General features: G+C 40.7%; 1 protein-coding gene across 9 annotated transcripts; it reads left to right on the forward strand.

The window, feature by feature from the left end:
• The first annotated feature begins 15645 nt into the window (after window positions 1-15645).
• On the forward strand, window positions 15646-99980 carry VRK1 (VRK serine/threonine kinase 1). Of its 9 annotated transcripts, none has more exons than XM_058567665.1 (14): window positions 19757-19936; window positions 21862-22113; window positions 50732-50896; window positions 55688-55743; window positions 63239-63320; window positions 64242-64329; window positions 69080-69188; window positions 69305-69397; window positions 71423-71555; window positions 72323-72443; window positions 72739-72797; window positions 77348-77526; window positions 92332-92422; window positions 97638-98405. In XM_058567665.1, the coding sequence occupies exons 3-14, from the start codon at window positions 50737-50739 to the stop codon at window positions 97667-97669; spliced, it is 1203 nt and encodes a 400-aa protein (XP_058423648.1). In that variant the 5' UTR covers window positions 19757-19936; window positions 21862-22113; window positions 50732-50736; the 3' UTR covers window positions 97670-98405. The 9 variants fall into 9 exon arrangements, with proteins under 9 accessions (XP_058423647.1, XP_058423648.1, XP_058423644.1 ...); XM_058567661.1 differs by lacking the exon at window positions 21862-22113 and adding an exon at window positions 45687-45895 and having other exon boundaries at window positions 97638-98404; XM_058567670.1 differs by lacking the exons at window positions 19757-19936; window positions 21862-22113 and adding exons at window positions 45687-45895; window positions 93645-93716 and having other exon boundaries at window positions 63239-63308; window positions 97638-99980.
• Window positions 99981-144179: the final 44199 nt, after the last annotated feature.

A 144179-nucleotide genomic window follows, 5' to 3' on the forward strand; every position in this document is an offset into this window, starting at 1 on the left:
TTTAGCACCTGACAACCAGTGGACCAAATGTCCCTGGACCCCAGCTATTGGCAAAGGGTGGGTCAATGACAAAAAGGTACCAATCATCTCCTCTTTTCCACGGCAGGTGACTGAGCTGAAAGGTCCCATGGAATCTAGGTGGAGGCAGCCATATTGGTCCATGCCCAACCTAAGCGACCATGACAGTTCTGTGAAATATTCAAGTGCCCCTTTACAATGAGGAAGTGGAGGCTTGGAGAAACAAGTGACCTGCCCAGGCTAGAGCTGCAGGATCAGTGGTCTTCAGGCTCTGAGCGTGTGGTTCTTTCCACAGCACAACTGCTCTCAGTGGAACCTGAATCCCTCACTTATTGAAGACTCATGTCAACCGGGGACAGGAAACCTACATTCACTGAGCACTTATATGTATCAGGCTTCTTAGCATCTGTAATTAATTGAGCCCTCACAAGAACACTGGGAGCTGGTATTATTGAACTTATGCTATAGATGAAGTGACCCAACCAACGAGGCACACTGGAATAATGAGGGGAATGAGAATTAAACTTCACGGGCTTTCTGGATGATTGAGGGAATGCCTGAAGAAGCTCGTTCCAGTCCATCAGAATGGTTTTGATATCTGCAAATGAGTGCATGGAAGGTGCAGCTCTCTGAAATGTGTCTTATTCACCGGCTGGAGGTCCAAGCCCACTGTGGGATTTGTTACTGCCATAGGCTGGCTCTGGAGGAGCCTTCTGGGGCGAAGGGTCCACGGCAAAATTGGTAGATCCGGCAAGGCTTCTGCAATAAAAGATTTTTATGCCTCTTGTTCAAAGCGTTTAAGTGCCTTTTAGATCACAGATTGAACCATCGACATTATAAAGTGGAACCTTTTAATACCAAAATACACTTTCAGAGTAAGATTCCATTATGGGAAAAAGCATTTCACGGCACCAGGCTAGATAATAATTCTCTCACCTGTAATAGGATATATGAAATGTTTGATGATAAACCGAATTTCTCAGCATTGTAATAAGACAACACACTGCAGGGTGTGTGTGTGTATGTGTGTGTTGTACACACATAACAAGTCACGTCTCATTCTAGACACCAGTTTCTTTATCTGGAAATAGTGAGAATGGGACTTGATGGACTCTGAGGTGCTTCCTGCTGTCAGATTATACGGAAGAGTCATTTTTCCACTCTGGGTTTCCATTTCCTCATTCTTAACATGGGGGCTTTTACATCAATCAGGAAACTTTTAGTTGCAAGTGATAACTCGAAGTGGTTTAAACCAAAAAAAAAAAAAAAGCCAGAGAGGACTATAATGGCTCATTAACTAAAAATCTCAGAAGTGTCTGGATTCAGGCAAGGGTGCATCCAGATGCTCCAGCAATGTTTACCACGACTTGGCTTCCCTCTGTCTCTTGACATCACTGTCAGTCAGGCTCCCTCTTCGTGCTGCCCTCCCTTTGCTCCAGGTTCACATTCTTACTGCTTGGTAACTTTCTCCCACTATTTTCAACAAAAGCCCCTGGATTGAATCTCATTGGCTCAGATTGGATCACACGTCTATCCCTGAACCAATCACCATTTTCACAGTGCAAACTACACTGATTGGCCAGGCCTCAGTCACATGCCCACTCCAGAGCAGAATGGGGAGTGGGCTCAACCCATTGCAACTGTAAGGTAAAAGTGATAGAGGACGGTTCCCCATTGGAATAGTGGTAAGCTGCTGACAGAGGGAGGTGGGAAGGATGTCAGGTAAAGGAAATTACAGATATCCATTTGGGGTTTGAACAAGCTCTAGCTGGCCTTGTGGCTCGGCCAAGCTCTGGAAGCTTATAAATAATAAATACTTAGTGCTGGAGGCACTTTTTAGCAGGCTTACCACTAAAACTCGGGTCTCCTACCCTCAGCTCCATGCACTTTGCCTCTCTTCTTTGAGCTATACAGCAAGGCATCCTGGGAGGGGTTGACCCAGGGGAGCCTCTTGGCAGAGTCTGGTGAGGGCTTTGCTATTTAAACTTGCTTCCGATGACACAGCCAATATAGGGTATTTCAAGTTGGCCGATGTCTTCCAAGTTTCCTTATGCAGAGTCAGGACTCCCAGGTGTGATTTCTGATTACGCTACTGATTTGCTGAGTGCTCTTTGTCGAGTCACTTACCCTTTCTGGGCATCAGTTTCTCAGTTTGTAAATTTACCCTCCTACTCATTGCCTCTCTCCCCACATGCACACCCCTGGGGTCTCTAGATCCCAGAAGGGGATCTGTTCTAGAAGGTGTCCTAATACACTCCTTTGCAATCTGGGTTTCCACGAAGGCTTGGGCTACCTTTCTCGGGAAGTGTTTGTATTTTAACAAAGGAGTGTAAAGAACGCAGTGGCTCTCTAACCATAGGAGTGTTTCAGGCAGTGCGGGATGGCCATGTTCCTGGCTTTGGAGAAGACATGCCTGAGTTCAAGCCTCGACTCCTCCATGCGTGTGACCTTGAGCAGCTGAGTTAACCTTTTCAGCCCTCTGTTTCCTTCTGTGGAGAGTGGGGCCCTTGCAGAGCGGTTGTGCTTGAGTTAGACAGGCTCTGATTTGGAGAGGACTTGTAGCAGCAGGAGACATGCCCATCCTGAGGTCAGTGGGAAATTGTCACACAGCCTTCTCTCTAATTCCATTAAAGGGAATTATGGCAGCAACATCGGCCATGGCTGCCATGATGGGTTGAATTGTGTCCCCCCAAAAGATGTCTAAGTCCTAACTCCCGTACCTGTGAATGTGACCTTATTTGGAAATAGGGTCTTTGTAGATGTAATCAAGTTAAAGATTTTGAGATGAGATCATCTTGGATTTAGGGTGGGCCCTAATCTCTTTTAAGGACACCTAATGACTGGTGTCCTTAAAAGAGAAAGGAGAGGGAGATTTGATGCACACAGAGAAGAAGACCATGAGAAGACGGAGGCAGAGATTGGAGTGACGCTGCCACAAGCCAAGAAACTCCTGGAGCCCCCACTCGCTGGCAGAGGCAAGTTAGGATTCATCCCTCGAGGCTTTGGAGCAAGGGAGACGTTGCTGACACTTTCATTTTGGACTTCTGGCCTCAGAACTATGAGAGAACACATTTTTGTTATTTTAGGGTACCGTTTGTGGTAATTTGTGGTGGCAGGCACAGAAAACTAATACAGCTGCCAACCGAAGTTTGTGATAAAACAGAAACTTTGTAAGTTTTGTAGGGTTGAGAAACTGCCTTTCTGATTACAAAAAAATTCTTATCTCTGTCTTTCTCTCTCCCTCTTTCCCCTCCCCTCCATTCATTCTCAGCATGTGCCCTATCTTTATGTTCAGTCTGATTACCCGTGGAAATTTTCCCTACTGAGCTGATTAATCAAAATACTGAGTCGTTCATACTACACTTTGAAATTCCTGATCGTGCTTAAAAACAGTCAGTAACAGATACGTACAAATAAACCCAGCTACAAACCAGAGTAATTATTTAATTCACTCCAGAATCATAAGGGGGAGTGAAATCATGTGGCAGGAATGGATTTTTAATGATATGTCTTTAGCAATGGAAAATATATTAATACATTATACACGCATAGGCTTTAGTGAGTCAGCCATCTCAAACTAGTCATTTATTCATTCAACAAATTCTCATTGGACCGCGAGCCAGGCACTGTGCAAGCCTGCTGCTCTTGTGGATCTTCAGTCTAGTGCAGAAGACAAACAGCTGAATGTGCAATGACGTTGGATACTGAATTTGGTGACGAGTGCTTTAAAGGAAGGATGCAGGGTGCTGAGAGAGAGAGAGAGACGCAGGATGCTGAGAGAGAGGTGGTTGAGTGTGGGGGTTGAAGGCATGGGCCCTGGAGCCACACTCCTCGGGTTTGAATCCCAGCCCTGCCACTCACTAGCTGTATGCCCTGGACAAGCTACTGACTTGCCTCGTTGGGCTCCGTTTCTTAGGTCCTCTGTCCTTGGACATAGCCTTTCCTCTGAAGTCATGGTCCTTTTTGGATTTCAATGGACAGCCTGAAATGTCGATCAGCTCCTCTGACTTGGAAGGGCTCGAACTCCAAACTTGGTCTCCCCCACCGTGGGCTGCAGCTGAAGTCTCTGCCTGCTCTTTCAGCCTCCCAATTGTTTCCCCTTTGGGCTGCTTGGAGTCTTGCTCTTGCAAGTGCAATTCATTAACCAGTCAGGGATTTCAGGGGTGTTTATACGGAGGTTTTAGGGTTGCCCCTGTTCCTCCCTCCATTCCACAATCCCCACCCCCCATCAATTTTCAATTGCTCTAGCAGATCAGACTGCACCCTCTGACTTCTCAGGCTAATAAGATTGTGACTTTCTTCTGGAGTTCTAGCCACCATGTGGCATGTAGACTAGAGAGTGTCCTCAGTGGACAAGTCAGATCAACGTGGATCTCCCACAGTGTCGCTCCCTTCTTTCAAGGGTCAAGTCCCTTCCGGTTTCTGTGTGCTTTTGGCTACTGTCTGGTGGGAGGTTAGTATGATATATACTACTCCAGCAGTTGCCACCGGAACACTTTGATTGCTTTTTAACTCTACACTTGCTCCTTAGGTTAGTTTATCCATTCTCATGGATAATCCATTCTCATTTTAACAAGCCAACAATATGCTGATGATTCCTAAGTTTTTATCTTCACCCTCTGAAATCTGCATGGATTTGAACATAAAGATAGAGGAAAGGGCCTTGAAGACGAAGAAGTTGGAGCCAAAGAAGAAGTGCTAGGGAAAGGCACTACAAAGGAGCTTTCAGCAAAGGAAATAGAAACTAGAGCAGAGTAGCCTTATGGAGACCAAAAGGAGAAAGTGCTTTAAGAAGAAGAGAATGGGCAATGGTGTTGAATGCTGTGTGGAGGCCCAGTAAAGTAAGAACTGAACAATGGTCATTGTCATTAGTAACACCTGGTCATTGGTGACCAGAGCAAGTGTGCTTTTGGTGATGTGAAGGAGGTAGGTGGCATATTAGAGAGGTCAAAGAGAAGGTCAAAGAGGAGATGAAGAAGCAAAGGTATAGACGCAGACATAGATGTAGAGGGAGGGGCCTCGGCTAAGGAAGGTGCAGCCCCCGGGGGGTCACAAGACACGGGTAGCTTTTTACAATTTCTCAAAAGCACCAAGCCACTTTCATATTCTATGCCTTTGCAGATGCCTTTCTCCTGCCAGGAATGCCCTTCCCATCCCTGTCTGCTTGATTCACATCCACTCATCCTTCAGAACTCCACTTGAGGGTCCAGCCTTACCAACCAGCCCCACTCCTCCTGCTAGGTTAGGCATCTCTTCTCTTTTTTTCGCTCCTTCGCCTCCTCCTACTAACTTCTGTCACAGCTATTGGGGTTTAGGAACCCAATTAACTAACACTCTCCTTTCCTCTGAGTTTTGAAATAAATTGAAACATAGACACAGAATCAAACAGATGAATATCAGAATGTCAGCTTTGTTATCAACAAAGCTGGGTTGGAGAATGTGGCTTGACCTGTGGCCGAATGGGCTTCCTTGGACTGTGTCTCCAGACCTAAACTTGATTCCCCTGAGCCAAGCCCTATGCAGCCGGATGCAATGGGCGGGTGGGGGGCAGATCTCTGCCTCACACCTGTGAGCCTCAACAGACTGGTTTGTGCTTACAGACCTGAGTCAGGAAGGCAGGGCTGGCCCTGATCTGAGCTTTCTTACCCTTTGGAGGCAGGACCAGGCAGGCAGATCAGACAGAGAGAGAGAGAGAAAGCCCTCAGCCCCAGGCTGACTTCCTTCCCCCAGTCTTATCAATCCAAGCCACTTCTCATTTAGAAGGAGTGAGTGGGAGTAGGGCTGAAATTCCTTTCTTACAGTGCTTCCCTGGGGTGTGGAATGGAATTTCCCTTATGGGAACTTGAGGATGGGAACAGCAATCCCCTCTCATGAGGCAACCATCCCCACCCTGTAACGGTCACTTTGTGTCCGTCTGCCCCAGTAGAGTGTGGCCCCCCACTAGAGACAGCAATCTTGTCTTGTTCATCCCCATCCTGAGAACCTAGCACAGCACCTGGGGCATAGTAGGTGCTCAGTAAACCTTTGTTCCACAGGAAATGAATAAACTTCAAGTTAGTCTAGTGGGTACATCAAAGGGCCCTGCCATATGTCCTGAATCCTCTTAAAGCTGCTTAACAGATTTTAAAAAACACCTGAGGCCTTCTCTCTATGCTAAGCTAAGACCCATGACAGGGGAAAGAATGATCAAGTCCACAAATTATCCTTTAGTTTATATTTTAATTCCCAAACATAAATGTTACTTCCATTAAATTGTGCTTTATGCCTCTATCGCAGGTGTTAGCTTACGAAAATATTGGCTGAGCTCAGCTCCCTGGTGTGAAATGCAAATCCTGGGAAATTCAAACGTACTGGTGAATTGCAGCCTGGGTTTCTTTTGTTAATGGTCACTAATGGTCTGCATTCAAGCCACACCTGTTAGATGCAAACCAGCAATTGGCTTGTTTGCTTGGAGTGAGTATAATTTATCAACTTGCTGATTATTCATTCTCTCTCAAGGTATTAGCAAGAGACAGTTATGCAGAAAAAGAGAGAAAAAATTGTCCATTTATCTAGTTTTAGTAGGTAGTGTAGAGTTATCATGGTTTTGCAGTCAGAGAGTTCCAGTATGAAACCCCATTCTGTCACTAATTAGCCATAACCACAGTTGAAGACCCTGTTTCTCATCTATAAGGTACTGATAATCAGAGCTGCCTTTCAGGGCTGATAATGAGGATTAAATAAGTCCCCTCCTAAGGCCTCCCATCATAGGAGTGCAACACATTTTCATTCCTGTTCCCTTTTGCTATTTTCCAGGAACTCTGCCCATCCAGTTTACATTTTAAAGTACAGTTGCACCAACATCTCTCCTTCAGTTCACACTTTTGGTCTCATAGAAGTTTCCTTCTAAACAGAGCGGCGGAAGAAGAAAGGGCTTGAGGCCTGGTGCACAGCCAGGTTGCTGCAAAATGTTGGTGATAGATATGGAGCACTAAGCCGGAGCCAGATCCCAGGTCTTCAGGAGGGGCGGGAGGAGCAGACTCTAGGGGTGTGGGGATGGGCTTACAGGCAGGGCCACACGACTCCGCAGCTCTCAGGTTTGGTCACCGTGTACATTTGTTTGCTTATTCTGCCATTACAAAATACCGCAGACTGGGTGGCTTAAACAGCAGACATTTATTTTCTCTGCAAGTCCAAGATCAGCGTTGGCGAGGTTGGTTTCTTCTGAGACCTCTTTCCTTGGCTTATAGATGACCATCTTCTCCCAGTGTTTTCATATGATGTCTGTCTGTGTCCTAATCTCCTCTTATAAGGACACCAGTCAGATTGGATTAGGGCCCACCCTAACAGCCTCATTTTAACTTAATCTCCTCCTTAAAGACCCTATCTGGAATACAGTCTCATTCTGAGGTACTGGGAGTTAGAACTTTAACATATGAACTTTGAGGGGACACAATTCAGCCCGTAATACTGTGGAAGCAAAGCAAGCAGACCAGAGTCTGGGAGAAAAAGTGAGACCCCACACTCCTCGACACATCAGATGTGTCCCATACGGGGCTCTCTCACCCCCACTATCTGGGATTGGTTTTGGGGAGGAGAAGGGGCGAGATACACACAGGGCCCTTCCCAGGGACACCTTGGCGCCCTCACCTCATAACTTCCCTCTCCCTTTTCCCTTTCCCTACTCTCAGTGTTGGACTCCATGGGGGTCTGCTGAAACTTCTGCTATGCTCTGGCCTTGCCTCCAAGGCCTCCAGGGCCTTGACCTTTGACCTAAAGCCCAGGCTTTTGAAACTCACAAATCTTCTCTGAATTATAATGCTTGTGCCATGAGTTTCAAAAGTGTATTTTAAAATTCAAATGCTGAGAACTGCCATCTTTGTTCTCTGGTTCACTTTCTTGTGGCATTCCTCCATTTTCTTTTTCTTTTTTTTTTTTTTTTTTGCTGAGGAAGATTCGCCCTCAGCTAATGTATGTTGCCAATCTTCCTCTTTTTGCTTGAGGAAGATTTGCCCTGAGCTTACAGCTGTGCCCGTCTTCCTCTATTTTTGTATGTGAGCCACCGCCACAGCATGGTGGCCAACAAGTGGTGTAGGTCTGTGCCTGGGAACCGAACCTGGGCCGCTGAAGCAGAGTGCACCAAACTTAAACACTAGGCCACAGGGCTGGCCCCTGGCATTCCTACTTTGAGGCACAGAACTGGTACATCCTTGTGGCCTGAACTGGGGAGAAACCACAGAGTACAGAGAAATTGATGGAGGGAAGTAGGGGGATAAAGTGATTCATTAACAAAATATAGCCCCCTGTACTCTGTCTTCTTAAAGAACCCTGGCCCACTAAGGTTTCTCCTACACCTGAGCTTGATACTTATCTCAATGATCAGTTCCCAGATTTTTGAAGATCGGGGCCATGTGCTGGTTCTTCACTGTGTAACCTAATATTCCCTTTGACATAGAGCAAGAGCATAATCATTGACATCATATAGCTGAGTGCAAATCCTGCCTTCATCACTTCTTATCTGTATGACTTTGGGCAGGTTGCCTATGTTCTCCAAGACTCAATTTCCTCACCTGTAAAATGGGCTAATAATGGTACCTACCTCATAGAGTTGCTGGGAAAACCAAATGAGCTACTAGATATAAAGCACTTAGGACCATGCCTGGCACATGGTAACTGCTAAAATACGTTAATTATTATTACTTAAAAATATTTGCCTATAGATTAATTGAAACACTATGGGTTTAGTTCAAGCAAGGTGGCGATGATGGTGATGATGTGTGGAGAAAAGGAAAAACACATTTTCTATGCAGTGACTATATTTGGCAACAAGTCTCTCCAATTCTTTTGTGATAAAAGGATGTTGTTTTGCTCAAAGCCCCTTTGAGTCTCATAATAATGCTTATATATAGTGCCTTTTGTCCCAGACTCTTGGAGCAGCCCTGAAATCAAAACATAACAAGAGTTGGATGGTTGCAAAAATAAAAGCAAGAATTTGCTTTTGTTTTTGGAAAAGCTCTCCTTCCTTTCCTAGTTTGGAACTTGGCAGCTGGATATGAACATGTATGTATATTTGACCTGAGTCTGTGGCTAGCCACTGACAATAAATGATGACAGCTGCTTGAAGCTTGGCTCCTGGAGATGGAGTGATGTGAGAGGTAGACTTCATGATGTTTTGAAAGAGGAAAATAAGAGAGGGATGAGCAGAAGGAGGAGGAAACAACCTTTGCTGAGTGCCTACTAGGGGCCAAGAACTTTACATCTCGTTTAATCCCAACAACTACTAGAATTTATAGATGAGGAAGGAGGCTCAGCAAGGTTGATCGTTTCTACAAGGTTGCACAGCAATTAAGGGGCAGAGGAAGGTTCCAAACTCATGTCTGTCTCATTCTCAAAGCCCATGTTCCTATCACGGTACCACGCTGCTTCTCTCTTTCTCTAAGGACGTTTGTCTTCACTTTCAAAAAGTGTAGAGTGGGAGAAAGGAAGAAAGATCCATGCTCTTGGGAGTTTGGGAGTGTCAGATCCAGTGTGCAATGTGGGAAGTGGAATGAAGAGGAGAGATGATCTGGAGAGAAGTTTTGAGCTAACATCCATGCCGATCCTCCTCCACTTTATGTGGGATGCCGCCACAGCATGGCCTGACAAGCAGTGCATGGCCTGACAAGCGGTGCGTCGGTGGGCACCCAGGATCCGAACCTGGGCCGCCAGCAGCAGAGCACGCACACTTAACCACTACGCCACGGGGCCGGCCCCTGGAGAGAAGTTTTAACAAAAGAAGCACTGGTGTCCTAGAATTTAATCAAATCTAAGACTCCATCAATTGTCAGATGCCCTATTATTTTATGAGCTACTAATAAAGAAAAAATAAAATTACTGCCAATTACAGTTGGCATTGATTGTAAGACATATCCTGATTTCAGAGACATTAAAATGTGAAAAGTTTGCATGTTGGAACTGATACAAGATGTCAGTTATCAGGGCCAGCTCCTCTCCTATATTAGTTAAAGTTTAATGCAGGACACAATAAACATTGTAGGTATTTTAAGCACAGATGGATTTAGTACAGGGAGTTAGGTACTTATAAAATCACTGAAGGGCTGGACCAGCAGGATCTAGCTAGAGCACTGCAGAACTGCCTTGTTCTAGGAAGGCAGTGCTCTAGTTCTGCCTAGAGCACTAGTTCTGCCTAGAGCACTAGTTCTGCCACAATCAAGAAGGGAAAGAATAAGGAGTCCACTCCTGGTACTACAGAGTTTAGCAACACTTCGAGAGTTCTAGCCAACTGCACAGTTAGAGGGAACTCAGTCCACCACCTTCACTCTTGACACAAAGTGCAAGTTTGGGGGGGGTTTCCCAAACCACCCTCAGTTTTGATAATTTGCTAGAAGGACTCACAGAACTCACTGAAAGCTGTTATACTCATAAGTATGGTTGGTTTGTTGCCGGGAAAGGATATAGATTAAAATTGCCAAGGGCAGAAGCAGAGGCTAGGAGGGTTCCAAATGTGGAGCCTCAGTTATTCTCTCCCTGTAGAGATAGGACAACTTTCCTTTCCCAGTATCAATGTGTAACAATATGCATGGAGTATTGCCAAGCAGTCACCTAAGCCTCAGTGTCAGAGTTTTCATTGGGGCTCCATCACAAAGGTATGATTGATTGCCCATGTGGCTGATCTGAGTCTCTAGTCCCTCTGGAGGTTGACTGACACCGCGTGACCCAAAGCACTCACCATAAATTGCATTGTTGGTCCTTCTAGCATGGCCAGCCACCACCCTATCTGGTATGGCCAGTCCCCACCCTAAATTGTACTGTTAGACTATCTGGTGATCCAAGGCTCCTAGGCAAACAAAGACACTCCCATTAGGCATGGCATTTCAAGGTTTTAGAGATCACTTCCCAGAAGCTGACGGCAAAGGCCAGAGCTCCTTTTGGGCAAGGTTAAACTCTTTACTACACAAACTCACAACTGTACCTGCCACACAGAGATCAAGAAGCTGCTACTGCTACCAACACAACTGCCTTCTGACACTCATGAAAGTAGACACTGGCATTGGAACACTGCTGCAGAAAAATCCCAAGACTCCATGCCTGTGTTGACACCTCACTGCCCTCCAAATCTTTCTGGAGGAACCTAACTGGTGGAACCTAATTTGCATCCAGAGCCCTAAGCACTAGGGTGCCTGGAAAATGTGGGTTTTAGCTTTGCAGCCTCTGCAATAGGAAGGGACGGTAGAAGGTGGTAGAAACGTGTGCTGAGTGTCAGTAGACCATATCTGCCACTCCTCCCGACAAGTGGGCAGAAAGCAACCCATCTATACGCAGCTTACACCACCCTCGGCTCAGAGAGTTTCGCCAGCACATTGTGAAACAATTCAGTCATTCTTGGAGGCTCACATATTAAATTTTCCTGTACCATTAATCTCTCAAAACTTGGGGAAGACAAATAACTATGGCATCTCAAAAACCTGCTAAAAGATATTAACACACAAAATGATGAATGGTTGGTGCGCTGCATGGAGGGTGGTTAAACATTTGGTCTTCTGAGTTAGTGGAATCGCTGGCTTAAAGCCCAACTGCATCACTTATTAGCTGTGTGACCTTGAGCCGGTTACTTACCTTCTCTGAGCTTCAGTTTCCTTATCTCTGCAGTGGGGGAGAGGATAATACCAACCACCAAGGGTTATTGTGAAAATTTCCTGAAATGTTGTTTGTAAAGTACTAGCACAGTTCCTGGAAAATGCTTAAAACTTAATAAATGGAAGCTGTCATCATCATCATCATTGATGTCACCATTATCAGGATGAAGAAAAGGAGAAGGAGGGAGCATTTTCCTAGGCCTTTAAAACCCCATCCATCCACTTCTGACCTCAGAACAATCTATAAACATCAATTATTGTGTCATTAAATCTAAAAGGACCTCTCTATACTATTGTGGGTGTCACTAGATTAGTTCAGCCGAGTAACTAGGTCAACGTTACCTTGTCTACAAAGCCAGGCAAAACAACTTGCTCTTCTTCCTGCGTTTTCACTGCCCAGAGTCTGTGTGCCACCAGTTAGCTCTTATCTCCTGGCATTTTCCAACATCAGCAGCTGTGATTGCTATCAGGTGGGATATGGAGTCAGGCAGCTCTATTGTTCACCAGCAGTGACCTTGAGCAAATCAGTTCATTTCTCTGGGGCTTTGTCTCCCCATCTGGACCCTAGGGATCACATTACTCACTTCTCAGGGTTACATGAGATGGTTTTCCCAGTACAGAATAAGTGCTCATAAAGATCATAGTTACTAGAATTTGTGCACATGTCTGTTAAGGACACTGTGCCTGGCACATGGTAGATGCTGAAAAATCTTTGCTAAAATGGAAATAAGGGCTCTGGGCACCTGGATGAGATGAGGCATCAAAACCAGGGGTAGGGGACTCAGAATATCCCTGAACACATTCCACTCCTCACTCCTCTCCCCTTTCCCTCCTCCCAGAAGGGAACATTTCCTTGGGTTGTTGTTAGGTCACCTACACTGAGTAACTGACACCCTAGCAGCTTTGTTCCGGGTAGATCCAAGCCCTTCTCAGACATTACTCATCTCCCTCCCACATCAGCTTGGGGAGGCAGAGAACTGGGTGGTCCAGGATGGTTGTTCCCATTCTACAGATGAAAACAACGAGGACCAGGACTCATGAATTGACTCATGGGTAGAACCAGCACCTGCTGGGCAGCCTGGCAGGGCAGTGTCGCTTCCTAGTGACTTTGTTTGTTTGAACTTCATGTTTGTTTGAACTTCACAGACTGAGTTTCTGCCATGCTCTAGCCAACACCAACCTCCTCTCCCTTTCCCGAAGTGCCCTGTATCATTACTACCTTTCTGTGTCTTTGTGCTAGGGTTATCAGAGTTGGAGGGGCTCCTGAAAATAAAAAGGGCACTCTGGGAACAGACTATGTGACAAATCAATACAGATCCCATGCACAGATTTTTAGCTGGTCTGCCCTGGCTAGGCAGCTGGAAAATTTTTATTCATTGGGCCAGACCCACTCATGGGTCACCTTGCTGTATCCATGATGACCCATTAGCCAGGAATCCGATCACCTGACTATGACAGCATTTTGAAAAATCTCTATCCCTGCATTGAAATTTTTCTTTATTAGAATTTTCCTCAGGTACTGAGGCTGTGCATTTAAAGGCACTTAGAAGTAGATTCAGGGGGCCTGGAATAATTTAAACTCTTTGAGATATTTTTTTCCCTTTAAGAAATGAGGTAATGTATGTGAAAAAGCACAGTGCTGACCACATAGTAGGACCTCTTTAAACATTACTTAAACCAGAATCTCCAGAGTCCTAGAGGTTAGCCCAACCTCTAGCTCACAATAAGTGCTCAGTGAACATTTGTTTGGACTGTCTAGATATTTTTGAATATATGGCAGGGCTATACTCATGAACCTTTCCTCTCTAGTTCAATTCTTAAGTTCTAAAGGCCAGCCACAGCTAGACCTCACTGGGCAACCTTCTGCACAGTCTTGATCTTGATACCAAGCTATCAGCTTATCAAAATTCATCAAGGGTCTCTTATGTCCCAGATTTGTATCCCCACCTACAGCATTTCAGGCATGCTTCTCTGTGACGGCAGCTTGGACTGGTCTCCTGCATGCTCGGCACTGGTAGGACATCTCAGCACGTGTGGGTGGTGTTGGAGGTGTTGGTAACTGCCTTGGAACATAGCTGGATTTAAGTCGCATTTAACAGTAAGCCATCCAACCGAGGGTGACATAACCATGAGCTCCAGAATGAATACCTTTCAGTCTCACCTTGGAATACTCCATGCACTGTTGCTGACTTAATTGTGCTTTAAGGCCAGCCAATTGTTAACCCAGTGTGGAAGCGGGGACATCTCTGCTGCATGTGTATAGTGAGGTTAGGGGAACATGGTTCAATGTGACAGATAAGTCCTGTTAAGTCTTCTTAGCGTGTGTGTTTGTAGAATGGCTCTCTTAATGGATTCTGCACACAGTCTTGTTGGGGAATTCCACACCCATGAGATGTGTGAATCTTGAGACCTCCTTGCTGAAAAATATTCATCAAGTGCTCACCTGGAGCGTGTGTTTCCATCAGGGTCTCAAGACGAAGCAGATGACATATTTGAAATAGGAGGGTTTATTTGCAATGAGACTATTAATAGGTATGGGGGTGGGAACCACAGGGATGGAGCAGCAACTTGTGGCGCAGCAGCAGTCATGGTGTTATCATCTGCAGATCTGAGGCACAAAGGGAGGGAGCTGTCACTGCAAGCTGAAGGGGAGGGCCAGCGAGCAGCAGCCTTCAGCTGAGGGACCCAGCCAGCTGGAGGTGACCTTGCCAACAAGGATCCAGAGGAATACCTACCCTCAGCAACCTTCCTCCTTCCTTCCAATCCTCTGTGGGATTTCACACTGGCCAAATCCACCTGAAGCCAGGGGCACAGGAACCTTGAAGTGGTTTGTACAGCTCAGCCTCCTGGGATCGAGGGCAGGCTGGAGAAATATCGGGAGCAGGTGAGGGTGTCTGGAGGGGCAGATGTAAGTCATCAGGCACAATGCTGCACTGTCCAATGGACACGGGGGTTCTAGGTTTTGTGAGGACTGACGCTCACACAATTTGGGGGGTCCGCTTTAAGAAAATCATACAAAAATATCCTACTTTGTCAAATAACACCCCCTCCCTCCCCCAAAACAAACAAACTATGTGAACACATTGTTAAGGCCCTTCCCAGGGCTTTGGAAGGGACCCATGCATGAGAGGCTCTGAGCTTAATGCTTTGTTAGCTTCATTGTAAAGCTCCCTCTGCCTATGGCTTTGGTGATTTTGTTCTAAAACAGCGTCCCAGTCCACAATAAGCTTATAGTCTCATGAGTGATGGAGGCTTAGACAACTGATTATAAATGCAAAGCAATGAAAACTACAGAAGGTTAGGCAGACATTGAAACAGGCTTTGAAAGACAGGATTTAGACACATGGCAATGGGAGGGCAGAATAACATTAACACTATTTACTATTTATTGAGAACCTACTACGTGCAAAGCACTTTCTATAAATTAGATCATTTAATCCTGACAAGAATAGGAAACTGAGACTCACAGGGGTTAAGCAACTTAGGTCACAAAGCTACATACAAAGTGGAAGAGCTGGGATTTGAACTGGGGGCTGATTTGCTTCCAGAGCCAGGCCATAGTATACTGAACCAAACTACATTCCAGGGTAGAGGACCAGAAGGTGGGAAAACGCAGCGGAGACACTCAGCCAATGGAAACATAGGACTTTTACATCTAACCGTTTGTCAATATACTTATTTAATAAATCAAGCTACTGCGAACATTGGCAATATTTACTTCGGTTCCTAGAGCATTGATGGGTACAGTATCTGATTAGAAAGACAGACTCAGAGGCTATAGACCACATTTCCCAGAAGCCCTCGGGGGCAGAGACCCGGTTCTTGCTTTGCCTTTAAAAGACTCCATTTCCCAGCATGCAGCGGGAGCGCCGGCCCACGGCTCCCGGCATTCCCGGGGAGGCGGCGGGGGCCAGCGCGGGCTCCGCCCCTCTGCGCGGCGCTCCCGCTCGCCCCGCCTCCCCCGCTCGCCCCGAGCCAATGGGAAGGCCCCATACTGCAGGGTGTGACGGGGCCGGCGCCGCCGCGGAGTTGCGAGTCGGCGAAAGCGGCGGGAAGTTCGTAGTGGATAGAAGGCGGCGGGTCCGCGGCTCCGGGTAGGGAGGCTGCGGGCGCCGAGCGGCGGCGGCGGAGGGGGAGGCCGGGGGCCAGGCCGGCGCGGGGCGGCCGGGCGGCGGTGACCTCGGGGGCGCCGGGGGCTGCGGGCGGCGCGGCGCGGACGTCCCTCCTGCCCGGTCTCCCTCGGGCCCGCCGCGGCCCCGGGCTGCCTGCACGGGCCGGGCCGGCCCCTAGGCCTGGGTCCACGTTCTGGACGGCGTCTGGGCGCGGGGAGACTTGCGCCACGTCGGGGCGCTCGGGGCCGGTGTGAGAAATGGGGTCCTTCCGCTGTCATGGAGCTCACACTCCGGAGGGAAACAGAGTAGAACAAACACGATAATTTGCATAGCATGAAAAACGCTCTTAGCAGGAGGACAGGCGATTGTGGCCGCAGTGATGGGGTTAGGGAGGGCATCTCAGAGGAGGTGACGTTTGACTTGAGACCTAGACGGGAGAGGGAACCTGCCCCCCTGAGGATAGCCTTCCAGCTTGCGACCGCCCTGTCCCTTATCTGTCACCACCGCAGTGAGGCCCGGGGAGAGGTTGCACTTGAGAGCAAGGTGCAGGGCGGTGGAGCTCGGTGCGGGAGTTTTAGGAGGGAGTTCGTGTCTGTCTGACAGTTCCTCCGCCGTTCTTCTCTCTCCCTAACTGGCAGGGTGGCAACTGATGCAGCTGTATGCAACGGCAAAAGATAGTTTTCCTACTGTCGAAATAGTTTTTGGCTCTGGTCTCAAAACTCTTAGGTGATTTAGTTAAATTTGACAAACAGCACCAGAGTGGCTGGGTTGAGAAGGAGGGAGGGAGGGAAGGCAGACACTAGGTTCCTGTAGAGGCATCCATCCTCTAACTTCTTTTCTGTCAAGTCACCCATTTTTGTCTCACTTTGTATCGACTCTTCTTTTCTCTCCCTCATCTGCCTTTCTTGGAACAACTTGGAAATACCTGTTTTGCTGTTGGGAGGGTAGTGGTTTTAGGAAACTGTTGAGAAGCCTCATTAATTATTTTTTTTTCTCTCTCTCTCTCTTTTTTTTTTTTTTTACTAAAATTGCCCATCTGTTGAGTCTGAAATTTGCAAGAGTAAAAAAAAAAATGTAGGGCAGTATTTGTTTTTAAGAGTTCAGAATAAAGGCACCTTACTTTTTATTACACGCTGAGCATGATACTTTTGGAGAGAATTTAGTCTACAATTTGAAAGCAATTTCAGAGGGAAGCAAAGGTTCTTTATATAATCATTTTATTCCAATTATGTTTATGCTGTTCAAAATGGCAGGTTCTGGGTAGACAAGGTTATTTTCTTCTACCTATGGAAGGGAATGTAACCTAAGTAGTCACTTAATAATAGCTTTCTCTGCTGAAACTGCCACAGATGGTGTTCTCTGTGCATCTCAACATTGCTGATCAGATTCTGTGTTAATACGGTATACAACTGAAATTTTTTTTTTTTTTTTTTTTTTTTTTTGTGAGGAGATCAGCCCTGAGCTAACATCCGCCAAGCCTCCTCTTTTTTTGCTGAGGAAGACGGCCCTGGGCTAACATCCATGCCCATCTTCCTCCACTTTATATGGGACGCCGCCATAGCATGGCTTACCAAGCAGTACTTTGGTGCGCGCCCGGGATCCGAACCAGCGAACCCCGGGCCGCCGCAGCGGAGCGAGCGCACTTAACCACTTGCGCCACCCGGCCGGCCCCTACAACTGAAATTTAATAACAGTAAACTTGTGTTAAGCATTACTGTCAACTTAGCACTAGTATCTACTACAAATATCAGGTTTATAGTATACTGGCTTTTTGTTATGTTCAGTGCTGCAAAAATTATGAGAGGTTATTTGTTAAACATAAAATAGGACAGTAACGTGTCAAGCATAGAACCTGGCATATAGTAAGTTAGTAAGTACCCAGGAAATGGTTACATGGAAAACTTATGCTAAGTTTTATTCCAGGATGCAAGTGTATATTTTAAAAATAACAGTAATTGCATTCAAAATGTTGACAAGCCCTAAAATTAAATTTCTTAATTAGGCCAGCTTTTTTCTTTTTGTATTTGAGAACTAATATGAAGTAATAATAAATATATAAGTGAGTGTCCTAGATGTCTAGAAAAGAAAAAACGATTTTTATTTTGACTACTATGTATTTTTTCCTTAAAGCCATCCTTAATAAGATAATAATGTACTATGAATAGAATTTTGATTTGAAAAACAAAACTTACTGGAAATGAAACAAAGCTTTAAAATTTACCATATATCAAATGAAGGATGACTCCTGAATTTATGCAAATGTGCAAATGCTGATATCTCCATATATCAGGCAGTGAACCTAGTGGGAATTAAATGCTGCCTCTTTATGTGTGTGGGTTAGGCTTTCATGAAAATTGGTCTTGATGGGTTTTGAGAATGGATTGGTAACTGAATAGGACTGGAGAATATTTTTCAGACTGGAGGATATTTTACGTGCTTGCTGAGGTTATTTTTCAGAGTGAGCGGAAATGGACTCGTTTATTGCCCAGATAACCATGTGCCTACTCTATGTCAGGAAGTCTGCTAGGTGCAGAGTCTGTTCTTGGTATTGTAGTGTTTTGTTGAAGTAAGTTTTCTTTGTTTTAGATTAGTAGAGGTCATTTGTTTTTACTTTACTTATCTAGCATCCAGCACACAAGAAGTCAGTAAATGTGTAGGGCACATTTGAAGAAAGTATGGAATTTTGAAGAGGATGTAAGATTAATTTAGAAAGGTGATAGAATCCTGACAAAGCATTTGGCTAGGTGGTGTAACCGAGATGTGTTTGTACCCTAGGATGTATTTGCTCCTTGTGACCCAAATTCCTGTGAATATGTTCCCACTTGCCATTATAAAGATGCAAAGAGGGCTGTACCCTTAGATTTTTTTCCCCCTTGACTCCTGAAGGATATTTTTAAGTACCTTGCATTCTTTTTGTGTGTGTGTGTGTGTGAGGAGGACCAGCCTTGAGCTAACATCCAATGCCAATCCTCCTGTTTTTTTTTGCTGAGGAAGACTGGCCCTGGGCTAACATCCGTGCCCATCTTCCTCTACTTTATATGGGACGCTGCCACAGCATTGCTTAACAAGCAGTGCGTCGGTGCGCGCCCGGGATCTGAACCGGCGAACCCTGGGCCGCCAAAGCGGAGCGCACGCACCTAACCGCTTGTGCCACCGGGCTGGCCCCTAAGTACCTTACATTCTGAGGTTGCTGTTTTGAAGTACTTTCATGCACTTTTCCAGTTACTCCTGCTCCATCTCTCCCAATGTTGTCTTAAATCTTTGCACTCAAACTCAAGCACATTCTCCTTATTATTCTTGTTATAGATGACATATGGACACCACTTTAAAAAAGAAAAGCTCTCTAGAGAGCCTAGAGAGGTATGAGGTGTACCCTTCCCCCCTAATAGAAGTTAGATTTTTAATACTAGTAAATACTGTTGACAAGAACTGCTCTACTTTTAGTAACATTCTTCAGTAAATTTATTAAGAATTTTATTAGCCAGAGCATCTTTGTCAGCTTGGAAAAATACATTGTGAATCATATTACTTGTTTAGTCTTCATGTAGGTGCATGAATTTTGATGATTCTTTGCAGTAACTCCTATCTCTCCATGGGTCTCTGGCCCATAGGATGGGAACCAGTGCTCTAGGATTTGAAAATTAAGATAAACACTGTTCACACTGGCAGATATTTGGATGAATATTAAACATATACACATACTAAAATGTTTATCATTAAATCCATGTACGTTAAGTGGGAAGATATACTACGTGGAATCATATAATTAAATTGGAGGGTTACTAAGTTTGAGATTTGGCAATGTTCTGTCATATACTTTTTGAATAAATAACACACTTAATTGGAAGGACACATTTGTCTTATGGAGCTTAATATCCAGAGCAATATAGCTGGTCCTGCAAGGAACTAAATGAGAACTGGAAAGTCATTAGGAGCAAGGGCAGCACCATCCCACTCTTTGGGAGGCCTTGTAGTTTGTTTCTGTGCATTTATTTTGTTTGCTCTTGGCAGGCTGGCTGTCTTGCTGCTGTTTGCATGTGGGGTAGATATGTCTGCTCCAGACCCAGCTCCTTGTTTCAAGAACCCAAAAGCGACTCCGTTACCTATCTAATTGTCAATTATATCTACAATCAAAAAAAAAATCTTGAAGTTAGAAATCTTATAGCTAAGATAACTACAGCTTTATTTCAGGTAAATTGCTTTTCTCAGATTGTTTTACCAAGTAACAGCTGAACAAATGCCATTGTTTGATGATTCTACGTATGAGTGAATTGTGATCACATTTCACAATACTAAGTGTTAGAAAGTGCTGTTAAACCTTTAGTCTTCATAGACTGTGTATGGAAGACATAGAAGCAGAAACTTTTACTGTTTCTAGGGGCAGTGTTGCTTTTTTTCACTTATTGCAGTTTACTATATAATATGACAACAGAGCTATCAACATACAGATTATGTCTAATTGTAAATTCTTAGAGATAATGAGAAAAAAGTATTATTTGAGAATCAGGAAAAAAGTTGTTAAAATTCATTTTTTTAAAACTAAGTTCAGATTGTAACAATTAAGAGGCTTAATCTTATTGTTTTTGGGCTTTTGGAAAATATTTTAGAAGTTGTGACTTTCAGACTTACGTTACCGCTCATGTTGCTGGGAGGAAAGTCAAATGGTACAGCTACTGTAGAAATAGATTTGGCAGTTGCTTAAAAGGTTAAACATGACACTTAAACACACGACCCAGCAGTTGCTCTCCTGGGCATTTATCCTAGAGATGTAAAAACTTATATTCAGACAAAGACCTGTACTTAAATGTTCATAGTGGCTTTGTTTAGATTAGCTAAAAACCAGAAACAACCCCACACATCCTTAGTGGGTAGCTTGTTAGGCAAAATGTGGTACAGCCATGTAATGGAACACCACTCATTACAAAAAGGAGCAAACTGTTGACCCACACAGCAGTTTGGATGGAGCTTAAGGCATTGTACTCAGTGAGAAAAGCCAATCTCAAAAGAATGTGTGATTGTATGATTCCATTTATATAGCATTCTCAAAATGACGAAGTTATTGAAGTGGAGAGGAGATCAGTTTTTGCCAGGTTAGGGCTGGGGTGGAGTGAGATGTGACTATGAAGGGGTAGCACAAAGTTGTTTCTTTGGGGTAATAGAGCCTTTCTCAGTCCTGATTGTTGTGATGGTTACACAAATTTTTACACATGATAAAGTGTCTCTACACACACACAAACAAAAAGAAGTAAAAACTGAAACTCGAGGAAATATAATTACTAATACTGTACCCATGTCAATTTCCTAGGTTTCATCATCGTATTGTGCTCGTCCATTGTATGGCTCTACCACATTTTATTTAGCCATTCACCATTGAAGGACATTGGGTTGTTTCTAGTTTTGACTATTACAAATAAAGCTGCTATGAAGACTCGTTTAGATTTTAGGGTGCATCTCTGTTTTCATGTCTCTAGAGTAAATGTCCAGGAGTGCAACTGTTGTTTTCAACAAATGGTTTTGGACCAGTTGGACAACCTTAGGCAAAAGGAAAAGAAAAAAAAGAACCAAGATCTAAACCTCATATCCTGTGCAAAAGTGAACCCAAAATGAATCTATTGAATCACTTTTTTTACCTTTATCAAAAATCAGTTGGCCGTATGCCCTAAACTGCATACAAAATGAGGATAGGAGGAAATGAGTAAGCAATTAAGTATGAAAATTAGTACAGTCTTAGGAAGGTGTGACGTGGCTTGAGTCTTGAAAAAAGTGTGTATAGATTTGAGAGGAAGTGGGAAAACATTTTAGAGAATAGCCTGAGCAAAGACAGGTCCTAGAGAAAATAAGTAAGAACGGGCTGTTTTGGTCATGTGAGTGAAGTGGAGGAGGGTAGTAAAGGAAGGATAGTTTGTGATTATAGAAACTGCTGGCTAGATTGTAGAGTTTATAATCTGTGTCATTGTTCTCTAGAAAGGTACTGTAGGTTCTTGAGCAGGAAAATGATACAGGAGAAATGGTATTCAAGAGAAGTTGTTTTAGGGCCATGTATGGCCGTAATAGTTTGGCGGGAAGAACAGGGTATAACCATGATCTTTAACTTGACTTACCACTTTGTGTTACAGATGTCTACCAGAAAGCTAAAAAAGTGATGTCCCTTCAGAATATTAAGTCCCTAATATTTCCTAGAATAATAATACTAGATTTCAGACTTGCCACTGTCTTTGGTGATGGATACTGAGAACTCTGCTGGACTTTCAAACTCCTTCATATTAATGCTACTTTTAATAAGTTGTACAAGTGAGAAGAGGAGTAGTTTCTGTTGGCTCATTGTTGACGTGGATGACATTTCTTATTAGGCCGAAAGGGTTCAAGAGGTGAGCAACTGAAGTGATAAAAACATAAAGAATTGATAAATTGGTTCAATGAGGAAAAGTTAATGGATCACTTTTATTTATGATGGCAAAGAGGAGACTCGGGGCTTGTTTAATGAGCATGTCCTGGTACTTGTATTTGAAGAACTATACAGAGAATGATGAGGACCAGCTGTTCTTCAAAATCACTGAGGACTGAACAAGGACAAATGGCTCAAATTGCAGCATATTGGGGCTTTAGTCTGAGGGAAGAATTTCCAGACAGTAGGGACATTAGACACCAAGAGATCTTTAAGGGTAGAATAGGAACCTAGTGTAGTTTAGGAACATTTTGCTTATAGTAAGGGGGATGTGACAGGTGACAGTCCTCGAGTCCTAATTTATTAATTTGTGACTGAAAATACTCGGTTTCTGTTTTCTTAGCACCCACTTTAGTTCTTGATTTCTTTCTCTGAACACATTATACTTTTTTCTTTTCATCTGTGGGACTCTCATTTGGTTTCTGCTTTCTTTTATGCATTTAAAAGATTATCTTGGATGTAGATTAGACTTCTGGTCATTTTTAAAATAATCACCAACAAATATAACTTATTTAATGTCAGACAAACTACTAAATATCAGTGCATTTCTGCTTTTTTTTTTAGAACATGGAAATGCATATCATCCCATTTTTAAAGAAAAATCAATGGTGACTTGTTGAGCAAAGGATTTTACTGCATAAGAGATTACCATGACGTATATTAATGAAAGATTGGCGGTGTGAAAAGCTTTAGTGCAACCACTTATTTGTCTTCAAAGTACCTTTTCTGTTTGATGTAACTTCTTTAGTCTGACTCTTTTCTACAAGTATAGATCTTTTTTCCGTTGAAATGTTGAGATTGACAAAGAATATTTCATTTGTGATTGCAACCCTTCATTATTATCACAGAGAATTTTTTTTCTTCTGTAGAAGAGCAAGCTCTTACAGTGCTATGCAAGCTGCCCATTTAAAACTATCATTGCTTGGCACCTATGCCCTAGTGACAGTTTGACCAACATGTGAGCAGGCACACTGCCATCCTGACAGATGGGCGTGAGTCTAGGCAGCCAAGAAACCATGTATCTGTATCCAGTGTATTTGTTAAGGGCAGGATTCCCAGTCAGGGATGTTCAAACGTCTGTCCATCCTGAGCTTTCCCGCCTGTGGATAAAGGGATGTCATCATTAATCTCAGCTTCTGACTGAGATTCCATGGGTATATAAGAGCTTCTTGGCTCTTACAGAAGTAGGCAACTGGGGACAATCAGGATAATTGTTCTCTCCTTCATCACAGGGCCACTTCAAATAATCCTTTCCTCTTTCTCCTAGCCAGCTAGGTTTGCAGTGAGTACAAACCTGTTCAGACATTGTCCCGATACTTCTAGAATATGTGCTGCTTCATTTGTTTTCTAGAGTACAAAAGCTTTGACAGTCATTTCATGTTTCTGCTTTGGACAGCGATGTATATCATTTAGGTAGATCTGAGTTCAGATATTCACTGCTCTGTGACGTTAGGGCAACCTAATTTTACCACCCAATCAAGGTGCAATCATACCTATTTCATAGGGTGCTTGTGAGAATTAACTATGAAATGTGTACGTAAATCACTTGGTATAAGGTCTGGCCCACAGTAAGTGTTCAGTAAATGTTTGTCATCACCACTGTAACATATCTGAGGGTATTTTTCTCTGGAGAGTTATCTGAAACAGAAAATCTCTTCTCAACTCATTTCCTACCATTCTTGAAAGTAGTGTATTGGATATTATCATGCTGTCTGGTCTATAATGGAATGCCTGCAATGACAGGGAACTCATTACCCTAGAACAGGGTTTTTCAACTGTGGGGCTAGTGACATTTCAGATGGGTCATTCATTGTTGTGGAGGGTTGTTCTTTGAATTGTGTGATATTCAGCAGCATCCCTGGCCAGGGGGACAAAATTGTCCCTAGTTGAGAAACACTGCTCTAGAGAGCCTATCCTGGTTTTAATAAAGTTTTGACTGTTAGTAAGTTCTTATATTGACTGGAGGTCTGCTTTCTTATTTCTACCCAATTCTGTCTTTTGGAGATGCGTAGAACAAGCTGAATCCCTGTTCCACAGAACGTCCTCTCAAATATGTGAAGATGGTCATCAAGACTTCTCAGTCTTTTTGAGTTGAAACATCTCCAGTTCATTAACTCTTCCTTACAAGGCATGACTTCATGTCAGTTCACCACATGGGTGGCTTTCCTTTGATTTCATCCCATCTTTAAACTGTAGTGCTTAGAATTGAATGCAATACTCTAGGCATGGTTTGATTAGTAAAAGAGTTGCAGCTCTTGTTTTAGATACAGCACTTTTCTTCTATTAGTGTAGGGAAGAATATTACCTTTCTTTTTCTGTATACTATATTCTTATTATAAGCTATATTCTTTTGATGACCACATCATACTTTGAACCTAGAGATGAATAAAACCTCTAGATGTCTGAGCCATATGTTCATCCTGTTTTTATGCATTAGTTTTAGGGTCCAACCATGAGAGCTTATGTTTATCCTGTTAGATTTCTTTTTATTGGATGTAGCTAATTGCAATCCTAATTCTTGGTTTGCTCTGAAGTTTCTAGCTTAAAAGAACAAGTAGGTGATTATGCCACCAACTGAGATTGAAAATACGGGAGAAAGGGATGTGCGTGCGTACATGAAGAGAGGGTTGAGGCTGGAAGCCTGGGTAATCCCAATATTAAGAGGCAGCTGGGAGAAGGAAGGCAACAAAAGAGACCAAGAAGTGGTCTCTTCTTGAGTGGGTGGGCACAAAGGTAAGATGAAGATGAGAGGAGCATCTTGGAGGCTGGAGTGACTACGTGTTAAGTGTTATGGTTGATGCTTGGATACGAGATGAATAGGACATGGGCCCGGCTTTACGCTGCTGTTTTTATTCTCCCCACGTTTAGTTAATGGCACTACTTAGTTCACCATGCCTGAAAACTTGTCATCATTTATTTGTCCTTCACACCCTTGCGTCTATTAGGTTACCAAGTGCTACTGATTAAAAAAAAATCTTTTTTGAAATATAGCATGCGTGCTAAAACAAGTGCACAAGTCTTCAGTATCTAGCTCAATGATTTTTTTAAACAAAGTGAACACACTATAATAACCACCCCCTAGATCAAGACTTTTACTATTCTAGCACTCCAGAAGCCTCTGTTGTTCCCCTTTCCAGTAATTACTCCCACCCAAGGTAACCTCTTCTGACTTCAATAACTATAGCTTAGATTTGCCTGGTTGTGTACTCATATGTAAACGGAATTATACCTTATGTGCTCCTTTCTACCAAGCTTTTATTCAGCATTGTTTCTGAGATTCATCCATGTTGTTGCATGTAGGTTTTTTTTTTTTATAGCTCTATAGTTCTGGTTATCTATTATTGTATACCACATTTGTTTTTTTTTTTTTTTTTTTTTTTTTTGGTGAGGAAGATCAGCCCTGAGCTAACATCCATGCCAATCCTCATCTGTTTGCTGAGGAATACTGGCCCTGGACTGACATCCGTGCCCATCTTCCTCCACTTTATATGGGACACCGCCACAGCATGGCCTGACTAGCAGTGCATTGGTGCCCGCCCGGGATCCAAACCCGGGCTGTCAGCAGTGGAGCGTGCACACTTAACCACTATGCCACGGGACCAGACCCTGTTTTGGTTTTTGATTACTGCATAACACACCACTCCAAACTTAGTGGAGTAAAACAGCAACCCTTTTATTATGCTCATGGGTTCTGTGGGTTAGGAATCGGGTGGGGAGATCTTGCCCTCCTCTACGATGGTTTGCTCTAGAATCATTTAGAGGCTCCTTCACTCACATGTATGGTACCTTGGCTGTGGTATCTTGAAGACCAGCACCATCTGGGACTAAAGCACCTACATTTTTGTTTTTTTTTTGAAAAGTGGCTGTTTTATTTTTCCAGTGGTATATCTAAAATGCAATTCAATGGAGATGGAAACTTCTACCTGAAACTTGCTTAGCTTCTTTGCAACTTTTGAGTCCCTGGTAAACTATTGAGAGTGTGTTCAGATATTGCTGCTGAAAAGGCTGTATGGGGTTGATGATCATGTATGACCAGAGGAAGGTTAATGTCAGTATCCAGAAGCAGAGATTCCTTTGAGGAGGAGAGGAGGTTTAGGAGATGGCTGGTGAGCACAGTCTTTTTGGTGTTGGGTAAAATCACCAGTTTGGGGATGAGCTCCTGCATCCTTGTTCTGGGCCCTTGTAATGAGACACCAAACTTGAAGTGGACACGGCATGTGTAGGGGCTTGTGTTGGTGGTCTATATGCTTCAGTGCGTTTGCTGTATCTTCTGTTTTGGGAATAAGTCTTATCACCTTATCACCAGCGTAGTGGTTGCTATAAAGGTGGCTGTGCCCTGGTTGCAGATTCTCCATGAGGAGATTCTCCACAAGGCCTGGCTCATCACAGAGTGTTGGCTGGGTTCCCAGAGGAAGCTTCCTGAGAATGACTTATCCTCAGAAGTCACAGAACATTATTTCTATTATACTCTATTGGTTAAAATAGACACGAACCTGCCTGGATTCAGGGGAGGGAACTTAAGCCTCACATCTTTATGGGAGGTGTGTCAAAAAATTTGTGGCTGTTTTTTAAAACCACGACAGTTATATGCTACAGTTTATTTATCTCTTCTATTGTAGATGGATATTTGAGTAGTTTCTACTTTAGAGCAATTATGAATAATGCTGCTGTAATCCTTCTCGTTCCTATCTCTTTGTTCACATATGTATTTATTTTAGTTGAGTACATATCTAAGAGTAGAATTGCTGTTCAGAGTTTATGTGTATCTTCAGCTTTAATAGATTCTCCCAAACAGTTTTCCAAAGTGGTTGTACCAATTCATACTCCTACTAGCAAAAGATGAGTGTTCTGGTTGCTCTGCAGCCTCGCCTCCACTTGGTACTGTCAGTTAAACATTTACAAATTGTTTTATAACCATTCTGTGGTCGTGTAGATCTCAGAGTGTTTTGAATTGGCATTTCCCTGATAACTAGTGATTTGAGCACTTTTTCATATGCTTGTTAGCCATTTGGATATTCTTGGTTGTGAAGTGCCTGTTCAAGTCTTTTGCTCACTTTTAACAAATTGGGTTATCTTTTTTCTCATTGAAGTGTTGGAGTTTTTGTATATTCTGGGTATGAATCCTTTGTTGAATATATGAATTGTAAAAATCTCTTCCCATCCGATGGCTTGCCATTGCACTCTTGTAATGTGTCTTTTGATGAACTGAAATTCTAAATTTTAATCGATTTCAGTTTACCAATTTTTTCCTTTATGGCTAGTGTTTTTTTGTGTCATGTTTAAGAAATTTTTGCTACCCTGTAGTCATGAAGACATTTTCTTTCTTTCTTTCTTTCTTTTTTTTTTTTTTGTGAGGAAGATTAGCCCTGAGCTAACATCTGTTGCCAATCCTCCTCTTTTTGCTGAGAAAGATTGGCCCTGGGCTAACATCTGTGTCCATTGTCCTCTTTTTTTCATGTGGGACGCCCCCCACAGCATGGCTTGATAAGCGGTGTGTAGGTCCGTGCCTGGGATCTGAACCTGCAAACCCTGGGCTGCCAAAGCAGAGTGTGCGAACTTAACCACTGCACCACCGGGCCGGCCCCTAAGACATTTTCTTACTTTATCTTCTAGAAGCTTTGTTATTTTACCTTTTACATTTAGGTCTAAGTGTCCAAGAATTGATTTTTGTGTCTTGTGGGGGAGGGGTCAAGGTTCCTTTTTGTGTCTATATGCTTATCTGTACAAGTTATAGCAGGTAGCGTTGGGTCAGGTGGACGCAAGCCTGGGAGTTAGGGGTCCTGTGTTCTCAGCCTTAACCTAATGTACCTTTAATGCATCTTTTGAACTTGGGCGTGTTATTAAACCCTTCTGGCCTCAGCTTCATCTGTGGATTTGAGTGAAATGTTTTCTGATTTTCATTCTGGCTCTGGTTTGTTAGATCATTCTACCTAGTTTTACAGTTTTATTTAGGCTTATTAAAATCTTCTTGGATCTGGATTCCGTTATCTAGTGATTCATGACATCTCCCAGCTTTATGTTATCATCACTTAGGTTGAGTATGCCATCTAGATCTTCATCCAAGCTGCTGATGAAAGACAGCTTTCTTGACCACGTTGGTCATGTTCTTCTGATGTTTTTGGTGTGCTCTGTTGCTTGCCAGGAGCTCCTCATTCTGTTTAATAGCTGTGGCTCAGGACACTGATTCCGTTTTTGAATGACGTTGGCATATACTATTCATTTTACTTGTCCCTTCCTTCAGTTTCCTACTTGAACTTCTAAGAACCACAAACAATGTAGATAGAGTCTCAGGAATCAGCAGAAGTCGTTCACAATCGATGAGTTCTAGTCTTTCGGCAAATGATTCTGCAGTATGTGCTCTCTTGTAATGTTTCTGTTAATTATCAAAAAGGTATTTTTGCAAAAATTACACTTTCCATGCATATTTTTTGAATCTTGACACTACTAACTTACTGATTGTGAGGCCATGGACAAATTATTTAACTTTTCTTCTCCTTGGTTTCCTTATATGTACAGTCAGTATAAAATACCTATTTTTTTCGTCATTGTAAGAATTAGAAATAATGTATTTAAATTACCCAACATAGATCCTACTACATGGCTGCTTAACAGTGATGGTAGCAGTTGTTGTTACGTATTAGTTCATTCATATATAAGAGCTGTAAGTTAAAATTAATGGTTAATTGATTCTTTCTGTTATAGATTTATTCATATTTATCATTTATTCATATTTTTACTTATTTAGGATTAATTGGGCAAAAATAAGTGATCAAATTAATGTAAGAACATCATGTCAATATTCACTTTCAATTTATAGTCTTTCAGGGGCTGCCCCCATGGCTTAGTGGTTAAGTGTGTGCACTCTGCTACTGGCGGCCTGCGTTCGGATCCCGGGCGCGCACTGACGCACTGCTTCTCCAGCCACGGTGAGGCCGCTTCCCACATACAGCAACTAGAAGGAAGTGCAACTATGACGTACAACTATCTACTGGGGCTTTGGGGAAAAAAATGAGGAGGATTGGCAATAGATGTTAGCTCAGAGTCGGTCTTCCTCAGCGAAAAGAGGAGGATTAGCATGGATGTTAGCTCAGGGCTGATCTTCCTCACAAAAAAAAAAAAATAGTCTTTCAGAGACTGTATTACTCTTTAAAGACTAGAGGCTGTATTGAGCTTTAAAGACTGACCTAGTCTTTACATCCAAACATGAAGGTATGGTCTTGTCTGCAAATGAAGGTATTGAGAGTTGTTTTTCTACATGGTTGATTGCAGTGTTTTTATTTTGAGGCAGTTGGTAGGGCTGACTTGTGGCTGACGCTGATGTTAAGCACTGGCAAATTCCAGATTAACAACATTGGAAAGAGTTACTTGGTATTTCATTTAATAAAGCTCTTTCGTTATTCATGAAGAATTCTTAAAAAATGTTTTAATTGAAAAATTAATACATACACAATAGTAAATTTAAACAGTATAAAAGGATAAAGAATGAAAAGTAAACCTCCGACCCCAAAGGCATCATCTGCTATCAGTGATATGCTCTATATACACCCAGGATGGGGTGGGAGCGTCTACATTGTTGTACAATTCCCTGGGGATGCTATGCATATATATTCAAGCATATATAGCATATGTATAATAGATCCCTTTATTTTATATAAATAGAAATGTTTTATACATGGTTCTTCCCATGCATTTTTCAGTTAACTATATCTTGGAGACCATTCCATATCAGTATATGTAGATCCACCTCATTTTTTATTTATTTTTTTGTGAGGAAGATTGGCCCTGAGCTAACATCTGCCAATCCTCCTTTTTTTTTTTTTTTTCGCTGAGAAAGACTGGCCCTGGGCTAACATCCATGCCCATCTTCCTCTACTTTATATGAGATGCCGCCACAACATGGCTTGACAAGGGGTGCATCAATGTGTACCCAGGATCCAAACCGGTGAACCCCGGGCTGAGGCAGCGGAGCGTACGCACTTAATGACTTGCACCACTGGGGCCCCCACCTCATTTTTTAAATTGCATAATATTCTATTTTGTGGATATGCCATCATTCATTTAATAAGTTCTCACTTGATATAAATTAAGGATATTTCTCGTCTTTTGTTATTATATACAATGTTGTGGTGAATATCCACGTACATTTGACAGGATGTGAGTACACCTATAAGATAAATTGCTAGAAGTGGACTTGATAGATCATGCTAAATTGATGTGCCTTTTTCTCATACTTTTACTAACCCATTACATTTTCTAACTCTTTGAACTTGGCTAATCTGATAGCTGAAAAGTATGGTTGTAATCATAAATTGTCTCATTGTAATTTTATTTTGCATTTTATTAATGAATGAAGCTGAGCCTATTTGCTGTTGATGTCCAGAATATAGTGTTAGTGAAAGAAATCATGGTGAAGAACAAGGTGTATAAATCTACCTGTTATTTAAGGAGCAGGGGATGCAGATAAATGTATTTTATTTGTTATTTAAAAAGAGAAAAAGGGAAGGGTAAACTAAAAACTAGTGAAAACAATTACTTATGGGAAGGGAAAGAACAAAAAGGTGGGGGAGGACTGGAAGATAGACTTCTGAACACACTTTGTGTTATTGCTTTTTTTTAATTTAATTTATTTAAACTAAAAAAAAAAAACCTAAAATAGTCCACCCATTTCTCCCACCCTCCATCCCCCACCTCTGGCAATCACCAGTCTGTTCTCTGTATCTATGGGCTTGGTGTTTTTTTAAAAATTTTATTTATTTTTAGATTCCACATATAAAACAGATCATATGGTATTTGTCTGTTTCTGACTTAATTCACTTAGCGTAATGCCTACAAGGTCCATCCATGTTGTCACATATGGCAAGATTCCATTCTTTTTTATGATTGAATAATATTCCACTGTATGAGATATATATATAGATCTATGTCTATATGTATACACACACACCACAATTCCTTTATCCATTCATCCATCAGTGGACACTTAGGTTGTTTCCATATCTTGGCTATTGTGAATAATGCTGCAGTGAACATAGGGGTGTATATATCTTTTTGATTTAGTGTTTTTGTTTTCTTGAGATAAATACCCAGAAGTGGAATTGCTTGATCCTATGGTAGTTCTATTTTTATTTATTTATCTGTTTTTGAGGAAGATTAGCCCTGAGCTAACATCTGTTGCTAGTCCTCCTCTTTTTTTGCTGATCACGATTGGCTCTGGGCTAACACCCGTGCCCATGTTCCTCTACTTCATTGTAATGCCGCCACAGCATGGCTTGATAAGCGGTAGGTAGGTCCACACCTGGGATCTGAACCTGCGAACCCTGGGCTGCCGAAGTGGAGCTTGCGAACTTAACTGCTATGCCACTGGGCTGGCCCCTCTATTTTTAATTTTTTGAAGAACTTCCATACTGTTTTCCGTAGTAACTGCACCAATTTATATTGCCACCACCAGTGCACAAGGGTTCCCTTTTCACCACATCCTCACCAACACTTGTTATTTCTAGTCTTTTTGATAATAGCCATTCTAACAGGTGTGAGGTGATAGCTTGTTGTGGTTTTGATTTGCATTTCTCTGATGATTAGTGATGTTGAGCATCTTTTCATGTACCTGTTGGCCATCTGTGTGTCTTCTTTGGAAAAATGTCTATTCAGATCTTCTGCCCATTTTTTAATTGGATTGTTTGTTTTTTTTGCTGTTGAGTTAGTTGAGTTCTTTATATATTTTGCATATTAGCCCCTTATCAGATATATGATTTGCAAATATTTTCTCCCATTCAGTAGGTTGCCTTTTCGTTTTGTTGATGGTTTTCTTTGCTGGGCAGAAGCTTTTTAGTTTGATGTAGTGCTACTTATTTTTGCTTTGGTTCCTTTTGTTTTTGGTGTCAGATTAAAAAATCATCGCCATGACCTATGTCAAGGAGCTTACTGCCTGTGTTGTCTTCTAGGAGTTTTATGGTTTCAGGTCTTAACATTCAAGTTTTTAATCCATTTTGAGTTAATTTTGGTGTATGGTGTAAGATAGTGGTCCAGTTTCATTCTTTTTTCTTTTTTGGTGAGGAAGATTGGCCCTGAGCTAACATCTGTGCCCATCTTCCTCCATTTTGTGTGTGGGTTGCCACCACAGCATGGCTTGACGAGTGGTGTAGGTCTGCACCTGGGATCCGAACCGGGAACCCGGGCTGCCGAAGTGGAGTGCACTAAATTTAACCACTACACCGCTGGGCTGGCCCCCAGTTTCATTCTTTTGCACGTGGCTGTACAGTTTTCCGAGCACCACTTATTGAAGATACTGTCCTTTCCAAATTGTATATTCTTGGCTCCTTTGTTGTAAATTAATTGACTATATATGTGTGTGTTTATTTCTGGGCTCTCTGTTCTCTTCCATTGATCTATGTGTCTGTTTTTATGCCAGTACCATACTGTTTTAATGACTATAGCTTTGTATATAGTTTGAAATCAGGGAGCATGATGCCTCCAGCTTTGTTCTTTCTCAAGATTGCTTTGGGTCTTTGGGGTCTTTTGTGATTCCATATAAATTTTAAGATCATTTGTTCTATTTCTGTGAAAAATGCCATTAGAATTTTGATAGGATGCATTGAATCTGTATATTACTTTGGGTAGTATGGACATTTTAACAATATTAGTTCTTTCAATCCATGAGCTCAGAATGTCTTTCCATTTATTTGTTTCTTCAGTTTCTTTCATTAATGTCACGTAGTTTCCAATTTACAGGTCTTTCATCTCCTTGGTTAAATTTATTCCAGTATTTTATTCTTTTTGATGCAGTTGTAAATGGGATTGTTTTCTTAAGTTCTCTTTCTGATAGTTCATTATTAGTGTATAAAAATGCAACAGGTTTTTGTGTATTGATTTTGTATCTTGCAACTTTACTGGACTTATTAGTTCTAACAGTTTTTGATGGAGTCCTTAGGGTTTTCTACATATAATATCATGTTATCTGCAAATAGTGACAGTTTTACTTCTTCCTTTCCAATTTGGATGCCTTTTATTTATTTTTCTTGCCCAATTGCTCTGACTAGGACTTCCAGTACTGTGTTGAATAAAAGTGGCGAGAGTGGGCATCCTTGTCTTGTTCCTGATTTTAGAGGGAAAGTTTTCAGCTTTTCACCCTTGAGTGTGATGATAGCTGTGCACTTGTCATATTTGGCCTTTATTATGTTCAGGTACATTCCCTCTATACTTGCTTTATTGAGAGTTTTTATCATAAATGGATGTTGAGTTTTGTCAAATGCTTTTCCTGCATCTACTGAGATGATCATATGCTTTTTATCCTTCATTGTGTTAATGTGGTGTATCTCATTGACTGATTTATGGATGTTGAACCATCCTTGCATCCCTGGAATAAATCTCACTTGATCATGGTGTATGCTCTCTTTAATGTATTGTTGGATTTGATTTGCTAATATTTTGTTGAGGATTTTTGCATCTATGTTTATCAGAGATATTACCCTGTAATTTTCTTTTCTTGTCACATCCTTGTCTGTTTTTGGTATCAGGGTAATGCTGGCCTTATAAAATGAGTTTGGAAGAGTTCCCTCCTCTTCTGTTTTTTGGAGGAGTTTGAGAAGGACTGGTTTTAGTTCTTCTTTGAATGTTTGTTAGAAATCACCAGTGAGGCCATCTAGTCCTAGACTTTTATTTGTTGGGAGGTTTTTGATTACTGATTCATTCTTTTGCTAGTAATCCATCTGTTCACATTTGCTATTTCATCATAATTCAGTCTTAGTAGGTTGTATGTTTCTAGGAATTTATCCATTTCTTCTGGGCTCTCCAATTTGTTTGTGTGTACTTGTTCCTAGTAGTCTCTTGTGATCCTTTGTATTTCTGTGGTATCAGTTGTAACGTTTCCTCTTTCATTTCTGATTTTATTTATTTGAGTCCTCTTTTTTTCTTGGTGAGTCTAGTTGAAAGTTTGTCAATTTTGTTTATCTTTTAAAAGAACCAGTTCTTACTTTCATTGCTCTTTTCTCTTGTCTTTTTATTCTTTATTTCATTTATTTCTGCTCTAATCTTTGTTATTTCCTTTCTTCTACTAACTTTGGGCTTTGTTCTTTCTTTCCTAATTCCTTGAGGTATAAAGTTAGGTTGTTTATTTGAGACCTTTCTTGTTTCGTGAAGTAGGCATTTATAGCTATGAACTCCCCTCTTAGAACTGCTTTTGCTGCATCCATAAATTTTGTTATGTTACGTTTCCATTTTCATTTGTCTCAAGATATTTTTTGATTTCTCTTTTGATTTCTTCTTTGACCCATTGGTTGTTCAGTAGTATGTTGTTTAATCTCCACATATTTGTGAATTTTCCAGTTTGCTTCATGTAATTAATTTCTGGTTTCATACCAGTGGAAAAGGTTGGAAAAGATGCTTGGTGTGATTTCAGTCCTCTTAAATTTCTTAAGGCTTGTTTTCTGGCCTAACATATGATCTGTCTTGGAAAATGTTCCATGTGCACTTGAGAAGAATGTGTATTCTGTTGCTTTTGGATGGAATGTTCTGTAAATATCTAAGTCCATCTTCTCTAATGTTTCATTTAAGGCCAATGTTTCCTTATTGATTTTTCTGTCTGGATGATCTATCCATTGATATAAGTGGAATATTCAAGTCCCCTACTATTATTGTATTGCTGTTTCTCCTTTTAAGTCTGTTAATATTTGCTTTATCTATTTAGGTGCTCCTATGTTGGGGGCATAAATATTTACAAATGTTATATCTTCTTGTTGGATTGACCCCTTTTTCATTATGTAATGCCCTTCTTTGTCTCTTAGTACAGTCTTTGTTTTAAAGACTATTTTGTCTGATATAAATATAGCCAGTCCAGCTTTCTGTTGGTTTCCATTACATGGAATATCTTTTTCTATCCTTTCATTTTCAGTCTGTGTGTGTCCTTACTTCTAAAGTGAGTCTCTTGTAGATGGGTCATGTTTTTTAATCCATTCAGCCACTCTATGTCTTTTGATTGGAGAATTTAGTCCATTTACATTTAAGGTGATTATTGATAAGTATGTGCTTATTGCCATTTCATTAATTGCTTTCTGACTGTTTTTGTAGTTCCTCTCTATTCCTTGCTTCTTCTCTTGCTCCCTTCCTTTGTGGTTTTATGACTTTCTGTAGTGGTATGCTTATATCCCTTTCTCTTTATCTTTTGTGTTTTTACTAGAGGTTTTTGCTTTGTGGTTACCATGAGGCTTACATATAACAACTTATATGTATAACAGTCTATTTTAAATGGATAACAACTTAAATTTGATTCCATTGTAAAGCTCAATTACTATTACTCTCTTCTCCCAGGTTTTGTGTTTTTGCATTGTTTGGCTTTGGAAATGTAAATATTTTACAAAATTCTAAAAATTTAAAGAGAAAAAATATATATCAGTTAAATATTTAGGTTAATGTTATTAGGAACCAAGATTTTTAATGAAAGAGAAAAGAGAAATATAAAATCAAGTTAAGAAAAATCCTAAATTTAAACAGGAAATATTAATATAAACTCATGATATATTTTCTCTTTGAAAAGAATTCTTGTAGCTCTGTCCACTCAAAAGACCTAGAAATAATGATAACCTGGGAGCAGTGACTATCCTAGTGCCCAGATTTTGGTCTGTAAATATCATTTTCCACTGAAAGGAGACAGGCCCTTTGTCGAAGTGATTGATTTTGGATTTGGTATGGGAAAACTTGCATGAGGAACCTAGGACATTTTGTCCTAGAAAGCGAGGAAAATACCCAAGACTATTAGGTCGTGTCAGGAAGACACAGTGGCCAACTTGAAGGACTTCCATTGCCTAGTGCAGAAGAAAAGAAAGGAGCAGCCCTGGCTCTCAGAAGCTGGCCTGGCACTCGGAGTTCTCCAGTTATATGTAAGCAGTCTCACAGAATACCTCAGACAAGGTTTCTCTGAGATCATGATGAAGTGAGACGAAGCACAAACAAAACCAAGGTCACTGTGCCACCTGCAAAATACTTGGCCAAAATGAGTGACTGCAGCTTCTTTACCAATTACAGCTTTTTCTTTGTTCTAGTCTCCCCTCCCTTAGATAAGATTTATTGAGATACCCAATCATAGAATTACCCCGATTTCTGAGAGCATACAATTTAGAGAAACTCCTGCTTCCCTAGAGCCTCCCCCAAATTACCCAATCAAAGCCCAAGTCCTATAATAGATTCTTTAGAATCTTACTGAGGTTACTAAGGTTACTAAGAGTCTTACTGAGACGCCCAACTGTTCCCCATGGTGTGTCTTCTCCCAGCTTAACTACAGGTGTGTTCCTGGTGGTCTTTTTTTTGTGTGAGGAAGATCAGCCCTGAGCTAACATCCATGCCAATCCTCTTGTTTTTTTGCTGAGAAAGAGGGGCCCTGGGCTAACATCTGTGCCCGTCTTCCTCCACTTTATATGGGACGCCGCCACAGCATGGCCTGACAGGCGGTGCATCAGTGCATGCTCGGGATCCGAACCCAGGCTGCCAGTAGTGGAGCGCGCACACTTAACCACTATGCCACAGGGCCGGCCCCCTGGTGTTCTTTTGTTGAAGGGCATTGACACCAGAGGTAGGACAGTTTGAGCAACAACAATAACAAAAAATATGGGAGAACAGGTTAAGTGACAATATTAGGACATAATCAGCAAAATCCAAAATGTGGGAAATTTTACAGGGCAAATGACAAGGGGAAAGAAAAAAATAAAGGAGGGAGGTGACACTTGTCTGTTAAAGAGATTAAAGACCCATCAGCCAAATGCAGTGACTAAAAAGTCAACTATAAGAAGATTTTTTTTTTTGAGACAATTATTAGGTGATATTAAGGAATTATTGTTAATTTTCTTAGGTGTGACAATGATATATAATGACTATATTTTAAATATGAAATGATGTGGTGTTTGGGGTTTGCTTTAAAATGATCTTGGGTGGGGCTAGTGGATTGGATACACAGAGGAAACAAATTGGCAACGTGGTGATAATTGGTGCAAGTGGGTGATGTGTACATAGGAGTTCATTATATCACTTCTCCACTTTGTATGTATTTGAAAATTCCCCTAATAACAAGTTTTTTTTAAGCCATTTGTATTTCTTTTTCTATGAATTTTCCTCTCCATGTCACTTTTCATTTTTCTGTTGAGCTTTTGTCTTTTTTTCTTATAATTTAAATGATTCTTTAAATACTAGGAAAATTAACCTTTTGTCATGTTTTGTAGATTTTCTCATTTGTCTTTTGAGTTTGCTTATGATATTTTTTAACCTGTGGAGAATTTTTATTTTGTCAAATTTATCAATTTTCTTTATGGTTTGAGTGTTTTGTTTTGTGTTTTGCTTAGAACAATCTTCTTTTCTCTGAGATTCTAAAAAGTTCTTTTATGTTTTCTTGAAGAATTTTAGTGACTATAGTATGCTTCTGATACACTTTGAGTATTTGGTCATCTTAATTTCCTTTTACAGTATATAGAAATGTTCTCCCTTTGAGCCCTGCTGCAAGAATAGTTAAGGAAAAATGTTGTTCAGTACCTATTCTGTGTAGATTTAATAGTGAGCACCCGGAGAATTAACTGTAAACAAAGTTTGGTAGTTAATTTTGCCTCCCAAAAAAGGACAACTAATGGGAAATCTATCATTTACAAAATTGTCAAAATACTATACTAAATGTTATATAAAAATATTAACAGTATAGTTCAAAATTTCTGATTTTAGAGAAGTTTCAGTGTTTGTTTTACATAAAGAAGCATTCTGTTTAGCTCTTTTTGTAGGGCTTGTGGGTCAAGGAGCCAGGTGTCACGTCTCTTTGAAGTCGGCATATTCAGGCTTGCTCCTCTCTTAGGTTTGATGCCTTTGCATAGGCAGAGCAGGAAGTTTCTGGTTTCTACTCCCTGTAGGAATAGATGCATGAACATTACTGTCATGTCTTCTTCATGATTGGTGCCTCAAAACCTGTTAGGACTCCATGGATGGATCTTCTAATCACTACATCAAAAGTGAGAAAGAGAGGGGGCTGCCTGGTGGCGTAGTGGTTAAGTTTGCGCCCTCCGCTTCGGTGGCCCTGGGTTCGCAGGTTTGCATCCTGGGCGTGGACCTACGCACCGCTTATCAAGCCATGCTGTGGCAGGCATCCCACATATAAAGTGGAGGAAGATGGGCACAGCTCCATCTTCAGCAGAAAGAGGAGGATTGGCAACAGATGTTAGCTCAGGGCTAATCTTCCTCACAAAGAAAAAAAAAATCAGAAAGAGAAGTGCGCAGCAGAGACTTCACGGAATTGTTCCTTTTTGGGGGGAAGTGAGGTATCTTGGGCTTGTGCTTAGAATTGTGCCATACTGTGTGTTCTCAGTTGGAAATTAATTCTGCAGTTACTGTTCCTCTTTTAGAACTTTTAGAAATCATTTAAAGGAAATAAAAGTTGAAGAAGTACATTTGATACTGTATTTTAAACATTTTATTCACTATACCACAAAATTTTATAAGCTAATGTTAATCACTTTTCTAATACAAGTAAAAAAATTCTAATTAGGAAGGAATATTTCTTCTCTGAAGATACCCACTTTCTTTTTCAAAAGAGTTAGAAGCATGAGTCTTCACCTAGTTCTTTCCAGCTTAGGTGTGAAAACATGACTAGTGTGACAGTTGCTTCTAAAGATTGTAGCACAGTTTCAGTTTAGCTTAATGTTTTTTGGGAATAAACCTAGTAATTTATAGGATCATTATCTCTGGAGGTTCACTTCCATATTCTCATGGTTTGTTGTGTTATATTTGACTCTTGGTTTGTTAATGTTGCTAAAGGTACCATATAGCCACGAATGTTTTTCATACTTTTGTTGATATGCGTGGTTCTCTGAGTTAAACCAGGGGACTGATTGGATGCCTCTAAAAGGAGCTCACGGTTAACCTGTGTCTCAGGTTTTTATGTTAAATGGTATAGATGATAACTATACTTTTATTCCTATGGATATCCTTACAGTTCTGTCTCAACAGCAGAATTTGTGGGGACAAAATGAAGTAAATGTACGAAGACCCTCTGTATTGTTGGGAGGTGGCTATATAAACTCAAGATTTTGTATTTTGTTTTTCAGATGATTTCTTAGCAGTAATCAGATGCAGTAATCAACTTCTGATTAGCTGCCTCATTTGTAAGAGAATTGTCTTTAGATGTATTGCTTTCAAATTGTTTCTGATGTAATTTAGCAAAAGAGGTGATGAAGTTCTTTGTTGACCGATTATCTCGTGTTTGATTTTATTCTTTGACTTACTGTACTTTGGCAGGAAGCCATTTACACCAAAATATGTAATTACTTCTTAATCCCAAATAAATTTGAAATACAAATGAGTGATTTTGGCCTTGGGAATGATGGAATGGGAAAAGGGCAATTTTGGGGGCTCCTCTTGGATCATTCATTCACTAATTTATATTTTTTACCCAACTTCTAAAATAAACTGGAGGGGGCTTTTATTAAAATCCTCTAATACAGTAGCGTTTTATGTAATAGAGCCATTACATTGAGAATGAATGACTTAATGAAGGAAAGAAGATGTACCAGAATATCTAGATTGGTGGTCTGTTCTGTGCATCATAGCCCCTGTGCAGCGTTAAAATACACAGACGCTGGGGCTCTTGTGGAGTGGGGCTTTATTGTTTCAAAGTTCCACTGGTAATTATGAAGTATAGCCAAGATGAAGAATTACTGCCTCAGACGATGGGTAGTATGTAATTGAGATTATAATTTTGCTCCTAACTTCTGGCATTCATTGAAAAAGAAGAAACAGTAGTTTCCTAGCTCTTAATATCTTAAAAACTTGCATCACTGAAAGAGACACTCTTTTCCCACCATGAAAGTAACGGAATTTGATTTTGTAGATGTCTAGTAGCTGCTCACTGTCTTTAATAAATAGTTTCATCAAAGGATTCAGAAACATTCTTTACCTGGAGGGCTTGTTATTGATCCTTGTTTGAAGCTGATGGTATAATATTAAATCATAACTGTGCGATGGTGTTTCTGCATGAAGCTAAGTGCAGCTTCATAAGGCCAAAGGTTGTATTTTATTCATGTTTTTATTTCCAGCCCCCAGCACAGTTTTTCTGGCACCTGTTTTGGAGGTGTTTTATAAATGCCTTTGGGATAAATGAGTTCAAGTGTTTAATTTCATGGTGAACTAAATTGCCATAAAGATAGAGCTTATAAAATCTAGAGTAAGAGATAAATAACATGTTTCATAGACCATCTGTCACTAATATCAATTGTTTCTACTTGGCACTGAAGACTTGTTTTTTGAGGGGAGGAAGCTTGTGTAAAGTTAAAAAATTAAAAGAAAAACTCTTAGGTTGTTTTGCACCCCTCTGTTTAGTGGCTAAAAGTCAGTGCGGTTTTTAAAAAATTGACATTATCTTTACTCAGTGAGGATTAATGTAGTCATTGGTAATTCCAATAGCAACACCATTGTGACAACTGGTGGCTGTTTCTGCCTTGTCCCCTTCCAGTCTGTTTGATGCATCAACCAGAGTGATCCTTTGAAAACGTTAAGTCAGAGCATGCCACTCCTCTGCTCAAAAGCTTCCCATGATTTCCCCTCTCACCTAGAGGTAGAGTCGCTGCCCTTACAGTGGCCTGGGTGTTGGAGTGATTGCTGCGCTGTCCCCTTTTACATCTCTGACATCAGCCAGTGCCCTCCCTTGGCTAATTCTCTGCCAGCTGCACCAGCCTCTTTGCTGCTTCTAGAACAAGCTGGGCGTGCTCTTGCCATAAGGCCTTTGTGCTTACTGCTCCCTCAGTGTGGGGTGCTCTTCCTCTAGGTAACAACATGGCTAGCTTCCCTCACTTTTTTTTCAGGTCTTTGCTTAAATGTCACTTTGTTGTGAGGCTTTACCAGATCGTCTTTTAAATTTCACCCCCCTACACTCCTCCCTTCCCCCGAACTTGCTGTCCCTGCTTTATTTATTTTTTTTCCATAGCACTTTTTAGCATTGGACATAGCACATGTTTTAATTTTTAAAAAATTATCGGTCTCTCCTAAATAAAATATAAGTCCAACGAGGGCAGGGATTTTTGTCTGCTTTGTCACTGCTTTATTCCCGTCTTCTGGAACAGTTCCTGACACAGAGTATGTGCTCAATAGATATTTATTGAACAAATGAATTAATGAAGCAGGTACTATATTGTAATAATACAGAATTCCATGGGACTTAGTATTATTTTTATCTTAAAAGGGGGTATAGCATGGTAAAAGTTTTTCTATTTCCTGTCAGAAAGTTGCAAACCATTCACTCTAATAGCACTACCAAATTACTTATATTTAAGTTAACGGGAGAATAGGGCCTAATCATATCATCTCCTTTTTAGGAATAGAATTTGATCCATTCTAAACCCATTCCTACTTTGAGGTGACTTTAGTGACAAAGGCACTTAAAATTTTGGATTTGTATCAAGTTTATATGGCTCAGTCTGTAGATGAAATGGATTTTGGGAATGGAATAATATATGTTATCAAGAAATATAAAAAAATGTAAAAACTTTGGTGAGAAATTGGTCAATGGGAGAGTTTTCCTTGGCTCAGGTATTCAGAGTATGATTTTTATTTTGGTTGCAGTATTCTGAATTAACATGCAAGTATAATACACGTTCTGAAACCTTGTAGAAGTGTGTTTACGCTTTTGCTCAAGTCAGGGTCCTTACAGTGACCTTCAGGGCTCTGCTTGATCTCTCGCTCCCGTGTCTGCTCTCTGACTTCTCCTCTTGCTTCCCCCTTGCTCACTCACTCCAGCCACACTGGCATCCTTCCTCTTCTTTGTTGCCTGGCGTGCTCCTACCTTAGGATCTTTACGCTACTCACCCCTCTGCCTAGAATGTCTGCCCCAGATAGTCACAGGGTCAGCTTCCTCACCTCCTCCAAGTCCGCTCGGATCTTACTTCCCCAAGAGGCCGGCCGGGACTGCTCTGTTGATACAGCAAGCCCGCCCCTGCCACCTTGCACTCCCTGTCCTCCAGCCCTATGGACCGGCTTTACTTTATGATTTTTTTAAACATAGCACTTACATTCTCTAAAATATTAGGTAATTCACTTATTATGTTTGTTTTTATTATCAGGCTCTTGCTGCTAGAATGTGTCAAAGGACAGGACCTTTGTTTTGTTCCTTGAAGTATATAGCAAGTGTCCAGAGCAGTGCTTGCTTGGCACATGCAGATTATCAGTAAATACTTGAGTGAGTGAATGAGTGAACACACCATTACTCTTCTTCAGAAATTCACAGATAACCTTTACTGCTGTGGTGACTGGTAGATTTATGTAATTGGTATCTATAAGAACAACCTTTGAAATAATACTGTTGTAATGCTTTTCCAATTGTGTGTGTGTTTGGTGGGGGGCGTGACTCCATAATCACCAAGAATATATTGGTATTATTTTGGTTCAAAATTATAGAAATTATAATTATTTGGTAGAAATTATATTAATTTCTATGTTTTACCTATTGCATTTATAAACTCTTTTTTTAATTGTAGGAAAAAGCACAATGTAAAATTTACCATTTTAACTGTTTTTTAGCGTACAGTTCGGTAGTGTTAAGTACGTTCAAGTTGTTGTGTAAGCAGTCTCCAGAACTCTTTTCATCTTGCACATTTGGAACTATACAGATGAAACAACAACTACCCTCTTCTCCCTCCCCGTAGCCCCTGGCAGCCGTTCTACTTTCTGTCTCTATGAATTTGACTACTGTGGATACCTCATATAGGTGAAGTCATACAATATTTGTCTTTTTGTGACTGGCTTATTTCACTTAACATAATGTCCTCAAGGTTCATCCATGTTGTAGCATGTGTCAGAATTTCCTTTCTTTTTAAGGCTGGATAATATTGCATTGTTATATGTATACCACATTTTGTTTATCCATGCATCCATGGATGGACACTTGGGTTGCTTCCACCTTTTGGCTGTGAGTAGTGCTGCTATGTACATGGGTGTGTAAATACCTCTTTGAGGCCATAAACTCTTTTCTTGAGATCTGTTAGCTTAAAGGAATAAACAAATCAGTTATATTTTCAGTATATGCTTACATCTTAATTTTAAAACTCTTAATTTTATTTAACAGCTTGTTTTTCTTTTATATAATGTATTCTTATATAATAAAATTCATATTTTGGTGTAAGCAGTGGAAGTATAGGTGGTCTGCTTTTTTAACATGATACAATCGTGGAAAACTGTACATCAAAAAGTGGAACAAACTCCTTGAAAGAATGAGCTGTTAATCGTTGTTGTATCTCCCAAATTACCTAGACTGTGAGTGTCCTAAACAGTCGAATGAAATCCAGGATAGTATTATATTGTGAAAGCAAAAGGAAGAGAATGTTTCAGGAAAGAAAGAATGAACAACAGTGTTGAGTGCTGGCGAGCAGGCAAAGGAGATGATTCAAAGTGTCATTTGGATTTAGTGACCTTAGCAAGAGTAGTTAGAGTGGACGCAAGAAGGTTGAGTCCAGGTGGAGTGAGTTGTGGATGAGTGAGGAGAAAGGAAATGTTAGGAAGTGCAATTATTAAGACATTTGACATTGACAGGGAGAAGAAAGGATGATACTGGAGGTGGTTAAAAAACATTTTTTTTAAAAAAATGGACGAGCCATAAACATATTTATAAGCTGATGGGAAGGATCTAGTTGAGGGAGATGTTGAATATATGAGAGAAGGGTTAATTAAGTTTAAGTCCTGAGGAGGTTGGAGGGGGTGGATACAAGGCAGAGAGGGACCTGATGTTTGATTGAGGAGGATAGCTTCCCTAAATTGTGAGCAGAGAGAAGGAAGATAGGATGGATGCAAAGTTGGGCTTGAAGTGTGTGCAGGTAGTTTGTAGTTTGAGTCTTGGAAAGATACAGGAATTCCTACCTGAAGCTTCTGTTTCTTTCTGTAAACTCGGAGATGAGCTCATCTATTGACAATTATGAATGAGGAAGGAGAATTATAGTTTTGAGGAGAATAAACAGGGCTTGCATAGTCATTGTAGAGTGTGGGAAGAGATTTCACTTGCTGGACTTTTAAAAGGAGTAGCCATATCCACTGCAGTTGGGTGATGTATATTAAGCGTAAAGTTAGATGTCAGGCACTTGAGGAAAAAAAAGACTTAACCTTTTTGCTATTTAATTTTCCACATTTATTGCATTCCTACCAAGTGCAGTGTATTGTGAGTAAGACAGTTCTCGTACCCAGGGAGCTTATAAACTTACAGGGAACATGTATCAAATGCAATAAGAGGTAAGAACGGTATTGAAACTTCAGAGGTCATATCTGACTGAGGAAGAAAGAGATCTTGGGTATGGAAAAGATTTCAGTAAATGTAGATGGGGGAGGGTGAGAAAAAGCTTCACACTGCCAAGGGTGGAGATAAGAGTATGTTGGTACCATGTTAATGGAATGGGGAACAGTCCAGCTCGTTCAAAGTTATCCTTGAATCAACGTGTCTCTGCGCAGTTTAAAAACATCAGAGAAGCTTATGACATTAAAGAAAATTTCATAAAAATATATGACCCCCTCAAAGGATCTTAACGTGCATACCTATTTTAGTGGAAATTTATGACTAGTCATCCAGTGTGTAGCAAGTTTTATACAGCATTGTAATTTCCCACTTTGGGTATGATGAATTCCTAGAGCTCATTAAGTGTAAGCGGCATTATTTGATTCATTCAAGCTCTTTTCTCTCTTTGGCAGAAGATTAAAAAAAATTATTCCAAATTTGAATCCAGGACTTGATAAATGCCAGTTGTCTAACTACAGTACCATATTGTGATAAATATAGCTATTGAAATTTTAAAAATCTCTTCACAAAACTTTATTTTAATATTCATAGCAGAACTTTTTTTGGAATGTTATCTGAAAAACAGGACCATTTTATCATCAGAGCTGACTATTAATTAGGGTATTGTTTCAGATATAAAATTTGATCTGCCACTGAAATTCTATTTGAATATGTATAGTTCCAAGCCTGCTTTGTGTATTTAATAACTTTAGTACCATAATTACTCTGTTTACAATTAAATTTTGGTGAATATGCTAATATGAAATATACCAGTGAGTGATTTCAACAAAGGGCCGTGTTGATTTGCATTTTGATGTGCTTTTCACTTGTATCTGAATTTCTTGTAATATCAGTGGGAAAAAGGAGTGGTCAGATTATGTAATGGGTTATGTGGTGATAAACTTTGTTTCTTTGAAACCTGTCTGTTGGTTTGGCTATCATAATAGTGGATTTGTTTTGGTCTAAGTGGGCAGAAATTATGCGGAAAGATTTAATTTGGTCTAGGTTTGTGTCCTCCAGTGTATTCTGTAGAAGAAACCTTAATGTAGGTATTGGTTTCGTTGTTAGAGGAAACCTATAATGTACTAAAGCAATTGTTTAATTCAAATTAGTGTTCTAAGTTCTTTAGAAAATTCACTAACTTAGTGAGGCAAATGCTTGTGGTTATGTTATTTATACAGTTTTTGAGCAGGGACTTTTGGTTTTAAATTATTCTCTTTTCTTTTCAGAAATCACCTGAAAAGGAACTATGAGATTGAGAAACACAGATTTTATATTCTCTGAAACTAGGAGATTTCTATAACCCTGAACCAGAAAATAAGAGGGGCTGCCAAATGCAGTGAAAGTCAAATAGCGGTATGGGAGGATCCTGAAAGGGGACACTTTCAGGTCTGGGACACAGATCTCAGATAAAGCTGGCAGAATAGTGTTCTCCAAAGTAAGTCACACACCCTGAGGGGCACAACCAAAAAGCCTTTGCTTAGAAGAACAGGAATGGGTGTTGGCAGAAGAGGGCGCTAGGAAACTTGATGGTGTGATGAAAATGTTCTGTATCTTAGTCCGGGTGGTGGTTGCTCAAGTGTATATGTATATGTAAAAATTTATCAGTCTGTGTGTACCCCTGTGCAGGTTACCAGTTTCTTCCCTCTCAACTCCAAACGCACCCTTCTTTGCTCTGTTTGTGATACTTGAACTGGACTCGAAACAGTTTTTCCTTTCCAGCACAGTGTTAGGTTTTGTCAGTAAAGTTGAGGGAGGGACACTGCAAGGCACAGTGGGCTGTGCAGTGTGCTTGTTTTTTCCTCTCTCTTAAGGGGTGGCTGACAGCCCTGCTTACTCCTGACTTTCTTTAGTACTCCAGTAGGCAGCTTTTTGGTCCCACCAGAACCCAGAGGGTAGATTCCTGTGGACCAACTTCAGCCCGCTGGCACGCCAGAGAACTCTGCTAGCCAGTGGGCTGGAGCCATGGCCTGTCCAGTGAAGAGTTCCTTCCTTGTGTGCTCTCCCTGCGACTTGTGGATAGTAACTGCTCCCTGCATTCGCTCTGCTTGCATTCCTGAAAGTTCTCTTTTACCTCTTTCAGTAGTCAGCCACCTTTTACAAATTCATAGTTTTTTATATTAAATTTTCCTCTTTTAGTTACTTGGGTATTTTTTATCTCCTGACTGAACTCTGACTGTTAAAACACTTATGATTTATGTAATTTACTGTGTTAATTTTGCATAAATAAAAAACAGTGAAATAAATCACAAGTATACAACTTAATTTTTGTGAAGTGAGCATACAGTTTAAATATCATCCAGATTGGGATATAGAACATTGCCAGATCCCCAGAAACCTTCCTCTTCCAACTCCTAGTCATTTCCTCCCCCAAATGGTATCCGCTATTTGACTTCTATCATCATGGATTGGTTTTGTTTATTATTACACTTCATGTGAATGGAATCATACAGTATGTCATCTTGTGTTTAGCTTCTTTTTCTCAACATAGTGTTTGAGAGCTTCATCTATTTTATTTTATCCATATTCCTATTGATGGACATAACGGGTTTCCAGTGTTTGGCTATTTTGAGTAAAGCTGCTGTTATTGTTGTATGTCTTGGTGGACATGTTTTCATTTCTCTTAGGTATATACATAGAAGAGGAATTGTTGGCTCACTTAGCAGCTACTGCCAAACAGATTTTCAAAATGGTTGACACAACGTACAGTGTATGAGAAGTCCGTTTGTGCCACATCCTTACCAACACTTGGTTTTGTCAGGCTTTCACAGTTGAAGACTTCAGAATCTTTAAGGAACAGATCATTCAAATGCTGTTTAAATTCTTCATAGTTGGTAAAAGAAGAAAAGCTTCTAAAGTCTTTTTATGAAGTGAGTGTAATATCGATATCAAAACAGGTAAATATAGTAGAAAAAAAGAAGATTACAGACCAGTCTTGATATATGAATATCAATTTTATTCCTAAATAAAATATTAGCAAACAGAATCCAGCAGCACACTATAAGAATCATAACCATTATCAAGTGTTTTTTTTTTTAGAAATGGGCATCATGTTAAATGGCCCTGTACAGTATATGGTACCAGCTACATTTATTTAAGTCTCTTAACATTTTAAAAGATGAGTTATTGACCAAATGTTTGTTTATTAATCCATGGCCATCGGCCTCCCTTGCACCCAGCAGAAGCCAGCCCTTGAGCACTGACATGGCTGTTGGTTGCCCAAGGCCGGCCTAAGATTGTAGGGGCTGACAGAAGGGAGGCCTCCACATCTATTTCCATGAGAAGCCACAGGAGAAAAGGAACTTCATTTAAGGGCATTTTAAAGAAATATTTTGTGTTGTAGTAGCCTCTTTCTGTTAGAGCAGCAGAGAATATTTCAATGACTTCTTCACTTTCATGTGGAGCAGGTGTAAGTGGGAGTGAGGTTTTAACCCAAGCACAAAGTTAGTTTCAAATACTAATTAATAAATGTATTTTTCTTTTTTGTTGTTTGTTTACAGAGAAGCTGGTAATCTAGGACATAACGTTGAGCAACATTATTGAACATTGAGCTTTTTTTGTACTTAGTTTACTTGGGTTGGTATATGTTTAAGTTCCTTGAGCACTGTGGCTCTCTCTAATGTGTATGAATGACTGAGGAAAAAAAAGACTGGATAACCATTTGAAAAAAGCTGGATTCCTACCTCATATCTTATACCAATATAAGTGTAGACAGATCAAAATTTTACCAGCAAAATATGAAATCATAAAATAATTAAAATATGGGAGATATTTGAAAAACATTATTTGATTGGGAAAGGTCTTTCTAAGGATGACAAAATCTAAAAGCTAAAAATAAACAATATCAAAAGATAAATAAATTGGGAAGACTTTACAATACAAAGAACTAATTTCTTTAATATAGAATATATAAGAAGTGTGTATAAATAAAAAAGCAGAAGGCTACCAGTAGTTCACAGGAAATGAAGTACAGATTTTACTTAGGAGTCTTTTCTTTTTCCTTTTTCTTTTTTTTTTTTTTGTGGGTGTATGATTGGACAAGCTCATGCAGTATGAAAAGATTTCCAGTTTTAATCCCTTGGTGATTGTTAATTATAGGAACAGTAATTTTTTAATGTTTAAAACCATAAAATATTTTATAATACAGAAAACCTTATCAAGCAAATATAGACTTAATGAATTATAAGGTGCTTTTATAACCACCACTTAACGTTAAGAAATAGAACTTTGCCCACCATGTGCCCCATCCTAATCACAACTTTCTTACGCTTCCTCAGAGTAACTTCTATCTTTTATGGTAATCATTTCCTTTTCTTTGTAGTTTTATCACTCAAATGTGCATCCCTAAGCATTATAGTTTATATTTGCCTGATTTTGTTTTCTTTCAGGTATGTTGTTTTTCCTTCTCTCTCTTTCTTTTTTTTTTTTTTTTTTGTGAGGAAGATTGGCCCCAGGGTAACGCCCATGCCCATCTTCTTCTACTTTATATGGCACGCCGCCACAGCATGGCTTGAGAAGCGGTGCATCAGTGCATGCCCGGGATCCAAACTTGCGAACCCCGGGCTGCCAAAGTAGAGCGCTCGAACTTAACCGCTATGCCACCTGGCCGGCCTGTTTTAAGTCTTTTTAAATCTAGTTTTCTTCTCCCACATCTCTTCTTTTTTCCCTTTATTTGTTGAAGAAATGGGGTTATATGTACTGTAGGGTTTCCCACAGTTAGGATTTTGCTGATTGCACTCCTGTGCTATAGTTTATCATGTTCTGTTCTCTTCATATTCTGTGAATTGGTAGGCTTGATCAGATTCAGGGTCTGTTTATTTTTTCTTTCTTTCTTTTTTGGCAAGATTACTTCATGGGTAGTGGTGTGTTCTTTTATTAGGAGGCACATAATGTCTAGATATCTCTCACATTTTGATGTTAGTAGCTATCAGTGCTCAATGTCTGGATCTATTAACTCGTTAGGAGGTGGAAATGGTGTTAACCTAAAACCACGCTTATTCATTTATTAGCTGAAATTTTTCTATAAGGAGAAATTTCTCTTCATCTTCTGTTTGGTTACCCAGTGATACAATTCATATAAGAAAGAAAGGATAAACACTTGATTCTTTCTCTTTATTTACCAGTTTCAAAATTGAGTGGTTTCCTGTTATCCTCTAGAGGTGACCACTTAGGTATTCTTACTGTTATAAACTCTTGGATTTATCCATTTTGGGTGTTTTAATCCATTGTGGTTATTATCTTTATTGACTCAAATTGGCTCATCTTTGGTCAGTGGGAACATCTTCCAAGCTGGCTCCTTAGACATATTTGACACAACTCTAGTAGTTTTTGATAGATTCCTTGACATCTAGAAATGACAAGATGTTCCAAGTTGTTCTTGTAGATTTTCAGCTCCAGACCTGGAATCAGTCATTTCTTTAAGGAACCTGGTTTCTTTTAACAGGAAATGGTATTTCAGAAATACTATTGAGAAGGGAAGCATAGGAATGCTGGGTATCACCAGCTTTGGCTTTTCTGTGAACCCAAATGACTAAGCAGCCACAGTTTCTCCTTGTTACTCTCTTGAAAGTCTACTCCTTCATTATGGTGACTTTTGTAATTGTGGGGCATGTTGGGGATGCTTTGGAACCAGGTAGTCCTCAGGGCAGATTTCTGTCATTCCACCACTTACTAGTATAAAACCTTGAACAGGTTGCTTAACTTTGCTGAGCCTTAATTCCCTCATCTATAAAATGGGCATGATACTGTGATCTTCATAGAGTTGTGAGGATGGATGGGAGCCTGTGTGTAATGCATCTACTATCATGCCGTAAATAGACTTTCCCCTTCTCCTTGAGTTAATTTCTTGTGTTTTCAGTCTCTATATTAGGTTCTTAGCACATCAGCATTGGCCTTTATAAACTCCTCATTGCATTACTATAAAGTGTGTTCTAATTGGGTGTACCTTTTCCCCTGTACTTCATAGAGCAATTTTTTTTTTGTTATTGTTGTTAAATAGCATTTTTAGTCAGAAATGATATTATACCAGTGGAACTTAAAGCTAAATATTTTCTTAAATAATTACATAGATCATTTTATTTATTGTTTCCTCTCGAAAGTTAAGGGATAAATAGGGTTTGAGCAATTATAAATCAGAATTAACAGATGTCCTTTATTTAAGTTTTGGAGTAAGTAGGAATTTGAACAGCATTTTTGTTGCACAGAAGCTTTTCGTAGTGAAAAATGTTTTCAACACTTCTAGGATTATAATTCTGTGTGTTGCTTTGTTTTATAGTGAAAATGCCTCGTGTAAAAGCAGCTCAAGCTGTAAGACAGGGCCCTGCAAAGAGACGTCTTGCAGAACAGTTTGCAGCTGGGGAGATAATCACTGACATGACAAAAAAGGAATGGAAACTAGGATTACCCATTGGCCAAGGTGGCTTTGGTTGTATATATCTTGGTAAGTGTATGACTACTTCTGATTGTCAGTCCAAAGATTTATATGCTTTCTTATCAAAATAGTTTCTCAATTAGGAGCTTTTACAGGATGTTCCTAATAATCTACAGTCAACTAAATGTTGTATGATTAGGCAAAAATGCATCTCTGACATGGGAGTGGAAAAGAAGATGGCTGATTTAATCACAATAAGAGAAGAGGATAAAATATCTGTAATATTGTCACTAGTGAGCACTATGGCTTTAGAGTTTTAAGATATTCTGTATAATCTTAATCTCTTTTGAGACCGAAAGAAAGCCATGTACATCTTTCTTTCCCCATCTCCACCGAGTTAGGATTTATTTCCTCTATTTTGGTTTAATATGGAGATTTTCAGATCTTTAACAAGTGTGGATTTATTTTCTTTCTCTACAACCCTTATAGTTATCATAGTGGAATTAAGGGAACGACCTATGAGGCCTGATTAAATGTGCTATTAATTAGCATACTTACCCATAAATTTTGGGGACCTATTGTAGAACCCTGAGATTCTATAGGTTAACTGAATTGTTGATTTAAAAGATGTGTTACCTGATTGCTTCTAAAGCTGCCTGCTTCTCCAAGAATTTTAGTAGCGACACAGTGCATCTCATGTTTGCTTTTGGTATTTCTAGCTCTATTACATGTGCTTACTCCACCTCTAATCTTGATTTAATTTAGTTAATTATTTAATTTCTGCCATGAGGTTTATAAAATTTTATTTTTAGTAGTGGAACCTTTTTTTTCTTTTAAGAAACATATCTCTCAGAATTCTAATATTAGATACTAGATTAGCACCACATGATACTTGTTAGAACTGCAGATTCTCGGGTCTCACCCCAGACCTACGAATCAGAAACTGTAGGGAGGGCTCAGCAATGCGATTGAACCAGTCCTCCAGTGATGCGGATGCATGCTGCAGTTAGAGAGCCACTGACGCAGATGAGAGAGCAGCTATTTTACTCAGAGGCTTCAGCTCAAGCTCCTCCACGACCAGTGGGCTCTGGTTGGTTAGCTGCAGCCTCTGGAGATATGTTCATGAAACATAGCTTAAAAACCAGGGCTTTACTATATATTATAAATATGATTTCTCTAGGGCAGTAGCACCTGGCTTTGGGAAACAGGTGTTGATTCTTTAGTTTTGTTCAGAGCCAAACCCATTCTAGTGAACTAGGGTATCTCTGACTTAAGGTGAAAATCTTCATAAACCGTGAGAGGTTAGTAGCTATATTAGCTAGGTACATATTTTTTGACCTTGTGATTTAGAGTGGTGTATTATATAAGCTGCCTCTACTGCAGAATGTGTGGACTTTTGACATCCCATATTAGGAATGGGAACTTCTCTTTAAGCAAGTAGGTTCTTCATTTTGCATTAGTTAATTTGTTTTTGTAACCTTTGGCAAATTTGCAACTTGCTTTGGGTGTGTGCCAGCTGTTTTATTTGTATTTGTATTTATTATCAGAAAGTGCCATCTAATAGTAAGTATTTTTAGTATCCAATGGGGTTTGACAGATTTCTGTAATAAAACTTTGCTTCTGTAAAAGTGGATTGATCAATCTGGAGGACGGATTTGCTTTAATATTGCTGCCTCCAGTTTATCTGTCTATGCCTACTGATAGAGCAAAACAGCCATATTCACGATTATCAGCAATTTCTGCTAATGAATTAAAAAGATTGCTTTTGAATTTTTTTTGGATGTTTTCTGAGCATTTGATACTGTTTATCTTTTCTTCTCATAAAAATTGCTTCCATTGTCTTTCGTGATAACATACTTCACTTCTGGTTTTCTCCTACCTCTCTGGATGTGCTTGGTCATCTTGGTGGGTACTAATGTGTTCTCCAGCCTTCCTTCCTGGCTCACTTTTCATTCTCTATATTCACTCTGATTGATCTCATGGAGTCTTATGGCTTCTGTTACTGTCTCTTGACTGTTGATTTCCATAGCTTTTATCTGTAGCCTTGGACTTGATTACCTGAGTCTAGGCCCATAGCCAGTGGCCTACAAGGGATCTCTACTTGGATGTTCCACAGGTGTGTCTAAAGCTTGTATCATCCTCTTCCATCTCCTGATTCTCTCGTGATCAGGCGAGGGTATCTGAATGAAGGACATCCCTCGAGGCAGACCCTGGGAAGGCATTCTCCAGTATTCCTTCACTAATATCCCTAGTACTTCATCCAGTCCTTTTGCTTTAGCTGTGTGATTTCTAAGATCCATTCATTTCTCTCCATCTTTGCTCCATCTTTGCTTGCCTGGATTCTCACTCTAGCAGTGAATCTCTGCTCAGTTTTGCCCCTTCATCCCATTGTTTACGTTATGACTTGAGTGACCTAGGCTATTTAAACTTCTTGAATGGCTCCCCATTGCCCTTAGGATAAAGTGCCAAACTTTTGAGAATGCTATACAAGACCCTTCATAGTCTGGTCCCTGTGTAACTTTTTACCTGCATCCCTTTATTTCCTCAAAATCTGTGCTTTGGCCGTCATGCCGCCCTTTGCCTCTTGATCTCTGTATGTGATGCTTCTTGTGCTTCTTTTTCCACTGCTGAGTTTAGGGCGGGTCCTCTCTATTTATAGTCCTCTTGCGTTAACCCTGTCATAGTATGTTCCAAGCTGTATTGAAATTACTTTTCTTTCTCCCAGAATATACAAGTGCTTCTTGGCAATGGGACAGCTCTTCTTCTTCTTATATTCCTAGTGCCTGGCAGATTTTGCAGTACATATTGTTTGAGTTACTTATTGAGCTTCCTTTTCCCCCCTTTTCTTATTTAAATTGTGCAGTCTTATTGGGATACTATCCTCATTGTAATATTTTGTACACTAAATGCTTATTTTTAAAAATCTGACCTTGCTTTATTACTAATTGAGTATCTAAGAGCCGTTCCTTGGGGCTCTTCCTTAAGGAGCTCAGACCTTTTCATTTGCCCATATTAGCCAGTTTTGTGACTTGGTGTTCCTTTAGTCTGAAGTATTTTAGCTGCAGCCCTTTCAAAGTACTGCTGCTTCCTAGCTGACTGGTAGTTTCTTGGTTTCATTTGCCTGTTTCTCCTCATCTCTTCGTCTTCTAATGTGAGAATGCCTTAGGGCTCAGTCCTAGGGTGTCTTCTTTTCTCTGTCTACACTCATTACCCAGCAGGTCTCTTCCAGTTTCATGGCTTTAAGTGAACAGTGTTTCTTTGTTGATAATTCAAATTATTTCTCCAACTTGGACCACTCTTCTGAACTCAAGACTTGTATCTCAACTGCCTGTGTATCATTTGAACTTGGGTGTTTAATAAGCATCTCAGACTTAAGACACCCCAAAGCATCAGCTTCTTCTGCAGTTTTCTCCATCTTAATAAGTAGCAACTTCCTCTTCCTAGTTGCTCAGGCCAAAACTCGGGAGTCATCCTTACCTCCTTTTTACTCTCTTACCCTCTGTATCCAATTCATCAACAAATCCTGTTGGCTCTTCTCGGAAAATATGTTCACAGTCTGACCACCCACCACTGCCCTGTGTGCTCCACTCTGGTTCAGGCCCCCACCTCTCTCATCTAGAGCAATGTAATATCCTGACTGAGCTCCTGGCTTTTGCCCTTGCCCTCTATGCTCCATTCTTCACAAAGCAGCCTGAAGAATTCTTTAAAAATCAGTGTCTGGTCTTGCTGTTCCTCATCTCAGAACTTCCAGTGGCTCTCCATCTCATTCATAGCACCAGCTTTATGTCACTCATCAAGCTTATTGTATTTGTTCTCTGTTGCTTTTCTGATCTGCCCCCTGTTACCTTCACTTCACTTCTTCTTCTCCAGCTGCTTTGGCTGCCTTGCCTTCCTCAAACATGTCAGAGGCTTCCACAGCAGGGCCTTTGTGCTGGTTGGCCTGGAATGTTCTTCCCCCAGATACTTGAAAAGCTTATTCCCTCAGGGCCTGCAGACCACTGCTCCAGTGACACCCGTTCTGGGAGTTTTCTCTTACTACCTCGCAGCACTGCCTCCCTTCCTTTCCTGCTTAATTTTCCCTCTATAGCACTTGTCACCGTCAAACATCCTTCATATTTTAATTGTTGCCTGTGTCCTACCACTGAAAGGTCAGCTTCGTAACTGTGGGGATTATTCTTTCCTGTTCACTGCTAAATCTGTTTCTTAGAAACTGGCATATAGTAGGTACTTGGTAAAAATTTTTGTTTAGTATATAGGCAGCTGTATATTCATGACTCAGTATTCCAGGGCAAGTGTGTTTCTTTATTTGCATGAAATAAAATGACAGCCACATTAAAATTATTCTGAATGGCAGTCCACAGTTCTAGTGCCAACATCCTGAACACCCTGATCTAGATGAGTTTTTTCCCCCCAAAACTAGTGCTTTTTGGAACTTTAGCTCTCTCTTTTCTTACCTTCCTGATACTCCTTCTTAAAAAGATTCCCTAGTTTGTTAAATTAAAGAAATTGCATCAGTTATCATCCTCTTGGGAATGCACAACATATATTAGCATATCAAAGGCCATGCGTACTTTTGAATTAAATCTTAACTCAGAATTTTCCATACTTAATTGATGATCATATTGAAGATACCAGCAATTGTAAGATGCATTCCAATTTCAGACATATTAAAACAAAAAAAAAGTCTTAAAATTATGAAATATACTGTAATGATATCCTGAAATACATATTTGGGAACTGAAATTTATTCTATCAAGGGGTTATAGATATACAGATCTAAATATTAATAAAGGGTTAGTAACAGGCTATTTATAATAATGCTACTTGTTCTGATGTCACATATGTCACTTTTTCAAACAGCTGATATGAATTCTTCAAAATCGGTGGGCAGCGATGCACCCTGTGTTGTAAAAGTGGTAAGAAAATATTTCAGCTGATTTTTTCTTATCTGTTGATTTAGTGTATTTATTTTGTAGAACACCTTTTTCGATAACTAGAACTAATTAAACCATAAGGTATTACATTTTTAATAATGTTTCATACATATTTAATGAGACACAAAAGTAGCTTTATAGTTTTAAGTAGCTTGAGTTCAAAAAGTCCCACTCCTATCTTGAGCGCAGGGGCACTGGTCCTGGGGAAATGAATGAAAGCGTGGGGGTGTGTAGACGTGGGCACAGACATCCAGTTCAGCTGTACTTACAGTGGATGAGATGCCTTTCATATTTATAGCCCACAAGATTAGACTACTTTAATGAAATTTTATTGTATTTTCTCTTGCATTTGCTTTTCAACTTCCACTTGGTCAATTTTTTCTTTTTATTTATTTCTAATTTCCCTTCCCCTTCCATTTTAGTAAGTTACATTATTTATTTAGTTGTGATCACTTTGAACCTCTTTTTGCTATACTAATGTTGAAATTCCTTTGTAATGGGTGAAGGTTGACAACATCCCATCTGACATAAGCATACTTTTAACAGCCAGTTTATATATTGGTGCACGAAAAGACATTTTAACTACTATTTTTTTATCATCAATATATTGTGCATCATTTTGCTCACCAACATTTGTAATTCCCCTCTCTCAAAGTCCCTTAATATTTGTGAAGAACATGTTTCTGTTCAATAGAAGAGGTATCAGGGTCTGTTATTTTGGCAAATTACCAGGTAAGTCCTCCACCCCTCCTTTTTTTTCTAAAGGCTACCGAACTCTAGAATTAGAATTACCCCAAGGTTTTTTGTGTTGGTTTATTTTATTTTACCCTCTTTTCAAAAAGGAATATATTTGATCCCTTATGAGTTAACATTTTTGGACATGAATTGTTGTAGTGATTGTTTTTAACATTTTTTAATTCAGGCATAGTTTTCACAGGGAAATACAAAGATATTAAATAATTTGAAGACTTTTGACAAAGCATTGTACACCCCAACCCTATTCAAATATAGAACCCAGAAAGATTCCTTGTGTCCTTTTCTGATCAAATCTCTGCTTCCCACAGCCTTGGAGGCAACCACTTGTCTGTTTTTTTTTGCTGTGGATTAGTTATTCCTGTTCTAGAACGACATATAAATCATATTATACAGCATCTACTGTTTTGTCTCTGACTTTTATGCTCAATGTTTTTTAAAGGTTCATCCATATCGTTGGTGTATCAATTGCTCATTCAGTCTTCTTGCTCAGTAGTAGTATATTGTATAATATATTATAATTTGTTTTCCATTTCCTGTTGATAGACATTTGGATTGTTTCCAGTTTTGGCTATTATGAATAAAACTTCTATAAACATTCTTGTACAAGTGTTTTCAGGGATATAGGTTTTTATTTCCCCTGAATAAATAGCTAGAAGTAGAATTGCTGGTCTATAGAGAAGATGTATATTTAAATTTATAAGAAAGTACCAGACAGATTTCCAAAGTGGTCGTACCATTTTACACACCCACCAGTAATGTATGCGAGTTCTGGTTACTCCACATCCTCTTGAGTATTTGATGTAGTCGGGCTGTTTGTTTTGTAGCCATGCTATTGGGAGTGTAGTAGTGTCTCTTAGTTTTAGTTTATATTTACTTGATGACTGATTTTGAGCACTTTTTCACTGTGCTTATTGGCCATTCATGTCTTTCTTTGTGGAGTGCCTCCTCAATCTTTTGCCCCCCTCCCCTTCCCCTTTTTTAATAACAAGGTTGTTTTGCTTTTTATAATTGAGTAGTGAGCGAGTTGCTCTGGATACAAGTCCTTTTTCAGATGTATGTGTTGTAAATATTTTCTCCCAGTTTGTAGTTTGCCTGTTTCTTTTTTGAATGTTTTTTCTGCATCTATTGAGATGGATCATAGGATTTTTCTCCTTTATTCTGTTAGTGTGGCAGTTATATTGACTGATATTTGAGTGTTGAGCAACTTTGTATTCTTAACATACACTCCACTGAGTTATGGTATATTATGCTTTTTACATAATGCTGGAATTGATTTACTAATATTTTGTTAAGGATTTTTATGTCTGTTCATGAGGGATATTGGTCTTTAATTTTTTTCTAATATTTCTAAATTTAAAAAATTTCTAATTTCGTTGTTTAGTTTTGGTGTCAGAGTTGTTGCTGTGCTGTGTTTGGTCTCCCTGTTTCTGCCCTGTAGGATCCTAACCCTCCTCCTTTTTACTCCTGGTGCCTCTGTGACGACAGCTGGGGCTGTCATGGGGCTCACTTTGTTTCCTATCCTTTTGAGGTCACAGACCTGTACTGCCTAGTTTGTCTAATGTCTAAAAATGGTAATTTCCTATATTTTGTCAAATTTTTGTATTTGTTTACAGTGAGAGGGCTTCTTGGGTCCCAGTTATTCTGTCATGCCTGTAAGTGGAAGTAAAGTTGATAACTTTAAAGCATGTGTCATTGGTTTGTTTCCTCTGCCATTTCACTTTTCTTCATGCCCTTTCATTTTGGATTTTTCTTCTTTTTCGTTTGTGAAATAACATTCCTTTTGAAATACTCAGTTTGCTGCTATATCAGAGGAGTGAAAGTTCTTACTATTAAATTGGGTCATTTGTATGGAATTGCAGAATATTATCTGCATTTGTCTTTGATGTGACAAATTAAAATATTAAAATATATGGGTAAAATTAGTTTCTTCTTAGGATCTTTCAAAAATTTCCATTGTGAGGAGAAAGCAAGTCCCCTTATGACTTCTCATAATCATAAGGTTCGAAAAGTATGGTTACCTCAGACTGCTTTGCAGTTGGTTAATCTGCACAGTCATTTCCATGTCTTCAAAGGAAAGTGTGCCAGTGCCATGTCTTATTGGTGGGACTGGTGTATAACCACGTCTTTATTCTTCTGTGTAACCTGCGCTTCTTTAAATTGTGTTTTATTTTAGAATTATGATACTCTTCTTTAGAATTATGATATTTAGAATTAGGTTATTCAATGTAACTTTTACTACCTTTTTTACTTACAGAGTTATGAAAAAAAATGGGTAGAAACAAGTATTTCCTAACTGCTTAAGGTAGCAAATTACTTTATATTTTTAAGTTTAAAGTTGTTTGTTAATAAGCCTGGTTCAGTACTCTGCCTCTCCCGTCTCCTAATTTAGTTCTGTTTCCATTAGCCTATATTACTCCTTCTCTTTGTAATTAGGACAGTGATAAATATTCAGTTGATTTCTCTCTTGCATTTAATATTTCAGTAACATTTTCAATGTCATAGTTTGTCTGTGATCTTGGAAGAATGCCATAAACAAAACAGTGTTATTGGCTTTCTCTTTCCTCTCTGAGAGAGCATTTAGTAACTGCCGTTTGCTTGTTTCTTCCCTGATACCTGTCTTTTCCGAACTCCTTTAAACTCCTGTAGCACTCATTCTATCACCATTTATTTTACAATTTCACATGCTAATATCCTTCTCATGCTGGTAGTTATTTTTAGTTTTTTATGTGTTTATCTGCCTAACTGGGTTTTAAGTTATTTGATGATAAGAACCTTTATTTTAAACTTCATTTTCTTTATGCCACCCTTAAATGCCTATTTTATTCTTTTGGAACCTTTTTAAGCCATAATTCCCCACCATGTTTTAATTTCTCGATGCCACGCACTTGCATCTCTTGTCTATGCCTTTCAGAGTAGGCTCATTCATAATTTGCCTTCACTTGTGGTATGGTATACCATAGCTCTGTCCGTTACTTCTCTGCATCTTTTATTCTCAGAGCTTTATAATACTAAAAGTTGAAAGGATTTATCAGATACAAACATATATAAAATGAGTATCAGGTCTTTCCAGTATTAAAATCAGAACTATTTATGAACATTTGCCATTTAAAACATTAGGGGCTATTAAAAATCATGTTTTCAAAGAACAAGTACTACTCTGGGGAAATTTCATAATTCATTACTAAAAACAGGATAGAAAACTATGTATAGTATGGAGATAATTTTATAAAATAGTTATATATGTGAAGAAAATATATCAGAATATTTCCAAATTTTCTAAAATGAGCACATATTTTATTTTTAGAGGAGAAAGCTCAGCAAATGTTATTTAAGAAATTATCGAAGGCACATTGATTTTTAGTGTGAAGTTATGCTTAATAATGTAATAATTAATGTAATAGCATGTCAGCTCAAACAGTGGTTCTCAGCCCCAGTTGTCAGAACCTCTGGGTGCAGGGCCTGGGTGTTGGTACTGTTAGTAAAGCTCCCCAGTGGATTCTTTTGTGCATCACGGTTGAGAACTGCTGGTAGAATCTGGCACACAGAGCGCCTTAATTATTTTCAGTGGCATCGTGTGCGTGCTCATGTCTGTCTTTGTTTGGGGATCCTTTTATTCAGTAAAGGCATGCAGGTACCCTATGCTTCTGGTAGGGCTTCCACCTTAATGTGGAAGATTTGGCAGAAAATTTGGTTGCTGCTAATATGCATATCTGCTCAATGAAAGAGCTCCAAATAGTTAACCCACAGATTTCTTACATTTGGCCTTGAAATAAAGTTAAGATAAATATTTTCAAGAGAGATGTTTAGGTACATGCTAAATATATTCTCTCTCCTAACCAAATGACTGTGTCTGGTTTTGTTTAGGGCCTTAATCCTTATTGACTTATGGGACCAGTCTTGGAGTCATGGTGCTGGGTCACCAGAGATGGTAAACTTGTATTGTCTGCCTCTAGATAGCTGAGAGACACTATTTTATGTCAGGAAAATAAATTGCAGAGAGAAATGGTAAATTGATAATAACAAGTTGGATAATGCAAGGAGAAAGAATTCTCTTTTGTGTTTTCTTGTTAACAGAATTTGCAGTGAATTAGTTCCTTCAGTGACACTCACCCTTTGCAGTCATGTCAGTGAACTATTAGCAGAACTAGAGGTGGAGGTCAGGCTTTTGGATCTTGTATCCTAACAGTTCCAGTATGAACTGATATAAATCTGTATTTCGAAGTTCCCTGGAAAGAAGTTTGCAGACTGATGTTTAATTTCTCTCACTGATGTTATGAGAAGTGACCTGAATTTTCAATTCATATATCATAATTTTTTGGTAAGAAGGAGAGACTTTATACAGCTTCATTTTTAAATGGCAGCCAGTTGCTTTTAGATGGTGCCATTGAAATATATCACATTTTATTTTTTTTTCTGTTGTCATCTTCATTTTGACACTTAGAAGTCTTAAAGAAACGTTTAGTGATATTCTAGTTAAAATGTCAGTCCCAATTTCTTTTCTAAATCTTGGCTATTATAGAGTTGGCAAAGTATTTTAGATTTGAAATATGTTAATAAAATTTTAGTTATGAGTTAAGGTATTTTCTTCAACAGAAATAGCTAGCTTTGGCTAGAGTGCAATGCCAAGGAAGTAGCTCCTTTATTTTGTTATAATGGAATCTTATTGGATTAGAAAAAATATGAAATGAGCTCAAAGAGCCTTCATTGTAGTGGGGCTTTCATTATAGTAGTCTGATTTATATAGGTTGATTCTCATTATTATAAGTTTAATAAATTATTGCCTGAAGGAAAGCTTGAAAATTAAAGTTGATATGACATAGGTTGAAACTGAATAAATCAGAATTTTATACTGATGGTAATAAGGCAGAATTTGTCTTAGGAAAACTTCTTTCAAACCTGAATTACATTAATGAGTTATTCTGTAAGTTAGCCTTTGGAGAGTAACTTTACCATAGTTGCTTCTCTTGAATTTCCATTTCTTTCTTCATTTCTTGCACTGAGTCTGTTACTCCTGCAGAAAGCCTGTTCTCATCCACGAGCTCTAAACATTCACAAGTGTCTGTCTTGCTACCATTGCTGCTAGGACAGGAGCCACAGGTTACGACGAAACTTGAGACAGTGAGTCCACAAATTAGGGTTGCGGCGCTTACACTTTAGTATGTCGGTTAGTTTTTGCTTCTTAAGAGGTGATGACATGCCAAGTCCTTGTGTACCATTCTCTTCCAAGGCTGGGCTGAAAACTAGACTTACATGTAACAAACAAGTCAAGCTTATGTTCAGGTTCTGATCCAAGTGTTGTATATGTTGCCCATTTGATGTTGAATGCTCGTTCTTCACTAGGTACTGCCTGACTCTTTGTAGGTTGGCTAGTTAGTCTTCCTGTAAGTACTTTAACTGGGGATGTCTGTTTTTCTGCGTTACATATCTGCGTGAGATATTAGAACTGTGTGTATAGAGTGGCTTTATTTAAACTTCAAGGAGCAAAATTAACTTATATGACAGGGAGGTTATCTTGAATGAAAAAAAATGAACACATTTTAAGTATTTGCAGAAGGCATCTCCAGTAGCTGAAAACTACATATTTTCACATATTTTCTATCAGTGAAGGTAGTGGGCCTCATTTATCACTTCTCCTAATGCTCTACTGACCCTTGAACTCCAGCTACACAGATATTCTGTCTGAGATAACTTTCTTTCTGTACTTCATAAAAGAAAAGCAACCCTAAAATTTGTTTGGAAATGTTAGCTTCCTCATTTGAAGTTTTCACTGCTTTTCACAATTTTTCTCGGTTTCTTAATAAACACGATAATACCAACACAAACATTAGATAAATACTAACCAATTTTAGTCAGACAAAATTTACTATTTAAAAAGTCCACAAAATTATAACATCCTTCCCACCCTTCCATATTTATTTAACAAGTTAAAACCCCAAACTGGCTGATATTTCTTGTTTGTCAGAGACCTTTTTGTGAATATATGCCTCTTGACACATAATTTTAACTATTAATATCCCTTAAAATGTGAAACGAAGCCAGTAAAGTTGGTGGAAAACAACTGTTATGGAGCCCCATTTTCCTCTTGACTTTAAATTATAATGTGGGAAAGTAAATTGTAGGGCTCCTTAGTTTGAAAAACATGGGAATCAGTGTCAGAAGGGAAAGGATGCAGTTAAATGGACAATGCTTGCTCACGCTGGAGTTCCAGAATATTCTTGTTTGTGGTAAGGTTGGTTTCTGCCAGTCCTGATAAACTAGATATAACCGTAATGGAAAACAGGAAAGGAAGGGGATTTTGCCACTAATTGGTTAAATCAGGTATAGAAATTTTATTAAATCGCAGAAATAGCTGTAGCCATTTGGTGAAACAGTTAACATGGTTGCTGATCTATGCTTAAGAGAAAGCTTAATGAAAATGAAAATAAGTTTAAAGATTTTTCTTAAACTTCTGCAAAGACTGAGCTGTATGTCTGATTTTCTATAGCTTATCACTTATAGAAATGGAACTTGAGAGCAATATAACATTTACAGACTATTCTGAGCATATTTAAAACATTTCTAAAGAGTTTGACTTAATCTTAAACATAGTTATAAACTTTTAAGTAACGAAATTGCATTGTTTGGAAAGAGAAATTGATTTGTTAGTCTTTTTTGAAGGTTCATTGAAAATAACTCAGTAATTTTAACTGCTGCTAGTACTAATTAACGCTTATGTTTTAAGGAACCCAGTGACAATGGACCTCTTTTTACTGAATTGAAGTTCTACCAGCGAGCTGCCAAACCAGAGCAAAGTAAGAAATACGGTACACATGTGTTTATACTTTTAAAATGACCACTGTTTGTTTTATTTTGTTTAAGCCAAGACTAGAGCATTGGATCTTATATTATGATGCTTTATTATTTTTTACTTTATAAATAAATTCCATTTAAATGAGATTTATATGAAAGAATTCTGATCTCTTAATGGGTTTGTTATGATAAAATTTCACCTATATTGACATACAGAATAAAGTTAATAAATGATACGTGATTTAGGAAATACTGTTAAAAATTGAGAATTAACCCTAATCCATGGGTTTGGTTCAAGGATCTCCAAATCTTGTTGAGTATTTTTCTAAACTCTGGAGAACATAATCTGGGGGGCATACCATAACTGATGTATGACTATCAAGGAAGAGAGCAGGACCTCTTCTGGCTACCATGGTCCTTTTTGCCCTCTGCTCCCCTCCCTTCTCCTCCGCTGCACTCTAAGAATCGAAGGAGTCTCCTGGTAGGATGGTATCAGGCTTGACAATTTCTCAAGGAAGTCTTCCATCTCTTCTAGATCTTAATTTCCTGGTTGAGGACTTTTAGAATACGGTAAAAAACTTTTGGATTAGGGTAAAAGATAAGTCTTGCTGTGAAAGCAAGTAAACATTTACATAATTAGAGATATTAATTGTAGCTGCAGTACTGTGATTTGTTTTTTTTTAAAAATATCTTTTGCAGGTTTTTCATTTAAAAGACAATGTTTAGGGCAGAATAACAAAATTTTGTGGGTTAATAAAAATGTTTTGATTGTAAAGTACTTTTCATTTATTGGTTATAATGTACTATTCACTTCCTTTTTTATGAATAAGGGTGAAATCTTATTGCATGTATAAGTACATTCTGCTCTTAATGATTTTTTTAAAAAAATTATGTATAACAAAATTGGAATCACAAATGTGTGTTTTAACTTGTAGTTCAGAAATGGATTCGTACCCATAAACTGAAGTACCTGGGTGTTCCTAAGTATTGGGGGTCTGGTCTACATGATAAAAATGGAAAAAGGTAAAAAATAATGCATGTTCTGTTTTTCTTATCTCTTTTTGAGCCTTCACTGTTGAGTTTTTTAGTCAAGAATTATTTACTGAGCACCTACAATACTGCTAGGCCTGCATCTGGGCTGTGTGGGGCATATTTGACAGAGGTGAACAGATGTTATCTCTAGTCTGGAGGACTTGGATAGAGCAGTAGCAACTGACTGGAACCTGGCTGACAAGTCGGAACAAAACCAAAGGAGCCCTGCAGTTTCTTTTTGTGGTTAAAAATAAACAAGCAAACAACTCCATGTCATTTATGTAAAAGGGAGCCCCTCAGGTTTCATTTTGGTATTTCCTGTTAGGTATATAATCTGCCCACCGTAGAGTCCTGCTCATTATGAGATTTCAGTCTAGCTGGTGAGAAAGAACAAACATGTATCAAACAATTAGAGAATAGTTAAGTGCTAAATTGTGTGATTCAAACTCTTATATGTCCTAGGAGTTCAGAGGATGGAGAGAACATTGTTCGCCTAGTTGAGTTGGAGAAAACCTCCAATAATTTGATGCGTAATTAACACTTTAAAATATTTGAATGCGTGAGTGGAACTTCATGGAGTGAGGCTGGTAGCTGAGATTTGAAGAGTAGATTTAGTTTGGAACTGGGGGTGTATTGGTTGGGATGCTTTCAGCTGCAGGTAAAGGAGAACTTTGACTCAGCTCTCTTGAGTAATCATCAAGGGCTCAGGCTCCTTTATCTTGCCCATCTGCCCTCCTCATCTTGTCTTTGTTCTCTGTTAATTCTCTGTTGTATAGTCTCAAGGTGGCTGCCCCATTTCTAGGTACCCAACAGCAGGAAATGGTATTGCTTCTTGTGAGTTTCACTTTCCTGGCAAGGAAACCTTTCCCAGGAGTCTCGTGGCAGACTTCTCTTGTGTTCTTGGTCAGAATTTTACCAGTGCTCTTGCTTACACCAGTCACTGGCAAAGGCGCAGTGATCGTGGTGATGGGCGTGGTGAAGCACATGGCCATGTGGAAGAGGGTGGAATGCCTGCGCTGCATTGCTGCTCTGTTAGAAAAGGTGGAGAGGAGAGGTAGCTGTTGGGTGGGGAACCAAACAACTTGGAAGTTCTTTTCCTGGAATCCATGCATCTCTTAGGAATGTGGGAACTCCCTGAAATGATATAGAACATTTAGTTACATATGGTTTTGCCGGGACAAGTTTCTATAGTTTGTTATGAAATTTTCTGGAGAAATGGTATAGAGCAAGGATTAATTAAGTTAAGAACAAGGATTCTAGAACCAGACTGCTTGGTTTCAAATCTGTGCTTTGCGCCTTAAAATGTGTGTGACTGGGTAAGTTACTTCTTTTTGCCTCAATTTCCCTGTCTGTGAAATAGAGTAACAGCTAGCCACTTAACAAAAGGGATTAAACATAAAGCAGTTAGAATATATGTAAAATACATGTAAAGTGTTAGCTTTTACTCTCAAAGGGGTTTTTAATCCCTTAAATGTTAAGAACTACTGGTTTAGAAAACCATTGACGAGGAGGGCAGGATGGGATCTGGCCTGCTGTGTGGCCTCTTGGCCATCTTTCTTTAACAAAAGAAGAGGGCGTGCGTGTGAGAGAGAGGGAAGTAAACTTGGAGAGAGAGAGTGAGGCAGATAATGAAGACCGGAGAGGGAGAGGAAAGAGCAGTTTGGAACCGACGTGTAGTAGGTCGTCAGAAGCTGTTGCCCGTTCTGAACAAGGGACAGTGACATGATGGTGAAAATGGCATTTGAGAAGGGTTTGCATGGTTTACGTGGTGAATTGGGATCTGTCTGAAAGGGACTTGGGCAGGAAAAACCCGTACAGATGATTTGCTAGAAAGCAGATGCAGTTCGATTGTACTCCCGTATACAGTGGTTGTGTTCCTAAGAAACCATGCATTATCAAAACCAGATTGTGGAGAAACAGTTGGAGGAGAAGTGTGGTTGGGACTAGAGCACTTGAGACTTGGAATAACTAAGTTTTTTCCCTCCTTCCAGAAGTTCAGTATAAACTTCTTCTTTTTGTTCTTTTTTTTTTAATAACAACAGCGACAGTATATCACAGTAAAACCTAAACTTCACTGAGCTAGATTACACTTGACTCTCTCGGGTGTGGTCCTGGGCTAGTCACTGTCACTTTCTCGTGTTTCCTCACCTGTAAGAGGAGGGTAATAGCACTAACTTTATGGAGTTACTGTCAAGATGAAATGAAACGTGTCAGTCGTAAGAGGGATTTTTCTGACACATAATACGTGCTCGGCAAATATTAGTTGCAGTCAGCATTATTATTATTATTGGTTTTATTTCTTTATTCATTTTTTTGTTTGAGATTGGTGACTTTTCTTAAAGCTGTCAACACTGTCATAGCACCTTTTACCTTCTACATTCTCTTATCACCTATTTTGTGATAGATCACAGAGCCAATTAAACAGGGCTTGTGTGTGTGTGGCTCCTGTGAGGTGCTCAGGGCCTGGAGAGATGGTGGGGATCGGGGTTGACTCTCTAAGCTAACTGACAGGAGTGATGCAGGAGAGAGCTCCACAGCATGGACAGAGGATGCTCTAAGTGCAGGGAGTCTGGAACCAGACACACTCGAGTTGCATCTCAACTCACCACTTCCTGGTGGTGACCTTGCCTCTCAGCCTGTTTCTCCTGTAACATGAAGTTGCTAGAAGTGTCTCCTTCTAAAAGGGAGATTTAATCACTTCTATGGTATTGATTTACTTTTTAGGTTGAAGCTCTTAAAAATAATCATTTTAGTTCTTACAAAAGTAAAGAAATAGAAGGTACGATTTTCCTTCCAGCCCTCCTTCCCTGCCAGAAATTCTTACTTTTCCCTGTAGCTCATTTGAAATAATATGTATATAGTGCTTAGAACAGAGTTAGGATCATAAAAATGTTAGTCCTCAGGAAAGTATCCATCGATGGTTTTACTTTAGAGGAGTTACTTAGGAATAACTTTTCTTTTACTACTCAGTGGTAGAAATATCCTTGTAGAAGAATGTGGTAAAAATTTCTGTGTAGTGTACAGAATCATGCTTCAGTTGATGTGTATAATTTAGAAATGGTGAGGCGATTAAGGGATTGTTTAGAGAAGTGGTGGAATGATCTATGAATGAAAACAAAGATCTGCGTAATGTGATGTGTTAATAGATCTCATGTTGAATTAAGCAGTTGTGTTTAAGCCCTCTTTCAGACTGTGAGGAGAGGTTGTATTTTTGTTATCCATATATTACTTTATAATAATTACATATATCACTTATTTGTAAAAACAAACATGTACACATGTCCTTGATCTCATCCCTCAACCTTTCAAAACCTGTTGTACAAAGGAAATCAGGAAGTAAAAATTGTTCCCTCTTTATTATCTTAGAGGTCAGGGTATTGGAAAATCTTACCTGAATAAATATGTTTTGCCACTGACTAAATGTATGACTTTGGACAAATCACTTTACCTCTGTAGACATTAATTATTTTATTTATTAAAAGATGTTTAGACACGATGATCTGTAATTGTCTTCCAGTTCAAAAATGTATAGAATCCTGAATTTTTCATCTGGCATTTGTCTTTTAATGTTAGCTCTTCCTTTCCTATTGAACTTGTCATACTGCATTTTATCTTAGAAGCCTACAACATATAAGTGGGACTTTTGTGTCCCTGCAGATGTTTGTTTATTTCCATATGTTTAACACAGTGGTCAAAAGCATGGCCACTGTTTCCTAGAGGACAAATTGCAAATCGTCAGTTTTCTTCTGCCATAGAATGGGGTGATAGGAGCTCCTACCTCGTAAGGGTGGTGTGAGGTCAATGCACTAATTCATCTAAAGTGCTGGAGTAGTGGCATCTCATGCCGAGGCTTCAATAAATGGTGGCTCTTGTTATTATGGTGATTATTAATCTTATCCTCATTGGAAGATAAACTATCTTTGAGTATAGTCTTGGTTTTGAGTGATTTAACCAGACAAGTCAGAATCTGGAAAACTTTATAAAGATAAAAGTGGTCGTTTGAGCAAAAGATGAACCATGTTACTGCAGCTAGGTGATGCTTTTCAGTACACACTGAAATATGAGTGGTTATTGAATCTTAGAATTTGAGTGCTAGAAAAGAGCTTAGAAAGCACGAAGCCCCACTCTCTCATTTGATGCCTGTGGAAGTTGGGGCCCAAAGAAGTAATGTGACTTGGCCAAGGTGACATAGTTGTTTTGTGGCAAAACCAAAAATGTGCACATTTTTCCAGGATATTTGTTCTGCCCCCAAATCTTGTCTGTTGAGTATTTAATATACAAGCCTTTTACACCATTTAAGCAATTTTATTAAATTTAGCTATTAACAGCATCTCTTGACACTCTTGATTTTAATAGAATGTTAATACTGCTAAAATGTGCCTTAAAAATTGAGAAAAGCAGTCACAGGCAGAAAGCTAATATCCAGAAACATAAATTAACTTTATGAAAAGTCTGTGATATCAGCCTTACTCAGGTTGTTTTATCTTGACTGTGAATGAATCTGTTGGGTTCCCCCTGTGGACGTTCTGTTAACCAAGACAGGGAGGAGGCCCTCCAGGTAAAAGGCACAACAGGAAAAGACTCTCAACTCTTGAGATTTTAGTTGGAAGAAATTGTTTCAAATGTTTTTCTTTCCTTTTCTTTTGTTCACACTGCTTTGAAAAAATTTCTTTAGTACTCGTTGTGAAGTAGGTTTTCCTGAGTTATATTTGGTTCATTGACTTGTCTTGTTTGTCTTTAGTTACAGGTTTATGATAATGGATCGCTTTGGGAGTGACCTTCAGAAAATATATGAAGCAAATGCCAAAAGATTTTCTCGGAAAACTGTCTTGCAGCTAAGCTTAAGAATTGTATGTGAGCTACATTCTTGTTTTTAATCCAGTAAAGGCTAATTGTGTTGAAGCTTGGTCCTCTGCTGGTTGGTGTTAGGTACTACATTAATTTATTCTATATGATGCTTTCACAGCTGGATATTCTGGAATATATTCACGAACATGAGTATGTACACGGAGATATCAAGGCCTCAAATCTTCTTCTGAGCCACAAGAATCCTGACCAGGTAGCTTTATAGTTTTAATTTCTACTATTTAAAACCTGTTGTTTGAAAACAAATATGGTTGCTTTGAACTTTTGAACCCATAGAAGTTTTACTTTTTGAAGTAGATATGGTAATAGTATTTCTTCTTGACACTTTTATCTAGTTAACATTCTACATTTTTGATGTGATTTGTTGGCACTTTATCAAGTTGGCTATTTTTCCCTAAATAATATTCAGAAGACGTGCTCGTGATACAAAATGAATTTCAAATAGCTATTTGGGGGTGGAAGCTTAAAATTATATAGTGCACCAATGAATTATGTTTGCCTGTCTGCTGTGTCATTTTTTTAATTTCCTTTGTTCAAGAAATCCGTCAAATATAAGTGTTCTGTTACTTGGAAAATTTGGTCTTTAACATGTTGATCATTCAAATCAATTGGTTTACAGAAATATCTTAGCTATCTAAATTTGTATACCCTTAGTGTTTGGAATCCAAATGTGCGTTTGTTTTGTTTATTACATGCATTCGGTAATTTTTACTTTTTAAGGAACAGAGAAAAGCTAATGTTACACCTTTATTTGGGTCAGTTTAGTTGGAGTAAAGGGATTTATACAATTTTCTTGAAGCTGTTTCCATGATTTTGGTAAAAGTAAGGTTTAGTTGACACTCATAATTGGGCCACGGTACTTAATCCGTTCCATGTGTATTCTCTCTTCTTACTGGCTCTTGTGTAGGAGAGGAATATTTAAACATTTTAAGTGTGTTTCTGTCGATAGTCCGTACTTCATTCTTCTTTTTCTCAAGCCTGTCTTTAACTTCCTCTTGGGTAGTTTTTCCTTTTTTCTTTGGCTCCCTTTTCTTTTTCTGTCATCTCATATGTTTGCTTCCCCTTCCCCATTCCGTTGTGGTGGCTGTAAGGTATCTGTATACGTAGGACAGAAGAAAGATGCTATGCTATAGCATGCTAATCGAGAAATCTTAAAGGCAGTCACAGAATTTCCAGACATCTCATTTTAGATGTTTTTAGGTTAAAAACAAGCAGACAACAAACAAAACATAGCTAAGAACCTGAACGATAAGGATTCCATTAGTTGAAGTAGACTGGACTTGTACAATATAATAAGTAAAAATGCAATTTATTTCAGTTTACAGTTGACTAAAACATGCTGCCTTTTATTTATATGGAAATATTTTTGCAGCTGTGTTATCCTTCGGGCGTATGCTTTGGGTGAGATTATTTTTCTGTTACTAGATGTATGTGCTAGATCCATCCCTGTATTTTTGCTTCAGTTCTCTCTTGTGACCAAATGCATACATTTACAAGACAGTTACTCAGAATTAGAGGTGTAATATGTGGCTATCGAATAGAAAAAGCCAAATTTAATAGCTGTGTATGCTGATCAGCCCCACATGTATATGCCCACAGATGTGTCTGTATATAGTATTAAAATTTAGTTTTAATTATGAAGATTTGACTTCGATATAAAATATTTAAATATAGCTAAGAGCCTTATCTAAAAGTTCTTCAGATCATTATTATCATCTTTGAAATATTTTTTTAAAGTGAATTTCGTTTTTGATGATTTTATAAGTGAAGAAGCAGAGGAATAGAAGACAACTAATGTATCACGTGTTAACTAAGTTAGCAGTCTTATACTCGGTGTGTGGCGGTTGTTGTGCAACAAGTATTGATGGTTTACTGTGTGCTTAATTTTGGTTTAGACTGTGAGAAAAAGTATAAAGTTTATAATCCTTGCTCAAGTTGGAGACGAGATTAATTATAACACGTACTTGTCTAGAAATATATAAAGTCAGGTGAACCTGGACTGTAGCTACATGGTCATTTAATATTTTTCTTTAAATAAAGTCTTTGAGAATTAAGTATTTCCTGTTGTTTGCATATTGGATCTAACTTGTTTGGGTAGTATGTTATGGGCTTGTAGATGAACCCACCCTAGAATGACTGTATTTTGTTTCTGGGCTTTAAAGGAGTGTATGTGCAATCGTTTGGGCTTTAATGTGTCTTGGTGCTTGGACATTTATAGGTGTACTTGGTAGATTATGGCCTTGCTTATCGGTATTGCCCAGAAGGAGTTCACAAAGAGTACAAAGAAGACCCCAAAAGATGTCACGATGGCACTATTGAATTCACCAGCATCGATGCGCACAACGGTGTGGGTACGTCAGCAGCACTTGAATAAGAAATAAGAAATACACTGCTAATGTTTTTACCCGAATTCCTACACGATTCTTAATTCTGCATAAATAAATAAGTAGATAAAAAAGAATTGAAGGGGCTGGAGAAAGAAGGAGAGGTTAGACTCCTACAGTTCTGTAACAGGGCCACCTGGGTTCTCTCACTATCTTCCTCCCAACTTTCAAAGATTACCGAGGTCTTAGCTGTGAAGGTAGTTCAGTCAGCTGCAATGAGGATTTCTTTTTAGTTTTATTTAGCTTAATCAGAATGTTGGGGCTTTTTACCCCCAAAAAGTGTGTAAGTTTCTTATGCAGCTACAACTTTGTAACAGGTAAACTTTTATTTTGTCATTGATTTCCTGAGCAATCGTTTCTTTTTTCTATGCCCAGCACTGCGGACGAGCTAAAACCCCCCGTTCTCTGGGCCTCTTAATAGCTTTTAGCGTGTTTAATATCTTTAAGTTTTCCAAGGGCAATGTTAAATGCGTCATTGTTTTATAATTTATTTCCTAGACTGATGGTCTCAGTTTGAAACTTGAGAGTTTGACAGTTTGGGTTTTAAACTAAATGATTAATTGGAGGTAAATTATTTCCTTTATATACTGCCCAATATTCAGTGCTTTTATTAAATGCAGTCAAAATTTTATGATGAAAAACAAGACTGTAAAGTCAACTGTGTTACCTTTTTGCTTTATATATACTTAAAAAATGATTTCACTATGCGTAATCTGCTTCTTTTGCATCCATAGCCCCGTCGAGACGTGGTGACTTGGAAATACTTGGTTACTGCATGATCCAGTGGCTCAGTGGGCATCTTCCTTGGGAGGATAATTTGAAAGATCCTAACTATGTTAGAGATTCCAAAATTAGGTAAAGGAAAACTTGGAATAAATTATTTGGGGCAAAATCACGATGAGGCAAATGTTTTTTAGTCAGAATTTCTTGACGGGAACTATAGTTTTATCTGATACTAATGTAGAAATAAGAAAGTACTCATTAAACAGTATTCTTTGGTCTTTTGTTCAGTTTATTTTAGAAGAATGTCTGTAAGCATATTTAGGATGTAGCACAGTGCTGCTTAATGTGCTATTTCCTGTTATTAAATATTAATAACTTTCCATGGCATGAAGTTTCAAACAATGACTCATTCTTTAATTTTTAACAGATATAGAGAAAATATTGCAGGTTTGATGGACAAATGTTTTCCTGAGAAAAACAAGCCAGGTAGGAAAAGACTTGTTAAATGTTCATAGAAATTTGGTTTCTGGGAGAAAAAAAGTTAATGATGTCCGTGGAATATCCCTTAATGTAAGCGCCTAGGTATTTTTAAGTGCAATCGTTGTAGTGGCGCCTGCTCTCATCAAAAGCACTTTCCTTTCCACAGGTGGGCTACATGGATACTTGAGCTTCATTCAATTATTATTCAGTCCTTTCAGGAAAGGAACCAAATTTCATTCATTCATTCAACTATTTTTTTATTGAGGTTTGTGTGCCCGGGGCCATTCTAGACACTAGGGATACACCAGTGAGCAAAACAAATGAAAATCCCTGTCCTCATGAAACTAATGCTCTAGTTGGGAGAGAGAGAGAGTAAACAAGTGAATTTTACAGTATATTACATGGCTAGTACTGTGGAAAAAAGAGGAAATTGGACTAGAATTAGGGGGCGGGGCTGGGGTGGGGAGGAGGACTGGAATTTTCACTAGGGTGGCCAGGGTGGCCTTACTGAGGAGGCGACGTTTGAGCAGTTGTAGGAAGGAGCTAGGGAGCCACTTAGGAGGAAGTCTGGGGAAGAGTGTTGTGGGCAGAAGGAATGTAAGTGCCCAGCATATTTGAGGAATGTGTCCTAAAAAGGCCATCAAAAAGGCTTTGGCTTTTACTTTGAGCAAGAGTGTAAGGCTTGGAGTAGAAGAGTGACATGAACTGTCTGTCTTTAAGGGAGATCTCCCCAGCTTCTGTTTTGAGGATAGACTGCTAAGGAAGCAAGACAGAGTATAAGCAGGAGCAGGTTAGGAGGCTACTGCAAGAATCCAAGCAAAGGAATTAGCAGTGTGGGTAGTGAGAAGTGGTCAGTTTGGATATACTTAAGTCTTTTCAAGCCTGTGCTCAGACCTTATGCTGTTTAAAATTGCAACCTACCAACCACGTCAAGAAATGGAACCTTATGAGCTTCTCAGAATCCCCCTCGTGCCTCGTGCCCATCACGGGCCTCTCCCTCTGGGCTGATGGATCACTAGCCTAACTTCCAACACCAAAGGTTTGTTTTTGAACTATGTAGAAATGGAATCAGAGCCAACAAAACAGATAAAAATCCCTGCGCTCATGAAATTAACGTTCTCGTTTGTTAGAGTCCTTTTTCTTTCGCTCAGTATTGTGTTTATGAAATTCATTCCCGTTGTTGCATGGGTTTTTTTTTTTTTGATGTTTTTATTTATTTTTTAACTTTATTGAGGGATAATTGACAAATATAATTGTATATATTTAAGTGTACAGCGTGATGATTTGATATACGTATGCGTTGTAAAATGATTACTAAGATCAAGATAATTAACACATCCATCACCTCACATAGTTAACATAGTTAACTTTTTTTTATGATGAGAATGCTTAAGATGTACTCTCAGCAACTTTGTGTGCAATACCGTATTATTAACTGTAGTCACCATGCTGTACTTTAGATCCTCAGAGCCCCATTGTTGCATGTTTAATAGTAGTTTGTTTATTCTCATTTCTGTATAGTATTCCATTGTGTTTATATACTATTATTTATCTATTCTGCTGTTGGATTGTTTCCAGTCTTTGGCAATTACAGACTGCCAATTACACAGATAGATGTATAGTCGACCTGCAGTTGATTATTGTGTGTTATATGAGGAGGGGCCATATTTCTGCCCCACCCCCATAGTTCTATCCAGTTGACCCAGCAGCCTTTCTTGTCAAGACCGTTCTTTCCTATGGTGCCACCTTTGTCTTAAATCAGGTGTGAATCTGTGGATCTGTGTCTGGACTCTTTTCTTTCATTGTTCTTTTTGTCTGTTCTTGGGTCTTAATTACTGTAGCTTCATCTTAAGTCTTGATATCTGGTAGTTCAAGTCCTCCAGCACTGTTATTCTTTAAACTTGACCTTGCTGTTTTGCTATTCTTGGCATTTTGCATATCTATGTAAATTTTAGAATCACCTTGTCAATTCCACAACCCCTCCCTCCTTCCCCAGTTTGCTGGAACTTTGAATGGGGTTGCATTGACCCTATAGACTAAGTGGGGAGCATTGACATCTTTATACTGTTGAGTCTTCCAATCCACTAATATGGTATATCCTCCATTTAATTTGGTCTCACTTAATTTCTCTCAACTATGTTTAATAGTTTTCTCTGCAAAAAATCTTGCCCATCTTTCACTGTATTTGATGTTTTTTGATGATCTTGTAAGTGATATATTTGTGAGGAAGATCAGCCCTGAGCTAACATCCGTGCTAATCCTCCTTTTTTTTGCTGAGGAAGACCGGCCCTGAGCTAACATCTGTTGCCAGTCCTCCTCCTTTTTTCCCCCAAAGCCCTAGTAGATAGTTGTATGTCATAGTTGCACATCCTTCTAGTTGCTGTATGTGGGACGCGGCCTCACCATGGCCGGAGAAGCGGTGCGTCGGTGCGCACCCGGTATCCGAAGCAGGGCCGCCAGTAGGGAGCGCGCGCACTTAACTGCTAAGCCACGGGGCTGGCCTGATATATATTTTTTTAAATTTTGTTTTCTAATTGCTTGTTGCTAGCATAAAGAAATAGAATAGATTTTTATATATTTACCTTGCATCCTGTGACCTGTTAAATTTACCTATTCTAGTAGTTTTTTATAGATTCCTCAGGATTTTCTATGTACACTGTCATGTTTGTGAATAAACTGTCTTACGTCTTCCATCCCACTCTTTATGCCTTCTGTTCTTTTCTTGCCTCACTGTAGGCAGAAAGCTTACATGACTGTTGTACTGAAGAGAAGTGGTGAAAGTGGACATCCCTGCCATTTTCCTCTCTCAGAGGGAAAGTTTTCAATATTTTACCATACTTGATGTTTGCTTCGAGTTTTCTTTGATCTCCTTTATCAGATTAAGAAAGTTGAAGGGAGGGATTTTTTGCCTTTTTTCCCTCATGTATCCCAAGTATCTAGAATTGTGCCTGGCACATAGTAGGAGCTGAATAAATATTGGAATGAATGAATGTGTATATATATGTGTGTGTGTGGCACTGACGGGATCTCTTGATTTATTGGATATGGGGTGTAGGCCAAGAGAAGATTCCAGGTTTGAGGAGCTGGAAGGATGGAATTCTCAGTAACCGAGACCGGGAAACCGACAGGTGGAGCAGGTTTTAGTGGTCGGTCAGAAGTTTAGATTTGGATGTGAGATGACAGTTATGTATCTGTCGGGGAAGAGGGAGAATCCCCCTCCGCCCTTTCCCTCAAGGTTCTTATGGCTGGCCAAATAATTAAAAGACAGGTTAGCAGGAGAAAATAATACCAAGTTTAATAACATGTATACATTGGAGAAACCAGGGAAACTGAGTTTCTCGACAAAATGGCAGAGATCCTCATCTTAAATACCATCTTCAGCTAAAGACAAAGGAGGATGTTGAGGGTGGAGAGGGAGACAGAAGGGGAACAGAAATTACAGTAATCAAGGGTATGCAGATTTAAGTCCTCTCCTTCCATACTGATAAGAGTTTCCACAGATAAGGCCATCCCCCACTCTTCAATACAGAGAGGGAGATACCTTTACAAATGGACATTTCCCTTATAAATGTAAATGTCTGGCAACTCTTTGCAGGGCCACCTAGAGATTGTGGCCTGGGAGAGACAGAATTTTTGATAAGATGGGCTTGTTGGTGCCTTTCCTATTGTAACATCTGTTTTACATTATGTTATAGCCATCGTATGATAGTGGCTCCTTCCTGGAACAAGTCTTCTGTGTTAAATTCTTTAGCTTGGGGGAGGTCAAATGTCCATCAGAGAAAATAATCAAGGTAAAGAGACATATTTTGGGGTGGCCAAATTTTGATCTCCCACATATCCAAGAACCAATATATGAGGCAGTAGATATATAAGTCTGGAGGTCAGGGGAAGGAGCTAGGCTGGGGATGTACATGTGTGAGTCATTAGCCTGAAGATGGGTTTTTAATGTGGAGAAGTGTTGATCTTGACGTAAGATTTCTTTTTATGAATATGGTTTTGCCTCAGTGTACAGTAAACCTTTTATCATTCAGAACCCGATTTTTCTCTTTTATGGGAAAACCAGGCCTTCTTTCTTCAACCTGTTTTTGGGATGTTTTATTTCTCATTTATACAAAGAATGCAGCTATCTTCTGTACAACCAGTGGCTTCCATGGAAAAAAAATATTGGCCATGGTATACATTGCACTTAAGCACATTTTACTTCATAATCTTTATTTTAGATCTTTTAATACTTTTTTATAGCTTTGAAACTATAGCAGTTATTTTTTTGCATGTTTGAATTTTAAGTATGTCTCCTATCTTATTGTCTCTCACAATTACAAAAATGTTTTTTTACATTGTATCTCAAAATACATTTTTTATTCGATTTATGTGACAGTTCCTGGGTGAAAAAGCATACTTTCCATTGAAGAAGTGATTGGGGAAAAGAACCATATTTTAACAAGATATACATTTGCATTCTAATTTTACTATAACCAGAAATTATTTTATTAGAAGAAATAAATATGTTGTATTTATGATTTAAAAATTACAAAATAATTGTGTTATTCTTTTAGATGAAATTGCTAAATACATGGAAACAGTGAAATTACTGGACTATGCCGAAAAACCTCTTTATCAAAATTTACGAGATATTCTTTTGCAAGGACTCAAAGCTATAGGAAGTAAGGATGATGGCAAACTGGACTTCAGTGTTGTGGAGAATGGAGGTTTGAAAACCAAAGCTATAACAAAGGTGAATTTTGTTATTGAATTATCGTTTGGACTTCCTGTGATTATAATTGCAACAAATTCTAATTTTAGAGCAGTAAATCAGTAGCTCAGTAAGGAAAATAATAACAGATTGCTTGGCAATTAAATATTTATCATTATTATATAAAGGCAAACTATGATACAGAAAAACATGTAGAGGGTTTTAGAAAAATGAACATTTATATATTTCTTATGTACAGTAGCAATTATTAAATTCCTGAAAAGATTCTAACTTGGGATGCTAAGGTCTGGCAGAGGGATTTTGATGGGACACTAAATTCATAGTTTGTGTTCTTTTCTCCCAAGTTGCCCCCTAAGGTTGATCTCGAATCTCAGTTTTTCCTTCTTTGTTGGTGGGGTCAAAGTGTTGACCATTTGAACCATTGGTATTTGAGAAATTACCATTTGAAAGTTTCCTTGTTTGTTGGTGTGGTGTGTTTACCATTTGAACATTATTTTGCTCTTTACAGAAATGTCATTATGTAAAGCTATGTATCTGTATATAAGAGGATTAATTTTTTGGAGAGATGTTACGAAATTGTGAACTTTATGGTAGAAATATTGTGCAGGCATGTACATAACTCCTGGTATCACTTTAATATTTAGATTTTATAGGTATTTGATTAACTTTATAGGTATTTGATTAACCTAAAATTTTGCTGATTGAGAAGTAAAGCTCTCTGTTACAGTGAGAACTTGTGCACTGCCGTTCCCCTTCCTTTGCAAGGCACTGTTTGGACCTTTGTGCTGAAGAGAATTTGGTTTCTGCAGGTTGGCTGACTTTACAGCTGAATAGGTCATTCTGCTGCAGAGCTAACATCTGTGACCTTATCATTCTCTTGTGTCCTTGGGTAGTTCACAAATGGAAATTTCCTGTTGGATCATCCCCTACATGTATACAGCTTCAGTTAGGGGGAAAAAATGAATACCAAATTGAACTATTAGGAGATTTCCTTCATTAGTTTACTGCTTTGTTTTGGTCCTCATGGCTGACACAGGGTTATTCTTCGTATAAAAGGAAATTATAAAAGTTAAGATTAGGTAAGATCATGAAGCTGCTTGATAGCCGTGTAACTGTAGATTAATTATTAATTTTGTTGACTTTTTGTCTTTTTGTTTGTAAAGTGAAAGAGTTGAATCAGACAGTTTTTTTTTAAAGATTTTTTTTTCTTTTTTAAGCCCAAAAACATTTTCTTCAAATAAATTGTAAATACCCCATATCTAAAACAGATAAAAGCAGAGTTCAACTGCCTGAAAAGTTGGGGGCTCCCTTTAAGGAAAAGCGTTGTCGTCTGAGAAATTAGTATTCCATTTCTTTTTTAGCAAGGGGTGTAAATCAAGTCTTTTTTTGCTCTGGTTACCAGGAAGCTCAGAGCTAAATATGATGCTTAATCATAGAAACTGTATTAATCCTTAAAATTAGCATATTTGCTCCCTCCTTTTTCCTTTGTCATAATTTTTAAATTTTTTTTCAGATTTATTATTCAGAGAATCCATGTTTAACTGTAGTTTTTGTTTTGGAACCCATTTGTGTCTTACAAATCCGTTTTTATAACTGCAAAGCACCTTAGAGATCATTACATGAGTTATACAAAAGTCAAGCATTTGAGCTGAAGTTTTTTGTCTCTCTTTTCATTATATATCGCTTCCTCCAGCTCAATAGATGACCTTGTCTGACAGCATTTACACTTATAAAAATCTTTGCTAATGCCTTATTTTTTTATTTTTACTTTTTCCAGTTTTATTGAGATATAATTGACTGTATAGGTTTAAGGTGTACAGCATAATGATTTGACTTACATATATCATGAAATTATTACCACAGTAAGTTTAGGAAAAAAATAAGTTAAAAAAATATATATATTCTTTGTATTTATCAGACTCAAGTCTCTTTTGGAAAGGGGTTGGTTAAACAATTCAATATCTATTTCTCTTTATGTTCCTAAGAGATATCTGTTATGGTAAAACCTATAAGCATTAATCAACAATGGAAAGAAGCAAGGTTTTTCTGTCCATTTTTTTACAGCCATGCTTAATTATGGTATGATATATTTGGAAACTAGAGTGAAATATGAATTTATCCACTTGGAAGTGTTTTCAGCCTCAGTAGCCTAAGAGTTTTATTTAAAGCACAGAATCTTGGGGTGACATAAAGCTGAAGAAGAAAGAGTCTGATTATCAATCTGCCCTTGAAAAGTACACAGCCAAAGATGTTCATTGTCGATGAGAGCGAAACACTTGCATTAGAATCTGGCAGTGTGGTTCCAACGGTTATTGGGTTCAGTGTGTACTTTTAAATCAACATTCAACAATTATGTATAAGGTCTAATTTATGTGCCTGGTCTAGGCCAGGTCCCTGGAGCCACAGAGATCGATAACATGTAGTTCCGTCCTTAAAGAATCCCTGCCTGTCCCATCTGGTTAAGAACAGCTCAATTTTCTGGAAGGAACTCACTAAGTTAGAAGGACAGTAATACCTCCACTAGCTATTTTCTTGTAGGGTTTTGATTAAGTTGCTTGCCCAAGCCAACAAAAACAGCTGTTCATTAGACTCTCTTGGGTCTTGTCCCTGGAGGTTCTTGGAGTAGGTTTAGACTGTGGCCCTGCAGTTTGTATTTTATTTTTTATTTTTCAGATAGTATATATTGTTGTTCCCTATGAATGATGTGCACATACCCTTCTTTCCACCTCCAAGTTTTTTGGTTTTTTAAGTTGTATTATGCTAGTTGGCTTTTCTAGAGTTTCTCTGACAAATTGTTAACCGTTGTTAAATAAATCCCTGCTAGCACTTAGCCTGGAGTGTGGTACAAAGAGTTGAACAAGAGCAAAGGCTTTCCATTGCAATCAGAGGCCTACGGCTGCTCTGGTGGTCTGCTTCCTGTCTCCTTGAGGTGATTGTGCCTCATGCAGTGTGTAATTTATACCAGGCAGCCTATAGTTTAAGTCAGATTACCCAAAATATACCCTCTAAATTGGGTGAAAATCTATCTAGCTTTTTCAGCATGATAGAGTAATAGAGAGAAACCATATTTTGAATATATGAATTTAGATTGTTGAAGTTGATACATTTCTTTCTGTTTTATAATGGTAGTGTAGCCATAGTTCTATATTTAAGAGGATTTAATGTTTACTAACAAATCTTTTCCTTCAGTGCCCCATTATTGAGTTCATTATTTTGAATCTCGTCTTATTTGGCTGGATTTTGTCAAGTATTTTTTCTCTCTAAATTTTTAAGTGAAGTTATGACATATATACAGAAAAGTATGCACATAAGTGTGGAATTTGAACTTTACAAAGTGAACATATGCATTTAAACATCACCCAGATCAAGATGTGGATCATTACCAGAATCCCAGAAACCTCACTCATTTCCCTCCCCCAGTCATGACCAATATTTTGACTTCGAACACCATAAATTAGTTTTGCCATTTAAAAAAATTATAGTAATAGCGCCATACAGTATGTACTCTTTTGTGTCTGTTTTTCATTCATTTGTATGTCTGAATTTCTGTTGCATGTAACAAAAATTTTTTTTCATTCCTGTATAGTACTCCATTATATGACTGTATCGTAACTCATTTATCCCTTGTACTACTGATGGATGTTTGAATTGTTTCCAGTTTTTGGCAATTGCAGTAATGCTGTTGAGTGTTTTTACAATTTATTTTGGGAAACATATATGTATTTCAGGTTGGGTATATAGTGGAGTTACTGTGGCATAGGGTTTATGTATGTTCACCTTTAGTAGATACTGGCAAGCAGTTTCCCAAAGCAGCAATCCCACTTTACACTCCCACCAGCAGCTTATGAGAGTTCCAGTTGCTCGCTGACACTAGCTATTGCATTTTATTTAACTTTATCTATTTTGGTGGATGTACACTGGTATTTCTTTATGGTTTTAATTTAATCTTGAAAATACTGATTTTTGAACATCTTTTTGTATGCTCATCAGCCTTGATTATCCTTTTTTTTGGTGAGGTGCATTTCAAGTCTTTTGTCCATTAAAAAATATTGGGGTTTCCTGCTTTTTTTTGATTTGCCAGAGTTCAGTACTTTGTATATATACAATATATGTATGTGCACATATTTTCTTCTAATCGGTGGTTTATCTTTTTACTCTCCTAATATGGTATCTTTTGATGAACAGAAGTTACTCATTTTAATGAAGTCTAAATTTATCAGTCGTTTTATTTATGGTTAGTGCTTTTTGTATTCTATTTTAGAAAAATTCTGTCTACCTCAAGATCATGAAGATATTCTGTTATTACCAAGAAACTTTATCTTACCTTTCGCATTTAGTTCTACAATTTAACAGAAATTGATTCTGTGCATGGTATGAGTCAATGTTTATTTACCCCATGTGGATATCTAGTTGATCTGAACTATTTATTGAAAAGACCATAATGTCCCCATAGTATGTAGTGGGCTTTCAGTAAAAATATGTGTTTGGGTGTGTTTCTGGATACTCTGTTCTGTACCATTAGCCTGCTTATCTATCTTTGTGTCAATGCACACTGTTCATACTATTGGCTTCATAATGATATCTGATAGTATAAGTCCTCCAGTTTGTTGTTCTTCTTTAAGATTGTCTTGGGTATTCTTGGCCCTTTGACTTTACATTTAAATTTTAGAATCAGTTTATTAATTTCTTCAAAAATGCTTCTGGGATTTTGATTGAGACTGCATTGACTCTCTATCATTTTGTGAAGAACTGACATTTTTACAATATTCTTTATTGTTCCATGATTATGGTATACCCCTATATTTATTTATTCTTTTATTTATCTTAGTCATGTTTTTAGTTGTCTCTATTTATGTAGAGACCATGCGCATCTTCCATGTCTGTTTTCTTCTAACTGCTTAATTCTTAGTCTATTTCTTTTATATCATCTGTGATTATCCTAAACCTTTCCTTCATGTCACTCAGTTGTCAGTTGTGTCTGCTGTTTTTTTGATGTTTCTAATATATTTCTAAGTTCTGTAATGATGATTGTTCTGTTTATGAGCTATGCAATTTCCTTGTTATCTTTTGTTTTCTTTTTTAATTATTTCTCATTTCCTCAGTTTTTTTAAGCCTTCAATGCATTTTATAAAATTTTCTTCTTTTTCAGAGGACTATGTTTTCTTTCAGAGTGGGGTCTTCAGCTATCTTTTGAACGCTATGATCATTTCTTTCATTTTCTCTTTTTGTCCCTGAGTATTCTAACTTTGTTGGCATGCTTTTTCTCTTGATCTTATTAATACTGAATAGGGATAGCTTCATCTGGACTTACTGGATTATTGTATTTGTGAATCCTTGGCTTTCCCATCTTATAAAACTGTTTTTCTTTTCCTCATAGTTTGGATTTGAGGGCTTGGTGTTGCTAATTGATTTTCTTTGCCTACTGGTACATATTTGGGGAGGATTTGGTGAGCTATGGCTCAGCTGGTGCTATAAGCCAAATTATCTGTCTTTCCCCAGTAGTTGCTTGCATTGTCTTCTAGCCAGAAGAGTCAAAAATTTGGTGAAATCTGTTGATTTGTTAATACGTTCTTAGTTAATCACAGTGAGAGAGAGACTTGTTGGGGATCTCTTCTCCATGGCTTTAGCTCTTTATGTTTTTCTTGTTTTCTCCTTTGTCATCTATTCTGGTAAATCCTTGTTTATTGTTGAAGATAATTAGTCCTGAATGATTTTGGTTGTTGTACCCTCTTTCTCCAGGCTTCTTCCCATTCAGAGAAGAAACAGAATCACAGGTCCTGCTTTGGTGAGTTACTGTGAGAGTAGGGAGGGTCTCCTCTTTTCAAGTCTTTTTTTTCCAAGGTTCCTACTTACATCTTGTAAATGGGAGATTATTGGTGAAAAATTTCAGAATGGTGTTTACTCCCGTTCTTTTCGCCTGTATGGTTCAGTGGTGTGTAAGGAGCCACGTGTTGCTTCCTGGAAATGTCTGGCTCCCTTCTTGGCTACCACTTCCCAGAGGTTAGCGTGTGAGGCTCTGCCACTGTTTGCTGCTGAAATATTTCTTAATTGCTAATTTGGGTTCATTTCTTCAGATTTTGAGTGGGAGGAGGTTGTGAAATCTTGCCTTCAAAATGTCCGACTCTTTTTCCTTAGCACATTTTAACTTTGTGTGTGTGAACATTTAGAGTTCACTAGAATCTGTGTCTTTCCCCCACGAGAGTGACCCGCATGTTTCACTTCCACTCTCCCAGCTCCTCACAGACCTTGTTCCACATTACAGTTTCCTGAGATTTTAGTTCCAGGGTTTTGTTTTTGTATGCTGTGTCTCATTAGCTCTTTAGAGTTAATCATGAGTCTAACTGATTTTTTTGTTACTACTTTTTTCTTGTATCCGTGTCCTTTTTCTTGGATTCATTTTTCAAAGTATGCTCAAATAATTTTTTTAAAGAGGGTTCATGAATGGTAAACTTTTTGAATCTTGGAAAGTCCAAAGATGTCTATATTTTGCTCTAGTTTGAGAATAATTTAGCTATGTAGAGAGTTCTTAATTTGAAGACATTGCTCTGTTGTCTTCTAGCATCCAATTTTGTTGATTTTTGTTTCTTGTTAGATTTATATGTTTTCCACTCTTGAAGCTTCTTGCTTTTTTCTTTATCCTTGGTGTTCTGCATTTCACCACAAGTGTAGATGTGTGTGGGTTTTTTTTTTGTTTTTTTGGTGTTTTTTTAAACCTCATTCATCCTTCTCTGTACTTGACGTGGACTCTTTTCATCTAAAGACTTAATGGCCATCTTTGACTCTCGAAAAATTTATCCTCTTAATGTATGTGAGTATTTCCTTTCCATCCGTCTCTGTTCTCTCCCTCGGGAACTCCTACTGCATGAATCTGGAACTTCAGAATCCAGCTTCTTTTCTTCACATCTCTTAACTCTGGTACCAAAGATTTTTCCTCTGTTCTTAACACTGCACTGGGTGGATCTGAGAGCTTCTTCTAGGTTACTAGTTTCATCTTTTCTGTTTTTCAGTCATATTTTAAGGGAAGTGATTATTTTCTTTGTATGTCAGCTTATTCTTCTTTTGATGTTATAGCCTCTTAAGTCTCTTTGAGAGTAGTAATTATGATAATTTTTTCTATTAACTTTTTTGGCACAGAGATAGTTGTGTTTGAGTACAGTATCTTTTTTTGGTTCTGTGATTTTTCTTAGATTTTGGCAATCTTTATTATCTATTTGTATGTTTTGTTGATTGACTAATTTTAATAGTGAGTTTCCTCAACCAAAATTGGAATGCCTGTTGGTTTAATGTAGTTTTCATTACAGATGTCTGCTTCCTGTGATTTCAGAGGGTGAGACCTTTGGCCAGATAGCTTGTTTTCTGGGTGTTAGGACTCCCTGCTTCTCCGCTTCTTTTGTCTAGTCTGGGAGGGCACTGTGCCACAAATGCCTCAGGTGATTCTAATGCAGATGCCAGAAAGGCAGGGCTGGTATCCTTGCACCCCAGACCAATTAAATCAAAAGCTCTGAGGGTGGACTCGGGCCTCAGGATTTTTTACAAGTTTCCTAGGTGATTGCATTGTGCAGACATAGTTGAGAACCACTGCAAACTAAAATTTGAGTATCTCTGAATTCTAGCTTATCTGTAGAAAACAGCCCTTCTGCAAATAGACAAAGCGGATATAGGGCATTAAAGTCTAAAAGACTTTCAATAATAGCACTTACCAGCCACATGACAAGTTTTTATATGTGAGCAGTGATTCACACGTGCCATACTTTGACCTTGGCTGTAAGAGATATGGAAGGAAATTGGTATCATATATGTGCCTTGAATGGTGCCCAGGGGAATTTATTAGTTGGTGTAACAAAAGAATATCCTTATAAGATATGTTCAAAACTTAGATCGAAAGGACAGTATTAGACCAAGATTCCATTTTTCTTTGATATCATGACAGTTTTTAGGAATTATGTAAACATTTGTGTGAATTTCTTTTTAATAAGGGATGAATTTTTTTAAAACTTTCTTTCTACGGAAATAATGTTGTCTATCTTGCTCATAAGATTGTTGTGAGGATTAAATGAGGTATATAAAGTGCTTAGAACTATGCTAGACACATAACAAGGGATCAATAAATGTTAACTGCAATATCGTTAATGCCTTTATTTTCACCTACTAAGTTTTCTCAGGTCTTTCTGGATTCTTGATGACAAGAAAATAACACACAGAATGTTTTAATTTGACTCTGTTAACACCTTCCTTTGAACTAAGATCTTACATCCTTAAAAAATCAGTTTATGAAATAAAGTGTATTAGGCAGATGTGAATGAAGACTGTCTTAACGTTTCACTTGGTGAGTGTGTGTGTTAGATTGTTTTGAATAGTAAATGATTTGGAATTGGTAAAAGTTGATTTTGCAACAAAAGGCAAGATAGTAATTACTGTGAAATAAAGACTCCAAAATTCATCTCCATAACTTACTTATATTAAAAACGTATAAATCACATTAATGAGTTTGAAGTTAACTTTTTTCCCTGAAGCTGTTGACTGATACTAAAGGATAAAACGTAATTAACATAAAGCAGAGGACTTCTGGGTGCCAAAGAATTCTGTGTCTACCATTTTCTACCTGTGCATTGAGGAGTTAGGTATTTTGTGGACATAGACTTATTGGGGAGAGGTCAGGCAGTCTCTTTCTAATAGGAACTCTAATGTAGCTTGATTTACTTTGTAAGAAACTTATTCATGTATGGCTTGAGATCATTTAATTCCCTACCGGTACATAACACAGGGTTTGGTTTTAATTGAAATATTTATCTTTATAGATATTGGCCTCTTTAGTTTGCAGTATTTTAGCTTCAGAGTCTTGTGCTTTTAATTCTTATTTTGAGAATTCCCCTGGGGTCTTGATGGTGCTTGGTACTGGTACTAGGATATCGACTCTTTAAACTTTAGGTTATCATTGAGCTTTTGTGTACTACTCTATATTCTGTTAGTACTTTTAAATTATTTTATGTGTACTTTACAGTAGTGATGTGAGATACATCTGCTTACAAATGGTGAAACTAAAATTTAAAAGAGGTTAGGTGACTTGTCTAGGGCTATGTAACCATTCATTGTTATTATTATGCATTTATATAGCTTTTTTTCACATAGGAGCTCAAGGCACTTAAAAGTCTCCTAGTGATTTTAGGCATAAAATATTAAAGACAATTAAAGCATAACTAGCTACCATTTGCCTCTCCCCATAAACTGCCCTTGAAACATCTTAACTTTGCTCAAGTTTTATGTTAATGCTGTAGGTCATGGCAAATATGAATGAAGAGGTATCATACTAATTCCAACGTAGAGGAGAATACAGGGACATATTAGTCTTCTAGACCTTGGTTTATTGAATTCTGCAAACATCTTTCAGTTTTTAAGTGACTACAAGGTTGATCATGTTGGAAGTTTCGTGGTCCTTGTGATATGAGTGATGTTAGAATCATGAAAGGCCATTGTTGCCAATAAGTTGAAAGTTGGATTTACTGTTTTCAGAAGTTCTGTTGGGAGATCTTTCCAGGCTGTGATTGCCAGTATTATATGAAAATTTGATGAGAGTAAGTTCTCATGCATGTAGTACTCCTGTAGATCATGTGATCAAGGTTAAGTTGTTTTTCAGCTCATTAACTGAGTGTTTTTTCTGGAAGGCTGAGTGACAGTAGGGCTCTAAAGCAGCTAGTTCTTCAGTAGGCCCAACTTCAGAAGAGACACACGTACGCGTCAAATAAGCAAGTAGACAGATTATGCTTACTTTGTTAAAGCAATGCTTTTATTAAAAAACATATTGCCTAGGAGCAGGCAATCAATTCTGATTGCCAACTAGATGAAGTTTTTTTCATTTATTTCTTTATTCTGACAGAGTCTACAAATGCATCAGTGTATTTTGGCAAACTCATGAATTAGCAGTAATTTTTGGTGTACCATTTTTAGATAATTACAGTAAATTCTTCATTCTTCATGGTATCAGAGTGGGCTAGCTTGAACTGGTGAAGAAAACAGATATTTCAAATTTTTGTTAGTCGTGTGTTTAAACATCATCTTTTGCTAAACCCTTTCCCCCGGAACTGTTAATAATTAGAAAATTACTTAAGTTGCACTTCTCTTCCTGATTCCAGAGTAGGTAACTAACAGTGTTGATAGGAGAGAAATAGAAATTTAAACAAACAATTAAACAGCAACAACAACAAATAAAATCCAAGTTTGACCATGAGGTCATGCATGTGTTACGTTTACGTATGGATTGATACTTCATGGAATGAAATTCCATGTATGTGGGATTACACTGGACACTTAAATTTACACAACTCTAAAGTGATTTCTTATAGGGCTTACATAAATACAAACAGTTTTAGAAATTTAACTTGTGTGTGTTTGTTGTGTGTTTACTGTTTTTATAAAAGCTAAAATTACTCTTTTGCTTTAATCTGTTTTGTAGTGTCTGGTTCTCAACTTGAGAATGAAGCATGTAACCATGCCAGGCACACAGTAGCTGCTTAGTGTGGTGCTCTTCACCTCTGCGAAGATGGAGGGCAGTGTTATTGTGGAAGGAAATTGCAATATTCATTATTCTTATTACTGTAGGCTTTATCACTGAAAGTCATTTAAAATAATCACTTTAATGCATTCTAGCAGAGTATTTTTAGATTATTCTTCAAATTCATCTGCCACTCTTTTTAAGTTACTTATTCATTTCCTAACCCACTTCCCATCTTTTCATTTCTTCTCCTTCCAATTATGTCTGACCTTTTCCTCAAAACTTATGTGTAGTTACTTCATGTCCATTTAAATACTGCACAGTTTTTGAGGGGCTTGGGTAAAATATGAAGTTATCTCTCTGTTATTACAATAGTAGTTGAATAATTGCTCAGCAGGTGCAGATCCATAGATATTTATGTGTAAAATACCATGCTAAACTCAGTGAGGGTTTGACATGTGAGGAAAAATGAGGAAATGAGGAAAACCATATTGCTTGCCCTCAGGGAGCAGAACGAAGGAGAGAAGTAGGAGAGAAATGGAGAAGAGTGTGGAATAAGCTACGCCAAGTACATATATATGTGTACTATAACTCCTTAGGAAGGGATGGGTGTGTTAAAACAGAGGCACAACAGCTGGGAACTGCTGCTCCCTACCAACAAGTCACATAGGGAGGCAGCATAGTTCTGTGGAAGGAAATTGATAAGGACAAAGAGCTCTGAGTTCTAGTCTTGCACCGTCACCAGCTGAGAAACACTGAGCAGAGTCCCTTAGCTTTCTTCTGTCCCCAGCCTCAGTTTTTCCTGTCTATATAGTGAATTTTAACTAAATCCACTGATTTTGTAAATATTGTGGTGTAACACATGTTTGCTTTACCTTCGTGGAAGATATGTTTTATCTTTTTTTTTTTCAGTTACTATTGAGTAACAAATATTCTATTTTTGGTTACCATTAAGGAAGGTAATAATAATTTGTAAACTGTATACATTTGCATGATGATTTCAAGTGGCCTTAAATAAATAAAATAAGACTAACTGATTAGTGCAGTCAGTGCTTTGAATCATATACGGTACCAAACATTTAAAAATTGTAGGCTATATATTCTAAGTTTTGATAATAAACATTTATGACTTTTGTAAAAAGAGGAAAAAACCAACAACAGTCCCTGAATACCCATCTCCTTTGATATAGCCATGAATCTGATTGGCTCTTTTAAGAGGCTCTTGAAAGCATCTAGAAGTGATCTTTTGATGTTTGGCTTGGGAAGCGAAAAATTGGTCTTCGTTTTTTGCCCCTGAAGATTTTTATTCTCCTTTTCCTTTAAAACAGTTTTAAGTCTCCAATCAGTGTTTAGACTATTAGTAAATTTTCGGTCCAAGTGCATCTAGCTGATTTGTCTTCCTGTTTCTAAATTGGAAGTGAGAAGCTGCTAATTAACTAAATTTTAGCCTAGCATATCTGAACACTTCAAAATTACAATTTATAATATATACGCTAATGCCCTTTGAAATAAACCTAATTTTTTAAAGATATTTTAGCCGTGTTGAACTAAACGAAAACTCTATCCTGTTTATTTTATGTTATTCTTGTGTGTCGTACAATATTTTGGTTTCATTTATAATTGCAAATAAAGGAACCTGTGAGACCTGGTATGGAATATGACGGAATCAGAGATTAGCATAGTCACTTTGCAAAGCCGTTTTCTGTTCAAAGAGAACCAAAATATGCACTATCTGAAGCCTAAGATGTTGACAAATAACAACATATGAAGCATTTGGAGATAATCAGGAGAAAGAAGCTGGCAGCAAATTGTTTGGAATGTTACTCATTGCTCTATAAAGTGAATAACATACTTAGATACTATTAAACTTGCAGGTTTTTTTTTTAATTGGTCTTCGTCTGTACATCATTGGCCCTTTCTATCCAGACTACATACGTTGTCAGAAAAGTTGGGCAGGAGATACTCAGCTGAAGTGTGGATTAATGAAATTCAGTGCTTTACCTAATGCATACTGCTTAAAACACAGGTGTTTCTTTTGTTGGTTGAATACCGTCTGATTTTCATTCCTGTGTAATTTACCTGCATGGAGATTAAGAAAGCTCCTTTTTATTAAATAAGCTTGAAAACAAGATGAATGCACTAGGTTCTTGGGTAGAATGTATTGGATAGCTCCCTTTATAATGAGCATTTAAAAATCTGCCCTCCTAAAACTGGAAAATGCATTCTTTCCTGTATGGAAAGCAATATAGTACTGAAATATTCCTCCTTAATTTTGGTCTGAATGAACAAAAGTGTCTGTGTTTATTCCTGCCTAATGCATCACAAATCTGCTGACATGCTAACCTTGGAGTCCTGGCTGGCGTTAATCAGGCCTGTGCACCGGCAGGAAAGATGTACCTAATGCACTCCATCAGTGCAGTTTGCATATGGAAGTTCTCACAGGGGAGCTGCCCTGTGCCAGCTGAGGGTTACCTGCCCACTGCAGTTATTGTATGTAATTATCGAACCAATCTGTTCAGCCCAGCAGGGTTTAGATGGTAATCATGAAGCAACACTTTGGAAAAGAAAGATGTAAGGCACTCTCCCCTTCTCTCATCAGTTATATGAAGTTACAGATACTCTTACAGCTATTTTTGAGAAACAATACCTGCATATACAAATCTGCTAAATGAATGCCTTTTAAAGTTTCTTCAGGTTTAGTCAAGTTGTTATTTTTGTGTATGTGAAGCATTTTCTTTGGGAACATGCTGGGTATCTCTGAGTTCTAATCTTTCTACAGCCACCTTAAGAATACTTTGAAACGGGATTAATTGTAATACATAGATAATAACGGTTCTGACCATTTGGAGGTTTTAAGATACTGTGGTTTGAATAGAGTTGAGCTTTCCCATGTAGTTCTCTTTGGAACAGAACCCATGGTTGCCATTAGGACAGAGAACAGTGTGCTGTCAGCAGGTATTATGCTCTTTCATAGCTATACACAGAATGGCCTGAAGCAGGGAAAATTCTAGATGAAGTTTAACTTAAGGCTAATTGTTAGAAAATATAAGCAAGAACATTCTGTTGCGTTGTGAAATTTGGAAAGTATCAGATGATTTCCTAAATGGTACAGACTTATTTCAGGCAACCTAGAGAAGCTTTGAGTTATAATTTGGATTTTAACACATTTAAGTTTGAGACTACATGGGGTAAAGTTATATGAAAAATAAAATGTTTTAAATTTATTACTAATGTCCTTCTATAGTTATACCTACATATAGAGATGTTAAGTACTTTAAAAATTTTGCACAGGACTGAACTAGTTAGGAAATGTTGTAATGATAGAAAGTAATAAAAAGAAATTGAACGACAATTTGGGAAGAATGGATGGTGACAGAATATTGGCATTAACTCCTAAGTAACACTCAACTAGAAAAATAAATAGAAAATAGGAAAGAACTGAGAGAATGGCGGAAAATCCAGCTAGTTTTTGAGATTTTAGGAGAGCTATGTAATTTTAAGACCCTTCCTTTACAGTAAGGTTTATGACCCTCTTAAACTTTTTTTTCTTTTTCTTTTGAGGAAGATTAGCCCTGGGCTAACATCCGTGCCCATCTTTCTCTACTTTATATGGGACGCCGCCACAGCATGGCTTGACAAGCGGTGCATCGGTGTGCGCCCAGGATCCGAACCCGTGAACCCTGGGCCGCTGAAGCGGAGTGCATGCACTTAACCGCTACACCGCCGGGCCAGCCCTGGCCCTCTTAAACTTCTAATGAAAAATATACCAAAAGAAAATTTATTAGAAGTTTGCCATTATTGATTCATGAATAGAATTTTACTACCAATTTGTAAAGTATAACCACTGATACAATGTATGGGACAAGGTGTGTATTTTCCCATTTATCGAGTAGATTTACCCCCTCTCCCCCCCATACACATTGTAAAATGGGAGAGTAAGTATCATTGTCCTGCGTGAATGGTGATATCAAATTTGTAAAACGCTTTGCTTTAAAAGAGAGTTTCTGTATAACCAGTCCTGATAGTTAAAACATGGCTTTCAGTGATGAACTATGTGAAGATAAAAAGTTAGAGGTGGGTATAACAAATATAGCCACCATCCAGACCAACTGTAAAGTTGGAGGTTCTCTTAATCCCATTTTCTTCCGTCCCTCATCCCTTCCCTTAAATCACCACTACCCTGAAGCTGTGTATCGTCTTTCTGTATGTTTTGACACACCCACACCTGTATAGATTCACATATATACTAATATATGGTAAGTCTGTATATTTGCTTATTTGACCATCAGACCACATCTCTCTCTCTTTTTTTTTTTTTTTTAATTTTTGAATGTAAGAAGCGAAAGAAAGAAATTGAGGAAAGCGCAGAACTTAGTGTTGAAGATATGGAATGCTCAAATACACAGACAAAGGAGGCCACACAAACTCGTAAGTTGAATAGTCTTGCTTATTAACTTGTTCCATATATAAACACAAATTTCATCTCCTTCCACTAGATAAGGAGTTAACTATTTGGGTCATAATATTTTGATTTTATAATAAAATATCGTGTGCAAAGACCTTATATTTGTGTGGTGTGTATCATAATGTCTCTTGTACACACGTTGTGTTATTTGCTGTTCACGGTAATCAGGAAGTTGGGAGCTACTCTCATTTTGCAGATATGGAGCCCGAGACACTGAGCATTTAAATGACACAGCCATTGTGAGAGGGTTAGGTGTAGAGAGCAGAACTCTTAATTCTCAGGCCAGTATCTTTCTGTTTCCGCACACTGGTCCATGTGCGCATGTATGCGCTCTGGGGGGATAGTACATGGCTTACCGCAGCTGCCTGATTGTTCCCCACAAAGTCTGCTAGCTCTTCTTGTCTCTCAGTTAGTTGGGATGCAAGGAATTAAAGCCTCGAATCATCACTTTTCAAAGCCCTTGGAGCAAAAAGCAAGGTATACAGTCACTTCTTGGCTCATAAACTGGTGCTGAAGGCACTTCCAGTATGGAGTAGTTCCAGAAATGGCATTAGCAAAGGCAACATGTGCAAAGGGCAGAATGAGGTTGGACTTCGGTCTGGTTAAGAAAGGGCCAGTCTGTGATGTGTAGGCACACCTATGGGTGCCTCAAAAAAGGGAAGAATGTGTTCCAGGTTTCTTAAGAGATGATTTCCTTGACTCAAGGAAGAAACATGCAGTGCTGGCTATAGTACCATTTTGTTTTTATAGATGACATCTCTTCTCTGCCTGCCTTTTGTTTATTATTTTGTCGGTCCTGAAATGTTTCTTGATTTCTAATAGAAAAGGCTTATTTTTGGTAAAAATTTCATTAAAGCATAAGTGCCCTGTTGAGTTAGGCCAATGATATATTTGACAGTGGCACCGGTGCATATTTGTGGAAAGTGAAAATTCCTCTTTCAAAGAGAATCATCTTTGCCCTGATTTTATTAACATTTTCTTCGTTATCTATTATGGATAGAACATCCCTAGGTTTATGTGAATTTACCCAAGAGAATACTTGGGACATTTGCAGGGGAGTCTATAGCTTCATTCTGGAGGCTGCAGGGTTTGGAGTAGTCCCTCTCTCTTTTCGGCTGCCATCTTCCATTCCCTACTGTATTTCTTTTTTTCCCTCCTCCCCTGTCTTGTTCACTTTGTTATTAGGAAGTGAGGAGTCCCGAGGAGCAGTACATGGAAGCGTGTCTCAGCCAGAGGCTAGCAGCAGCAGCTATGACAGTGAGTGGGAGCAGAATTAAGGAGCGTTTATAGAGTAATATTCTTACTTGGAAAAAAAGATCTCTTAAACTTTGAAACTGGCAATTTTAGTTTAGGAAAGGTCTTACGTTGTTACAGTAAGGTTGATCCCCATTTAGACCAAAGCAAATTCACAGCTGTCTGTGGCAACGACTCACACCTCTCTTACTGCTGGGAGGTCATTTGTTACATGAACTTTGCCTAATGAGCATCAGAGGTATTTGTTTTGATACATAAATAATTTTAAATTTGACTATAATTATGAAAAATGTTTTTTGTACCTAAAATTTTAATTTGAGGTCCTTATACTGTGAAAAAATATATTAATTTATATTTTTTAATGGCAAAACAAGAGAGTAGTCTCCATTGCTAATTTAAGGAGAACAATTCAGATTTTTTTATATTAAAAAAATAAAAGAATAATCAGTCTCTCCCTTAGTTATATAGACTCTGAATTGCTTTATTTAAATGCTGTTTATTTTCCCATTGTAATTCATTTTTCCCCTAAAGTATAAGTCTAGTTAAGGTACTTTACTATCTAAATGTTCAAAAATGAGAGAAATATTACATGATAACCTGATATGGTAAAATGTTATCGCTTCTAGCATAAAAAAGAAAAAAACCCCAAAAACAAGAGTTCATGAAAATGTATGTATTTGTATTCATCAGTTGAAAGTAACTTGAAGGAGAAGGTGCATTGTTACGTTTGATTTTTTTTTTTAAAGAAATATATAATATAATTCAGTGAATTCTGTGTTTTAGAGCTTTAAGATTTTGTGTCATAAATGTGTTTCAAGAATGGTTACCTCTAACAGCGGCTTTAGAAATGTCAGTTTCTTCATTAACAATTTTATTTTCAAACACAATTTATGGTTTACAATATGGTAAGAGATTTTTCTCACTGTGTGATCTTTCAGAATGCTGTGCCTAGCAAAATGGGAGCAACTTTCCTTTAATATCTATTTAGACCATTTTAAAAACGTGTATAATTTTCTTGATACACCTAAACTCATTTTGACTAGTTGGGGGTCTATTGTGTAAGAACACATTCTGAAAGCTTTCAAAATGTGTATTATGTAGGTTTTCTCAAAGAAAGAGAGGGGGTGACGGGGTGGTTTTCAAGAAGAACAGAGGCCTCCAATCCTTTTACTTTTATGCAAGGTGTAATTTTTACCAATTGAGAAAATTTGGTTATTTGCTGCAAGTAATTTTTCCCCCACAAAATGATAAGCCTTAAAAAACCATGCATATTCTGGCATTTCGAAACCAGGCCAATATTTCAGAATTGTACTAAAAATGAGCTAACGTAGCTGTGGTATTTATGGCTAGCATACTTTGTCCCTACTGTTGATAGAATGGACAGCACTCAGCAGCCTACTCTTACTGGTGTTATTTTTGAAGTACCTTGGATTTTGGACCATTCTTGAGGATTCTCTGAGGAAAACATGATTTATGTTTAACTCTTGAATATCTGTGGTCAAGAAAGAGGTTTTTTTAAGGGCACCCTACAAAGAAATCGCCCACTTGGTTTTTTCCTTCTGCATTTAAAATCACAGAAGAGTATGCCAAACTTGTATATTTTATTTTTCAAATATTACATTTTACATATTAGTCTTATGATTGGACCTTTTACCAATAGTAGCATATTATGAAAACGAGTATATATATATATATATATTTTTTTAAAGATTTTATTTATTTATTATGTTTTTTCCCCCCAAAGCCCCAATAGATAGTTGTATGTCATAGCTGCACATCCTTCTAGTTGCTGTATGTGGGACGCCGCCTCAGCATGGCCGGAGAAGCGGTGCGTCGGTGCGCGCCCGGGATCCGAACCCAGGCCAGCAGCAGCGGAGCGCGTGCACTTAACTGCTAAGCCACGGGGCCAGCCGAAAACGAGTATATTTTTTAAAGAGACAAGAAGAGAAATAGATTTTTCCTGCAACAATCAGAATTGATTATTAGGGAAAATATTGAATTGATAAATGCAGCAAAGTCTCCAAGTTGCATAATACTGATTATATAATAAATTCCAGGTGGTGATAGCATTTTTAGTTGCAGGGAAAACTTTAAATCTAGAATGAACGAGATAAGCAACAATGGTATTTAAGAGTAAAATGTGAAATTAGGGTGTTAATGAGAATAACGTTACTTAAACATAGCTATAATTGTTAACTTTAGTGTCCTTTGTAATGTGACTATAGATTCAAAATTTATTGAAAGGGAGATGTGCTATAGTATTGATTATTGACCTTGGTTATGTGATGTTCCATTATGCCAATCTCAGATGATCACAACATTCTCAGTTTTCTATGCAAAATTAATTTCAAAATTCTGGAAATAAAAACCTGAAAATCTACCATGGGATATTTTTAAAAGAAGGCTATATCTGGGCCGGCCCCGTGGCTTAGCGGTTAAGTCCGCACGCTCCGCTACTGGCGGCCCGGGTTCAGATCCTGGGCACGCACCGACGCACCGCTCCTCCAGCCATGCTGAGGCTGCGTCCCACATACAGCAACTAGAAGGATGTGCAACTATGACATACAACTATCTACTGGGGCTTTGGGGAATAAAAAGGAGGAGGATTGGCAATAGAGGTTAGCTCAGAGCCTGTCTTCCTCAGCAAAAAAAAAAAGAGAAGGGTTAGCACGGATGTTACCTCAGGGCTGATCTTCCTCACACACACACAAAAAGAAGGCTATATCACAAAAATTGAAGGAAAAACTCAAAAGTTTAAACCAGCCATGGTATAGGCCATGCATTATGCTTGGCAGAAAAAAAAGATATTCATATAAGTTTGAAGTTTGCTTTAACTGAAGTGTATGGCAATTGAATAGAAGCTAGAACTTGGAAAAATAAAAAACTCTGATTTTTAAACTAATCTTCCAGTTAAGTAACTAAATAAACCTTTAATCAGAAAACTTTTAGAAACTGTTTATTATTAGACATATGTGGTAGATATTTTGTCTGAGATTCAAAGAATGTATTGTACATTTCAGACAAGAAGTATTGATCTCTTTGCTGTTTAGTGCATTCATTGATTAGTTACAGGCTCCCTCGCTGCCCCTCGCACTGGTACCGTTGCTTTTTCCTGGCAGACGGAAACACAAGGCAGTGGGAAGGTGCACTTCCTTTGCCAGCACTAGGCCGTCATGATCAGGCTTCAACATATCCTCTGACTCTGCTGTGCTCGAGTTGGAGGTGGCATGGCGTGGTGGTTGGGAACAGAGTCTGCTTGGTGAGGCAGAACTCCCATGCCCCCAAGAAAGAATCAGTGATTTATTCCAACCTGGGAATAGTTGGATATGAACTGTCTTAAGATAACTTAGACCAGCATCAGATGTGATGCTTTTCTAGAAGGCTGCTCAGTTGGGATCTATTTAATTCTTAGTGGAAAAGACTGCATTTTGGAATAGCCTGGTGCTCTCTTGCCTAAAGAGTACAGGTAACATGCTTTAAAAAGCGACACATTTAGAATAAAATTCCTTGCTTCTCATAATATGCATAAGCTCAGCACTTCCCTCAAGAGATGAATACTTATCTTGCTGCTGTGGTTTACATTAGTAGTTAATGTTTTAAATTGTACAATAAAAATTTGAGGGAGAAATCTTTCAGTACCAGTGTAAATGGGATGCGTTGGACCCGTGGAAGAGTGCTGCTGTAACGTAAGACTAGAAGGTAGATTTTGTTAGCATATTTTTTGACATATTAAAAAACTGACACAATTTCCTGAGATTTTCAGGGTATTAACAGTTTTATCTTTGTGTATGAATTTCATCTCCACAAATCATCATATAGGTTTTTAATATTAATAAGAATATATGGAAATACTTATATTTCTGTTCTTCTTTGCTTTTATAAATTAATGACTAATGATTTAAATTTCTTTGTTTTCTTTTCAAGGTTCAAAAACCAGAAAGAGAGTCCAGAAGTAAATCAAATGCTGTGAACCAATTTTTCTTTTCTTCTTTTCATTTGACTTTTTCCTTTTTTTCTGCTCTAAGTGTTTTGTTTTCATGTGAGTCTTAAGGGGTGGGGGTAACAATGAAATACCTATGTCTTTGAAAAGCAAACTTTTTTTTATTAAAATAAATACTTTGTACAATTTATTAAAGGCTAATTTATAAAGTTTCAAAATCTCTAGATTACACCCTTTAAGCTATCACCACGCTGTATGTGTTTGAGGTTCTGGAGTACATATAAGAAAAATTACTATGACATGTACTTCTCTAATCATTGTATATTTCCCAGAGTATATAAAATCTATGACAAAGTCCTTTTAAGGAAATACAGAACTTAAAAATAAAAGTCTCTTTTTGCTTGATACAAACACGCAACTTGTGGCCATAAGATTTGGTTTGTATTGATTTTGTTCAGTTCTACAAGCATTTATTAAGCACTCGTAATATGAAATGACAAGTACAAAGAAGGGAAAGGATTATGAAAGAAAAAGTGGAATAATAAGTATATCTGTGAGAGATAAAATATACATGTTTGAAAGTTAGATTACATAAGAATTATGTAAGTATGCGAGCTATATGATAAGAAAACATGATAAATTATCAAGTGGTGGCGTGATCAAGGATTTTATAGACTGGCTTCCTTTAAGGAAATCCTGTGGGGGGAAAATATATATCTTATTGTCATTTACATATTAGTTTTCTTGCAAGTTTCATTTTTTGTGGCATATAATATTTGTACAGTAAACAAGCACGTTAGAGCTGTAGTGATTAGAAATTTTAAAATGTCAGCTTTTTGTAGTTGCCTTGGGAACAAAAGCTTGGAATGTAAACATTTATGAACAATTTCAAGATTTACTTTGTTAGCGAAATTGGGATTGGATTGTATTTTTTCTAAAGGGTGGTACACCTTACCATTTGTGGCATGTGGAATGTTTTTAGATGGTGTAGAGACACACTTTTATTTAAGTATTTAAGCATTTATTTTAATATGTATTCAAAATGTAAGTAGACATTAAACTGGTTATTTTTCTACAAGCCCAAAGTACGTATTCCAGTTTTTAAAGAAGCAAGTTGATTTGAAGAAAATATTAAGTAAATAATAGTACAGGTGGAATGTAGACATATCAAAAATTGCCAAGGTTGTACCAAGTTTGAGCAACAGACTGTAACTTTTGGCTCTGATGTGGCTATTTGGTTCTCACGTGAAGCGCTTACCACCCTAGTGGTCAGATGCTGAAGTATGCAAAACAGATCTGCAGACTTTGCTCTGAAGGTTAACCTTGTAAATGCCTCCTGAAGTTCTAGGGCTATGTGTCTTTACAGAATAGAGAACTAGATTTTGGGCAGAGACTCCTCCTGTATTCTGTAGAATGTTGGATTTTAGTGCTCATCAGTGTTATGGTCCCAAGTTTATTTGTAACACCTAAATCAACTCTCAAGTTCTGTTTCAAACACATTGACGCTTAAAATAGGATAAAATGTGTGTGCTGTGTTTCTGTGTATATGCCTTAGCCTTTTTTATTTTTCAAAACACAAAAACATAGCCAAACCTGTTGGTTAAATATTAAGAAAACAAATATTTCTTCACATATTGTTTTTAACAAGTGCTGGCATTTTCTCGAATGTTTCTCTGTTGGCAGAGCTGCAGAAATGAGAAACTAGTAGCCCTAGTGGCCAGTTGGACGTGTCAGCTGCACCCTGGTTCTGCTCTTCTTCTGTCCCCTACCTTACACTGGTGTCTCTTACCCCCTTTATTTTTAAACATGGTCAGATAACCTCCTTGTTATTCAGAGTTAGGCTTTTTTTCTTGCCTTTTTCAGTTCTATATTTCCTATTTTAATCTTGCATTGTTTTTATTTTCTTTCCAATCTCTGCATTCGGTGGATTCTGCCATTCTTCGTTCTCCCTTCACAGTCCAGCTTCCCTCTTCCAACACGTATTCCTAGCCCCACTTTGCCTGCCTCCTCTGCCGCTGGCTTATGTCCTTAGCGAGCTGAGGCTTTCTGGTCTGTGGAGGATCGACATCTGTGCCAGGCTCTTGTCCTTCCCACAGCAGGAGCTATGTGTGCTCTGCATTTCCAGAAAGTAACTGATAAATCTTTGGTAACCAACTAAGCCCTGAAGTAAAATAGCTTCTAGGTGTTCTTCAGTAGTGATCTCTTAAGACAAATAAAACGCTAATAGGCCAGAGCTATAAAACCCCAGTTACTTCTCTGAGTTACTCAATTGAATGTGCTTATAAAGACGTTAGTTGCACAGTAATAAATTAGTAGTGGAAATATAAATAAATTATATGTATTTATGTGTGTCTGCATATATATGTCAGCATTATATGCTTATTCTTTAAAATTCTATTTTTAGTGCTCTATGTTATTCTAGTTATCAAGGTGTATTAATAACACATGGTCATTGTAGAAAATTTAGAATGTACAGTAAAGTGTCAAAGGACAAACCAGCCATACTACTACCACCCACAGGCAACCGCTGGTAATGTTTTGAAACATTTTCTTTCAGTCTTTTCTATGCATTTTTATCTTTGAATAATTATCATACTTTATATAAAGCTTTATATTCTGCTTTTAAAGCTAACATTAAATACTTTATTATTAACAGATACTTCATAAATATAAAGTTTATGTTTCCATAATATTTTTTATTATGGATTTATGATACTTTCATAACTATTTCCTTAATATTGGACATTTAAGTTTTTTTCAGTATTGGGATATTATAAACAATATTCTTGGATAAAACTGGGCAGAAATCTTTGTCGACATGTACAAATATTTCCTTAGATTTTTGAAAGGGAATCACTGGGTCAGAGACTATGCAAATGGAAGGTTATTGATTTATGCTATCAACTTGCTTTGGAAAAAATCCATCAGTTAACACTTTGCCCAGTAAATGAGAATGCTCAACTTTTAATTTTTTTTTTTTTTTTTTGCTGAGGAAGATTGGCCCTGAGCTAACATCTGTGCCCATCTTCCTCTATTTTATATGTGGGACGCCTGCCACAGCATGTCTTAATAAGCAGTGTGTAGGTCTGCACCCAGGATCCAAACCTGTGAACCCTGGGCCGCTGAAGCAGAGCATGCAAACCCAACCACTATGCCACTGGGCTGGCCCCCTCAAATTTCATTTTTGTCATCCTTGAGTATTACTAATTTTTATAATTTGATTTTTTGTTTTTTGTTTTTTTTTGTGAGGAAGATCAGCCCTGAGCTAACATCCCTGCTAATCCTCCTCTTTTTGCTGAGGAAGACTGGCTCTGAGCTAACATCTATTACCAATCCTCCTCCTTTTTTTTCCCCAAAGCCCTGGTAGATAGTTGTATGTCATAGTTGCACATCCTTCTAGTTACTGTATGTGGGATGCCACCTCAGCATGGCCGGAGGAGCAGTGTGTCGGTGCCCGCCTGGGATCTGAACCCGGGCTGCCAGTAGCGGAGCGTGTGCACTTAACCGATAAGCCACGGGGCTGGCCCTATAATTTGATAAAGTAAGTTTTTTTCTAATTGCTAGTGAACCTGAGCAATTTTTTGTTTGTAAACTAGTCATTCTATTTTCTCCTTGATGTATTTGTTTGTACTGTTTGTATAGTAATGATCTTAACCGTTTGTCATGTTTGTTGCTGACTTTTTCAGTTTATTTTTTGTTGATGATTTATTGTTTTTATAAAGTTTAATTTTTATGGCTTTAATCTATTGATCTTTTTCGTTGTAATTTCTGCCACTGTTTTAAAATAGTTTCCATCCTGAAATCAGAAATATTTACCATGGGTTTTTCTAGGTTTTTTGTTTTAATGCTTCTAAATTTTTAATCCATATGAAACTTATTTTGGTTTACGTATGGCATGAAGTAAGGATCACAGTGGATTTTTTCCCAAATAGCTAACCAGTAGCTCCAGTACCATTTGTTAGATAAATTCTGTTCCCCACCTCCTTCCATCCTGGTTTGTTTGTGATGCATGCTTTATTACCCGTAAGTTCTTACACCAGGATCTGTTTCTGGACTGTCCATTCCATTTCATTGATCTGTCTGTTCTTATGCCTGCACCACACTGATTTAATTAACACCATTTAACTTATTAATTCTTATTTATTGCCCAAACCACATGAACAGAAATCACAAGAAAGAAAAAATTCACTGACCCTCTCACCACCAGTACAAAATTCAAACTCTTGTCCTTTGGCTATGTTATTTTTTCCTGTTTCATGCCTACATGATTTTTCATGGTTGTAACAGTTGCTTAGAGAAAGTTTTGTGGTTTTTGTAAGTTCCACAGGTTATTCTGTACCTCCTTCATTCATTAAGCTCTGTTGGTATAAAGAGTACAGGACACACCGAAGAAATAATATTGGGAAAGTATCTTTAGAGAAATAGAGCCTCACACCCTATATTAGTGAGTCTGTGCAGTATACTGCTGACCAGATGGGTAGGCAACTCTCCATCACTTGAGTGTTATTTTACAAATAAAATACTAATTCCACTATACTAAGGATGCGTTATTCATATAATGATGAGTTTTCTTTTATTATGACAGTAGCATTTTGCAACTTATGAGTAGTAGTTCTAAATTTTTGTAGTTTTGGCTTGTCATTAAGTTACCTGTAAAATTTTTGTATTTAGCAAATTACAGTTTTATTTATGAAGCACTGCGAATGATCTTCAAAAGCCTCTTTCCTCTTTTTGGCTTAGTTAAGTCCAACATTAGTTACAAGTCTGAATTATCAAGAGTATGAGTGGAGATGATCTATAAGATAGTCTTTGTGCCTGGAGTACAGAGGCAGGAAGGTTTTTTTTTTTTTAATGCACTCATTTTTTTGTAATTGTTTTTTTATTGATGCCATAATAGTTTGTAACATTGTGAGATTCCAATTGTACATTATTATTTGTCAGTCACCATATAAATGTGCCCCTTCACCCCTTGTGCCCACCCCCCACTCCCTTCCCCCTGGTAACCACCAAACTGTTCTCTCTGTCCGTGTGTTAGTTTATCTTCCACATATGAGTGAAGTCATACAGTGTTTGTCTTTCTCTGTCTGGCTTATTTTGCTTAACATAACACCCTCCAGGTCCATCCATGTTTTTGCAAATGGGACGATTTTGTCTTTTTTTATGGCTGAGCAGTATTCCATTGTATATATATACACCACATCTTTATCCAGTCATCAGTTGAGGGACACTTGGGTTGCTTCCACTTCTTGGCTGTAGTAAATAATGCTGCAATGAACATAGGAGTACATAAACCTCTTTGGATTGTTGATTTCAAGTTCTTTGGAGGAATACCCAGAAATGAGATAGCTGGATCATAAGGTATTTCTATTTTTAATTTTTTGAGGACTCTCCATACTGTTTTCCATAGAGGCTGCACCAGTTTGCATTCCCACCAGCAGTGAATGAGGATTCCCTTTTCTCTACATCCTCTCCAGCATTTGTTGTTTTTTATCTTGGTGATTCTAGCCGTTCTCATGGGTGTAATGTGATATCTTACTGTAGTTTTGATTTGCATTTCCCTGTTGATTAGTGATGTTGAACATCTTTTCATATGCCTATTGGCCATCTGTATATCTTCCTTGGAAAAATGTCTCTTCATATCCTCTGCCCATTTTTTGATCGGGTTATTTGTTTTTTTGTTGTTCAGTTGTGTGAGTTCTTTATATATTATGGAGATTAACCCAGGAAGGGGATTTAAAGGTGTGAATCCAGAGTTTGGAGGGGGTGGCAGTAGTCTGAAATCAGGTCCCATTTTTCTGTAGGTTGTCTTTCTGCTTCTAATATCTTTTAGAAGCAAGTGAAAAGTGATCACATTTATGTAAATGAACACCTTATAACTACTGGGCTACAGTTTGTTTAAGAACGGAAAAGTTGCTGTCTTCAATATTTTCTGACCTTGACGCAAAAATCTTACTACAGAAGTTCATGATAGTCCTTGGTATAATTCATGTGATAGATGCCCCTACACACTTCCTCAAACTTTCCTTATAAGGGTCCAATGTGTGTTAGTACTTAAAAATCAGAGTAAAGCAACCAAAGGGTCTGCTAAGTCTTGAACGCTGGAAAGTTCTAGGGCAGTATATCACCGGGAAAGATACAACTGGGAAGTACATACTGAATCTGTTAAGTTGCCTGGTGAAGAGGGAAGAGAGTAATAGTTTACTCTAGAACTTTTCTAGATAGAGAAATGTGCCTTCACGATCCTTAGGAAGACCTTTATGTTCTGGGCATTTTAGTGTCCTCTCCCCCCGCCCCCCAAACAGTTCTTTTGTCTTCGTTTATTTCATTAACTCTGATAGAACATTTGGTGCTAATGCATGAGTCAATTCAGCTGGAGAAGTATGGTGCACACGCTAATCTGTTTGTAGTTGCAAAGGTATGTGACCTGGTCCCTGTGCAACACTCCCCCACCAACCCCCTCAAGTGTCTAGTCCAAAATCCTTGGGAGATGTTTAAAAGCTTGTGACAAAAATATGTAATTTACCCTACCATTGATAATTTAAAGAAGGATCATTTAGAGATTTCTTAAGATATTCATACAGTCACAGTGGGTTTTTAAGTTCCTAACCAGGCTTTTGAAAGAAATTGTCCGTATTCCAGGTGCTACAGCCCCCAAATGAGTCTTTGATATGTCATGCAAAGTGTTCAGAAAACAGAGGTGGCTGAAATTACATCAAAATGCTTTCCAAGGCCCTGTCTGTTCTGTAGAGGTCGGAGAAACCGCAGCCTGTGAAGACACGATTCGAGGTCAAGAATCCCAGCCCCCTGCTTTTCCCGGTGAGCTGTATGATGCACACAGAAAATGTTTGGAAGGGAGGGTCGAGCTAAGTGAACAGTCAGGATAATACCTGGTTGGTCTTTTAGCAGCAAAATTGGGGGAAATATGAAACTTTTCAAAACGGTGGGTTTGGGTTTTTTTTTTGGTGTTTTTGTTGATAGCCCTATTTGAATGTAAAGTCCCTAACAAAAGAAGCAAACTGCCTTTAGACTGCATTTACTGCTCCTGATGACTCCAGTTGTGTGTAAATATTAGAAAACAGCAGGGTCCTGCATTCCAAGAATCACTTGAGCGGTGCCACGAAGACAAGTGTCCTTACTGGTATTGTAGTCACACTCCCCGCTCTCCTGCTGTTTCTAATCTGTGCGCACAGCCGTGAAGAAACCGGACTGACATTTACAGGCACAGCAGGGAGACTCTTGACGAGGGAATGTTCAAGACTCCAGTACCTCCGATTCAAAGTGGCCACCACACACGATAAATCTTCACAGGAGAGCTGGGCTGCACTTCAGCTGATGCCATAATGAGGGGATCTGTAATGAAGCAAAGAAGGAGAACATTTTTTTCCCTTCTAAGCTCAACTTTTTAGCAGTCAGATATTCACGGTTGTCTTTTTCAGACCTAAGTATGTAAAGGGAGAATCTACTTCTGTATCGGTGAAGGATCTTTCCCTTTGATTGTGCCTTTTGGAGGGTCTGTCCCCTCCATCCTCACTCATCAGTCCCCACTAGGGTTTTATAGGAATGTTCCTCCGTGCATAGCACTTACCCATCAACTGTGAATAAAGACAAAATTTCCTCCAGTCTGCTCTGGCTGGTATGTAAACGAGGGGCAGTTGCTTTCTGACTCGAGTTTGACAGACTCTGCTCCCTGTTTTGTCCCAGTGAGCTGCCAGATTTGTATGCCATCATACCAGTAATGCAATTCGGTTTGCTGCACACTGTCTGGTTGACTTCTCAGTTAAGAGTTTCTTTCCCTATGGGAATAAGACTAGACAGACTGTCATTTGCTATTACTAATTCTGCTTAGCATTATCACTGGAGCTTTTTTTGTAATTAGCTATCTTAGTTGGCTCTTAAATTTTAATAGCCAATTGAAGCTACGTTTTAGCCAAGTTCCATATCTAAATTGCATTCAGTCCATTAACAAAGTTGGTTAAAAGGCTGTTAAAACAAAAGCCAATATAGGGTGGTTCGCGCTTACGTCTTTGCAGCAGTGGCAACGCCAGCCTCCCCTGAGTTCTCTAAAGGAACTTGCTCTCTTTGAGCAAAGTTACACGAAAGCTGGACTCCACTTCCCAGTGGTGACAAATTAACGTTGACAAGATTTTTAGTACATTACTATATTCAAAAATGTCACTGCCTCCCCCCTTTTCCTTTTTGTGAGGGTTCTGTTGGGGTTTGGTTTTACTTGGTTGATGGTGATGGAGGCAGGAAGAAAGGGGCATTTAATATTCCAACTTAAAATTGACGGGTTTTGAGAAGTGAATAATTGAAAGGATGTTTTTCTGTATTTCAGCTGATCAAAATTATTAGCAAAACCATCTGAGGCACCTTCTGGTAGAATTGTAGTCTTGCTGGGTTTAGTTTGTAAAACATTCTGCCAGACATTAAAAAAAACAAAAAAAATTGTAGCCGAGCCAGCACATAGGCTCAGAACACTCGGTGCCTAATTGATGGTCTCCATTGTTGTTATGTTTTAAATGCAGAAGACCATTTCTAACACTAACCCTGCCCACCCTTTGCAAATTAGTTTATCATGACTTTACTTACTACGTTGAGTCCCCCTCCCTCCAGATTGGGGCGGTGCGTCTATTTTACATTTTCAAAGATAGTGAATTTCAAAAATTTTTATAATTTGTGAAGCAGGCTGTCAGAAGAAATTAGACGAGTACAGGGAGTGTTCAGTTGACATTTCATCTCTGAATCATTAGAACCGTGGGATGAAGATGTGGAGAGAAACTAGAAGGCAAATAAGTCTTGTCACCTTGACTCAGCTAAGTGCTTCTGAAGCGGTTACCCGCCCTCACCCTGCCAATTTTGCCCATGTCCTGTTTTGAAATGAATAGTTTTTCTGCTTCAAAAATACACAGATTTTTAAAAACCCAAAATGGTGGCTTTTTCAATTTCCCCATTCAGAAGATGTTAGGAATTGTAGTGTAATCTTAATTAAGTCTTTAAAGCAGTGGTGGGTGTGAACACTTTCCATTTCCTAGTGTCTGCCCACCTTGTAGTTACTTTCTCTCACACCCTGGGAAGTGCTATCAGGCTTCAGCTTTGATAGTGCTGTCTTCCCTACCAAAGGCCACCTGGCAGACAGATTCTAGTGAAACCCAGGCGTTCATTACATGTCCATTTCAAATATGGTTAGGAGCCCACATTCACATGGGATCTTTGACAGGATTTGCTTCTCCAGCCTTTGGCTAGATGGCTAAGGTGACATCAATGGAAGTGTGGCCTCCTCGTCAAGGTGCAGAGCTCCATCTGCCTTAGCCAAGGACCAGAGATGCTGGAGGGCCTGGTGATTCCTGTCCTCTGCCAGAAGCTGGTGGAAAGGGCAAGAGAGGCCCTCGTATCCAGTGCTAGATTATATGCAGCAAAATTAATATACTATTCAAAATGTAGATGTAACCAGTTGGCCTTTGAAAAAAATAGAACTGGCTTTGAAAGTGACGTCACAAATTCTCTAAGAGGTCAGGCATTGATGGCTTCTCCCGTGGAAGACTGAAGGCAGGAACAGGGGACCCTCTGGCTGTTGATGGATGACCATTCTGGGCTTTAAGTGAATGTCTGCAATATATAGTAGCCCTCACCTACCTGTACATCATTTTAAACTAATTTTTAGGAAATACTCATTTTTTGAAAAAGTAATATATGTAAATGGTACATGATACAAAAATTAATAGGAATAAAGGTAAATAGTGAAAGTCTTAAATTGAAGATCATGGACCTCCAAGGAATCTAGTTAGCAAATAATCCTGCTTTTATTTGTTGTATTAAAAATCAAAAGAATCTATGGCAAGCAAATGGAGAACCTTTCCTTTTTCCAGCGTGTGTGAGCCCTAGCCAAGCTATGAGGTCCAATACCAGGTGTCATTGTAACTACTCATGATGTTAGGGGCTATATTGTCTCATCATTCAGTCTCACTTTTACATCATCATCTTTGGAGATCTTTCAATGATTGCATCAATAGAAGAGACTTGGGCTTTGTCTGTCCTCACTGGAGACAAGTGACTGGCTCTGGAGCCCAGCACAATCCTCAGCCACAGATTTTCAAAGCCTCGCCCATCTGCACAACAGTCTTCCTGGGTCACTCCTCCCTCATTCGGATTCCCTCAGTGTCTCTCCTGGGTGGGTAACCTGTTTCCTGGGCCAGTGTTCCTCTTTCTCGGTTTACTCCTCTTATCTGGTGGAGCACATCCTTCATTAGTTGCCTGAGAAAAAGGTGTGTGGGAGGTAAATTTTTTGAAATCTTGCTTGTCTAAAAATGTCTTTGTTCCTTCTTTCCTCTTGACTGACAGTTTGACTCAGAGAAAATTATAGGTCAGTGATAATTTTCCTTCGCTGTTTTGAAGGCATTATTCTGATACCTTCTAGGTTCCAGTGTTGCTGTTGGGCACACTTGAAGTCTTTGTTCTCTCTGAAACTTGTATTATTCAGATGTTGGGAATCATGGGCTGATCTTCTAAGCCTTTTTGCCTTCTCCACACCCCTACTTTATGTCTCTTTTGTCTTTTTCTCTCTACTTCCTGAGAGATTTCTTCAATATTTTCTTCTAAGTCTTCTGATTTTTAAAAATTTCTGCTGTCATGTTTTTAATTTCCAAGAGCTCTTTGTTCTCCAAATGTTCTTTTTTTGTTGGTTTTTTTTTTTTTTTTTTAAATATCATCCTGGTCTTAGTTCGTAGATGCAGGATCTTCTTATATCACTGAGGAGTTAATTATAATATTTGGAGGCTTTCCCTGCAGAGTCTCTAGTTCTCCAAGTTACATTCCCACTCCCTCGTCCTGTTTGTTTGGTCTTTGTCGTTCATTTTAGATGGTTTTCTTAAATGTCTGGCGCTCCTTGGCTGTCTGTTCATACATAAGCATGAGCCACTAAAAAGATGATGGGGAGTTCTGAGTCTGTGTGTGAGGGGAGGGGTTTGGACCTGTCATTTTTTTTGGCTTCCCTGTAGAGTGACTGAGGTGGGTCACTTTTAGGAGAACCTCATCTCTTAAGCTGGGATCTTCAGAAAACTGAGTCTGAGACAAAGGCTTGTGTGCAGGTGGTTAATTTGTGAATGGGATCCCAGAGAGGAGTTGTGAGGGACAAGGGAATGGAAATAGAGAAGAAGGGAGCACAGTGACAAGGATGCGTCATCAAGTTGGCTACAACTGAGAGCGACTGACACATCTTGCAGGACCTTCCGAGGAGCCCAGTGAAATGCATCTCACAGTCTCCACTGTGAGACTGCCTTTCTTTAGGTGCTAACTTCCCCACACTTCTGAGTTGCACATGTGGAGTGTCCACTGTTCCTGGCAGACATCTCATGCAAATCCAGAGAAGGAAACGAGGGGCCATTAGGTTACACTCAGAAGCTGGTGGAGGCCTATGTGGAATTAGTCAGTGTGGCTTGGGCTGGAGTGAGAGAGGATTTGAAGTGGTGCACAAGAGGTACCCCCTACACTGCCGTGTGGTTATCCTAAGGTCTTTCCTTTTGGACTGGTCAGTTTCCCTAGAGAAGATTCCTTTGCCCAAAAGGTTGAATTATGAATGCTAAAGTTAAGAGAACTCCACTGTCTTAGCTTGGGCTGCTATAACAAAGACACCATAGACTGGGTGGCTTATAAACAACAGAAATATTCTTAAAGTTCTGGAGGCTGGAAGGTATGTATGTATAGGAAAAAACATAGTATGTATAGGGTTCGGTACTGTCCGCAGTTTCAGGCATCCACTGGGGGTCTTGGAACAAATCCCACCATGGATAAGGGGGGACTACTGTAATCTCATTTGTGAAGTCTTCATCCCCATGACCTTCATCTAATCCTAATTACCTCCCAAAGGCCCCACCTCCTAATACCATCATATTGAGTGGTAGTGTTCAACATAGGAATTTGGGGAGGGACACAAACATTCAGTCCATAACACTCATCCAGTGCATTGATTTTACCTTGTGTGGATTATGATTTTGGTGTCAAGTCGAAGAACTCAGTCTAGTCCTAGATTCTGAAGATTTTCTATTTTTCCTAAAAGTTTTATAGTTTTGGGTTTTACATTTAAATCTGTCTTCCATTGAGTTAATTTTTGTATATGTTCTGAGTTTTAAGTCAAGGTTTAGGTTTTTGCCTATAGATGTCTAGTTGTTCCTGGATCATTTTTTGAAAAGATTATCCTTCCTCCATTGAATTGCTTTTTGCACCTTTGTCAAAAATTAGTTGGACGTATTTATAAGTGGGTCTATTTCGGGATTTTCTGTTCTGTTCCATTGATCTATATGTCCATCCCTCTGCCAGTACCACACTGTTTTGATTCTTGTAGCTGTATAGTAAGCCTTAATATTAGGTAGATTCCTTCCACTTTGGCCTTTTTAAAGATTGTTTTAGTTATTCTAGAACCTTTGTTTTTCTATATAAGTTTTAGAAAGACTTGTTTATGTCTACAAAAAATACTTGCTGGAATTTCGTTATAAATGGCATTAAAAGTATAGATCAAGGGGCTGGCCCGGTGGCCCAAGCGGTTAAGTGTGCGTGCTCCACTGCGGCGGCCCGGGGTTCGCCAGTTTGGATCCCGGGCACACACCGCTTGTCAAGCCATGCTGTGGCGGCATACCATATAAGGTGGAGGAGGATGGGCATGGATGTTAGCCCAGGGCCAGTCTTCCTCAGCAAAAAGAGGAGGATTGGCAGATGTTTGCTTAGGGCTGATCTTCCTCACACACACACACACACAAAAGTATAGATCAATGTGGGGAGAATTGACATCTTTACTATGTAGAGTCTTCCTATCCGTGTCTCTCCAATTATCTAGGTCGTCTTTGATTTCTTTTGTCAGTACTTTGTAAGTTTCAGTATGCAGATCCGGTACTTATTTTGTTAAGTGTATTCCTAAGTATTTCTTTTTTTTTTGGAGCAATTCTAAGTGGTGGTATGTTTTTAATGTTTGTTTCTGCAGGTTCATCGTTAGCATAAATATATACAACTGAGTTTTGTGTGTTGCTCTTGAATCTTGTGACGTTGATGAACTCACTATTTATCACTTTAAAACTCAAGGACTGAGTTCTTGTTATGGTAAATGAGATCTTAGCTCTCTTCTCCTCTTTTCTTTCTCATCCTTTCAATATACTACATATTTTTAGATAAATTGGTAGTCAGTGTTTATGTTATTTCAACTAGGTAGGTATTGTTTATTTCAATATACTGTGATATCCTTTTCTTTTTCTGTAAAACTTTTTGTTTCTCCTGGAATTAAAGAGGACTTCACTTATTTTTCACTATTTGTAAAATTTTCTATGTATTGTTGATTCTTTACAGTTATTGTATCAGATCCGTTATAATACCCATCAGTAGCTTTTTCTTTTATGTGCTCAATCATATCGGAAAATCTGTCAATTTTTTTCTTTTTTTTTTCAGTTAGAGGCCTCCCTCCTGGAGCCTTCCTTCTTGCTCCATTGTATCAGTTAGTCTCAGGGCTCCTGTGCAGCTCTTCACCCAGGGCCCCCCACTGTGATGCTGGACTTCTCTTTATCACTTTACTGTATTGGAGCTCCTGTTCCTGGTTTCTGTGGCTTCTTTCTGATTTTTTCTCTTGCTTTACACTACTACATCCTCCAGAACCTCTTTAACAACATACATCGGAGGTTATTATTAATTTTTTTAATCCTTGCATGTCTGAAAAAATTCTATCTTTAATCTGCCTTCACATCTGATAGATAGTTTGGGTAGGTATAGAAGCCTAGGTCAAAAATTCTTTTCCTTCAAATTTTTTAGTGTTGCACCATTATCTTCTAGCATTTAGTGTTGCTGAGGGGAAGTCCACTGCAGGATTCCCTTTTCTCCCTGAAACTCTTAGGATCTTCTCTTTAGCCTGGCTTTTGTAATATTTCATCCCTTGGTAGAGCTTACTGTTATTTGTTGTACTGGGAACTCAATTATTTGTCAAGTATTGAACACTTACTTTGTCCCAGGCACTGTTCTAAAACCTGGAGATTCTGCAGTGAGTAAGACAGACAAGGCTTTCACTCTTACAGGGCTTATAATCTGGTAGGGGAAAAAGATAAGAAATATATAAATAACTACAATAATTTCAGGTAGTGACAAGTACAATGAAAAATATAAAACAGAAAAATGAATTTGAAGAATGTCTGTTGGACAGTGTGTGCTGTTAGTTAGGGTGACTGGGGAAGATCTCTGAGGAGGCAATGTTAGTGCTGAGGCCTGGAGGACAAGAAGGAGGAAGCTCCCTGGGAAGACAGTTCCAGAAAGAGGCAAAAGCAGGCGTCGAGGTCCAGAGCTCAGGGTGTTTGAGGAGCAGGGAGTAGAGTGTGGCTGGAGAGTGGTGGACAGAGGGAGGGGTGGGAGAAAATGCAGTCCAAGCGTTCAGCAGAAGCCACATCACATAGGGCTCTGGAAGGGAGCTTGGATTTTATTCACTTTAAAATGAGAAGCCCCTGGAAAGTTATATACGGAGGAGTGACAGGTCCACTTTACGCTAGAAAAGACCACCTCACTGCCCTGGGAGGACTGCCTGGAGAGGAACAGGGTGAAGCGGTGACTGCTCCTGACCACTGAGAGGCTGTTTGAGACTGTCACGTCCTGTGGCTTGGACTCAGCGGCGCTTTCAGGCTGGAGGACTTTGTCTCTCGGTTCTGGGACGTGTTCTTGTATTCTCTGATTATTCCCACCCTCCAGTTCCACTGTTTCGTGTTTCTGGGTCTGAGCGGCTGCTTGTTGGACCGCTTTCCTGTTTGTTCACTCCATCTTTTGAGGGGTTTCCTTCGTTTTATCCTTCAACATTTTTGGAGATGTCTTTTAAGATTTTGGGGGCTGTTAGGCCATGTGGAGTGGGAAGGGCAAACGAGCGAGCTCCCTTGTTTGCAGCCCTGCACCTCTCCCCAGCTCCCCGAGGAACGTGGGGTCCTGTGCTGCTCAGGGGAGCCCTCCAGGGGCTTCCTCTGCCTCCTTCCTCTCCTCTTTTCAAAGAATTCACTTATTTAACAAATGTTTATTGGGTGCCCGCTATCTGCCAGGCACTGGGTTAATGTTGGCAGATGAAAGGACCAGCAGAACTATTTACCTGTTAATCTGTTTCAGTTTTCCTAATGAAGGAAAGTACTTCTTAAGGGATGCTCAGAGCTCTAGAGAAGTGTGGAGTCTGCAGGAAGAGTCATACATTTCAAATGAATCTGAGTGTCCAAGCACTGACCTGTGGCACACAAGGGGACAGCTAGAATGTGCTGATGTGTGGCAGCAGAAACACCGCTGGTGTTTCTTGAGCGCTCATGGAAATAGTAAAAGATGTCAGAGACCTACATGGGCAAAGCTTCAAATGTCAGTGTCACACCATATTCTGGATTTAACTAAACAGATGATGCTAACCTAAATCTTTTTCTTTTCTTTTCTTCATTTTTAAAGTTTTCTTTCCTTTTTGTCCCTCTCTCCCTCCTTGCTTTCTTTCTTCTTGTATATTTACTTGGTAGAAGTCAGGAGGAATAAAAAGAGTGAAACTTTATTTTAGCAAGGCAAAGCGTCCTGGAGAAAGTGGGAAAAGTGCAGAAATATGGGCATGGTACAGTTGGGTGGAGGCGTGGCTGGCTGACAGCTCACCCAGAGGAGTCCCCCTGCCCTGCTGTGACTCTCAGTCCTTCTCTCCACATTTTAATCATTTGTTATATGAAGACTTAGAAATCTGCTCATCATGTTTACAGATGAAACAATGTACTAGGAGTAACAATTTATACTTGGAATGATATCAAGAGTCGGAAGAGATGGACAGTCTTTCCAACTGCTAGTCTCCTGCGCAGCCTGTGAACCACTTGTGGTCTTTGTAGCCTCACTACTGAGCACTGGCACAAGGTTGATGTAGGATAAATGTTTGCTGAATGAATGAATGAATGGTTGGAAGACAAGGAAAACTGGGAAATGAAATTAATTTGCCAAGAATTTATATGAAGGAAAAAACATCACCCAAGAATAGGATGAAGGAGATGTGGCCCAGCAGCACATCCTGGGGAAGGGCCTGAGGCTTGAGCTGATCACCATCTCCTGGGCCAGGTCAACAGAGGGTAATGCCAGTTGGAGGCTGCGTGGCTGACTCACTCTATTGGCACCCAATAGACCACATCTTGGTGCTCCCATCTGCGTGGACCTGGACAAATTTAGGTGCTTCCAAATGGGGGTGGGAAGGATGGAGAATGGTTAAGAAACCATGCCACACGAGGAAATTGGAAAAACTGGGACTATTTAGTCTGGAGAAGAGGACAGAAGTGGTCATGGTGAGTGAGGTGGAGAAGGTCAGTGTCTACAAATATCTGAAAACTTGTCATGTGAAAGGAGGGTAAGACTTCTCTGAGTCACTGGAGAAGGCAGAACAAGGTCTAATGAGGCAGAAGTTAAAGGGAGATGGCCAATCAGAGAAGTGACTGATAGCTATTTTAAGTCAGATGGAACCAGCAGCCCCATGAGGCAGTAAACTCCTCACCTCCGGAAACTTCAAGCAGAGATTGCTAAATATATTGTTGAGGAGATTCTTATATCAGGACCTCCATCTTGTAATAATAAATATAAAAATGTATTTAACTGACTTTCATTAAGTGCTTACTATGTTCCAAGCACTGTGCTGTTTTATATGCATTATCTCATTTAATCTTCATAGTGACCCTGTGTCAAGGATGCTATGATTTTCCTGGAATCTGATGCTCAGAGAGGTCAAGTGGCTTGCCCAAAGTCACACAGTTAATGAGTTGTACAACAGGATCTGAGCCCAAACTTCTCTGGCTCCAGAGCCGCCCTTTTTGCTACTATCCCCTGTGGCCACAATCTCTGTGAGTAACTTGATGCTCAGCCATTGCAACCTGGCCCTTGGAATCCCCCAAATATTTTCAACCCTGACTGTATCAGTCAGCGTAGCCTAGGTCATGCTGCAGTAACAAACAATTCTAAAATCTCACTGGCTTAAAAACCACAGGGATTTGCTTCTTGCCTACATTCCATGACCCAGGCTGCACCGAGAAGGAGAACTGGAAATATTTGGTGATTAACGTGAATGGCTTTCACACCTATGCAATAGGAAGTTAAAAATAACAATAAATTGGGGGCTGGCCTGGTGGTGCAAGCGGTTAAGTGTGCGCGCTCCACTGCAGCGGCCCAAGGTTTGCCAGTTCAGATCCCGGGCGCACACCGATCCACTGCTTGGCAAGCCATGCTGTGGCGGCGTCCCATATAAACTGGAGGAAGATAGGCACGGATGTTAGCCCAGGGCCAGTCTTCCTCAGCAGAAAAAAAAAAAAAGGAGGATTGGCAGATGTTAGCACTGGGCTGATCTTCCTCTCACACACACACACACACACACACACACACACAAAATAACAATAAATTATTGGTGTCAGATCATGACCTAAATGACATGAATGTTCAGTAATGAGACTTGAATTCCCTTTAGCTTATGATAGGAGATCTTGTTCTGTAATTACCAAGGGACTGTGAGGACTTTCTCATTCAGCAACAACCTGGGGTGCAAGCCTTGATGGTGGAGATGTGAGCCATGAAAACACTGCTACTATAGTCAACAGCAGTGTGGAAACTTTCAGATGCACCCCATCCCTTTCTTTGGGCGTTTGGTCCAGGAATACAGGCGGGAATCCATCAAGCATCTTCCCTCTACAACCGAGGGCAAGTCCTGTGCTGCACGGTTTCAGATCTCTCGCCCGCACCCAAGTACAGCATAGTTCCCCGTCCTTGTTTGAAAAGTCGGGCCCCAAATCCAGAAATAAACTAACTTGTAAAAAGGCAGAGGTTCTTGTCTTGACTCATAGATCCCCTCCCTTTTCAGAAGAACATGGAGACGATGGGCAAAGTGGCAGGAACTACTCATGGGACAGTAGTTGAGATCAATTACAAGACGTTCCAGATGGCAGCAGCTGTGTTCAATGTGTGTAGAGTTTGGGGGAACTATTTCCCTTGATTTTTCCCCACTGCTCCAGCAATACCTGTAAAACTCATAATGTTTCAAAGGTAGGAAGTTCTAATCTCAAGTCATTAGAATGTTGCCACACTCCATCTCCTCTCATGGATGGCCCTCCAGTAGCTACTACATACAAGAAATTAGAATTGGCCAGCGTGATGGCGAACAATGATGCACATCTCCCGTAACACAAAATTGGAAAACTGGTTGCGGCTGCTTCAAGTCGAACCTCACAGATTTCTCTCACTCTTTTTGTTTTCTGAAATTTCCCTAAAATTAGGGTTGTCAGATGAAATACAGGACGCCTAGTTACATTTGAATTTCAGATAAATAATGAGTAATGTTTTTAGGATAAGTGTGTCTCAGGCGATATTTGGGACGTATTTATACTAAGAAATGATTGATCTGAAATTCAAATGTAACTGGGCGTCCTGTATTTCTACTCGCTAAACCCCACCTGAAATGCAGCTGCTGATAATGTTCAAATAATATGAGACAGAGCCCTGGAAAGCATGTTGCCAAACAGCTACATGGAAGCAACATCTCAGATTGTATTCCCGAACATGTAATTTGGGAATCGGTAAAGGTGCACGCCAGAATGCTCAAGACAAGTGGCTTTCATGTGCTTCCAAGAAAGGCATGATCCTGCGTCTTGGGTTACTAGAAATCATCTTGATTACCCTCCACAAGGAGAGAACTGCAGCAGCAGACACACTCCATAGCGACAGTTAGCCCTCAGCTGTAGCTGGACAAAGGCAGAGAGGGTAAAACGAATCTCTTCTTTGAAGCAAGTACGTGACGCCACAACCGAAGGCAGACCCTTTCCAGCGCACCAGACAGTAGCCTAACAGTGGGAAGCAAGACAGAGTGCTTCTAAAGAGGCGGTTTAATTTAACTATTTGGCTATTAAAAGCCTCCCCTAGAATTCTCTAATTGTCTTCTGTTTATGGCAGCAACAGAGAAGAAAAAATGCGAGTGGAAATCTTACATTTGGGTTGGTTGGTTATTTCTTTCCATGCTGTGTGTTCCTGTGTAACAGACAGCAATTCATTTCATCTAATCATTTGACACGTTTTTGAGCCACTAGTTCTGGCTGGGTAATGAATCCCGCTCTCCTGGAACCACAGTCCAGGAGCCTTTCATTGATTTGCAGAGAGGTTGTCCCAGGCTAGGCACTGGACTGGGAGTTTTTATTCACTGCTCTCATGTATTCCTCGTAATAACCTGAGAGACTTGTCCCCATTTTGTAGACGAGGACCCTAAGGCTTAGATCCCAGGCCACCCTGGGACTTGACATCCTTTCCAAGACCTTACAGACAACCTGGGCATCCAGCGCTTCACACGACGCAGCCAAAAATGCACATATCTAGGCCAGGCCTCTCATCTGAGATGGGGAAACTAAGGCTCAGTGAATTAGGCGAAATGGCCAAAGTCCTGGGAGTCGAGGCAGGGTTGGTTTGCAGAGGTGTCCCACCTACTGTCACCTAGTGTCTTAAATCAGGTCCCCAGGGAACAGACCCTGAGATGGAGAGGAGTCTTGCATTCAGGAAGTTTACTGAGGATGACAGCATGGGCAGCAGTATGCTGGTAAATGTTTAATAACAATATTCTGGTGGAGAGGACTCCTGATTTGTAGTTTGCCGATTTCCACGGTGTAAATTCTCCCGCCATGGCTGATTTCTAGATACCAGCCTGACATGACTGAATGCATAGTTGGGAAGGATGCTCAAAATTGGCCCAGGAGCGAGCAGTGGCAGCCAGCTCCAGCACCCCACTGCCAGAGCGGGGAGTGAGGAAGACAAGATGAGGCAGAGGGAGAAGTTAAGCTGTGGTGCACTCACCATTAAGGCCTCCTCAATCCCAGGGAAGCTGGGATGGCCCTTCAGGGTAGTCCCAGGTTGAGGTGAGGGGCTAGACCTTTGTACACCCTTCTCCGTCATGGACCTGTTATTAGATATGGGCTGCCCGGTGGTGCTCCGTGGGTGAAGGGGGGCAGTGCTCTTCTTCCTCTAAATTCCCACGGCACCAAAGGTGCAGCCCTCGTAAGCTCCAATCCTACGTGACAGTCACTTATCCTCACTTCTTGCTCTGCATTGGCAAGAAGCACTGCTTCTGCCTCACCCTTGTATTTCCTGTGGTTCTTGGCACCTGGAAGGTGCTTGCAAACACTGCATAATAAGATAGATGGGTAAACCAGTGATGGAATCAATGGGTTCAATAAAGGTCTAGTGACTGAATGTCCAGTTCAGCACATACGTTTCAGGCTCTTGGCTGCATTCTGTTGGGTGCTATTATTTCCACATGGAATCTCATTTCCCCACCTGGGATTGTGAATTCATTTGCACTGGACCCATGTCCTCCATTTCTCCTGCGATCTGTAGAGCCTCTGGCCTTGCTGTTGTTTGCCATTAAGAGAGATTGGTTGAGTGGGGAACTAATACATTGGCATCATCGATGCATTTGATAAGGAATTTCCTTTGGGTAAATTGACTTTTCAGAAGAGTGCCAGGTGTTGTATTTCCCTTTTCTTTGGGAAAATGGGAATATTGGAAATTAAGAAAGTTTGAAGTTACTACAAGGTTAAGGAATTCCAGTGAATGGAAAGCACTGGATGATAGTTGCATTACATGTTACGTGGGTGGGCACCACAAAGAAGCAACATTACCAGAAGACCTCAGGAGGTCAGAGTTGTTCTCCTCCCCCATAGTCATAGACTCTTTCCTTCCTGAGTGGACAGGTGGGATCCTGGGCATGCCCTCAATTCTGTGACTAGCATCCTGGTGATTCCTGACATGTATACAACTCAGTCTCTGCTCTACAGTTACTCCTTTCTGACAAAGTAGCCCTTATTTCTGGCGTTTCTTCTCCAGGACGTGCGAGCGCTGTTGCTGGTCTAATCAACCCTCCTGAATAAATGACCCAAGAGCCATCCCAGATGTCCCCTAGTTTTGTGTGTGTGTGTGCACGCATGCAGGTATGAATATGGGGAGATGGGATTGCAGAATCCAGCCCCTCTTAGTGGTTGATTTTGCGTCTACCATTTTTCCTGTGCTGGTCAGAGTCGCTTCCGTGTGGCTTCTGGGTCCCCCTTCACCAGGCCTTCTTCCAAGAGCCTCACTGCCCTCCCAGTCCTTCAGTTCCCCCCCTCCAGAAATCGCTGTGACCCTGGCTTATGTATGCTGTCTATATTGGCTATCTTCCAAAAAACGTATGGACTTATGACGCTGATGCACGGTCATACCCTGAGGGGGAAAAAGAAGGAAGACTCCAAAGGTGCTCTATTTATTGAGCAGAAAAACCGATTGGAAATAAAGGTCTTGCCACTCCCAGATCATGTTGAAGCATCTTAAATAAACAGCTTGCAGCTCTTCAAATGAGCTCCTCTCTCAAGCCTCTGTGTCTCTGCACATTGCACTCCCTCTGCCCAAAAGCCCTTTCTCCTCTTTTCCATTTAACTAATTCCTATTAGTTTTTTTTTTTTTTTTTTTTGGTGAGGAAGATTAGCCCTGAGCTAACATCCATTGCCAATCCTCCTCTTTTTGCTGAGGAAGATGGGCTCTGGGCTGACATCCACACCCATCTTCCTCTATTTTATATGTGGGACGCCTGTGACAGCATGGCTTGATAAGTGGTGCGTAGGTCCGTGCTCGGGATCCGAACCTGCGAACTCTGGCCCGCCAAAGTGGAGCACGCGAACTTAACCACTACACCACCAGGCTGGCCCCCCATTAGTTTTTTAAGAGTCTGACTTCACTTCCTCCAGGAAGCCTTCCCTGATCCCATCAATCTGGCTTAGATATCCCTCCTGTCTGCTCCCAGTTTTACATGTATGAACAAGTATTTTTATAATTAAACATCTAATGTCTTTTTCTGAAAAGCTTACAGAAATACTGGAATGATAATTGTCTGCTGACTTAATGCTTGATGCCCAATGTCTAGCACAAAAGGGCCACTCAATAAATGATATTTTTTGTGGAATAAATGAATTATGAAGTTATTTTTTAAAAAAAGAATTGTATTGCTTTAAAAGGGATTTTATCTTTGAATGATAAAGAGCCCCTATTTGCAGAGTTTGGGGCACAGAGAGATTGAATATAAGGCAAAATAAAAGGAGATGATGGAGGACATGATGTTCACCCATCTTATTTCAAAATCTGATCGAAATAGAACTCAACAAAATTTAATTCATTCAAATAACATACTACGCATGCTTCCAAACCTAATGGATGAAATTTATACCTTTTGAATCTTCATATTGAAAATTCAAGAGCAAAGAGTAAAAAACAATGTTTAGTCACATTATTTAAGTATGAAATGAATACAAAAGATTCAAATATATATGACGTTTTCATGGTATTTGTGCTGGGATTGCTTTATATGTAATCATGTGGCGGGGGTGGGGGCATAAAGAATTTTGGCATTTTCTCTGCCGCTGGAGCTAGCCTGAGGTCTGAAGGGTCTAAGCAGCCCCGCGATGTGCTCCCCTCATACACAGCCCCAAGGGTTAGCTGCTCGGAGTAATATATGCTCCTCCCTATCTTCCCAGTAATTAGGCAACTTTTATGTACGAGGTGGTTTATACCACGCACACCTACGTCATTCTGCCCTCTCTTCCATTTACCTGCAGCGAGTGGTATTTTGGGAAGTGAACTTTCTTGGTGAGTGGCGGTGTCACACTGCTCACCGGCTCCGTGGAAAGCAGGGCAGCCAGCCGCCCTGTCGCCCTCAGGGGCAGGAGCCGCAGACCCCGCCAAGGTGCCGCAACCTAATTCCCAGCCCAGAAATGCCAGGCCTTCTCTCGGACGCCCTGTGTGGCCCCGGGGTTCTGTTTTCAGTAGTTCACAGCATGAAATTCCGAGAGCCAAGGTGGGCGTCGTCCAGCCACAGTGTCCTCCTTGAGGTGATGGTTCTGGGCTGGGGGCTTACGCACCAGCTTCGGGAGAAGTGCCCCCATGCCTGAAGACAGAGGAGGACAATCTTGTGACTAGCACGCTGGTCTACAAATGGGCTCTTGGTTCCCATCATCTATCAGGGTTCAGAATCAGGTTCTCTTGAACAAGATTTTGCCAACATTTTTAATGGAAAATGCTTTGTTATCCTCCCTAGCATTGTCTGCATACAAGATGTGGCTTTTAGTTAATCATCAGACTTTTTGAAACAAACGTTCCATATTGTTTGTATCTTAATAAGTATATTGTCTATCAAATAAGCAGAGCCTCCTATAGCCTTCTAATCCCCAAACCAAATCTTGGGGTCTTAGGATCCTCTGGTTGACCTTGTGTTACAAGAATCTGAAGGGAAAATGAGCATATTTATTTATTTATTTATTTATTTTAAAGTTTTTTCTTTTTTTTTTTTTGAGGAAGATTGGCCCTGAGCTAACATCTATTGCCAATCTTGCTCCTTTTCTTTTTTCTCCCCAAAGCCCCAGTACATAGTTGTATATCCTAGTTGTAGGTCCTTCTAGTTCTTCTACGTGGGACACCACCTCAACATGGCTTGATGAGCGGTGAGTAGGTCCGCACCCAGGATCCAAACCAGCTAACCCCCGGCCGCCGAAGCGGAATGCGCAAATCCAACCACTGTGCCACTGGGTGGCCCCAAAATGAACCTATTTAGCTGAGAACAAACAAGTTGGCTGAACCACCGAGATGGAGGTGGGGACAAGGCCAGTGTAAGCCCTCCAAATGGAAGACAGGCACCAGCTATGGACACTCAGGGTCCTCAGCCTTCGGGCACCAGGCCCCCTGCCCAGAGTAGCCCAATGAGTGTCCTGGCAGCTAACTGATGAGATGGAGACTCCTTTCCCCTGGGCAGGGGTGAAGAAGGTGGCAGACTGAGGTGTATCCTTCTACAGGAGCGTATTTCTTTGAACATGCTCAGTACAGAGGCCATCACCAACCAACTTCTGAGGATAGATTTAATGTTTGGAGATAGTTCCCAATTCTTTCGAGCCACATCTAGCAACAAAATGGATAGTCGCGCTGAGGAATATAGCACTTGGGATCAAAAACAATGTATTGCCATAAAACAAAACCATTCTATGGCTTACAAATGGACTCCAGTGGCAATTCTAAAATAAGAATCCAAATGAGGTTGGAGCGATGACAGCCCCAATGAAATGAGTATGTGGCTTCCCCAGAGGATGTCAGGAAAGGTTCCACACAAGCATGGAAGTGGACTTATTTGCCAAGCAGTTGGATAGCACACAACCACAAAAACCATGGATGTTGAGTCAAGGCTGGGGACTCAACCTCTTCTTCACCAGGTTGACTTCAAGACAACTTGCCTTTCGCTTCCTCAGTCCCCACAGAGAGTTACTGTCCTCCCTGCCCCATTTTGCATTTTTATAAATCTCTATTGTGTAGACTTTCCCACTGCATTATTACAATTTGTTTGCTTTTTATCTCCCCCCGCCTTTGCCCCCCACACTGTGAACATCTTGAAGGCAGGAATTGCCTTATTCATGTCTGTATTTCCAATGCTTGGCATGTAGTAGATGTGCAATAAAATGCATTGTGAACAGCTGATCCAACTTTGATGAACCTCGGTCTCCTCATTGATCACTGGTCCTTCTAAACTCACAGGATCTTGTAAAAGGAGAGAAAAATTGTGGGAATTCTGTGATGGTGTGCATGCTTGCTCTAAGTACACATAGATAATACTGTGATTTCTGTACTCTGATAATTGTGTGAACGTATTTCATGGGCTTGTGTTCCTTGAGCATCGATGTGTGGCAGGAACTGTGGGGGGTGCCCCAGATTTGTAGAGCTAGTTCCCCTAATGAAATCCACTTCTAGATCCTTCGTGTAGCTCAACCCTGCCAGAAATACTCCCATTTAAGTGTGATATGTAACAAGTAGTATTTGAAAGTCAATTACCAAAAGGATACCACTGCAGAATAAAAAGGAACAAACAGTGGAAAATTAGAAAGCTACTCAGAACGGTCGTTAGTCTCAATTAGCCGCATTTCCCCGTCTTCCGGCAGCTGAACTCGGAGTGTCATTTCAGCGGGAGCTTGGGCCCGGCAGCCCGCGCCTCTCTGTTGCTTCTGATGTCCCCAATTATGCAATAATGGTAATCACTGATGCAGAGCTCAGTTGAGAAATGTCTGTTTCCCATGTCTAGAGCTCAGTAATCATGGGGGAGGAGCGCGTCAGAGCAGATTTCGTTGATTTCAGATGATTGTTGAGAAGTCCATGAGCGAGATCAGGCTCTTACAGCCTGGACTGTGGAGGCCGGGGGTGGGAACACCACCCTCAGGAGGATGCCTCAGCAGAGAGCTCTGACCACCCCCTGAAAGATCTGCTCTACGCCTGCGCTCCATCTCCAGCCCCAAAAGTTTAAGGACCATTTGAGACAGAGCAGAAATCGATGTCTGGCATTAGCTCGCTTACCGCTCAACATAACTGGTTTTTATCATAGAGGGCCGGAAGTAGGAATAAGGGACGGGCAGGCTGGTTTCCCATTTCTCACACCTAGGAGGGCTTCCGGGCTTCCATCAAATCTGGCCGTTGGCAAAGGCTTTCTGAATTTTCTTTAAACGCCTTTGACGTTTCTGAAAAAATAAGGGTAGTGGTAGGTTGCAAAAATAGCCACAAATTCTTCCCCTTTCCTCAAGAGGTGGAGTCTGTTTCTGTACTCTTTGAAGTTAGGTTAGCCGTGTGACGTGTTTTGGCTCAGCAGGATATTGGCAAAATGATGCGAGCAGGAGCTTGGAGAGTGCTGGCACATTGGGGCTTGCTTTCTCTCTCTGCTCTTGGGATCCCTGCAACTGCCACCATGTGAACAAGCCTGGGGTTGCCTGCTGGAAGAGGAGAGGAACACATGGCCCATGCGGCATCGACTAACTGTTCGAGGTCATTGGTTGCCAGCATGCACGTGAGTGAGCCCAAGACCAGTAAGAGAACCTCTCAGTTGAGGTCAACCCAAATTGCCAAGCGATGGAATTGTGGGTTAAATAAATGATTGCTGTCTTAAGCCACTGATTTTGGTGGGTTTGTTACACAGCAAAAACTAACTGCTACATGGCTAACATTTAGATAGCATTTATTATGTGCCAGGCACTGTTCTAAACACATGTATTAACTCATTTCATCCTCACAAAACCCAGTGAAGGAGATACTATTGTCATCCCCATGTTCCATATGAGGAAGCTGAGATTAAGGGACGTGCACAAGATTACAAAGCTGGCGTGTTGCCGGGGCAAGAGTCACATCCTGGCAGCCTGGCTCCAGAGTCTTCTCTCCTAACCGTTACTCCCACGGCTGCTACCCTGCAGATCTGAGCATGTCTCAGCCCTGCTCAGGCCCTGCCGGTGGCCACTCCAGTGTCTCAGGAAAGAAGCTGCTACACTGCTTGGCATGGATGTAAGATGTTCATGATTTCATTCATCTGACAAAGCTTTTACTGAGGTCTGCTCTATGCAAACCTTGTTCTAGATGCTGGAGATGCCACAGAGAGGAAAGCAGACCAAAATCCCTTCCCTCATGGAGGCTACAGTTACTGGGGGAGAAAGAGCACAAGGAAATGAGTAAATCGTACATTGGAAGGAGGGAAACTCCAAAGGCGAGTGAAACTGTCTGGCTGCCGTGTAATTTCTGAGTTGGGATTTCTCCACCTCACTGGCTGGAAGTGGAAAGGGGGATGCTAGGATGGGAGACGGGGGCTGCATTTTATGTGGGGGGGGGCAGGGTGGACTTGTCAGAGCTTTGAAGAGGGCCCCCTGCCTTCCCACCTGCCCCATTACCACCCTCTTCCTTCACCCCCTCAGCTCCAGTTATGTGGAGCTGTTGGAGGTTCCCCCAGCCTGCTTCACTTTTTGACAGCCACCTCGGCCCCAGAGGTTATTGTGCCTTGAATATCTGCAGGGCATTGTGATTTAACCGTAAGGGCACAGGTTTTGAAGTTAGACAGATCCAAGTGAGGTTTTTTTTTTTTTTTTTTTTTTTTCTGCTGAGGAAGATTGTTCCTGAGCTAACATCCATGCCCATCTTCCTCTGTTTTGTATGTGGGATGCTGCCACAGCACGGCTGATGAGCGGTGTGTAGGTCCGAGCCCAGGATCCAAACCTGCAAACCCCGGGCTGCCAAAGCGGAGCACGCGATCTTAACCACCGTGCCACTGGGCCAGCACCCAAAGTGAGTTTTTATATGTCTCTGAGAGTCAGATCCTTCATCAGTGACACTCCCTATGGCACAGGATGGTCAAGCGGCAGTGCAAGGCAGCACTTGTGCAGCGCCTGATGTCCACGCTCCACGAGTGTTCCTTCCCCCTGGGCGAGGTGCTGCTGGTCTTCTTTCTGACCAGCCCAGTGGTCACTTCTTCTGAGAAGCCTCCTTGACTTCCAACTTGTGTGTAATTTAACACTAACCCTGCTGCATCAGAACCATCTTTGGGGCATTAGTCTTCTGCCCACAGACTGGGCCTCTAAGAGTTTCTAGGTGGCTGGAAGGAAGGACGGACAGGCTCAGGCACAGATGCTCTGAGCCTTGCCTGGAGGTCCGGGCAGAGGCTGGATGTGGTGAAGACGCCCACGGTGGTCTGTCCACCACGCCTGCCCCTGTGGCTGTGGCCCTCCTCGGCCACCCTCGTTTGTCCACATGTTTACCTCCCAGCGAGTGAAGCCACCTGAAGGCCACGGAGTTGCACGGTGTGAGGTGGCATTTGTCTCCTCCACTGGCTGGTGCTCCCCTCCCCATCCTCTCCCAATGTGCAGAGCCTTTCTACTCACCACAGGCATGGCCTTGGGTTCCAATTCCTTGCAATTTCTTCTACCTCCCTCCCCTGGCCTGAGCCTTTTATGGGCACATGGTGAAAGAGGCAAATTAAGGGGAGACTATGAATTTTGGAGTCGCATACCCAGGCTCAAATCTCAGCCTGGTCTTTACAAGCTGTGTGTCCCCAGGCAAGAGAGCTTCCCTTTCTGAACCTCAGTTTTTGCATCTGTAAAGTGAGGGCAATCATGCCTGCCTTGGCAGGTTGTTATGAGGCTAAATGAGTGTCTGGCACACAACGGGTGCTCAATAAACGGGAATTCTCCCTCTCCTGGACCCAGCTCTCCAACCCTCTCTCTCAGAGCCTCAGTTTCACCATCTATGAACTGGGGAAGGTCAGAGTTATGAGGATTAAATGAGCTGAGCATGTTACCTCTCCTGGTATTTTCAAGACCCCTCTCTTGTTTTTGTCACTACTGTTCTTGTTGTCAATTACGTATTTAGTAAATTGCTCCACTTTCTCCCTGCCCCCCCCTCCTTTCTCTTCCCTCCACACGGACCACCATCCCAGTAGGTTTCAGGGGAAGGCGTGTTTTGATTTACGTAAGCAGTCGTGTGTGTGCATCCTGTCCAGTGCTTCTGGCTGCCGCATGTGCTTCGTGGTGTCTGCTCCTCACTTTCCCCATGTTCCCCGCTGGCCTCCAGATCCACAACCAACATGACTCGGGGATCCTAAGATGCACGTTTTTGGTTATATTAACGTCTCTGAAATGGGGTGGCCTCTTACACTTGCTGTTGGCTGTAGTGACATCATTGCCACTGCCTCTCCCCTCCCCCCCACATTATCAGTCCCAGTGTGCGGACTTGCACAGGGACAACTGCAGCCTCGAGGAATGTCGGGGGGTGATGCCTCTTCTAAGGAGCACCTCACAATTCACGCTGTGAAGGCAGCACGGTTTGGGAAAAGATGGACTCTGCCGGCTCTGAATCAGAAGCCGGTTCAGGAGAGCTGGGCCCTGGACGTGAAGGAGGGCTGGGAAGACTTCATTCAATTTGTTCCATGTGTATTTTCCTTTTTATGTGTGCCTCAGAGTACAAAATGATTTCTGAAAAAGAGCTAAACAAGTCTAAAAGTGCCCCTTCAATGAGTATAAGAATTGTCATTGTTTCATTGGCAGATTTTTTTCCTTTCTTGGAGATCCATAAAAAATTGGTGTGTCTCACGATGGAGTGAGCCTTCGTTTCCATGAAGCACTATAATGCTACAGCAAATGCCTCACGTTCCCTATGGGCCAGGGGGGAGTTCCTTTAGGCTGTAAATCCAGAAATGGGATTGTTCACGTTGCAGGGCATCTACTATGACTTAGTGGTGCCATGGCTCATATCATCACCAACACTTGGCAAAACTCGGCTTTCTAATTTTTGCCAGGCTAATAGGTATAACGTGCTATCTTTGTTTTAAATAGTTCTCTGATTACTAATGCGCTCGGGCAGGTCTTCACACACTTGTTGGTCCTTTCATTGTCTTCCTCTGTAAGTTGTGGTTCTTTTGTTTCGTCCACTTTTCTATTAGGTCTGCTCTCTTTTTCTTACTAATTTGTAGGAGTTTCTTGCATATTCTAGATGCTAACCCATTGCTAGCTTAGACGTTTCACATATATTTTTCCTTTCTGTTCCCCAGAGCTCTTTGTAAATGGCAACATGCCTTCCATGGGCTGGTAAATTACAGCTCTCCATGTGATGTGGAAATGACCGGATTCAGCTTTCCAAATGACCACTCGACCTGCCCTGGCTCGTCCATGTGCCTCGCCTTCCTCTAAATCAGTTCTTCAAGGAGCTGTGGTCTGAGGGAGCTCTCACATTGCTCATGGGACCTGCCTGCAGCTGCAGAGGCCAGTGTTGCTGAACCTCACAGTTACTCGTGTCTGTGCCTCTGGGTGTCTCAAGCGAGTCAGCTAGTGTTTTTTGAGCATTGAGTAGAAATTGGGCTCTGGGCTTTCAGAGATGAATGAGGGAAGCTCATGTGTGGCATAGGCACTCAGACCCACAAAGCATAATGTGAGAGAGGCTGCTCGCCACGTGCTCCCAGGGCGCAGAGCCAGGGTGGGGGCATCAGGAAGGCCTCCTGGAGGTGGTGGCATTGGAACAGGGCCTTGAGGATAGGAGGCGTTTCTTGCCTTTCTTCCTGCCCGAACTGTAGGGTCCTGAGAGCAGCAACCATGTTGGGGTTCTGCTTCTAACCGCGACTCCCAGGCAGAAAGCCCTGCCCCTCAGAGGTGGCCAAGCACGGTGACAGGAGAGACTGCCACCCTCACACAGCACGGGGGGATGAGCCCACTCTGCAGAGACAGACACTGAGGCTCACCAGGGCTCACCAGGCTCAGTGACTTTCCCCAGGTCGCCCATTCAAAAAATGGCGCTGTGCACCCAGCCCCTGACTCTCCTACTAGCCAACACTGCTCATGCCTGCACCTGCCCCCTTGGCCACAGCAGACCTTCTCTTCCCTGGGAGTGAGTGTCCAGCGTCACCAAACTCCTCTCTCTCCTAGACTAGGGCTTGCCTGGCCCCCCAAACCCCAAAGCTTGAGATGACCACAAAAACCAACCCTGCCCTGTGGGCCCCATGGAGCCCGGTTCTCAGTAGGCAGCTGAGAGGGGGGGACGTCGGGCTCAGCAAGTCCCGAGGATGGGCCCAGGAAAAAGGGAGTTAATGCAATGCCACTGTGCTTTTTCCTTTCCAAGAAGTCAGAGACACTCCGGAGTTTAGCGTGCCTATGTAATATTGTGGTAGAGAAAAATTCATGCATGTTAAAAAAAAAAAAAGAGTTACAAAAGATCCACACTGATAGAAAACATATTGCCAAAAATAAAAAAAGAGTAATGAATAACATTGCACATAATAGTGACTAAAAGCAAAATAGTCTTCGGCTGTGGTTACAAGTTGAGTTCAAATTGAAGGTGCTTTGTAATACTGATAAAATTGCTGTGCTTTCCGGGAAAAGTATATTGTGCTATATTTTATCAAGTGGCCAAAAGAAGGCGAAATTAACTAGGAGGAAACCCCTCCCCGAGGACGTAGGGATGTGGTGGGGGCGTGAACGGTGATGTTCAGAGTTTCTGCCTTGGTCTCAGGGTGCTGCTAACTTCGGAGAGGAGCCATTGCAGAAATGCAGGGCTTCATCAAAAGTGGCAATTACTATTCTCCGCCAAGTGTTGTATCTCCATCCTTACACTTCTTCTTTTTTTTTTTCAGCAGCAGTCTCCTGTCCTCCCTGTCCCCCATTCCCACTCCTCAGGGAGAGCTGCTCTCAATTCTTTTTTTTTTTTTTTTTTTTTGTTGTTGTTGTGAGGAGATCAGCCCTGTGCTAACATCTGCCAATCCTCCTCTTTTTTTTGCTGAGGGAGACTGGCCCTGAGCTAACATCCATGCCCATCTTCCTCTGCTTTATACGGGATGCCGCCACAGCATGGCTTGCCAAGCAGTGCGTCGGTGCGCACCTGGGATCCGAACTGGCGAACCCCGGGCCGCTGCAGCGGAGTGCACGCACTTAACCGCTTACGCCACCAGGCTGGCCCCACCATCCTTGCACTTCTTATGGGAGGGGAGCACCTCTGACCCTACTCATGGGCTGTTTCCAGGAGCGTCGTGCTCACTTCACATGGACTGGGGCTACTGCAGTGGGCTGACAATGGCCTTGGCTGTGGGAGACTTGGGCACAGGTCCATCTCTGCTCTAGTTACCCAGGGACCTGTGTGGTGCATATCCATTCCAGCCTCGCCTGCTGCTTCTCCCGGGTTGGCCTGGGCATCTCCACTGCATAGCCTCTGCAGTGCACACTTTTGAGCTGGTCTTGAGTCAGGCTGTGTGGCAAACCCGATTGGCTACCTACCCAACACCTATTCCAAACTCCCCTCACCCTTGCCCACCTTCCACACTGGAGGCTCAAAAATCCTGATATTCCCTTTGCCAGGCTCCCTTGCAGCTAGGGGTGGTCCTGTGTTCCAGTTTTGGATTATGAGATGCATAGGAAAGCTTCTGGGAAAGATTTTCCTCTCTGACAAGAAGAGAGAGGTGTATATGAAGAGTTCCTTTTGCTAGAGTCCCCCTTTATGTTTCTTGCTCTGAATGCTACAGAGTGAAGATGTAATGCTTGGGGCTATGGCAGCCGTCTTGCAACCATAAGGGATAAGCTTGAAAACAAGAGCCAACTCACTAAGGATGGTGGATCCTACTCTTGAGATGGACCTGCATCCTAAATTGGCCTGGTCGATTCAAGAGCCAGAAAAGGAGAGCCTATATTTCATGGCTGGAGGAATATTTTTTTTAATCCCCTCTCCTTGTCCTGCAAGTCAGGAGGCATAGAGTCCTGATTGCCTAGGAGCCCTTTTATTCATTGGTCCACCCAAGACTCACTGAGGGTCTGCCATATTCCAAGCACTGTTCATGGCATGGGTGATACATTAGAGAGTAAAATAGACTCCACTTTCTGCCCTCATGGAACTGACATTCTTGCCAGGGAGACAGGAAATAAACAAGACCCCGGCCTCAGCCTAGCGTCTATGCTTTTTCCCTTTGTGCAAATTTGATGTGGAGTCGAGCATGGAGACATGGGAAGCACGTGTTGAAGACAGAGAAGCCACAGGGTGGAAGGAGCCTGGGTCTCTGAATCACAGCTTGGAGAAGAGACACCTGCCCATCAGAACCCTGCTTTGGGCTTTACACCACAAACCCCTGTTGTCCTCGGAGCCACTAACCGCTTGTGAGTCTCTTGTGCTTGCTGCTGAGGTTCCTTCTCTGACGCGGTGCCTGCAGTTTACCCTTCTTCCAGTCTTCACTGTTAGGAGGTACAACATTTCCTCTGAGATCAAGGCGGCTCAAGGCAGAGCTTTGGTTTCTTGAGCCCTTAGCATCCCAACTGATGGAAGTGTTAGGATTTGCTGTTCAGACCTCTGACGAGTGGTCTCAGCAAGTAGCCCTGGGAAGCTGGAGGGCTCTCTTCACCCTCCCTCCACCCCAACCCTAACACTGTGAGTCAAGTTGGCATTTGAAATGCAAAATGCAATTCACTCGGGCCCCAGTGAAGGGCGTGGGGGTAAGAGGGCAGGACGGCGGGCTGGGGCCAGGCAGCCTTGAGCAGCTGGCGGAGCGCCTCTAGAATCAGAAGGACCCTCCCCTCAGGGCCCAGACAGCCCTGGGAAGGTGGACTTCCCTAAAGCTCAGACAGATTCCTGGTGTTGCCTGGCAAACGTCCCTATTCAGGCCTCAAGGGCCACGGGGTGTGGTTTGCTTCCTGCTGGTCCAGGAGCCTTCCTCCCCAGCTTCCCTGGCCGCCTGAGCCAACCCCCATTCCTGCTCCAGGTCCGGCCACCGTCTTACACCCTTCAGGAGCTCTCCAGGCTGGGACCGTCAACCCCAGAGAGCTCGGGTTGGCTCGGGAGGGTCTGGAGGCCTGTAACTTACGGTCACACTTCTAATCAACTCACAGTTTGTGGCGCACTGTGCTGCTCAAGGTGGTTCCTGCAATATCTCATGAGCTCTTCTAGAACTTTGCCACTTTCCTCCCACAAGTGGAGGCTAATTTCCTTCCCCTTGAATCTGGGTGGATGGTATCTTAGTTTCCTGTGGCTGCCATAGAAAATTACTACGAACTGGGTGACTTTAAACGATAGGAATTTCTTCTCTCATGGTTCTGGAGGCCAGAAGACAAAATCCAGGTGTGGGCAGGGCCAGGCTCCTTCCGAAGTCTCTAGGGGAAGATCTTCCTTGCCTCTTCCTGGTTTCTGGTGGCTGCCGGCAGTCCTTGGCTTGTGGCTGTGTCACTCTGGTCTCTGCCTCTGTCTTCACGTGGCCTTCTCCCTGTGTCTCCTCTGGGCCTCTGTGTCTGAATCTCTCCTTCCTTATAAGGACACCAGTCACATTGGATTAGGGGCCCACCCTACTCCAGTATGACCTCATTTTAACTAATCACATCTGCAAGGATCCTATTTCCAAATAAGGTGACATTGTGAGGTTCTGGGTGTATATGGATTTTGGGGGGGCACTCTTCAACCCAGGAGAGCTCATGACTTGTAACCAGCAGAAGGAGGAGGAAGTGAGGCCGCTGCCTGACTGCGTATCCACCGGCTTGTTGGCTGGATCGCTTGTGTTGGAGCCTTGTGCCGCCATGTCAACAGCCCCACTGCCCGAGCAAGCCCACGCTGGTCCACGTGGAGGGACCACCTGGAGAAGCCCTGAGACCACGTGAAGAGAAAGAAATGCCCAGCCAGCGCCCAGATGCTCCCGCTCCTGCTGTTCCATCTCCAGCCACCATCTGACCACTACAGCATCAGAGACCCTTGGCCAGAACCGCCCAGCCAAGCCCTCCCAAATTCCTGACCTGCAGGATGCTGTGGGCTGAAGTTTGTCCCCCTCCTGCAAATTCATATGTTGAAGACCTAACCCCTAGTACCTTATAAGTGACTATATTTGGAGATAGGGCTTTAAAGAGTGGTTAGTGTTCAATGAGGTCATACGTGTGCGCCCTCAGGCAGTATGACTGGTGTCTTCATAAGAAGAGGAAGAGACACTAGGGATCTGTGTGCACAGAGGAAAGGCCGTGGAGGACAGAGAGAGGGTGGCCGTCTGCAAGCCAAGGGGAGAGGGCTCAGGAGAAACCTGCCCGGCCGACACCTTGATCTTGCCCTTCTACCCTCCAGAACTGTGAGACATAAATTTCTGTTGTTTAAGCCGCCCAGTCTGTGGTATTTTGTTATGGCAGCCCTAGCAGACTAACACAGATAAGCACATGATGGTTGCTGTTTTAAGCCACTAAGTTGTGGTGATATTTGTTACGCAGCAAAAGTAACTGATGCAGAATACGTAGAGCTGGGGAAGTAAGAGCAAAAGCTCGGGGATCTGGGGCTCTCCTCCTGGCTCTGCTGTTGTCTCACTGAGTGGCCTTGGCCAACTCTCTTCCCCTCTCTGGGCCGTGGTGTCCCCATCTGTAAAATGGGCAGATCACATGACTCCTAAGGTCTCTCATGGCCCTGTGAGGAACTGCACTTCTGGATGAGTTCTCAGAAGAGGTTAATTCAACAAAGAAGATTTGTAGCTGTGTTCCTGGAGACTTCTTTGGCTTAAGAGACACTTGCTGAGGGTCTAAGTAATCTATTACTGATAATACCTACTGTTTAAGAAGCTCACTCTCTGTCAGCTCCGAGGCGATTTACATACATTATCCCATTAAATTAAATCTTCACAGTAACTCCATGGGGAAGGGGCTATTTTTATAGCTAAGACAGCTGCACAGAGAAGTAAAGTGACTTGCTCAAAGTCACACAGCTCGTACATGAGGGAGCCAGGATCCAAACCACAGTCTGACCCCCAAGTCCACATTGTCTCCACAAGAATGGGGGAGATGTCTCCGCAAGTGGACACTTAGGGCAGAGATGCGTGTGTTTCATCTGTCACGCCCTAATTAAAATGCCCTCTGTCTGCTAGGGCTTTTATCAGCCTCGCCCTCATTTAAAGTGACCATCCCTACCCCTGACTCTCTTAGACGGAGGGGCAGACAAGGGAGCAGGCGACAGTCCAGCCATCTGTGAGGGGCCGGGGGATAAATGCTGTATTGTTCCGTAACTAGGAACAGATAGGATTTGTACGTCAAGGCCAAGTGGGGGGAGATTAGATCTGCCCTTTGAGGTCCTCCGCGGCCAGACCCAGGACAGATGGCAAACTGCTGTCACCTGATATGGAGTCAGGCCAAGTCGAAGTTCAGGTTGAGAGGCTGTGGTTCAAGTTTCCATTCAGCTGTCGGGAACATGAGCTCCCGTGATGGACGGCCGCCCCGGCCGCTCGGATTCCCTTTCCTCTCTGAAAACAGCTTTTGTATCCAGTGGCTCCTTCTTGATCACCGTCTTACGGCTCAGTTGGGTGATATAGGATGCTCTGGCCGCCCATGCAGAACGCTCCTTCTCTCAGGTGTGGGTGTTCCATGCAGAAGACAGCCTTGATGGTGCCAGCTGTGGAGACGAGCGCGAGCCTCGTCTCCACAGCTTTGACCGTGTGAGACCTGGGGCTCATCACTTCACGTCTCTGAGCCTCAGTCTCCTCATCTGTGCATGGGGTGTAAAAACCCCAAGAGAGTTCGTGAGGATTAACGCTATCATGTGACTGTCCCATAGAGTAAAGGCTTATCTGACACTAATTCCCTTTCCTCTTACTCCTTCCCTTCAGGCGGGGACTTATTCATTTCCACTTGCTTATTCAGCAAGGATTTATTGAATGCCTACTGTGTGCCTGGCCTTCCTCTGGGTGCTGTGGCTACACGGACACCCTGGTCCACAAGCCCCTAAATGCTCCCCTTCTAGCGGGGAGGCAGGCCAGCGACAAGTGAAGAAATGAAGACACTTTCAGGAGGGTAAGTGCTATACAGGAATGGACAGGGTGATGTGTCGGAGAGGGCCCGGTGTGTGGGGACCTCCTCACTGGAGCCCTTGATCCCTCGGCACGCCAGTGTTTGATGCTCTCATCTTCGGGATGCTTCCACAGCAGAGCCCTTCCCAGTCCTTCCGAGAATAGCTTTCCTATTTTAACAAGAGAGCTTATTGCCATTTCCTTCACCTCAGTCAGGAAGGCACTTTACCCTTCTTACACCTGTTCCAAATTTCAATTACACCACATCCTTAAAGCACAGTTCAGCCAGATTCCTTAGGAGGAGGGGAAAAATGGTGCTGTAAGTATTCATAATGTGTTTGCGTTATGGAATAATTATACATAATTGCTCTGCCTTGTAAATAACTGTAAAACATTTACCAGTGTCTACCATGGGAGAAACCACGAAGCCGCCTTCCCCCACGGAGGAGCCGGGTGGAAATGCACAGTGACGTCGACAATCTTCTCTTTTCTCCAGGCACATCTGTTCTTTCCATCAGCGAGGAAGCCCGTAAAAATTATGCCCACTTATTGGTTTATATTCATATAGGATCTGATTCTCTCATTTACTCCCCGCACATGAATTGAACACCTACAATGGCCCAGAAACTGGGACGTAAGACAGTAATAGCAATTATTGTTTCTCGAGGGCTTACTATGTGCTGGCACCATGCTGGGCACTTCAGATGCGTCCCCTCCTCTAACTCTCACAGTCGCCCTGTGGGACAGGGACTGTGATTCTATTCTCGTTTTATAGAAGGAGGAACTGAGGCTTACAAGTTTTAAGAAAATTGCCAAAGTTCACAGAATTACTGCAGAACAAAGCTGGGCATTCAAAGCTAGGCAGTGTAGCCACGCACTCGATCTCTCACCACGAGGATTCAACAAATGCCACCCTCCCCACCAATAAATGGTTGACTGACTTCTGGAAGGGTCCATGCCCTCTAGTTGGTGAGATGTGAGGAGGAGCTAGATCAACACATGTTGTTGTTGTTCCATTGTTATGAGTTGAATTGTGTCTCCCCCAGCAAAAGATATGTTGAAGTTCTCTAGCACCTCTGAATGTGATCTTATTTGGAGAGAGGTTCTTTAAAGAGGTAATTGAGTTAAATGAGGTCATTAGGGTGGATCCTAATCCAATATGACTGGTGTCCTTACAAAAGGGGGAAATTTGGACACAGAGATACCCACAGAGGGAAGACGATGTGAAGACACAGGGGGAAGACAGCCATCTACAAGCCAAGGCACACTTGAGGCTTCCAGAAGCTAGGAGAGAGGCATGAACAGGTTCTCCTTCACAGCACGCACGAACCAACCCTGCTGACACCTTGATCTCGGACTTCTGGTCTCTTTCAGTTGCTTAAGCCTCTCAGTGTGTGGTACTTTGTTGCAGCAGCCCTAGCTGACTACATCCAGGAACCCACCCCCCCAAACCCACCCAGGGCCCAGGGTAGAACTGGCGTCACCGTGGTGACCAGACTCAGAGCCGCCCAGGGCTAAGAGACACAGACTAGGTCCTTTGCAGGTGGTTTTAAAGGTCTGATTGAGAACTGATTTCTCAGTAAGGCCACTGGCACATGGGCCAACAGGCGCCCAGAGCGGGAAATGGCAGAGCCATGACCACACAGCACAGACTGGTGGAGCTGGAAGGAGGACCAGCACAGGGCTCCCCCACTGCTGCCTGGTCTCCTCGTGCCTAACGAGGCTGCGTGTATGCCCATTACTTCCCCCAAATAAACTGCTGGCCTTGGAGAAAATAAGTGAGCCGGCATCTGGAGGCCATTATGCCGAGACCCAGAGTCGCTACGGTGCACGAGCCACGGCTGGATCCAGTTGGTCGGTTTGCTTGCTGTTACGATGTGACAGCCTCATCCGGAGTTCTGAGCAAAGCCCGCTCCCCATTCTGGGTGGCAGGTGGATCCGGGTGCCGCCAGCCCTCTGCAGTGGCCAAATAGGGTGTGTTAATTTCCCGGGGCTGCCACAACAGATTACCACAAACCTGGTGACTTAAAACAATGGGAATTTGTTCTCTCACAGTTCTGAAGGCCAGAAGTCCAAAATCAAGGTGTCAGCAAGGCTGTGTGGCCTCCGAGGGCTCTCGGGGAGGATCTTCCCTGTCTCTTCCAGCCTCTGGTGGCTCCTGGCTTTCCTTGGCTTGTGGCAGCATCGCTCCAGTCTCCGTCTCCGTCTGCACATCATTCGTTTTCCTGTGCCTCTCTGGGTCTCAAATCTCCCTTCACCTTTCTCCTGTAAGGACACCAGTCATGGATTTAGGGCCCACCCTAAATCCAGGACGATCTCATATTGAGATTCTCAAATTAATTATATCTTTGAAGAGCCGTAATTCTAAGTAAGGTCCCATTTACAGGGTCCTGGAGTTAGGACGTGGATGTATCTTTTTTGGAGGACACAATTCAACCCACTCTACAGGGTTTGGACCATTGCCTCTGAGCCCCGTCAGGCCTCCTGTGCTTGTACCCTTCTGACACAGGGGAGAGAAGGGCTTTGACAGGAACTATTTAGAGGAACTATTATGGCCCCCAAGGAAGAAGACCATTCCTTCTTCCCTCATGCCCCCTAGCAGAACCCTCTCCCTGCTTTATCCTGTCCTGCCTTCTCCCAGCCACGTGATTCAGGGGCAGCCTCTTAGACTCATTGCAGGACAGTCCCGTCTTCTCTAACCCAGACAGCCCCAAACTTCCTCAGTTCACAGAACCCATCACGTCTCAGGAATTTTTTCACACAGTCCTCAACCAAAAGAAATACCTAGCAGTTCTGTTTGTTAGTATAAGGACCCAACGACCTAACACATATCATGTCCTAATGACTTAGCAGCCATTTGAAAGAAATAATACATACAAATTGAAAAAACATATTCTTATTTTATTCTTAAATAACCCCAAAGGCTTCCTAACAGGGTGTGTGCCCCCGTTGGGCCCTGCACGTCTTCCGGAACCCACGGGCATCAAATTTGCATCTCCTGGTTATTCGCGAGGCAGAACCTCTTTTCGTATGTGTGGCTCTTGGTGTTTCTTCTGCGAAAAGTCTGTTCACAGCCTTTCCTCTAGGATTGTTTCTGTCTTTTTCTTGCTGATTTGTGGACGTTCTTTACATATGTGCTGATTCTCTTCCTTGGCGGTTATACAAACGGCAGACGTCTTCTCCCCGTCTGTGGTTTATCTGTTCGCTTTTCGGTAACTGGAAATTTAAAATCTGAATGAAGTGTGAGCTCATTCTCCCACACCTGCCCCAGTGATCTGGTTGTCCCTGTGCTAAAACCCCCAATGGCTTCCACTGCCGTCAGAGTAAATTCCCACCCCAGCCCCTCCACCTCTCCAGCCTCTTGGGTTCCTCTCTCCTTCTGGCTCCTTCTGCCCAGGCCCTCCGGGTTTCTTGTGTCTGGAACGCTCCAGCTGTGGCCTGTGTACATGATCTCCTCCCCGCTCCCTCTGCCCTCGGGTCACCTCCCCCAGGAGCTCACCCCTGCCCACCCACCCCAATCACCCTCTACTGCAGCTCCGCCAGTGAGTCCAGGGTTTGTGTGTTCAAGTTTGACATCATCGTCTTTATCAGTCTTGCGTGTTTACTTGTGTCTCCTCCGCTAGCTCAGAACCAGGGAACATAGTGTCTGTTCCCTGCTCTTCCCCCGGTGCCCAGAACCGTGCCCAGCCTGTAGTCAGTATTTGCCCCATCCCCCCATAAGGGCTTCCCCGAATTGGGACCCCTGCAGTCGCACCTGGAGGGTCTCAGCCTCCAGGTCAATGAGTCGCATCCACACCCAGTCACACAGCCGAAACACACAGACTCACTTGTTGCTGCGGAGGAGGAGTGGCAGCCTGGGGCCTCCCTGCTTTCCGTGTCTGAGGCCTGGCAGGGGACGCCTCCTCCAGGGGAGGCTGGCGGCAGGGAGGGGGACTGAGTGCGGCCCTCCTGGCAGGAGGAGGTGGGCTGGCTGGGGATACATTTGCATGAGAACTAGACTTAAGGGGGAAATGAGCAGGAGGAGCAGTTGTCCGATTGGAGTTCTGGGATTTGTCTTCAGCAAATTTTCTCTGATTTCCCCAAACACTTGAAATTAATTAGGTGGACCGGAGCCTTCATGAGCCTCTCTCGGTTGGAATCTCACCCCTGCCAGGGCTGAGTTTGGCAAGCTTCCTGAAAGAGTCCCAGGATCTCTCACGCTGACCCAGTCTGTCTTGTGTATCTGCCTGCTCCTCGCTGCACTCCTGGGGAGCTGGAGAGAGCCTCTTATTAAGTCTTCACATGTTCTCACACCTGCCGAAGGTACACTGTTGGATGGTTCTGGGGCTCCTGTCCTACAGGGGCCAGAGAGCAAGGCCATGCCCCCATGGGAGCGGCTCTTCCTGCTGTCAGTCATCCTGCAGAGAGGCCCACCTTGGAGAGGAAATGAAGGCTGGGGATGTGGGCTTCCCGCTGAGGTATTTGCTCCCTCTGGGCTTCCTGGGTGTTTGGGCTGGATGTGGAGGTGTGGGCTCAGATGGGAGCAGCGTTCAGCAGGCTGTGGCCCCCGCGATGTCCCTATCTAGCAGCAGATGTTCAGTTCTCTCTGTTGTGCCTGAGGCTTCCTGATGCCTCGAAAGAGCCCAGAGCCTGGAATCAGCTGTGTGAGACGGAAACAAGGCAGCAGCCCCCCTAGAAGCCAGAGGGCAGTGTAAGCAGCGACCACCATGGGTGGGGGAGTTGGCCTGGAGGAAAGTGACCTCCTTAGGGCTTCTGGCAGCCACAGCTGTGACATGGTGGCTTCACATGAGGCCCAAAGAGGCATGAGATGGCAGTGTGGAGCTTCTCAGTGATGCTTGGGCATGCTCACAATGTGTGTGTACAAGCTCTGCATGTGTATGTGGGGGCTCAAAGTCGTCTTTTTTTTTTTTTTTGGTGAGGAAGATTAGCCCTGTGCTAACATCTGCCAATCCTCCTTTTTTTTTTTTTTGCTGAAGAAGACTGGCCCTGAGCTGACATCCGTGCCCATCTTCCTCCACTTTATATGGGATGCCACCACAGCATGATTTGACAAGCGGTGTGACGGTGTGCACCTGGGATCCGAACCAGCAAACCCTCGGGCCGCCGAAGCGGAGCGCATGCCCTTAACTACTGTGCCACTGGGCCGGCCCCTCAAAGTCCATTTTAATGAAAGTTCTTACAAAATAATTTAGCGATTTTTTTGAATAAGTTATGCATTTACATAGTTCAACATGCAAAATGTAGGAAAGAGTAGCAGCGGAAATGGTCCTTCCCTCCTGTTTCTCAGGCATTCATCCTCTTCCTAAAGACACCGACGTTACCAGCTTCCTGCCTCAGAGAGATGTTACGAATATACAATCAACTGTATCTATCTCTTTCCACCTAATAGCACTATTCTGTACCTTCTGTTCTGTGCTTTAATTTCTTTACTTCATAATATATTTTGAGATTATTTCATATTGATACGTAAGTGCTTTCTCTTTTTTTCTGATTAAAATATATTCTATTAGGGCCGGCCCCATGGCATAGCGGTTAAGCACACGCGTTCCGCTGCTGGCGGCCCAGGTTCGGATCCTGGGCACGCACCGAGGCACTGCTTGTCAGGCCATGCTGTGGCGGCGTCCCATATAAAGTGGAGGAAGATCGGCACGGATGTTAGCTCAGGGCCAGTCTTCCTCAGCAAAAAAAAAAAAAAATTCTATTGATGGGTATAACAATTCATTTAATCAGTTCTCTTGAAGGACATTTAGGTTGTTTCTGATCTTTTGCCATGATACAGTGGGCATTTATAGAAGAGTGGCCGTATTTTGCCATCACAGGGTCGGATATGGCAGAGGCAGTGAAGCTCACCTAATAATCCATTTGTCTTCCCACGGGCCTGAGGCCCCTGGCAGTTTGTGTGGTCATGGACTGGTTCTAGCCCAGGGACTGTGAGCAGAAGCGATGTGTGTGACTTTGGGAAGGCCATTGGAAAGCCCCTGTGGGATTCTCTAATCTCTCTCTCTCTACCGTGGTGACTGAAGAGGCAGAATGTTCCAGATGCTGAAACCTCAGGATGGTGGAGCCTCTGTCAGCCTGGGTCCCTGAGGGACTCTATGGAGCAGAGTCTCCTGCAGACCCACAATGGACACTGTGACATTTTGCATGAGCAAAAAGTAAACTTTGTTGTGTTCAGCCACTAGGCATTTAGGTTGTTAACTTCAGCTGGCCTATCTAATTTGGTGAGAATCAGTACATAGATATTTGTGACAGTGAATTTAATAAGTGACTTTTAAATGAGTGGTTTATCAAGAAATTTTCGGGGGAGGCTCGATGGAACTTGCAGAACTGTGCATGTAGACGGGAATTCCTAGAAGAGCCACCCTGGGTATCTCCATCTTTCCTGTTGCCCCAGATGGGTATGATCCCTAAATCGCCCCTCGCCACCAGACCTCTTGTCCCTAGGCACACTCATCAAGAGCATCTAGCCTTCTGCATCTCATCATTCCTCTTTCTTCCCCCTTTGATGACAATGGAGCTCTGGGGAGCCTTTGCAAAGAAAATCAGTTATGTTAGAGTCAAAAGTCAAAGGAGGGCATGTACAATTGTGAAAACTCAGAAATAATCTAAATGCCCAAATGTAGTGGATATATTCAGTAATTTATGACATATTCATGGTTGAAACAGTCATTAAAAATGAGATAAGAGGGGGCCAGCCTAGTGGCGTAGTGGTTAAGTTCGTGCGCTCTGTATCGGTGGCCCAAGGTTCGCAGGTTTGGATCCTGGGGGCAGACCTACGTACTGCTTATCAAGCCATGCTGTGGCAGATATCCCGCATATAAAGTAGAGGAAGATGGGCATGGATGTTAGCCCAGGGCCAATCTTCCTCAGCAAAAAGAGGAAGATTGGCAACAGATATTAGCTCAGGGCTACTCTTCCTCACATACACAAAAAAATGAGACAAAAGAAAAAGGATATAAGAGAGGCTGGCCCAGTGGTGTAGTTGTTGAGTTTGCACACTCTGCTTCGGTGGCCCGGGGTTCGAGGGTTCGGATCCTGGCTGCGGACCTACACACCGCTTATCAAGCCATGCTATGGTGGTGTCCCATATGCAAGGTAGAGGGAGACTGGCACACATTTTAGCTCAGGGACCATCTTCCTCAAGCAAAAAAAGGATGATTGGCAACAGATATTAGCTCAGGGCTAATCTACCTCACCAAAAAACAAGCAAAACAATATAGGAAAATGTCCATGACATTTTTGTTAAGAGAAAAATAAGGCAGATTACAAACTAGTGTTTAAAGTATGACCCCACTTAAAAAATATCGGTTTGTATGTAGAAAATGTGTACTATGGCAACGTGCAAATGTTGCCCCTTGGGTCCTCTCCAATTTTGCTGAAATATAGTTTTTGATTACTGTCATCTCCTCCACTCCTGCAGCTTCAATTCCCACCAATGTGCTGAGGGCTCCCACATCCACATTTCTTGCTAAGATTTTAACATTTACCAAATGGTCAGTTTATCACTTCCTTCTAAAACTTGCTCTTTCTCTGTGCTGCTGTCTCAATCAGTGGTTCCACCATTCTACCAGAACCCTGGGAATCATCCAGGATTTCTCTCTCTACTTTATAAATCAAACCAGTTAACTGAGTCCTGTTGATTATTTCTCTCTAACATCCCTTATATCTGTCCATGTCTCTCGATCGCTTTGAGCACTTTATCTTGAGCCTTACTATTTCATACCTGGAAGATTCCAGTAGCCTCCTCCCTGGTCACTCTGCCTCCACTCTCATCTACCCCATTGATTGCACGCACTGAAGCCAGAGTGATCTTTCCACCATGCAGACCTGGCCATATCACCCCCAACTTAAAACCCTTGAACAGCTATTCTCTACCTTGGACAGTCCAAGCTCTTACATGACCTTTGATTCTCCCAAGGAGCTGCTCCAGCCATACCTGTGGACTCACCACTCTCTGTCTTATTTCTGTGCCCACCCACTCACCCATTTACCCATCCATCCATCCATCCCCTCATCCATTCATCTACCCATCCATCTACCCATCCATCCATCCATCCATCCATCCATCCATCCATCCATCCATCCGTCCATCCATCCATCCATCAATCAAACTGTCCATGCATCCACCCATCCATCCATCCACCCACCCACCCAGCCACCCACCCACCTAATAAAATCTACCAGCACTTCTTTATGCATCTCTGTGACTTGGGTAAAAAAACATCATTGTTCATTGAGACAAACAACAATTCCAGAGATCCTATATGGGAAATTAAAGACAACAAAACAAAACAATAATGGATTCTATCTCCCTTTCTTAATGCTTCCTATTTTTGTGGCCTCTTGAGTTAATTTTTCATAATGATACCTCTTACCTGCTCTCTCTCTCTCTAACAGTTTGCATTTTGCTTGGGGTAAAAATACAGTCATTTGCACTGGAAACCGGTATGAAATCTGCTCTTTTGGTGCTTTTGTGAAATGTCTATGTGACGACCTCCACTTGGTAAATTGGACTGTCTCTCAGGCACTCACAGAAATATTTGTACAAACACACAGAGGTAGAATCCTTTCATTCTGGAGTGTGGCTTTCCTTGATCTTGGTGAAGTTAAAGGAAGAAATAAAGAAACGAATGATGAATGTGGAAGAAGAGGTCACAAAGAAAGGCCTTCTTTTATTTTAAGCCCTCAAAAAAAAAATTCACAAACGTGGATTTCTTTTTTTTTTTTTTTTAACAGAAAAGGGCTTTGTCCATGTGTTGTTCATTTAAGAGCTTATTTATTATTTATTTATTTTAATGATGGAAACCCCCATCCAAGGAGGCACGGAGCCCTAATGAGAACTCGCGGCATCAGGAGCGCTTCCAGCATTCGCCCTCAGCCTCCCGCATCCCGAGGCTTGCTGGCGTGCATATGCCTCATTACGGACACATGCCCTGTCATGTGTTATTCCTCACTTAGTGACAATTTGTCACTGTCACCCTTGACATGTCACTCCGTCGGCAGACGGATTTGACTTCGATGCCAAGTCTGACACTCGGATGAGAGGCAGTAGTAACCTGAATTGAAATAACGGGTCGAGAGTGGCTAATTTCACTCTGACATAATTCTAATACCACGTAAAGAGAGAGAAGTGCTGTATTGAAAGGGGAGGGTTTTTTTTTTTTTTTTTAAAAAGCCTTTCTTTCCCCCTGTTCTCTCTTGCTCTGAGTCTGAGTATTCAGTTACTCTTCAGGATAATGCTTTTATTTTTGAAGGATTAAGTCTTGCGTTTTAATAACATGCATTTTCAATTAAGTGCACTAAGATCCGTGGCTATAACTATTAGTTAAACTATAAGTAATGGTTGCATGTAAAAATTAGGAAACGTTGTGCTTTAGATAAATTACATTCAAATTAGTTCTTATTATAAATGGGATAGAAAATGGATTTTTTAGCTCTGGCTGGCCAAAGAGCCAACATTTGTATCTACTTCATTTGTTTAAATATATTTCAAGCCAGATTGAAATCCATACGGCCTGACATTAATTGAGTGCTGCCACATCAATGTACTCAAGTTTCATAAACCACCGAGGAGTGAGTTTTTACTGGCTTGAATTAGAAATATTCCAACCCTCTTACGCTAAAATAGTATTGTTTATGTAGTGATTCTTTAAGCCATCATTAAATGGTATAAATCTTAATAAAATGCATTTAAACAGACCATATGCAGGGTATGGCTGAGTTTTTAAGGAACTGTTTTTTTTTACCCTGAAAGAGACGATTACATTTATTTTTCCTGTGGAAAGAGAATCTTTTGTACAATATTTTTCAGTAAACGCTGCTTTCCTTTTGCAAAGATATGAGAAAGAGATTCAAGGTTAGTGTAGATTTTGTCTTCTTCCCACCTTGCCTGTGTTTCTTGAGGATGGGAGGAGACAAAGGGAGAATCGTTTCACTGTTTGTCCAGGGAGAGAGGATAATAGTGGGCAAACATGTAAAAAATTCCCTCCAAGGGAGTCACCCAGTAGTTGGTTCTGTTTTTATGAAGCCAGAATTGAATTTGCCGGTTTACAGGAAGAATTGTAAACAGCCGTGTGGATCAGAATTCTTGAGTTATGACCAAGATGCTCTCACCCTATGGGCAGACCTCACGAGAGAGGTGGCGTCATCCTCAAAGGGTTGCTTTGTGATCATGGAACCAAGCAAGGGACTCACAGAAATTCAATGTCCAGTGGCATCAGTCCCCCACAGCCCAAAGGTGTGCACCTGTGCAAAATGCATTCCTCATCCATCAAATGTTGACTGAATGCCTGTGCTGTGCAGGGTGCTAAGGAAGCTGCAGTAAATGAGCTGAGAACTGAGCGAGGTTGATGGTCATTAAGAATGGAGCAGATGAAGGAGATTGATGCTAGGGAAATGCAAGGCATGACGGGAGCCTAGTCAGAGAGGGAGGGAAGGA

This window comes from Diceros bicornis, chromosome 24 (genome assembly GCF_020826845.1).
Source record: "Diceros bicornis minor isolate mBicDic1 chromosome 24, mDicBic1.mat.cur, whole genome shotgun sequence".
NCBI classification, from domain to species: domain Eukaryota; kingdom Metazoa; phylum Chordata; class Mammalia; order Perissodactyla; family Rhinocerotidae; genus Diceros; species Diceros bicornis.

What these genes read in the sequence shown, in the direction of transcription:
- VRK1 (XM_058567670.1), top strand. An exon ending in CTTTGGTTGTATATATCTTG is followed by an intron (nt 50,897 to 55,687) that starts GTAAGTGTATGA and finishes TTTTTCAAACAG; the next exon opens with CTGATATGAATTCTTCAAAA. An exon ending in GCCACAAGAATCCTGACCAG is followed by an intron (nt 69,398 to 71,422) that starts GTAGCTTTATAG and finishes GGACATTTATAG; the next exon opens with GTGTACTTGGTAGATTATGG.